This window comes from Danio rerio, chromosome 22 (assembly GCF_052040795.2).
Source record: "Danio rerio strain M-AB ecotype USA chromosome 22, GRCz13ab, whole genome shotgun sequence".
Classification (NCBI taxonomy): domain Eukaryota; kingdom Metazoa; phylum Chordata; class Actinopteri; order Cypriniformes; family Danionidae; genus Danio; species Danio rerio.
In genome coordinates this window covers 27,380,315-27,492,723 of record NC_141042.1, presented here as the reverse complement: position 1 = coordinate 27,492,723, position 112,409 = coordinate 27,380,315, and the positions used below count along the sequence as shown (strand labels likewise).

The 112,409-nt window shown below is 35.2% G+C and overlaps 3 protein-coding genes and 1 long non-coding RNA gene across 7 annotated transcripts; 3 read left to right on the top strand and 1 right to left on the bottom strand.

Annotated features, from left to right (window-relative positions):
* Nucleotides 1–3,009: 3,009 nt before the first annotated feature.
* c3b.1 (complement C3b, tandem duplicate 1) lies at nucleotides 3,010–54,851 on the top strand. Of its 4 annotated transcripts, XR_015521257.1 has the most exons (43): nucleotides 3,010–3,116; nucleotides 3,217–3,252; nucleotides 4,039–4,065; nucleotides 7,082–7,274; nucleotides 9,754–9,916; nucleotides 9,992–10,062; nucleotides 10,176–10,267; nucleotides 12,372–12,454; nucleotides 12,544–12,631; nucleotides 14,754–14,856; nucleotides 14,936–15,050; nucleotides 15,201–15,316; nucleotides 15,535–15,690; nucleotides 17,829–18,041; nucleotides 18,120–18,320; nucleotides 18,472–18,630; nucleotides 19,563–19,692; nucleotides 21,639–21,704; nucleotides 22,285–22,807; nucleotides 22,880–22,965; nucleotides 26,323–26,462; nucleotides 30,344–30,553; nucleotides 30,664–30,730; nucleotides 32,050–32,136; nucleotides 32,297–32,500; nucleotides 35,953–36,028; nucleotides 36,103–36,262; nucleotides 37,023–37,133; nucleotides 37,750–37,894; nucleotides 37,975–38,138; nucleotides 46,975–47,130; nucleotides 47,222–47,281; nucleotides 47,364–47,454; nucleotides 47,835–47,886; nucleotides 47,973–48,060; nucleotides 48,361–48,450; nucleotides 48,546–48,651; nucleotides 49,611–49,700; nucleotides 49,772–49,855; nucleotides 49,922–50,002; nucleotides 51,566–51,716; nucleotides 53,196–53,579; nucleotides 54,497–54,851. XR_015521257.1 is itself a non-coding variant. In NM_001442341.1 (42 exon segments), coding segments are annotated over 42 exon segments (5,247 nt in total). In that variant the 5' UTR covers nucleotides 3,010–3,042; the 3' UTR covers nucleotides 53,335–54,851.
* Nucleotides 54,852–56,486: 1,635 nt separating this feature from the next.
* LOC147838535 (uncharacterized) lies at nucleotides 56,487–60,905 on the bottom strand. The gene is made up of 7 exons (XR_015522133.1): nucleotides 60,827–60,905; nucleotides 59,139–59,260; nucleotides 58,313–58,396; nucleotides 58,138–58,192; nucleotides 57,963–58,038; nucleotides 57,712–57,888; nucleotides 56,487–57,375 (listed from the first exon to the last, which is right to left on the bottom strand). It is a non-coding gene; the product is annotated as an uncharacterized LOC147838535 (long non-coding RNA).
* Nucleotides 60,906–64,437: 3,532 nt separating this feature from the next.
* LOC147838534 (venom factor) lies at nucleotides 64,438–108,760 on the top strand. The gene is made up of 40 exons (XM_087304418.1): nucleotides 64,438–64,544; nucleotides 64,645–64,680; nucleotides 65,495–65,521; nucleotides 68,931–69,123; nucleotides 70,138–70,300; nucleotides 70,376–70,446; nucleotides 70,564–70,655; nucleotides 72,833–72,915; nucleotides 73,000–73,087; nucleotides 74,688–74,790; nucleotides 74,870–74,984; nucleotides 75,132–75,247; nucleotides 75,472–75,627; nucleotides 76,247–76,459; nucleotides 76,538–76,738; nucleotides 76,887–77,045; nucleotides 77,941–78,070; nucleotides 85,625–85,690; nucleotides 86,281–86,761; nucleotides 86,834–86,919; nucleotides 89,908–90,047; nucleotides 94,424–94,633; nucleotides 94,732–94,798; nucleotides 97,375–97,461; nucleotides 97,868–98,071; nucleotides 100,609–100,684; nucleotides 100,769–100,928; nucleotides 101,700–101,810; nucleotides 102,438–102,582; nucleotides 102,663–102,826; nucleotides 105,680–105,835; nucleotides 105,927–105,986; nucleotides 106,069–106,159; nucleotides 106,551–106,602; nucleotides 106,689–106,776; nucleotides 107,077–107,166; nucleotides 107,262–107,367; nucleotides 108,369–108,458; nucleotides 108,530–108,613; nucleotides 108,680–108,760. Exons 1-39 carry the CDS (start codon nucleotides 64,471–64,473, stop codon nucleotides 108,550–108,552), a joined length of 4,773 nt encoding a protein of 1,590 aa, XP_087160544.1. The 5' UTR covers nucleotides 64,438–64,470; the 3' UTR covers nucleotides 108,553–108,613; nucleotides 108,680–108,760.
* LOC147838533 (complement C3-like) lies at nucleotides 108,661–112,166 on the top strand. The gene is made up of 3 exons (XM_087304832.1): nucleotides 108,661–108,760; nucleotides 110,326–110,476; nucleotides 112,028–112,166. The coding sequence occupies exons 1-3, from the start codon at nucleotides 108,661–108,663 to the stop codon at nucleotides 112,164–112,166; spliced, it is 390 nt and encodes a 129-aa protein (XP_087160958.1).
* The last annotated feature ends 243 nt before the right edge of the window (nucleotides 112,167–112,409 follow it).

The window sequence follows — 112,409 nt, the reverse complement described above, 5'->3', positions numbered from 1 at the left end:
AATAGAAGAAAGCTTTGTGGAGTGACACGCTTGGACTTTGCAGCCTGGTGAGTGAGTGAGCATTGAAATATATGTTAACTAACAAATTACTCGTTACGTTCTCATTCATAATGTGGTGTGGGAAATTTTATGTGAACATCTTTTAAGGTAACTGGTTGTATACTGCTTTGTTAAAAAAATCTCAATCTGACGCAGTGACTATTATAATTGACAGCAAAAATTGTGTAGTCTGAATGAGACTGTAGTTGAATTACTTTTTACACATGTCATAACAAGGAGGCGATAGAGATATACTCAGATAAATTAAATAGCTATGATTATGTACCATTAAATGTATCAGTAGGTACTACAGTATGTTAGATGAGAGGCAACGGCTGCGTCTAAAACAAACCGCCTACTACTCTGTAGGTACTGCATTTGAGTTTAAACATACTACTCGGCCATTAGAAAAGTATGTTCTAGTATGAATGGGCATACGAGCAGTATGAATGGAGCTCAGATCTGCTATTTTGTCATGATCCACATGACCTACCCGAGTGAGTTGCGTTGCTTCACTCCCATTCATGAATTCTCTCGCAGGGCATCATAGGATTGTGCAGCATGTAGAGGATGCACACTTCAGAATCTTCCGCGAAGTAGTGGGTCATCCGGGTACTTCTCACATACTGATTTTCGAATTCTATGATTTTGGACATGCTACTCAGCTCAATAGTATCTGGATGCAGCCTTTATGATGCAAGCTGAGATTGCATCACTCAGCGATGCAATGTCAGACACAATGCACTCAATGGAGCTAGTGACGTCACTGTGACGGGTAGGGTTAGGGGCGGGGTTAGGTGAGCGCATTCAAAAGCATTTGATGCGTCTCAGATTGCACTGCACCAGGTCTGCATCCAGACCCCTCTAACTCAGCTCGCATCCTCTTTTTAGTGTACTATATAGTATGGAAGTATGTTGTTTCGGACACATCCAAACTGTTCGACTATCAAGAAGTATTGTGAATTAAATTTGTGGTAAATAGACCATCTTAATTGAGGATCTGTTTTAGAGAGTTGTTAGTAAAATATTAACTTTAACATGCTCAGGAAGTTTCAACTAATTGTGCCTGTTCACATTGATTAGTAAAAACTATTGAAAGTAAACTAATAAAATCTCTTCAATTTTTTGTTTCAGCTTTAAATGCTTAACAATACTGAAGTCTGACTTTCGATCATGTTTGCACAGATTTAAAGCTCTAATCTGTAGACTGAACAAATTAACGTATAGTTTTCAAAATTGTGCACTTGAAACCAATTTCCAAACTTGGAAAGTTTTACTTTTTAAAGTTTTACTTTATGGCTTCCTCCAAAAAATATTATGTAAATAATTTAAAAGTTATAGTCATCACTTTAACTTGGTATCAATTAGGTACTATCTCTTCAAAAGATTAGTATGTTATGTTAGGCACGACTTCACAACAAAGGGATAGTTTGATGATGCAGTGACTGAGTATAGCACCATGGAGTTGTCATCTTCGTTACATCCTACAGGACTCCTGCAGAAATCATGTTCAAAGATGAGCTAAAGTATAAAATGCTATTATCTTAGTATGGAGCAGACAAGCAAAGTCTCTGGTTGAAGTCGCTACGTTTCCATCAGTTGATGGAAACAAGATGCTCATAAATTTTTGAAAATGTAAGCACATAACTGAGTAGGATAAATGTTTTATTTCATAAGAAAAGATGCGCATAAGCTACGATCGAACCACTTTTTCTGAACAAATTCCAATATATGCATTAAACAAGGTCAGGGGATTTTTTTAGAGATCCTGTGATGATTATAATGTGTGAATGGACAAACCAACAGGCTGAGCACACTGTAAAACATCTAATGTGTTGATTTGGTCATTCTAAAATGCCTTAACCCTTTCAATATTAGTGTTGTTATAGTATTAATAACCTCCAGAACTGTCAAGAGTGTCTGTGCTAAGCGTGTCAAGTCTTCAAACGCCATCACGTATTCATTGCATGTCGGCATCATCTTCTGAGTTGCAAGTCATTTATTAAATAAGCAAAACATTGACGCAGCTTCTTCTACAACAGCAAATTCTGTTTTTATTGTTGATATTTGGTGTCAGTTAATCAGGAAGTGATGATTTTGTTCTTTTTGACTCATTGGATGGAAACAATGCTTCATTCGCACGTTTTTTTTTTTTGTTTTTTTTTTTTTCGATATATCAGTTTTGGGCATAAAGTTATTCTCATTTCTGGATGAAAACATAGCTAACGACTCTAAATCCAGCTAAGGCACTAAAGCAGCAGAGCTTTTATTATGCCACAGTTCACCATTTTCTGCTCTTCCTATATGAGCAGTACTGTTTTATCATACTAAATACATTTAGGCTCTGTGCAGTCCAATAAATCATACAACATATTAAAACGTCATTGTTGTTTTTCTGTTTTATATCAAATCTAACCGGATATATAGGGTCATGATGTCATTGACATGGACCATGTCACTAGTTAAAATGAGTATTTTTATGGATTTGAACATTTTCTAAAATAATTAAAATGGGTAAATCAGCAAAATTGTCTAATAAATAAAAAATAAATAAATAAAAACATTTTACATATTGTCCCTTTAACCTGCTCAGGACATAACTTTAAATAATGATCCTTTTAAGTTGTAGGCTGACAGGTTGAGTAAACACTGCAATACAAAGTGCAGCATAAACTTTAATGTACCAATGACAACAAATGGCAATGCAGAGAATGCAACGCACACAGTTAAAATGTCCAAATAATAAATAAAAATAGATTTTTATAGCCTACCATTTTGTTTACAGCACCTTAAACGTTTCTAATGCTGGGTGTCTGTGTGTTGTCAAGAAAACTGATTTTGCCCAGAATACACTGCAAACATTGCACAATTGCTTTACAAAGTTTCGAGATTCACTAAGCTCCCAGTTTAGTGGGAGGAGGGATTTGGGCATATGTCGATATTTTAGCTGTTTGTTTTCTAGTTATTTCTGACATATTGAGTGGCGGTTACTTCAGCAGGACGATGCTTCTTCAGCTGCTGTTATGGGCGACCCTGCTCTGTCAAATCTGCGATGGAAAGGCCTTCCCTCAACGACAGTGCGTTTAACTCTGCATTATTAACTTTTAATGTGTAAAAATATATTCTTATCTTGTCGACGTTGATTTTTATAATGTGTTTATCTTGTCAAATGAGCAGCAAGAGGACGGTTTGGAGACCTAATATGCGACAAATGTAAGTAGCCTAACGTTACCCTGTTTCGTTTTGTGTCCCGAAAATGAACGATTATATTAAAACAATATTAACCACAAATTAAGCATCAATATGTTTAACAATGTTGTTTGTTGTAAAATGTGCTTAAACTAATAAAGTCATTTCGGACTGTTATTTCTTTAGTATTTATAAGAGAATTGTGTAGAAAAATATTTATATATAAAGTTATATATATATACTGTTGAAGTTAGAATTATTAGCCCTCTGATTTTTTTTTTCTTTTTTTAATAATTTCCCAAATTATGTTTAACAGGGCAAGGAAATGTTCACAGTATGTCTGATAATATTTTTTCTTCTGGAGAAAGTCTTATTTATTTTATTTCAACTAGAATAAAAGCAGTTATTAATAAAGGAAAACATTTTAAGGTCAATATTATTAGCCCTAAGCTATATATTTTTCTCGATACAGAACAAACCGTCGTTATACAATAACTTGCCTAATTACCCTAACTAGTTAACCTAATAAACCTAGTTAAGCTTTTAAAGTCACTTTAAGCTGTATGTGAGTCTTGAAAAATATCTAGTCAAATATTATTTACTGTCATCATGGCAAAGATAAAATATATCAGTTATTAGAAATGAGATATTAAAACTATTATGTTAAGAAATGTCCGTTAAACAGAAATTGGGGAAAAATTAAACAGGGTGGCTAATAATTCTGACTTCAACTATATCTGCATATCAAATTCTATAATGTAAATACTGGTTGAACTGGAGTTCAATTGAAGTGTGTTTTTCTGTTTACAGTGAGCCGGTCAAAGACCCTTCTCCGTCGTGAGTAACTGTCCTCTGCCCTCAGTAAACACACACATGCACAGATAATCATGGGTAATTTCACAGAGTTGTAATTTATTTACTAAACAAATAAGTGTGCCTTGTGGGATATATTTCAATAAGACTAGATGCATCTTAAATATTATAACATTTTTATTTCTTTTTAGGTTAGGCAAAGTTGACAGTTTGTTATCGATTGCAGATCATTTACATTGAAACAACATAAAATATCCTACAGTACCATACAAACACATAATACATAAACTACATAATACCGATTTTGCAGTTCACATTAGGGCAGCACTATGTATATTTTCTGCATCAATATGGCAATGTGATCATTCGCATGTATGCAGTGTTGAGTGTGGTTTAGATTTTATCATTTTGCAACAGTTTTTTGAAGCCTGTGACTGTGTAAAGGTTTTAAAAACATGACCTATGAAATTGTAATTGTACCATTTGTAACTTTGATAAATTAATAACAATACATTTTATTGAATTTTGGTAACACTTTGCAATTATAGTACATGAATAATGAAGTATTAGTAAGTAAGCTGAACGTTACTTTATTATGAACTAAGGATGAGTTAAGGTGCGCACTAATCTTTACAACCTGAGTCGCATGAGTTCATGTGTGGATAACGATAAAGTCACAATATCATTATACATTAACTTGTCAAAAGTTTATAATGGTTAAATTTAGCATAAGTTAATGTGGTAATTTATACTACATGATAATGCTTAATTTAAAACCCTCATAAACTTGTTTTGGTCACAATTCATGTTATTAACTGCTGGCTTACTATGTGCCTATAATTAAGATATTAGCTGTGTAATAGTAGTTATAAAGCCCCTGTGGCCACCCCAATATGATTTAGTTGTTGATATTATTCATTTAAATGTACTTACTTGAATTCACAATAATAAAAATACTAAACTATTGATCAGCGCCACCTGAGATTGCACACTTTTTATTAAGAAATTTTTATATTTGAAATGAAAAAGTTGTGTTTTATCTGATTGAAAATCACAAATCCAAATAAATTAATAGATGCATTTTGAAATCGGCTTTTCAGAATCTAGTTTATTTAGAAACTCCATTATTTTGCTGGTTTACTTTAGAGCCAAAAATCTCAATGATTTTGTGGATGTATTTTGCAAAAAGGTACATCATAGAAGTATATTTATTAATAATATTGTGGCTCAAAAAGGAACATGGATAAATGATATTATTGGAGTCTGTATAGTAAGTGTGTGTGTATGTAGTAATGTCTTTTGTTCGTTTGTTTGTTTGTTTTATTATTTCATTCATTAATCTTCATTCATTTTAGACATGGCATATACTGTATGTTGTACAATAAAAGTATGTGAAAAATAACTTACCTGAAAGGAGTTTTTAAACTAAATATTGGTTTTTATTTGGTTTGCATGTGTACTTGCTGAATTATTTAAGGAAATAAATTACAATATTAATGAGAAATTAATGAAAGAGTAATTAATGGAATTATTTAAAACGTCATTATTTCCTTTACCAGAAACAAAAACATAACATTACTCATTGTTCACAATATATACACAGTTCATTATTGTTTTGTGTGCCACCCCAAGATTTGGTGTGGCCTTACTTGGCCACCCCTAAGAAAATTTTCTGGGGGCGCGACTAATCCCTAAAACCACCCAAAACCTAAACCCAACTTCTACCTTACTAACTATTAATAAACAGCCAGTTAGTTGTTTATTAATCTCGTAGTGTTAGTTAATGGTTTGTTAATATTGTGAATTGTGACCTAAACTAAAGTGTTACCGAAAAGGGTTGTCAACATCAACAGTTTAAATACAGGAGTTCATGAGGGATGAGTTAATGTATATAATTAATATATATAATTAAGAGATATAATTATACATTAATAGCTCATTAGTTCATGTCGGCAGGGGCGGACTGGCCATTGGGAGCACTTGGACGTTTCCAGGTGGCCTGACGGGCAATCTGTCCTGCCACCGTGACTCTGGCCTATCTCTAGCCCTCCCGCTCTTCACTTGCCGTCGTCATCCCAATTTTTCTCATTATTGAACTTATCAACGCTTATAGATTGTTTATTATATTTTTGCACTTCCATACAGAATCATTCCAATCCATCTAAAATTCTAAATTATTTCCAAATGGTGATTTAATTCATTTAGTGCAGTTGTATTCATGTCGCAATATATATCGCAGAATACAAAAATATCCCAATGTTTGATTTTTTTTCAATATCGTGCAGCCCTAATTCACATGTTCATAAATAGATAAATGTGAGAAAAAAAAGGAAATTGCATGAACCAATTTTAAAATATATAAAAAAATATGACACAAGCTATATAAATAAACTATAAATTCACAACAATGAATTATGTATCAATAATATATATTAACTATTCTTCCAATCCTAATAAAAGTTATAAAAAATGACTATGCATGACCATATGTTCTAAAACCCAAATTCAACCAATTGTCAATAATAAATAGATATTTATTTTTCTAATATTGAAGAATGGATTTATTTTTGCTAAAATTTATATAAAAGGTAAAACTTGCACAGAAGCAAAATTATTTAAATAGAAATTTCCATCTCATGCTTTTTTAAATTGTTATGCAGCATAAACATACAGAATGCTAATGGTCTCATTATTTTCCTGTTTCCTTTTTCCACTGTGCTGTTTTTTTTTTATTCTCAGTCTCCATGATAAGCAGCTAAACAAGTTGTCGTAATTAATTTAATCCTCTATTTATGATGTTGTAAATGCAACCAGGAAACAGTATGTGGGGCTATTTGTTCTCAGGGAAACAGGCCTTTGTTATCTAAACTAGTCAACATTTGGAATTGGACTTAAACCTTTCCAAAAATCCAAATGTGTTCTTGCCTCAGGACAACTTTGATTAACTTTTTTGATCCCTTTCAAATGTTGAATACTGTAGTTCTTATGATTTGAGCTCCTGCAACTACTCGGTGCAAATGCATCTTTTGTTTTTCTTGAGGTTTTCTCTTCTAGCTCCAGCAAAAATAAGGCCTGGAACAAAACAGAACATCCTGGTGGAGGGACACAACCTGGCACAGGTGGTAGAAGTCACTGTTGTGGTTTACGACTATCCAAACTCCCAAACTGCCTTGTCGCGGGGCTCGGTTTTCCTCAGTTCAGACAACAACTACAGCGCCCTGCAAACCCTAGAGGTGAATTTATGTATGAATGCATGAAACCCTTCTCTGCATCAAAATGGCTTAAAGGGATAGTTTACCCAAAAACAAAAATTACCCACAATTTACTCACCTTCAAGTAGTTCCAAATTTGTTAAGGTTCTTTTTCTGTTGAACTCAAAATAAGATATTGTGAAGAATGTTAGATACTTGTAATCATTGGCCTCCACAGTAGGAAAAGCAAAGACTATAAAAGTCAAATGTTACCGTCTTGTACCGTCTAGTTTATTTCAAAGATTTACTTTTGTGTGCAATGGAAGAAAGAAATTAAGTTTTGGGTATCTTACCCCTTTAACCCTTCGACTGCCCCTCTACAAAATGGTTGACCATGTTTCTACTGTTTTAAATAGCAGACTGTTAAAGTAATTTAAAAAGCAAAGTGATGGTTTGCACACACAGCAATGTTGGTTTACAAAAAAAATATCAAACATAATCCTGTCACACACTACTGCACTTGATTTTGGTTTTATTGTAAAAAAAAACAAGAAAACGTGTTAAATGAGAATCCTTTGTGATGAAATATTTTATGGCATACTTAAAAAACTTAAAAAGGTGATTTAGTATTCAAAAATGTTTTATTTTGAATATTTTTATGTAAATTGGTATTACACTTCATATTTTCAAATTTTTCATTGTATATGTATTAAGCCTGGTACTTTTACCATAAACTGACATATCTACCATTTGGTAGAGGCTGGTATTTTAGACATTATGGGATGTGTTGGTAAAAAAGATGCATTGAGTGTGTTAACTAGCGACATTATCACAAGAAAATAGATTTTTATAACATAACTGAGTGACCAAAAGATACACGGACCGCTCACCGGCCCTGCACGCACTGCTTGACATGGATGAATCTGTTAACGATATAACTGTGCTGTTCTCACGGGTGCTGTCTGATATTGCACTGATGCTTTTGACATATACTGCACCTTATTATATGCATAAGTCATGTTAATAGCAATAATGGTCTTTTCATGAGTAGCGATATTAGTTTACTCAGTGTAAGCCCGTTTGCGATGGTGTACATGGTGTATTTGACATATAGCTGCCACTTGCATGGCGGACAGCATCTGGCGATTATATGAAGGATTAAACAGAGGCTCTCGTGCTAGATGTGGCAAACAGTTACCTGAAAATTCCATCCCACAGACTTTTCATAGCGGACTTGAAGCCAATGGAAGTCTTTTATTCACTCTTCGAAAAGTGTAGATGGTGGTGGATTACCATTCAGCACATGATCACTACTAAGATGTGTCATTATTTGTAACTTTAGATGCCATGGTTTCTAAAACAAAATCTGTCAGTGTTATCTTCATTCTCATTTTCAGCGCTTTATAATTTTTCGCGGTAGTAGCTCTCTCTGTCATCCCAAGCCAGAAGGCATTGACTGAGTGATTGACAGCTGATATTTTAGTGCCAGAGCTGTGGTGGGAAGAGCGCGAAGGCGGGGCAAGCATTACGGACTTGGCTTTGTTTACTGCCGCAAATTGACCTGACAACTGAGCGCTGCGTTTCAAGTGCAGAAATGCATTCTGGTGAATGTTTCCCGAATCCGCGCATGTGATGAACATTTTGCAGTAAAAACTGGTCGCACACAACATTTTTTTGCACTCGCACAAATGCGCCCAAATATATTTTGAGGTCGCATAGATAAAATTTCGGGCGCATATGTGACCAAAATTGTCGCAATTTCAAGCCCTAAATTATTATTATTTTTGATTTATTGCTAATATTTTTTAATCTCAAGAAGTAAGCTTCCACACTCTAATGATAAGCACAAACCCGAGTAAGTCAATAGGGTATATGCACAACTAGGGTTTCTTCCTATAACGATTTACTTCCGGTGAATGGTTAATGTGACTTTTTCAATTTTATACAATTCCATTTACAGCATCGATGGTGTAAAGTAATTAAAATATAATCAGTTAAGTAGACTTCACCATTCATTTTGTTGTTTAAGTGTAAAACTAGACGAAAAGATCGCACATCAGGATCAGAAGGCGAGCCTAGAAACTCCATTGAAAAAAACTGGAGTAAAATACATTTCCATATTTTAAAAACATGTAGTTTAATGCAGTGCTGCTTGTACATTTGGAGACCCACTTTATATCATATGTCAATCCGGCGGTACAAATGGTTGATTTTTAAAGAAAACAGACCTTAAACACGCTAAATTGTTTAACGGCATACAGTTCACCGGAAGCATTTGACCCAGGTACCTGAAGAATTAAAAGCCATTTTGCATATATCCTATAATTTATCATATAAAATAAGCTACTAAATTGCTTATACAATACAATTTTCCCACTGTGTGAGTTTCGTAAATTCTGAAATTATTTTAGTGCTCATACAAGCTATTCGTAAATAAAGCCCTTTGCTGAAGTTCTCTAATGTTTATGATCACATCTCTTGTTGCATGCAAGTATAATCAAATATGTTTTTTTTTTATCAGATCAACCCAAATTTGCTACTTCCAGATGGAAAAAAGAAGTATGTGAAGCTCGTTGCTCAGTTCGGCAACATCTATCGTGCAGAAAAAGTAATAGCGGTGTCGTTCCGCTCCGGACACATCTTTATTCAGACCGACAAACCTATTTACAACCCTGGAGACAAAGGTCAGCTCTCACATGCTGCTATTGAGCTGTTTTCATAGTACTCATTTAAATTTACAATTATTCCCCTTTTCCCAGTGCGTTTCAGGGCTTTTGTGTCTGATTTGGAGTTTCGTTCTTCTGAGAGAACCATATCTCTGGAGATTCAGGTGATTTGTCACATTAACCTAAGTGTTGTAATCATGTTTGCTGGACAATTGTTTGTTTGTTTGTTTGTTTTCTGGAATATTAATGCTTACAGCACAACTTGCTCATGTTTCAGAATCCAGATGGAATTGCGGTGCATGGTATTGGGAGAGTTAAAGCAATCGATGGGGTCTTTTCTGACATCTTCTCACTGTCTACTGTAGTCAAGTATGCATTCAGAATAGTTCAGTTGTGTTGTGTAGAATATAAAACAGAGTATTATGCACCAAAAGATAAATAGAGTGTTGAGGTTGTTTAAAGAATATTCAGATGTAGTTTAGGGTGCTTGTCCACTGTTGTGTTTTTTCGCCCTAGCCAAATACACTACCTGACAAAAATCTTGTCCCCCATCTATGTTTTAGAAACAATAATTAAAAACTTGACTTCTAGTTGATCATATGGAATCAGAAGTGGCTTTTATGAAAGGCAAAGGCCTCTAGATTATAATAATGTAATAATGTTCATCTCTGGTGACTGGGCTGGCCAATCCTGGAGCACCTTGACCTTCTTTGCTTTCAGGTACTGATGTGGAGGCTGAAGTATGAGAAGGAGCACAATCCTGTTTAAGAATTTGTCTTCTCCTGTGGTTTGTAATGTAATGGGCAGCACAAATGTCTTGATACCTCAGGCAGTTGATGTTGCCATCCATTCTGCAGATTTCTTGTAAACCCCTCACTGAATGTAACTCCAAACCATGATTTTTCTTTCACCAAACTTGACTGATTTAGTTCAGAATCTTAGGTCCATGCAGGTTTTAATTTGATGTTCAGTAGTATTTGTGATGATTGGGATGCAATTTAACAGTTGATTCAGCTGAAAAATCTACCTTCTGCTGCTTTTCTAAACGATCAACTAGAAATCAAGTCATTATTTGTTCCTCTTACAACTGGGATAGATGACAAGACTTTTGTCAGGTTGTGTATATAAATATATCAGAAGTGCCATATTTTTCTGAACACATTTTTGAAAAAACACTGCCGTTTTCAGCTGCGCAAAAACATGCTTTGGTGGATATGTGTCCTTTAGGTCCATTCACACCAAAGCTTTAAAGTTTAAACAATATTATATAAAAGCAAAAAAAAAAAAAACAAAAAAAAAACATTTGAGCATTTTGATTTTGCATGAAATAACAAAAAGGGTCATTTGTTTTCATACATTTATATAAATGTTTGTCTTTCAACTGCAGAAAATTGATAAAAATCATCATTTAGTGGAATAAACCTGACCACTTCTCTAAAAAAGCATTACATAACTTTATTTCTTTTATTTGAAAATCTGAAGAAATATTATCTGAACTTTTTAGAATAAAACATGTAAACATTTTACTTAAACAGATACCTAACAAACAAAAACCAAAACTTTTTTTTACCAAATCTGTATGTACAAACAGAGGGGAAAATAAGTACTGAACACGCCATGTTTTTTTTTTCTTGGGAATAATATATAAAGAAGCTGTTGACATGGAAATGAACCAGATTTTGCTAAAAACTAATACAAACAAACAATACAAACATAAAAAAAAAAAAATCTGAGTAATTTAGTTGTGTAATAAAAATGGAATGACTTTGGAATGGCTTTTTTGGTGATGGCAGCTTAAAGACGCCTCTCATATAGAGAATTGAGTCACATAAATTGCTCAGGTGTAATTTTATTTATTAATTTTTTTCACAGACTTCAACAGAGGGTAAAAATCTTGATGATGCAGTGGGTTTCGTCTATCAATTCAGATCTTTATTTTGTATTTTAAATTGGATTTAAGTCAGGAGATTGACTGGGCCATTCTACAGCTTGATTTTCTTTCTCTGAAAGCATTTGGCTGTGTTTTGCATCATTGTCTTGCTGAAATGGTTTCATCTTCATCATCCTGCTAATGTAGATGTTGGTCTGAAGCAGCAAATAGTACATTACAATGAGGAAGGGCAGAGGGTTGCTGAATAACTACTGAGAGATTTCAGCTGCTGTCTTGGCTTTTACTGCCTTTCTACACCTTCCTTTCTTCATATGTTCAATACTTTTTCCCTTTGTCATTTCATTTTATTACAGATAACTTAATTTGTAAAATAATTAGATTTGTTTTCCTTGCATATATGGATTTCTTTGGTTGTTACCAACATATAGGGAAAATTTCAAATCAGCGGCACCTTTAGAAATATGTTTTCTGAGAAAAATGGTGACATGTTCAATACTAATTTTCCCTGCTTTACTTGTGTGAGCATGTGTGTGTGAAGTTTTTTTGTGTGACTTGACCAAAAGTATATTTTGGATTTCCTAGAGAGGGCAGATGGAAAGTTGTAGCAAAGTTTGATCAGGGAAAAGAGAATGTTTTCAGCAGAGAGTTTGAAGTGAAGAAATATGGTAAGCCCTTCATATTACCTCCTGATTTGTTTCTTCTACATATTTCTTTCTCCGTTTCTGTGTTAACACCATTTCTTCTTTTTTTTCAGTGCTTCCAGCATTCAACGTCACACTTACTCCTAAAACATCCCACCTTAGTCTGGATGCAGAGAAGTTGGAAGTTGAAATAACAGCCAGGTGTGTCAAAAATCAAATTGCTGTGAATTATTTTAAAACCAATGATGCTTTATTTGAAATATTTACTCACCAGTGGCCAGTTGTACCAGCAGTCTGCAAGTTAAAATGTAGCCTAGTTTTGACTTAAGGGGACACTAAGTTTCAACTTACACTCTACTAAATTAAGTTTCACAAACTAATTTCGAGAGGAGCACGTGATATGATTGACTGCAGCTGGCCACTCATCTACACTCATTAGCTAGCCAATCGGATTGATCCAAACTCACTATAAGTAACCTAGCTAAGAACTACTCCCTTATCTTCGTTTTCCGAAGAAACCCCCCATCCATCCCTTCTCCTCCTTTACTCTTTTGCTGAGGGGAGCTGTCGAGAACACCTGACCTCGTACTCCCCTCAAATGCTTTATGGACCTGGCGGGAGCCCTGGGCTCAATTATCTCCGAGCTCAGGGTTCTCTCCCCGGACAGCATGCCAAACCTGCTAACTTGCTAAAGTTGTCAAACAGTATCTAAGTGTGAACTTTTGAAATATTTCTGTGTCACGGAATTTAGTTTAAATGTAAAGCTATGTTCTAACTAAATATTTACAGCAGAAAAGAAATGACAGCGAGATTAGTTTACATTAAGGAGCCCGTGATGATAATGGAGAATGATCTCCCTCTACTCAAAGTCTTATTTTCCTCCCAAATCTCGCATATTGTTCGGGCTGTGAAAGAAGAGTTTAATTTTCTTTCAAGGAGTGTTTTGTGTTTATTGTGTCCACTAATTAAAACGAGAATTTCTTCATGACTGAGTTTTTCACCCTGCACTTTTCTCTGTCATATATAGGATATATAAAAAAATCAAATGTAATGTTTGATAACATCATATGTATTTGCCATGCATTCAGGGCGCGCAATGCAGATATGTGCATCGTCTGTAATTAGTGACTGTTTTGGCTCTAAAGCATATCATATAGCGGGCTTGTTTTCAAGCGATTCACCTCAGATGTTATTCTTTCCTCTTGTTTATGCTGTAGATAACTAACCAACAAAATATACATCAAAATTAAGTTGCACATTATACAAAATGAAATTTGTTGCAAAAATATACGTTTTCAAAGAAATATATATTTACATATGTATTTTTTTTTAGTTTAGTTTGTCTTAAACAACTGTGGGTGGATGATATATGCTTCGCTTTGTGGAAAATAACTGATGATTTACTGTTGTTGTAAACATCTGTCATATAGGCCTATTTGCAGTATTTTTAATATGTCATTATTTTAAAGATTATGTCTGGCATCTGATTTTTCCTCGGTAATTTTGTCTTTTAAATATCTAAAGGCTGGGTGTTTTACCGTCAATGAGGGACAATAGTGGTATTACAGATTTAAAAGAAAATATCTTAACATTAAAAAGGAAACATAAGCTTGACAACAGATCCTATCAATTTAGTGACAAATGCCCTAAAATAATGCCGCCTGTAGTTTACAGCAAGCATCAAGTATTCATTGAGATTGTATAGTCTGTCATATCTTTCGTCTGTCTTTTCAAGTTTTTTTTTTTTCCTCGTTAGGGATGGCTTTCAAAAATGATGACATGAAACTCTGCTGAGTAGTTGTGCTGGTTTACAAACACTTGGGTCTGTAATCTTATTAGCATCTTCATAAGGGTTATATTGTTTTAAACGATGAAACAGGTTTGTGATGTTGCCTGCTTTGATGACACGAGTCGTCTGCACAGTTTGCAGTGCTTGTTGCTTTTTTTGTGTCGGATTGCAAAAAATTAAGTAGCTCAAGACTACTGAAGTCTAGTGACGTTTCTTGTCAACAATGTCTGTGTCTGACCTTTTTTACCTGATTTTTTTCTTACTTCTTTAAGTGCCACTAACACTTTATGGCTGTAAACTTGTATACTGCGTGCGGCATCCGGGAGGGCAGGCTGCAAAATGCCTGTGCAGCGTTATGCGTAGTGTGTAAATATTATCGAGCAATTAACAAACTGTTTTATTGAAAATGTATATATCATGATAATTATCGATATCAAATTATCGCCCAGCCCTATATGATAATATTGGAAAGTTTGTGGAATCCTTTTATTGTGTTGATTCCGTACATGTGGTCACTGTATATATTTCATCCAGGTATCTTTATGGCGCGCAAGTGAAGGGTGTTGCGTATGTGCTGTTTGGTATTGAAATTAATGGTGAAAAGAAGAGACTCACATCCATGAAGCAAATTGATGATGTAAGTGTTTAATTTAAACATGCTAACAGTTTAATTATCTTTGTAGAAATTTACTATTGCGACTCTGTGTCTATTACAGCTAAATGGAGGAAGTGTTAGTTTGACTATGGAGGAGATAAAGAGAGCTTATCCTGACATAAACAGCCTCTTGGGGTCTACGGTGTATGTTAAAGCATCAGTATTGACTAGTTCAGGTAAGGAAGTTCTACACCCTAGCTTAACAACACGCAAGCAATGCTCTAAAAATCTCCTAACTCATGGAACATCAACAAGGTATCACTTGACTTGTAACAGTATAGCTAAAGCTTGGCAACCACTCACAACAACTTTTATCCTCTTCACAGGTAGCGATCTTGTGGAAGCAGAGAAATCCGGCATTAAAATCGTAAATTCACCCTACATGCTTACCATCAAGGACACACCAAAATATTATAAACCTGGTCTGCCGTTAGCCATGACGGTAATCTAATATTCATTGCAATGCTTACAGTTTTAAAACATACCTTTTGAATATAATAATTCAACAATTTTATCACCACTTTCAATCAATATCATATTTAATCATTAAAAATAAAAGTCATCAAAATATGTTTATTCCACTATTTTCAATTAGTTGATGTTACATCATGATGTTAGCATTTTCCAATTAGCAAACATGTTTTTTTGCTGTTTTTTTAGGTTATCGTGAGTAACCATGATGGATCTCCAACTCATAATATTCCTGTTAAAGTCACCTTTCTTGAAAGTCCAATCAGTGTCCACAGTGGCACCATCAACATTCACATCAACATGCCGAAAACGCACATACTGTATGGCAATTCCCAGATATTGAAAGTAAGTCATTCGCATAAACGCACACAAAAACAGCAAGCCCCATTTGTGCTGAAAGTTACTTTACTTTGTACCTATACCTAATCAAATTGTAATATTGACCAGAGTGTCCTACATTAGTTACAACCTCAATTAAACACACCTTAACCAGCTAATCAAGCTCTTTCTAGGTATACTAGAAACTTCCAGGCAGGTGTGTAGCAACTTGGAGCAAAGCTATGCAGGACACCGGCCCTCCAGGACCGAGTTTGGACATCCCTGCATAAGCGAACTAATCGGCTGCTTAGGGACCTGCTGCCGCTAGTGGTCCTGGCTGTTTCCTTGCTAAAATCATTTTTATTTGCATTTTACAAATTATCTTCATAGACAGTGCTTTAGTACTTAAATATTTATAAAGTTTTACTGAAAAGAAAAAAATACCTAATTTTAATAAAGTTGAAAATGTTTTCGTGGTAGGTCAGTTAATCAACAGGAAGCTCGCAGGATCTCGTTTCTCATATGGGATCTGTGTTCTTGTGGTTCGAGTTTGTTCTTTAAAGGTAACCTGCGAGAACGACAGGTCACTACAAGAACGCAAATCCGTGCACAGACACAGCTATTGCCTTTGGTCCATTGCCTGTCCCATATACTATACTGGAAATTAGACAAGTGAATGATGAAACAAATCTAACAATACTCTTCAGGCTCAGAAAAAGAGAAGGGGAAAATAACGGCGAGAAAAGACAAGCACAAAATGATTTTTAGCTTTGCTTTTAATTGCTAATGATCATGTGAAAACAGATATAATCTAGCACACTTATTGAAAATAGGCAATTACAGAATAATAAACGTTGACTACTTGAATTATATAGAAAATAAAATACATATATAACTTAAATAATCTCTCAAACAGAAATAGACTTACAGATCTTGCATATGCTTTGCGTTTTCATCCCTTTACAACAACAACAACAACAACTATGACCAGTAAAAGATGGGGAGCTACAAATCCTTTAGAAGATTGCCTTTATAGAAGAATATATATATATATATATATATATATATATATATATATATATATATATATATATATATATATATATATATATATATATATATATATATATATATATATATTTTTTTTCCTGGTTTTATAGATGGTTTTTTAAACTAAGTCTAAAATGTATTTTACTGAAATGCAATACTGAAGTGTCTTTAAAAGATGGGGAGCTACAAATCCTTTAGAAGATTGCCTTTATAGAAGAATATATATATATATATATATATATATATATATATATATATATATATATATATATATATATATATATATATATATATATATATATATATATATATATATATATATATATATATTTTTTTTTTTTTTTCCTGGTTTTATAGATGGTTTTTTAAACTAAGTCTAAAATGTATTTTACTGAAATGCAATACTGAAGTGTCTTTCACTGACATATTTTGCACACTGGTAATATTTTTCCTGAGACAAGTTTATAAGAGTTATGTCCTAACTGAATTAACGAGAGTTTAATATAAGCTCTGGACCCTGCATCTCAAATAAAGTAAAGAACAGGGAAGGTGACTGAAGGAAACAGAGTTTGTGTTTGTGTTTTAACATTAACCCAGTGTTGATTACCTTTTTCGTATTGTTTTATATTTTTTATTATTTATGGATCAATCTTTTGCCTTAATGTTAATTTTTTTTTGAGTTTTTAAAAAGTTCTAAATTGTGTATTTTATTACTAAAAATGCATTTTCATTTTTGGCAAGTTATTGTTCATTGTCATTTTATTGCAGAGTTTTGCTTTTAGAATTTATATTAAAAAAATACTATAATCTTTTATAGAATCTTCAATCTATTTGCTAAATTAATAGAATTTGTTTTAAACACTCCAGAAGGACGCAACGTAGGAATTACTGGTCCTTGTACTGTTTATTTCTTCATTTTTGAAGCTGCTAGACAAAAACAGTGCTGTTTTAAAATGTCCAAGTCATTCAGACAGTTATTAAGTAGAAGAAATTGATTTTTGTTTACATCCCTCAAAATGGTCTTTAATATACTCAACTGAACCACTCAATGAAAATGAGCCAAAATAGGAGTGTTTTAACTGTCTGCTGAATACTGTATATTTAACATCATATAGGTGGAGACAGTGGATCCGTCACTGAAACCAGAACAGCAGGCCATTCAAGAGGTATACGTCAAGCCATATTCTACTTTTAGCGGTCACGATAACTACTTGCACGTCTCAGTGGGAGCAAGTCGAGTGGTGGTCGGTGGCAGTATCAGCATCCAAGTGTACATCAAATCCTCTTTACCAAACCACAGAGCACTCGTGGAGCATCTCACATACATTGTGAGTGACCCTGGAGACATTTCAGTATTAAAGCGGACTGTATTGTCAGTGTTATTCATACTAATAATTCTTTTCCAGGTGTTAAATAAGGGGAAAATAATTCAGGCTGGTAGAGTGAATGTCAAAGGCCAGGACGTAACAAGCGTTCATCTGCTCATTACCTCAGAAATGCTACCTGCATTTCGGTTTGTGGCGTATTACGTTTTGCCATGGCAGCATAGGGCTGAAGTGGTGGCAGACTCAGTGTTTGTTGATGTGGAGGACCGGTGTGTAGGTTCGGTGAGTTCTTGTGGTATTGATAAGCAGTTATTATTAACATTCTGATTTTTAAAAAATATAATTCTGAACAGAAATATCAAAACAATGATGTCTGGCATTGCCTATAATATAAATTTTATAATATAAAATTCAATTTTGTGATTTTTACTAGCTTAATGTTGGACCAGTGGATGGAGAAATTGTCAGTTCTTACTCACCAGGCAGCAGCTTTAAATTTCAAGTGAAAGGTGATGTTGGAGCAAAGGTCAGCCTGGTAGCTGTGGATAATGCCATCTTCTTGTTGAGTAAAAACCGCTTGACGCAGAAAAAGGTGAGTGGTTGTCATTTGCATTCAGGGTTCATACGGTCATGGAAAAACTGGAAAAGTCATGGATTTTTTACATGGCATTTTCCAGGTCTGGAGAAGTTTTGGAAAAACAGAAAAACCCACAAGGTTTTGGAAAAGTCATGGAAATTACAATTACATTTAGTCACTTAGCAGACATTTTTGTCCAAAACGACTTTAGCTGCGGTCACACTAGAGCTTGTGCTTGCAAAATTCTGTCGTACAGTGCTGTGAAAAAAGGCGGGGTTAAAAAATATGATTAGACATTAATAAAAGTGAGCGATTGCTCCATATGTTATAATTTCTTATTTTAAACGATCTTCTATTGGTCTCACACAATCACCTGACGTGATTTCACAGGTAAGAATTCACCAAGCTTGAACTTTCGTATGCAGTGATCTGCGAAACACGTGCCTGGTTTCTGGTCTGCCGTATTCGCATGCCTATGAATGGAAGTCTTTAGAGCGAAAAGTGCAGTGATGATCACAGCTTTATAATACAATAAGTTTTACCTACTATTACTAGTTTAACAAACTATTAAGATTAACTCAAATTAGTTTGACAATATCTGTATATTGGAATGGAGCTTAGTTGTTTTTACTTATTTCCTTTTCTTGACTAAAACATGCTCTCACATTATTAGTGCTGTGTAAGCATCATCTATTTTACATAGACATAAAAATAAATTTTAATGCATGTTTTATGCTATGCTGTAATAAATTGAAATGTTTCTTATGATTTACCATGTATATGTTGACATTACATGAAACAGGTTATGAAAATTGACTTGAAAGTCCTGGAAAAGTCATGGAATTTGTGTTGTAAATATGTGTATGAACCCTGTGCACTGTTCTTTTCAGAACTTTCTCCTCAATGAAAAAAGTAAAATAAATAAAAAATAAAACTCTTTCATTCAGGTGTGGGAAGTGGTGGATCAGGCTGATATGGGCTGCACCGCAGGAGGAGGCAAGGATAATATGGGTGTTTTCAGTGATGCAGGACTGATGTTTCACTCCAGCACAGGAGGTTCAACTGACTCCAAAGAAGGTCTTTCATAGACACAGCAGTAACATTTTACATTTACATTTAACATTTATTTATTTTGAGTTTCCAAAAGAAAATACATATATAACTTACATAATCTCTCATGCAGAAAGAGACTTACAGATCTTGCATATGCTTTGCGTTTTCTTTCCTTTAACAACAACAACAACAACAACTATAACCAGCAAAAGATGGGGAGCTACAAATCCTTTAGAAGATTGCCTTTAAAGAAGAAAAGATATATATTTAGACACATAATAATCCATTTAAAGGTTACAATTCTAGAAAAAGCTGGGCATATTGGTAAAAAATATTTAATCCATTTACTCCAAATCAGAAAAAAGTATTCAGTCTGTGTTCTTAATGAAAAAGATCACCTTAGGTGTCTCTAATTTTAACCTTTTTTTTGTAATTAGTTTTTTACTAGCTGTTACTTGTTTCTAGTTTCTTGTCTTTATTAATCCATTTATATTACCTAAATATAAAGATTCACAAGTGAAAGCAATTTCTACTTCAAAAATAGCATCTAAATGTATTTTATTCTCTTTCCAGCATGAGGTTAATTACTGACAATCCCCCTCCAAAAAAACATGATAGTGACTAGCTACAGTACTTTTCCCCTACACATTCTCCAGCAGCTAGTGCCCTTGCCTTTGTATTATATCTGATGGGGTTATGAAAAACCTTACAACATTTTCTCAACAGAATTCTCTCCACATGGCTGAGCTGGTATTTTCCAAAGAGTTTTACAAATATTTTCCTAATCCTCATCTGAGATATTCAGATTTCCTTTCATTTTTCATTCAAAGCAGTAACATTTAATACAGTTCTACTAGAATATGTTTGGTCACTTTGTTGAGCAAAGGTTTGAGGTATTTCTAATGCTTTTACTTGCAGTACCAATGCTGCATATATTTGATTAAAATACAGCTAAAGATGTAATATTACTGGATATTATTATACTGGATTATTAGTATTTTAATACATTTTAAAATATAATTTATTCCAGTGATATTTAAAACCTGAATCATTAGCATCATTATGGCAGTCTTCAGTATCAGATGGTCCTACAGTAATCCATCTAAACTGTTGTTGATGATAATAAGTAATGTTTTTACATCGAGAACAATTATGCTGCTTCATTTTTCATCAGTATTTTTTTTATTTTTTAACATTAAGTCTTTACTTAATTTCTTTTAATAATACAATGCATTTACAATGTAATCATTTAAAAGTGTAAATAAAGCCAGTCAAACATTTTATAATTGGGCAAAATTAATAGCACAAAATGGAGGTTGTCAAAATGGATTACAAAATGCTGGAAAAATATTCTTTTGACAGTCACCTTGTCCAATTGCTTAGATTTTTAAGTAAGGTTATTAAAGTCAGAGCCAATGTAACACAGAAGTTCCAATGTTAAAACAATTTTTTTTGGAGTTTATTAGATGAAAAAGCAATGTTAGTTAATGAAGTAATTTCATATTCATTTCATGAAATCTAAGGGGCCATTTACATGACAATGTTTTCAGCCTGTTTGATTTGGCTGTTTGTTTACGCAACAGTGTTTTTGTGACTGGATACACACAAAGCAAACAGAATTCAGACAGATTCGATCTGTATGATTGTGTAAACATGAAATAAAACGCATGCATGTGGATATTCAGAAATTGGTTTCAGGCCTCTTTCATATGTGGAAATAAATCATATATAAAATGAAATCAGATATTGGCTACAAATCATAATTGGACATCAAGATCTGAGAGTGTAAACGTTAAAACACTTGTGTAGACATGGAACAAAAAAAAAAAACGAATTAAAAAATGTTTCCATTTTTAGCTGTGTCATATAAACGTAGCCTAAATCTAACAAAAATTAAAATTACCCCAAGATATGGGTTGTCCATGGAAAGTTGACTTTTATATGTACTTTTATTGGTTTGTTTCTCACAGACTGCTCCAGTAAAACTAAACGACGAAGACGTTCTGCAGCCAAACTGCAGCTCAGAGATCAGCTCGGTAAGTCGGAATTATCAGTGTATCAAATGTTCTTTAAGCAGTCATGACATGGATTTAGCAGCAGGCAGCAGTTTCTAACTGGCGGGACTATTTTCAGGCATTACATACTATCATTGAGCCTGCTGCAGCCAGGTTACAGCAGCAAAGTTCCTTGACTATTACGCTGGAATGAGAGTATAGTTGCTAGCTATAGAAAATACTGTAGCAACTTTTCATTTTTTGTCAGTTTTAGTGTATAATGTATCTACAGAAGAGTCAAGCATTAAATAAGAAAATTATTGAAAAATGTTGTTCTTTTTTTTTTTTTTTTTTTTTTTTTTTTTGCGAGATGCTAATGGTCTAATCTATTTCAATAATCTATGCTAAGCTAAGTTAAAAGTTCTACCACCAGACCCGGAGATTTACTAAATGCTAGAGTTCCTATTTTCAAAAGAAATTGAGTGTTGGTTTAAAGCAGTATTGAATAAATGCATTGTTAGAACATTTAAGTGTTGAATCTGTGTTGAAAAGTCAGAATATATTATTAAAGATATTCAGAAGCTAACCTAACCGTTTAAATATTTTTGTTTCTCTCACTCAGAGAAGGCCTATTCAGATGAGCTCCTGCAGAGGTGTTGTGTAGATGGCATGAAGGAGATTCCCATGCCGTATTCATGCTACCGTCGCTCTCTCTACATCACCGAGGACTGGAGCTGTGTGTTGGCTTTCCTGCGCTGCTGTGCAGAATACAGAGGAGAGGAGCTCGGCGTCATTACCAGACCTCCACCAACCACTGCTCCACCAACCATTGCTCCGCCAACCACTTCTCCACCCACCCTCTTTCTCGTACCACATCTTGAATATCATTTTCCGGAACGACCAGTTTTTTTTGTGAGGGATAGAATACTACAATCCATGCCAAAGCTGCATGCCGAAGCTAATGTCATCGGAGTTCGTCAGGACAGTTATCGGGAAGTCATTGTAGAAGAAGAGGAAGAAGAGGGGGCTTCAGTGTTTGAGGAAGATGATTTGGCTGATCTTGAGGATATTTATGTGCGCAGCAAGTTTTTTGAGTCGTGGTTGTGGACCGATATCAGACTGCCTAGCACTGCCAAGTCTGATGGGTAAGAGTTTAGCATTTGACTCGATGTAGATGTCGCACTGTTGTTGTATTAATTGTTTTGTTTTTTCTTTAGGTTGGCTGTGCTTCCAGTGGACACCGTTCTTCCAGACAGTATCACACAGTGGGGGTTTCTAGCTGTCAGTGCCTCACCTGAGAAAGGTGAACAGAACTTTCATGTTGTCACAACACAAATTTAAGTAGATTAAACAAAAATAGTTAAGGTCTCGTTTACACTAATATGTTTTAGTTTTAAAATGGCCTTGTAGAACGAAAACGATTCACACTGGCGTTTCACCTAGCATTCCTTAAAGATCTATGTCCACACTACACTGCTGAAAACGCACATTACATGACCACAAACGCACTCTGGCATGCGCTGCATCATATGCGGAAGTCTGAGCTCCAGGCAATCAGCTGGTACTTTGAACACACCTCCCCAGGTGAGAGCAGCACACATCGAACAGTTCATCTAGGATCTACCGCTGGATGTCATCGAACTAAAGGTGTTAAGCATGATATTTTATTCATCTTGTCTCTATCTAATGACTCTTTGGTCTTTTGAATCTTACTTGTTCTCTACTTGTTTTGGCTGAGCACAAAGATAATTTAATATATAAATTAATGTAACCGCGTGCACTGATTCTGCACATTTTACTGATTGCTTGCCTTTATTTCCTATATTGTTTAAACTTATTGTACCTTATGCTTTTATAATGGCCATTAAGATTGACATTCAGCAAAGCAGACAGGGCATGTTTTGTATTTTACAATGAAAATTAAAGTAAGCAGTTCTGTTATAGGATCAGTTTTGTTATAAATATGCACACAGTGAAGAGGACGGTCATAAAAATATGCAGCTACATGATGCCTCAACATTTGTGGTGTCTGTTAAGTTGTTAATATCAAAATGAAAACAGGCAATTCCTGACATCATGTTTCGGAGTCCAACATCGGATGGTGATAATGATGATATTAAAAAATAATAATATTAATTGTAATTATTATTAAGCTATGCGTTGATCGTTATTGTATCTAAATGTATGATTATTTAATCTAATATTTAAAAGGATCATTTAAAATATTTTTATTCACAGGGTGTCCCCTGAATCTTAAAAAGTAATTTTATTGTTAAAATAGTGAAACAACATAACCAGGGTAATATGAATGACGTTTAAGTACACTGTTCCCTTTGAAGATTTACCCGACATGTCCTAAGGAAAGGATGCAAGACCAACCTTGTGTACTTAATATTGAAAAAAAAAACATAATCAGAATGTGTGCAGCCCCACCCTCATTTTCAGATGTCTCCGTTTTCCCCCAGCCACGCTGACATGGAGCTGCAGCGTTTTATAACAAAAATGGCCTCTTCAGTGTTTCCAAAATGCTCCATTTTTGGGGCTTGGAAACTCTGGGTTAGTGTCGACAAAAAAAAAAAAAAAAAAAACTAAGATTTGTCTTGTTTCAATTTATATTAAATAATTAGTTTGAACAAGCAGCAAGAGTCATTTTTGAGTGTAACATCTTCTGCTTCTTCAAACCTATAGATTGCAGCATAATAATAGCAGCGGAGCTAAAATGATAAATGGCAATTGCTTTTATGCAACGAATGTGCCCATATTGTTTTTTTTTAACAAGTAATACTGATCATTTTTCGGTTTAATCCTGAGTCCTTAATTATGAGTTCTGATCTGATAATGATGATAATAATAATAGTCATATTTAACAGGATGATTTAAACCATTTTTATTTACAGGGTGTCCTCTGGGTCTTATAAAGTCTTAAAATGTCCTAAATTTCAAAAACTACATTTTAGACCTTAAAAAGTCTTAAATTCACTTAAATTTGGTCTTTTAGGTAATACATATTCTGTTGTGGGTTGTGCACTACCTAATATAAAAGAGATTGCACATGATCGAATGCTGGAAAAATCATCCCTTTTTTGATACAGTCCAAAAGTGTGCAAGCTCTTTTAGTAAAAGATTAATTAATCCCCGGTGTTACAGAGAAAGATACAGGAAGTCTTTTTTACCAACAGTGATCAGATTGTATAACCAAACTCATACTAGATGAATTGTGTTGAACTGAATTAGTTATTAAATATGGACAAGTGTTTACTCATTGTTTTTGGAACTAAGTTGTGCAGTATGAATGTAATTTTATTTATTTTTTTTTTAATATATATATATATATATATATATATATATATATATATATATATATATATATATATATACACGTATATATACCTATACATATATATATATATATATATATATATATATACACGTATATATACCTATACATATATATATATATATATATATATATATATATATATATATATATATATGTATATGTATATGTACATTATTTATCTATTTTTAGTATGTAGAGCTCTGCTGTGACGTAAATTTTCATTTTGGGGAATAATAAAGTCAAACAAACAAACAAAATAATTGTAAACAGGTCTTAATTTTGCTATGTCCATGTAAAACTACCCAACACGAATCCAATCACCAACAATCCAACTCTATATAACTTTTAACCAAACTCTATTTATAACTATTTACCATGTGGTTTAATCATCGTCCTTACAATCATATTTTTTCAAAAGGTCTCTGTGTATTTGTAGTCCATGTATGGTGAGGACACTGACCTGGACCGACTATTGTGCATACATTTAGTTTGTTACAGTTTTTAAAGATTTTTTTTTTCAAAGATATGTTTTGTTGAAAAATGTGAAGTAATACAACTAGGGGTTGCTTGTTTTGACAATTTATTTAAAATATATGGCAAAAAAAAAAGTATAATATAATATATTTAAAAAGTCCTGAAAAAGTCTGAAATTTCATTCATAATGGTCTTAAAACTCTTAATTTTGACTTTGTGAAACCTGCAGAAACCCTAATTTAGCTTTTAATACCACCATTAAATAAACAGAACTTATTATTTAGCTTGTATTGCACATTATTATTATTACTATTTTATTATTATTATTATTATTATTATATTTCTTTATTAGTCTTTTAATGCAATGATCACCTATGTTTACATAAGAATAATACACATTTGTTAATAAATGACTTCCAATGCTACTTTAAGCATTTCTGTATGTGAATTACAAATGCATTAACCATATTTAGATTTAAGGAAACATGTTAAGGATTTTTGCATATAAATTATTTGAAATATTTCTTACTAATATTGTGATGCTTGCCCAGAGGTGGGTTGCGGCTGGAAAGGCATCCGCTGCGTAAAAACATGCTGGATAAGTTGGGGATTCATTCTGCTGTGTCGACCCCAGATTAATAAAGGGGCTGAGCCAAAAAGAAAATGAATGAATGAAGGAATGAATAATGTGGAGCAATTTTTTTGTTTTGTTTTGTTGTTCTAGTAGAATCTCATTTAGTCACCAAATTTAAGAATTAAAGATTAACTAAAGAAAGTATTAGAAAATGCTATTAACAGTTGTCCAGGGACTTAGCAGTAATGTGTTTGTCTGTATAATTTTGGCAGGTGTCTGTGTAGCTGAACCATATAACGTCCGCGTGTGGAAGCCGTTCTTTATCGACCTGCGTTTGCCTCACTCAGTGTCCAGAAATGAACAAGTGGAAATCAAAGCTGTGATCCACAACTACAAGAACTCAACACTGGAGGTTCGTTCCACACCATCAGTAAACTTTGTGACTTATTTATTTGTGTCTTTTTATCAAATCCAACAATTTACTTCCTCTCTGGAACGGCACTCCTTCTCTGATGACATAATTTTGATGGTTTCTGTAAAATATGCTTAGCCACACCTCTCCAAACTGTTAAGCTGTGGTCACATTGCACTTTTCGCCCCATTCCATTCATGTACACGTGAATGTGCCAGACTGGAAATGCAAGCTCTTTGCGAAGTTCAAGTGACCTGCAAAACCTATCACGTGATTGCGCAAGACCAATATATAAAATTGATCAATATTATACAAAATATATAAAACAATGTAAAATATGGACCAATCGCTGGCTTTTTTAACGTCAAATGATCTTGTTTAACCAGCCCCTTTTCTGAGCACCATACAACAGAATTTTGCATGCTTAAACTCTAGTGTGACTGCTGCTTTAGTTTGTTGTTAATTAAAATTGAGGAGGAGGAGTGCAAAAATAAAACCCCGCCTCCCTCCTACTTAATATTCAGTTTCAGTTGGAAATACTGTCTACACATAATGCCCCATTCTCATGGGGCTTCAGCATCAATGCTTGACAGAGGGCGTGTCTGAAGTTGGGGCTGACGCGATCATCACAGCAGCGTCAGCCAATGAAATTAATAAGCAATCAGCTACTGCCTGAGCTGGTGTATTTGCATACAGAGATCTGATTGGCTGACGCTTTCATTGGCACTTGAAAAGTTGAGCAAGTCCCAATTTCTGCAGCGAGCAATGCCACTAAAGCGGCGCCGACGGATCCACAATGGAGTTCGGCAACGCTTGGCATCACCCATTCAAAGTGAATGGGAAGTGTTGAAGCTGACGCCCCGTGTAAATGGGGTGTAAGTCTGCAGCAACTACCGCTTTGCATTTGCAAGTAGGCTTAGTTTTTAATCAAAAACAAAAACATTGCATACGCCATAATTCACGGTCACATTTGGATTTACTATCGATGAAATGAACATGAGAATGTGCGTTGGTCCCCGCTAACTTCATGTCTGACATATATTTCTTGTGTGTTTGTTTTATTTCTATTGGCAACTCCTAGTGGCAGTTATGTTAAATTGCACACTACAAAGTATCGCACATGTGAAAAACAACACATGTGAAAAACATTGCTATTAATTTATAATTAATAAAATGGGTTTATTGACACAATATTTTTTTTTTTTTACCAATTATGTGATTTAGAACATATAAAAGCATTTGAAAATGTATACAACCCTTAGTCTATGGCAATGGCAGTGTTGGCCTTATTAGAGGACATTGTCAATGGTTGAATCCGAAGGGAACACATTTTTTAGGGATCACAGTGATTTTCTAGCCCAAGATGATGACTGGCTTGTTAGCAGTTTAAGATTTCCAAGAGTGATCCTCTTAGAGCTCTGTGCTGAGACCCAAAAATTTGAGTTCCAAATTTGGAATGAGAGACAGCGAGGAGGCTCCAAGGTGGCAGGGTGCGTGATGGGTGGCTTCTTGGTGAGTGATGTATTTAAAGATATTATTCCAGCTAAGTTTTTTAAAATTATTTTATTGAGCGTAATTATTTAACTGCATATCAGGAGACTGCGGTTATCCATTGAAGACTTGGCTGTTAACCCCCCTCAACAACCCACAAACTGACCAAGAGTGCAGATACAATGATGCCCGGCCGTCGATTAAGCGGCTGAAATGCCAGTGGGGCTGCCTTGATAAGAGCGGAGGGGTGCTGCTATACCACCCTAACAAAGTATTCCTTTAATAAATCTTTGTCTCCCACAGACACGAATACTACTCCAGACAGTAAAGTGTCGCCCACAATTGAGGCAACTCTCTCCTCAGAGGGTGTTAGTTCTGCATCCTCTCTTCCCCCGCCTGTTCGGTCCACACTTTGCTAAATTCTCCCTCTCTATTTATTTTTCTTTTGTTATTCTGGAGGACAAACTTGCTAATGACACAGTTTTTCTCTGGTCTACCTCCTCAGTTAAAATACTTGGGTTAAAAATACCCCAACATTAAACCCAACTATAGGTTATTATAGCACCTTCCCAACTATGGGTTATTTTGATTCAATGCTATTTTTTTCCTTTATGGTATTACTATTGCTTCTATTACTAGTACTATTATTAATTTTATAATTATGGCTGTGTAAATAAATAACATACATTTTTAAGTTCCAGACACTTAAGCGTTTTTATCTGTTTAGATTGGTTATGAAGTCAATCTAATCAATAAGAAAGAGTGCTGGTGAAAAGGATATAAAAACACAACACGGAGAGGTAATGTTTAAATAAAAAAGAAAAAAAGAAAAAAAAAACAATATATATATATATATATATATATATATATATATATATATATATATATATATATATATATATATATATATATATATATATTTACAGCTGTTCTGTGTCAGTCAAATAATTCTAAATTTTTAAACCAACTGGTTAAGTTATTAAATAAATAACCCAATAAAGGTTAAAAATATCCCAACAAAGCACCAAATATTTACCCAACAGGTTGATTTATTAAATAAATAACCAAATAAAGGAAAAACAACAACAACAACAAAGCACCAAATATTTTTAACTTAACAAATGGGTTAAATAAATAACTCAACGTTTTTTAGAGTGTCCGATAGGAGCACCTCTAATTCACATTCTGTGAAGTTTATATTAAAATAGTTTATTTAAAAGTTTCATTACTATATTTATAAGAGAAAGGAAACAGGGAGGGGTTTTGCACTCGTGCACATGCACTCAGTTTCACGTTAATTTGGATGTACAAAAATAATATGTGTGGGATTCCGCGTACACAATGTTTTATACATCTGATTTTTTTTACAGACAGAGACAGAGAGAGAGCGAGAGAGACGAAAAACACATTGTACACACCAAAGTTTTGTCTCAGGACATAACAGTGCTGACTGTGAAGTTTTAGGGAACTGCGGCCAACGAAGTAAAATTTCATGAAATTCGAGTATTCGAATATTTGTTTTTGATTATTCAAATAATTGTTTCAAGAACAAATATTTGAATTTTTGACTATTCGCAAACACCCTTTTCACAGTAAGTTGTGTTTTGCGCAATCAGCATTTATCATTGGATTGAATCTATTTAGGCCAACAGTGACATTTTGTGGAACTTGAATAATGTTTGTGATTATTTGTTTAATAAATGCAGAGCAAACATTTGAATATTCTCTTCATGCAAATTCATAATAGTTATAGCTGCAAGTTTTATATCTTTATTTTATCATGTCTTTACTCAATCTACTGTCAGCAAAGTGACGTTTTGTTAAATTCATTCATTCAATTTCCGTCAGCTCACTCCCTTTACTCATCAGGGGTCGCCACAGCGGAATGAACCGCAAACTTATCCAGCATATGTTTTACACAGAGGATGCCCTTCCAGCTGCAACCCAGTAGTAGGAATCACCCAAACACTCTCACATGCAGACACATAAACTATGGCCAATTTAGTCCATTCAATTCACCTGCAGCACATGTCTTTGGACTGTGGGGGAACACAGAGCACCCGAAGGAAACCCACACCATCACAGAGAGAACATGCAAACTCCACACAGAAATGCCCTTCGTAAAATTAAAATAGTGTTTTTGATGACTCAAATAACTACTGTTAATGAAATGTTTGAAAATTTGCGTACGCCTTTAAAAGTCATAAGTTTTAAGTTTTAATTCGCACGTTCAGTATTTTTCATAAATTCGCTCTATTTATGACCAGCAAATTGAAGTTTTGTGAAATTCGAATGATGTCTTTTAGTTTTCGAATAGTGAATTGCTGATTGGCTATTGAATTATTCATTCACATGCCTAGTTATAACCTGATTGACGTTTGTGTTCGCAGGTGATGGTGATCCTGGAGAAGACAGAGGACATGTGTAGTGTGGCCTATACGGGACAGCACAGACAGCAGGTTACAGTTGCAGCCGGTTCCTCTAAACTCATTACATACACCATCATCCCTCTGAAAACAGGGGAGCTCCCTTTACAGGTCACTGCTGTCGCTGCCTCGTTCATGGGTCAAGATGCAGTGAAGAAGAATCTACGTGTAGTAGTGAGTGCCTATTATAAACAGTGTGCCTATTATATACAGTGAATCTTTAACATGATATTAAAATGGTGCAACGGTGTAGTTTCTGATGGTTTTGTATGTGTGTGTTTTAGGTTGAAGGCATTCAGACACTTAAAGTGAGGAGCTTTGTGTTGAACCCATCAGAGAAAGGAGGCAGTGGTGAGACTGAAGTTTAATGAATGTTTATCATGTAATGGCAGCTATTGGAAAAAGTGAGACCACTTGAAAATTTGCAGATTTTCTAGATTTGCCATTTATATGTAAAACATATTTTGTTTTGCTTCATTCTGTGAACTACTGATGAAATTTCTTCTAAACTTTATAATTTCTTCTAAAAATAATACCTTTTTAACTTTTTATTAATGTTTACAATGTAAATCCAACAAGTTCCACTTAATTGGTAAACAAAGCAAGTGTCTCTTATAATATATCGACTAAAAGAAATTTTTATATTAGCCAATAATATTGCTGAAATTAACTTCAAAACTGAATAAATGTCAGCCCAATAGCTTAGTGGTTAGCGTGCCGACATATGGTGCAGTAGCACATCAGGGCGTCCCGAGTTTGAATCCTGGCTTGAGGACATTTCCCTACCCCAGCTTCTCTCTCTCTCTCTCTTTCCAACTTGGCTTCCTGTCTAAAGTGTTGCCATTTTTTTATTCATTTTCTATTAATTTTGTCTTCATCAGGTTTATATTTACTTTAGGCAACACATTGCAAACTTCAGAAGAATTAAGAAATCCATAATAATATTTATTATACCCATGACTGTCAACAAAAGAAAAATAATTGTTTTCTTGACTAATTGTCTTCTTAAAAATGCTCTAAATTGCAATACTTCAAATTTTTTGAAATTTGTAAGAAATGCTGTCAGATTTTTATAGGATGAAACATTTTACTCAAACACATGACATTTTACTCAAACGCATATCTACTAAATCCAGTAAATACAGAGAAACTGAGAAGTTTCAAGAGATGTATTTATTTATTATTTATATAATTATTTCAAGTTATTTATGTTTCTTGCTATTGTCACGATTGGAATGGAAAGTCGAGATGCGGATCTAAATGTGGCACAAAACAATAAAAAATTTTTTAACAGAAATAAATGAAGAACGCATGACCCCTTAACACAAAGAGTGACCAACAGAAATGAAACAAAAGAGCTTAAACACATAGACAAATAAGGTAACACAGGTACCGTAGGAGACAATGATAAAAAAGAAATAAGATAAGAGGGGTTACTGTTAGAAAACAAATCCAAACAAAAACGTCATCTTATTTTTTCTTTGTCACATGTATGTGAATTAATCATTCCAATAAGATTGAACAATACATTTCTTCTAAAAATATATAAAAATTCCATTAATTACATGTATTAACAAGGCATATGTGAATTATCCTTATTTCTTAATGAAATGCTTTCATTTATAGATCTCTGACCTGTGTCTGTGATTTATGATTTGTTTGTATCTAAGCTGGGCAACAGTTGATTCAAGTCAAGAAGATGCAGTTGGATGCTGTTGTGCCAAAATCTATACCAGAGACATTCGTCAATGTCAGAGGTGTGACATTTTCTTAAAATGTTTTGTAAGCTGTAAGCTGTTTTATTATATATATATAATAAAACATAGACATATCTTTTGTCAAAATAAACTTTTATTTTGGATGCGATTAATTGCAATTTAATCTTTTTCTAGCATTAAAATAAATTATTTTCTCCAGGTGATTTGCTGGCAGACAGTATTGATAACTCCATTAAGGAGGACTCGTTGGCAGCATTGATCCGGATGCCTGGAGGCTGTGTGGAGCAGAACCTGGCCAGAATCACTCTGCCCCTCATCGCAGCTCATTACCTGGACCGCAGTGCAGACTGGGAGATCGTGGGAATTAGTCGCAGAGAAGAGGCCATCAAATACATACAGAGAGGTGCAATGACACTCAAACAGGGATGAACTTTGTTTCTTTTAAATACAAATGATGCCAAGACTTAGGTCTACAGCAGCATGGTGACAAATATAAATACCCGAGCAGGCACGTAAATTATATTAATTTAACACATTTGTGTCCAATAATTGGTTTTATTTCTGTATTAGTGTTCGCAAACGAATCGTTCTTTTTAACCTAATCTTCTAAGTGAACCAGTTGAACTGATTCACCAAATCAAACTGAATCATTTTAACTATTAAGTTCTCTAGTAACGCTAAGCACGTGTTTACAGACAACTTACTTTTTACTTTCCTGATACCCCCTTTGACTGGAAATATACCAATATATGCTGAGTTATTCAGTTATTGGAACAGTACACTGAGATCAGATTCGAGAAGTGGTTAACCGATAATACTGCGCATCAGTGATTCAGCAGAGGGTGAACTGAACACAAACAGTACATGACAGCCTGCTGAAGTCTTAATGGATTTTAAATAAGTGAATCATGCGTCAGTTGGTTTGCAAAATGTAATTGTAAGAAACTGTTCAGATCATGGTAATGATTATGATTGCTGACTACATATTTTTAATATGTTGAGTCCAAACTTGGCAAGATTGTCACAAAAGAATCTCAGAAGCAGCTTTGCACACATATTGTACTTAAGTGGGCTGTTGTATTTAAATTAGAGGATGGGTAGATGGTAGTGTTCTTGTGTCAAAAAAATGTAGCCTATCTTTGGTTCAGTTTTTATTGTACAATGTTTATTCTGATGATTTTGAGTCTTGCACCTAACAAATATCCTAATTTACACACACACAAAAAAACTGAAACTAAAACTAAACAAACAAAACTTGGCAATTTTAATATATAAAAAATAATGCTGTCAATCAAAAAAAAATGTAACTAATTAATCGCACTTAAATTTTTTTTATCGCGATTAATCACGATTAATCACATTTAAAAGACTGAAACTCGTAATTTTGGTTATTCGAGTGTAAAATGAATGTAAACGCAAGACAAATACTGTTTAAATTTAAAATATAATTCATTATTAGAATTTTTAATTTTTCTTCATGTAAACAACATACCCACAATAAACCATCAAGATCCTGGCTTGACAGCCATACTTATTACAGAATTAAAAACACAGGCATGTTAGAGCCATTTGAATTTCAAAACAATCAATGCCAATAAAGAAAACATTGATCTCCATGTTGGATTCTAAGTGGACTGCAAAAAATGCCAAAATACAGGCATTGCAGATATGGAAAATTATAATAATAACAATAATGTATTGAAAATCTGTGCATGCCCTTGAATATGTTTACCAACTCCCATTCTATAAAAGCACAAAAGCCATATATAGGAAATAATAAAAAACTAATTTTTGATTTATTCATTATTAAAAGTAAATTATAATCCACACTGGAAATGTGGGTGCCTGTGTGTTTTGAGGGAGCCTAATAAATAATGAACATAACAAAAACTGCCTGCTGACGCACACAGTTAATGTTGGTTAATAAAAAAAGATAAATAATAAAAGCAATGTGTCAGAGACCCTAAAAAAATGTTTAACTCAACAATGAAACATCAAACGATGCTTAAAGATTTTACATTGTCAATCAAATGAACTTAAACAATTGAAAAATGCCACAAATATTTATTTGGGCAGAACTACAAAACTAAATGTAAAAAAAGTTGCTTAAGTTGCACACTAGTTTGGTCATGTATAAATATCATTATAACCATAATTGTATAAATATTATTGTCACTATAAGCCTACATCATGCTGACGATCAAAAACACAATGTCATGATGTCTCATGCGCTTGTCTTCTGACCAAGTGCATCTTAAAATGCATGACTGACACTCTTCATAGAGCGTGAGAAGCAGATATTCTTTATAATTTGTAAAATAAAGACTTGCAGGTTAAGGAAACAGCATAGGAAGTTGCCGCAGCCGTGGTGCAGATTTTAAAGTTTAAAAAAGTATATTTACATGGACAGATAGGTAACTAGATAGAATAGACAGGAATATATTGATCTGTGCCCCGCTGCAGAGTGCAGACGCAAAAGCCTGCTCTCCCGCAGCGCGGACCTGCGCTTAAGAAACAGGCTATTTTGACGAATACACACCTACGTTACACAGAGCCCAACATGGAAGTTTGTGATTGGGTCAGCCAAATGTCAATAAAGAAAAGAACCAATGGGCTGCAGATTATGTCACACGGCCACTCTTTCCGGAAAAGAAACATCTTACTTTCAGAGCGTGACAGACAGCTCACAGCACCATCAATCACTGAGGCAGAAAAACATAACAGTCTTTTGTGTTTTATGAGCTAATCAGATCATAAGAAGATGATCAGCCCGGCCCAAAAAGTACGTCGAAACAGCGGGAAACTGCCTGGTGTCTGCCCCTGGCCACAACAGAAAAAAAAAAACTGCGTTAATTTTTTTTAACGCGTTAATTATTTCAAATTAATCACATGCGTTAATGCGTTAATTTTGAAAGCGCTAAAAAAAAAAAAAAAAAACTAGTAGATTTACCTCTTAAGCTAGTTAAAACTAACTGAATTTGAAAACAAGAAGACAAAACGAAATAAAAACTAAAACTAACGAAAAATCAAAAACTATTATTACCTTGGTATACAACTAAAAGAACAAAATAAAATAAAAACCCAAACATGCACATAATATAAAGACCTACAGTGAAATAAAGATAAAGAAGAGGATATATTGATGGCTAAGTATAGTTGCAGACTCAAAAGCCAGGGATAAAATGGGAGCTATTGGGTAAACTGACCATGGTAGAAAACTTAAGATAGATTAGTGAGGCAAATATATTGGACTACAAATACCATTGTGTTTTGTGGTATTTATTTGGTGTTGCGTGACTTTATTTGTCAATAATATGTCCCTGTAAATATCGTTAGTGTTAAAGCGAACAAAAGTTTTTGCAGTTGTACTGCCCTGTAGCATTCCTTTCAAATCTTTGTTTAGACTTTATATAATTTCTTATTTGAAAAATGGATATGGTTTGAAGCGGAGCAATAAAAATAGCATTAGTGTACTTTTTATATTGAAATAAAATTGTGTTTGTGAATGTTTTATTACAAAAAGCTGGGTCACACTTCATTGAAGGTACAATTCTTGCTGTTAATAAACTATTAACTATGAGTTTTAGCTCAACAAACTCTTGATTCGCTGCTTAGTTAATAAGGTAGTAGTTAGGTTTAGATAAGTTATAGGTATTAGGGATATAAAATAAGATCATGCAGAATATGTACTTTATAAGTACAAACAAAACAGCCAATGTTATAACAATAATAATAATAGACAGTAAATAGGCAAATAGTTTATAGTGAGAAAAGGTGCATGAACTAAATTGTTACCAAAATTTTATTGCATCTCTAATATTATTAATGTGCTCTTAAATTAATTGTATTTTCTAGGTTATGAAAATCAACTTAACTACAAAAAATCAGACGACTCGTACCCTCCCTACGCCAATGAAGGCACCAGCACATGGTATTGACACCGACGCAATAATAACAGCTTTACATTTCCCAGAATTCATGTGTCTTTCTGCTCTGCCCTGTCAGGATCACTGCGTATGTGGTGAAGGTTTTCTCCATGGTGCATTCATTCATTAACGTCAATGAGAAGCATCTGTGTGGCCCTCTGCTCTATTTACTCAAGAATAAACAGGGTTATGATGGAACTTTTCAAGAGAACAATCCTGTTTATGACACCAGTATGACGGTAAGAACTAAAGGGTCACTCCACTTTTTAGCCTCATTTTTCAACTATCCTAGAGGTTAAAACGTTTGAGTTTTACAATTTTCCAATCCATTCAGCCGATCTCCAGGTCTGGCAGGAGCACTTTTAGCTTAGCTTAGCATAAATCATTGAATCAAATTAGACCATTAGCCTCTAGAAGTTTGATCATTTTCTCGGCTTAACTTTTCTGTAGTTACATTGTGTACTAAGAAAAAAAGTTGCTATTTTCTAGGCCGATATGGTTACGTGTTGCATAATATCATTGCTCCTGCTGCAGCCATGATGATACAGCAGTATAGTTCCTTGATTATTACACCAGAATGAGAGTATAGTTACTAGTCATATCAACCTAACACCAGCTTTTCATTTTCTGTCGGCCTTACTATGCAACTACAGATGATTCAAGCTTTAAATAGGAAATTATTAAAACTCTTTGGCCATTTTTAAGCGAAATGCTAATGGTTTAATCCAATTCAATGATCTATGCTAAGGTAAGCTAAGCTAAAAGTGTTCCCTCTACACCCAAAGATCGGCTGAATTGATTCCAAAATGGTAAAATGCTGCTTTTTAGCTCAAGGTGAGCCTATTTTAAAGTGTTCCTTTAATAACTGTGACATAATAATCAAAGTTAATAGTCATCTGTATTTCTATAGGGCTTTTTACAATGTAGACTGTGTCAAAGCAGCCTAACACTATCTGAATGTTTTGTCACAGTGTTGTGTTGTGTTGTGTTGTGTTGTAGGGAGCTATGCGGGGATCTGAATACAAAGCATCTTTGACTGCATTTGTGCTCATTGCTTTAGCAGAGGCACAAGATAAAGTTACTTGCCAAGATCAAGAAGTCAACATACGGGTATCTGCACTATTCACTTGTTAAAATGGCTGAAAATATCAGCAATTAAATAAGGCTAGTTGGCTACATTCAATACTTTAAACAAAATCTAAAACATCAATAAAGTGGAAGCTAAATGAAATAATGATAACTGAATTAAATAATTAATATAATAGCTAAATTGAACGGTTTAAAAACAGAAGAACAGAAGCTAAATTAAATGGAGTTGTAGCTAAATTAAGTAGTAAAGTGATAGCTATTTGCAATAATTAGAATAATTGGCACACTAGCTAAATTAAACAAGTAATATCTACATTAAACAGCTCATTTAAATAATTAGAATAATTATTTTTTGTTAAATGTTTCATTATATAATTTAGACATTATCTAAATACATAATTTGAATTATTGTTTATTAATAATTTGAACAATTCATTCTTTTCATCATCTCAAGGTCCTGAGGTGTAAAACTATATATTATGTTAAAAGGCTAAATTAGCAAACAAGTACAGCTCTGATCCATACTACCAGGCCTGTGAACTATGAATCTACAAGACCAAAACTATTTGTACTGGCTATAATAAAATGTACTTTTTTTACATAATTAATGGTTTTACTTGTATTTTTTTATCCACAGGATAAGTCTAGACAGGCAGCAGGGTATCTGACAGAGCATTTCTCCCGGCTGACCAGGCCATATACAGCAGCTATAGCATGCTATGCGCTAGCCGTATCGAACAACGCCTGCGTGAAGAGCATGTTGCTCAAATTTGCCTCACCTGGTACTTACATTTTAAACGCACAAATATGAACACAATATGTCATCTTCTCTTTCTCATTATACTTTATTGTCTGTCCACAGATCATTCCCACTGGCCTGATTCAAACAATTATTTTTTCACACTGGAAGCTACAGGCTACGCACTGCTAGCGCTGATCAAAAGTGGCCACATGGAAGAGGCAGAAGCTCCATTTCGATGGCTGAATGAGCACCGTGGCATTGGTGGAGGATACGGCTCTACTCAGGTGAAGTAAACCTGTATGAATGATCTAAACTAACTGTCAAACGTTTGGGGTTTTAAAAGAAGCTTGTTCTGTATATAGCACATTTATTGTGTATGGCCATACACCCAAGGCACTTCACTATCACCACCACCAGTGTGCAGCATCCTCTTGGATGATGCAACGGCAGCCACAGGACAACAGTGCCAGTGCGTTCACCACACATCAGCTATAGGTGGAGTGGAGAGACAGTGATAGAGCCAATTCCGTGGATGGGGATGATTGGGAGGGCATAATGGTTAAGGGCCTATTTAGGCAATTTGGCCGGGACACCGAGGTTATACCCCTACTCTTTACAAGAAGTGGCATGGGATTTATTTATTTATTTTTACTTTGTTTATTTTGAACATTCAATTGAGTACAATCATACAGCATTTCAAGGTACATTGGTATCTCAGCATGTGAACTTAGGTGGTATAAAAATTACGTACATTATTGTCAGGTGTATTTACTACACAGAAGTACTCAAATTTTGCAAATTATAACATAAAGAGAGAAGAAAAGTAAAAAAAATAATATGAAAAAGATTAAATATAATATGATAATCAGAAATAAATGGAAATTAAAACACTATTTACATCCAGGGTTAGAACACGTCATTCCTTCCAGAGTAATCTCAAGTGCACCATCTTTATTTAACACATGGGGACACATTATAATATGAATAAGTGTAACCATATACATGTAAATACACTAGCATATATTTATCTATCAGAACATCATCTTCAATTCATTTATAGCAAATGTCATCATAGTCATGTCTTCTAACTAAAATATATTCAACCCATATATTTATTAATATATTTCCTCCATTTTCTCAGGAATATATCCTTCTTTAAATTGACAACAAAGGTGATTTTTTCCATTTTATACAGTAGATCTCAATAGTTGTGTCTATCCAATTACTAAGGGTTGGTCCCTCTTGCTGTAGCCATTTGCGTGTGATTGCTTATTTGCTAGCAGCCATGAGAACACGCGTAAGGTATTTATTGTCTGCCTTCACTGTATCTGGATCCACACAGCCAAAATATAACAATTTACTTTCTAGAGGTATATCTTTTTCAAATATATGTTCAAGAGCCTCCTGTATTTCTTTCCAATATTCTTGAATATACATACATTCCCAAAAGATATGATAATGGTTTGCTTTATTGCATCCGCAGTTACGCCAGCATTTTGGAGACTTGCTGGTGTTTTAAAATATCTAATAATGTTTTTCCAACAGTTTTCGTTCCAGTTTAATGAACTTGTTGATTTCCATTGAAATTCTTATATATTTGTCCACTCTTCATCAGTGAATGCTGTTCCACTTTCTGTCTTCCATTTTTCTTTTGTATAATTTGTGGAATGTGTTTTCATACTTCTCAGACTCTTATAAATCAGAGAGACTTTTTTGTACTTTATACCTAATGTGTGTGCTTTTTTAATTAGATCTAACAGTGGATTCTGATTGTCTTCAAGTTTTCCTTTTATTTTCTGATCGTAATAGTTTCGCACTTGTCTTGGAGGTACCTATAAAAATCTTGATTTTCAAGTAGAAAATTGTCCTTTAATTGTTGAAAGCTTAAAATTTGTCCCTTTTTAATGATGGTACTAAAGGACGTTATACCCTTGTTTGCCCATAATTTGACTCTGTTATCTAATCTGTTTGGTGTAAAATCAGAATCATAAGCAATCTATTTTAAAACTGTACAGTATTTTAGCAAGTTCAATTCTTTCATCACTGATGTCCAGACATTTAAAGTAAGTTTTGTCCATGGGTCTTCTATTTGTTCTGTATATTTTTGTAATTTTTCATCTATTAATATGGCTTGAACAGGCGTATTTCTGAATGTTAAGTTTTCTATATCTTTTCATGGGGCATGATAGTGTGGGTCACACCAGTTTACAATAGTCTTGATTTGTGCTGCTATATAATAGTCTTTTAGAGAGGGGAGAGCCCATCCTCCTTTATCTTTCATCAGCTGCAGTGTTTTAAAGCGAACTCTCGGCTTTTTTCCCTGCTAAATGAAGCGCAAAAGCATTTTATCCCATTCTATAAATTGTTTTTCTACAGGTAAACACTGAAATAAATATACAATTTTTGGTACAATGTTCATCTTAATTGTTTTAATCCTCGAACTAAAGCTAAAAAAGGGGATTAAATTCCATCTGGTCAAATGTTCTCTAGTTTTAGCAGTCACAGGGTCGAAGTTTATTTTTTCTGTGTTTTTTGTTTGATGGATACCTAAATATTTTAATGATTTTGTATGTCATTTTAGTGAGTATACATTTTTTATATTTGTAGGGGGATTATAAATATATGTAATAATTTCATTTTTTTCTATGTTTAATTTATATCCAGAGATAGGACTAGAGTATTGGAGTTGTTTCATGAGATGGGTTAATGAAGTGGTTGGATTTCTTATATAAATCAATACATCATCTGCGTAGCAGGCTATCTTGTGTTCCACTCCTTTAAAAACAATACCTTGAATTGTTTTATTCTGTCTTATGCTTTTTACTAGGGATTCCAAATAGAGTGCAAACAATTGAGGGGACCACGGGCATCCCTGTCTGGTGCCTCTTTCCAATGTGAATGAGTTTGAGAGGTGGCCGTTGATCTTTATTTTTGCAGTTGGTGTATCATAAAGTGCTTGTATACTTTTGATTATAGTTTTGTGGAAGCCAAATTTGTCTAAGACTTTATAAAGATATGTCTAGCTGACAGAATCGAAAGCATTTTTAGCGTCTAAACTTAAAATTATTGCTGTTATCTTATTTCTCCTGATATGGTTCATAACATGTAATGTGTGTCTAATATTATCATTAGTTTGACGCTGACGGATGAATCCAGATTGGTCTTGGTTTATCAGGTTGAGCATGAAGTATTCCATTCGTCTGGCCATGATTGATGTATATAATCTATAATCAACATTTAATATAGAGGTCTGTATGATCCACACTGTAACTTGTCTTTGCCCTCTTTTGAAATGATAGATATAATTGCTTCTTTCCATGATGGTGGAACAGTTGCATTTTTTAGGGTCCAATTAAAGGACCAGACCAAGACAGGTATTATCTCTTTTTGGAATGCCCTATACCACTCCCCAGTAAATTGATTTGGTCCTGGAAATTTGTTAAATTTAAGCTTAGTAATGGCCTTTTTTAACTTCAGTTTCTGTTATTTCTCCTGACAATAATTTGTTTTGTTCGTCAGTTAGTGTTCCAAAATGTCAATTTCTTTGTTTTTATCTTCAGGCATTTCAGAGTACAATTTTTTGTAAAACATTTCAAAAACAGTTTGAAAATTCTCTTGTTTGTTTTGTATTGTGTTGGTCACAGGATCTCTGATTCTATATATTGTTTGGTCTGCTTGTTGTTTTCTTAATTTCCATGCCATTATTTTCATAAATTTGGGGCCACTTTCATAATATTTTTGCCTGGAGAACGATATTTTTTTCTCGACCTCTTGAGTATATAGCATATTAATTTCATTTTGTACTTTTTTTAATTTGTTTTAATATTTTTGGGTTTTGATTAATCTTGTGTTCTTTTTCTAATGATTTTAGTTGATGCTGCAATTTGTTTAATTCCTGTTGCCGGAGTTTCTTGTTTAGTGAAGCAAATGCTATAGTTTTCCCTCTTAATACTGCTTTAGCAGCATCCCACAGTATAGGAGGAGTGACCTCTTCATTATCATTATTTTCTATATATATGTGAATTTCATTTTTAAGATGTAGTTTAAAAGATGGATTATTAAGAAGGTTTAGGTTAAATTTCCATAGGGTGTCTTTGTATTTATTATTTAATTGTAGTTTTAAATAGACTGGAGCATGATCACTAATGTCTATAGTTCCAATATCACAACTCGTAACTCTGGTTCTATCTATTTTATACGTAAGGTAATAATCAGTCCTAGAGTAAGTATTATGCGGAGAAGAAAAATGTGTATAATCTTTTGTATTTGGATACAAGCCTCTCCATATATCAATATTGCCAATATCATTCATCATTGCATAAATTTTCTGAAGAATGGGTTTGGGAAATTTTTTTTTCTTATTTGTGTCTAAGTCAGGTTATAGGTGTATATTTAGATCACCCCCACAGATCAGAATACCCTGCGTTTCGGAGGCTATGGTCTGAAATATATTTTAAAAGAGATTAATTTTACTAGTAGGAGCATAAATATTAAATAACGTAACGTATGTTCCATATGTTCCAACGACCTTCTTTGTCAGCATATTCATATATTTTTTTAAAAATAACTTTGTGAGAAATCAATATTATAACCCCTCTCCTATGCTCTGTAGGGTATGATGAGTAATAGATCTGGTTAAATCCCATTCTTTTAAGTTTTTCATGTTCTGAATTATTCAGATGTATCTCTTGTAAGTATACTACAGTATATGGGCATTTTCTTTCTTCATTTTAGTCAATATTTGTTTCCTTTTGATTGTATTAAGTAAGCCATTAACATTAAATGAAATTATTTTTGTCTCGTCACTTATGTTGGTTTAGTATTTTAATATCTCTTGTGTAAGGAAGACAAGAACCCTGGAGAACGATATACGAAACAATAACGAACACTTCAGGAACCTGATAAACATATTGAGCTTCCAAGTTAGGGGTCTCAAACAAACAACCCTGGGACAGTCTGATGACATCTAGTGTGGGATGGAGACCTTTCTTTCTGTGGTGGTACTCAGGGCCCACAGTTCACCGTATTTACATGAGATGGAAGAAAACGTACCTCACGTGTCCGACAAAATATGATGTTTTTTGAACAATACGAAAAAAAAAAAAGAGTAGAAATTATTTCTAGTTTTGTGGTCCATATAAATGCACCAAATCAAGTATTTGTCTGTTGTAGATGGCGTAGACAGATTCAAATTATCTTTTGTATGCCTGCAGATACTCTCGGATGTCTGTTGATTGCTGATTTTTTTTTCTTTTTGTCTTTTTATGCGAGACAGTTTTCCACGTCATATGTTTGAGTTGTTCCATTAACAATTCTGTCTGCGGCGTTTTTTCCACACAGAACCCTTTTTTCACCATGTCTCTGTAGGCCTCTTCAGCTGTATGGTACGTGTGGACCCAGTCCTCATAGTAAACACGTAGTCTTGCTAGATATGGAGTTTGGAATCAGATCTTCTTGTCTTTAAGTACTTTTTTCACCTGTGAGTAATCCTTCCTTTTCTGGAGAACCGCGGGAGGATAATCATGATCCAAGTATATTTTTTTGCTCTCCCACGAAGATTTCTTTTTTCGCCCATGCCTTCCGGATCACTTCTTCTTTCGTTCTGTACCTGAGGAATTTTACTATGATCGATCTAGGTTTTGCATTTGTTCCGGGTTTCGGCACGAGCGCCCGATGGGCTCTTTCTACATACAGCTCCGTGTCTGGGGGAAAATCCAAGGTGCCGCGCAACAGTTGTTCTACGAAATCAACCATGGAGTTTCTCTCTGCATCTTCAGGCACGTTGTATATCCTTATATTGTCTCTTCTTGATCTGCCTTCTTGGTCAATCTGTTTGTTTTCCAATTGCGATTGTATTTTGATGATTTTCTGCATGATTTCCTCCACGTTTTGCATTTGGGTTTCAATTTCTTGAATACGATCCTCTGCGTGGCTGATTCTTTGATTAGTCTTATTTAATTTCGTTTTGATTTTATCCAACTGGCGGTTGTTGTCCTTCCAAAAGTCTTGAATTTCCTCCAGGATTGGTTCCAGATTGATCTACGTGTTGTCAGGGTTACTAGACTGTTGACGATTAGCATTGTGTTGCTGTGCTAACGCATGTGTTCCAGCGGTGCCTTCTTGCTGTCTGCCTTCAATTTACACGAGTTCCGTGTTGGTTTTCCTGCTCTTTTTTCTCGTTTCCATTGTTGTCTCACTATTATCGATTATTTTGTAACAGTTTGGGGTATTTCTTAAGTTTAAGTTGGGTTATTAATATCTTCGTCGGAGGAGACGATGCACTATGCTGCCATTCCCTCACTCGCCAGAACCGGAACCCCGGCATGGGATTTTAATTGACCACAGAGAGTCAAGACCACGGTTTAACGGTTCATCCAAAAGAGGGCGTCCACTGACAGTATAGTGTCTTCTTCACTTTTAGTGGGGCATTAAGACTCACACAGACCACAGCTTGAGTGCCCCCTGCTGGCCTTTCTAACACCACTTCCAACAGCAACCTAGTTTTCCCATGTGGTCTCCCATCCAGGTACTGACCAGGCTCAGCCCCGCTTATCTTCAGTCAGTAACCGGTCTTGAGCTGCAGGGTGATTTAAACAGTTTTCAGATTTCAGTGTTGAAGGTTTGTTCAGAAATACTAAAATGATGATTTGAGAAACATTCATTACTATTGTCAGTGTTGAATATTGTTAGGCTGTATATGTTGTTTTCAATCACGCGGTTCTGGTGACGCACAGAATTCAGATAAATGGGAAACACAAAGGAAAGTTTAAGTTTTTTCGATTTTTACCATATTTCATAGGTCAGGAGATATAAATAGAAAATAACCACATATGTTGGGCATAATCCTTGATCGCACTTTATTTTGATTGTTTGTTTGTTAAATTTAAGTTACATTGCATCTACATGTTAACTAATTTTCATTAGATTATAAGTAGACTGTTTGGTTGAGGTTAGGGTTAGTGTAAGTTGACATGTACTTTCAAAGTTATTTATAGTCAGTTAAATGTCTGTTTAGCAGCAGTATCAACAGATATTAAGCAGACAGTCTACTAATACTCAAATGGACCATGGAAATTAAGTATTACCTAATCCTTATATCATGAAGAGGACCGAGTTTACTAAGAGTCTACTTTATTAAATTATATTTGCCTGTCAATAATGCAGTACATACTGTATAATTACTTTACATGAAAAAATACCATAGCGAATACTATAGTGTTTGGAAGCATACTTACCCGAATGAAATTGTCGTAATCATATTGTTGCTGTGGTACAGCACAACTGTAGTAATAAACAGATTATTCAATAGGCTTCAGTTTTATACGTTATAATCACAATGCACCACAGTTTACACTAACTTTACAATAATTACCACAGAATATCAGTTTACTATGCTACAGTATTCTTTAGCACTCATTAACAAAGAGTTAAACACTTTACTATAGTTTTTTACCACATGTGAATATCTTCCAGACATAATGAAAAAACAGATGAAAGCATACAAAAGTGTGGACGTTTAGTCTACATTATTATTAATTTATTTTTGTAAGAGTGAAAAATGCTCCACAATAATAATCGTCTAGTTTTGTCGCAAGGGTTGCATTTCTTTTTTTTTACTTAGCATCAACAAACATTCATGCGCTGCCACGCATCTTGATGTTGACGTTACGGTTGTTTATTCTGTCAAAACGCTGGTAAAGACATGGATTATTGCACAACAAGACAGAGATTCGAGTGCAGCGATAACATGGCAGGGTGGGCTATTTATATCCTCCTGGATTTTGTATAAGTGTGGTTGTGTTTGTATCTGATTTTTATATAACACATTAGCATATTTCCATACATAGCTAGGCCTGTGTATAATCTTTATTGGTGCTGTCAAATGAATTATCGTGTTCAAAAAAAGTTTGTACATATGGATGTATTAAATAAATGTTTATTACATGCTGCCTTTTCTTCCGTTTTTCAGGCAGTTTCTTAAACCTTAAAATCCTTTTTATGAGCTAAAGCATTTCGAAGTCTATAAAAGCTGTTCGACATTTCTCATTTTGACTAATTTAAACAATTATAAACAACATAAAACAGAAACATTTTGATGTTCTGATAGCGATTCCTATGTAGAGGAATCACTTCCTGCCCTGCATCTGAATTTCGTGCGTCATCAATAATGTCATGTGAAAACAACCTATACAGTACCATTCATAACTAAAAAAAAATGTATTGTATTTTCTTTTGTTTATAGGACACATTAAATAGTCCAAGAGTGAAAGTAAAGACATTTTATAATGCGTCTACATGTGTATACTATATTTTAGTGTTAGAAGGATCATGGGTCCCACTTTATATTAAGTGTCCTTAACTACTATGTAATTGCATCAAAAAAAGAAATACATTGTACTTACTGTGTTTATGATGTATTTGAGAACACTTGTGGTGCTTTTGAGTTGGGATAGAGGTTGGGTTATGAACAGGTTTGGTGGTATGGGTAGGTTTAAGGGTGGGTTAAGGTGTAAGGCATGGTCAACAGTGTATTTACAAATGTAATTACAAAAGTTAATTACAGATGTAATTACATAATTGTATTAAATCAAGCATAAGTACACAGTAAATACATGAGCTTACACAATAAGTACTTTGTAACAAACTATTAATTCCTGTGTAAGTACATAGTAGTTAAGGCCACTTAATATAAAGTGGGACCGGATCATGTATCACTGACGGTTGGAGTAATAATGCTGATACTTCTGTTTTAAATAACAATAATGAAAAAATATTGGGACTACACCCAATGTGAACACTATTATTTTAAATTGTAAGAATATTTCACAACTTTGCAACATATTTGATCAAATAAATGCAGTTGTGGTAAGCAGAACAGGCTTCTTTTATTCCTTCATCAAGTGAAGAACCATGTATTGTAACATCATTTAGATTGATCACAATGTAATTGTACTTTTATTATGTGATAAAAGTCTAATAATTACCTTATTAACACTCCAGAGGATTTCTGTACTGTAACAATTTTGCTTAAGCAACTTTTCTTTACTCATTCCAAACTTTTGACCAGTGGTGTAGTTGTGGTTCATTTGTTTTCATATAATGATTATATTCCTCCATCAGTCCACCATGGTGGTTCTTCAGGCCCTGTCTGAGTATCTAGTGAAGAGGCCTCCTCCGTCAGACCTCAATTTGTTGGTTCAGCTCAGCGTTCCTGGTCGGAGTGATGTTCGCTGGACCTTCAATCCCAACTTGGCTTATGTGGCCCGTTCTTCACGAGTGAGTTTATGGATGTTCCATCTTTTGAACTCCTTTTTGAAGACAAAGACAAGTTTGGTATGAAATATGACACACTTTTAATGTCTTCCAGGTCCCTCTTGATCAGGAATTCTCAGTGGCGGCTTCTGGGAACGGCAAGGGTGTTTTGGAGGTGCTAAATGTCAATGTTTACCAAGAATATCTTGAACTAGAATATAAAAATCGAGATATAATTCATCGTTTATGTGTAATAGGTAGTGACGGTTTACCATCAGCTTCCTGATGTGTATGAGAACAGCACATGCAACGGCTTTCAGCTGGACGTCTCTATCGCTGAGACTAATGGTGAGTTGACAAAAGTTTGCAGTGTTTTCCCCCATACCGAGATGTACAGTGCAGGATTTATGAACTGTTGATTCTTTTAGAAATAATGTAACTTTCACAGTATTTTAATAAAGGGATTTCTCCCTCCTCTGACATCATGGGGTGAAAACTTTAGTTGTAGTGGCCTCACGATGACACTATACCCATGGTTTCAGAAATTCTTCACCCTGGAATGAGTTTTTTGTTAGAAATGTTTGGTTTTAGTCACCTGATACTTCTTTTTTTCCAACTGGATTGACTGTGGGTTTGACAATACTTGTGTTTATGTGATCGTTCTGCCATGTAGCTTTATGAAAAGTCTACTGGATAGATTTCACCAATACTCTATTGTCCATTTTTAGAAAAAACCTCATCGGATGTAGAAAAGTCCTTCAGACTCAATGTCAATGTGAGGTAAGCACTTCTAAACGGGTTGACAGCTTTTTAAATCAAGTTAGCATTGTGTGGTTCCTATATTTTTCCAATTTTCACCTACACAGGGCTCTGGAAGAACGGCAAGTGAGGATGGTTATTCTGGACATCGGCCTGCCTACAGGCTTTGAACCTGAAAACTCTGATTTAGAGTTGGTAAGACCAAACTCGTGTGACATTACATTAGTGACAGCAGCTAATTCTGCATTGTATACAGAACCTTGACAGCCTTTTAGGTGCAGCTCACCTCTAAGTTTGGCCAAATTTAGCATCAGACCATGTATAATAAAGAAGGCAATCCTATAATGCATTGTGACAAGCTACTTTTAAAATAGTGGACATCAAGAAAAAGGTCATTGCTGATTATAAATACTGTGACATATGTTTAATTAATGGTATTTGGTATAAATGTGAGCCCAGCATTATAGACGTGAACATCTGCCATGACTTTTTCAGCTTACAAATTCAGTGGATCGCTACATCAACAACTTCCAAGTGGTGGACAACCTGAGCGACAGAGGATCCCTCATAATTCACCTGTTCAAGGTAACCTAACAAGAACTTTTGACTTAGATGTCTTGTTAATATGCTGTAAATGAATGCATGATTGAATATCTGTCTTTGTGTGATGTCCCGCACAGGTGTCCAACAAAGAGGCAGAAATCATCTCATTCAGACTCAATCAGAGGTTTAAAGTGGGGCTCCTTCAGCCTTCCACAGTCAAAGTTTACCAGTACTACAACAAAGGTTCATACTTTAATATGCTTTATATGTTTACTAAGTGGTACTGCTCAGTGCTTCATTTGTAAATGGATCATTTCTGGAACAAAATTAGGAAATTAAAGTTATCATGACCGACATCTGCCACACAATTTCAGTGTTCCTAGAACATGACGTTACTGAGTAACAGCGGGGAAAAAAGCATAAAATTTCTGAACAATCTTTAATTATTTTGTGCAATATAACGGTATGGGTTAACCCTGAAAAAGCAAACAAACATGTAGCTACAGACATAAACTGTATAAACATCACTCTTCAGTTTACTAACACCACTGACATTCAGTTCACTTCACTATTATGTGCCAGGAGAATATGACTTACTCTGTGACTTGAGATCCCTTTGCTTCTGTCTCCCGCTATCCTGATCCAGCGGCGCAGTTTCATCTTCTCAAGATTTCTTTTAATCAGGCTCATTATCAGATTTACTCGTGGTTTAAAAAAATAATACATGCTTGACTGCCTCTGGCATTTTGAAAACACAAATGTTATTTATGTAGCCCACTATGCCATGCGCATGAATCAATAATCACTAACCAATGAGAATGATCGTAAACATAAGAAAGCTGATTGGTCGAAAGTGACTACCTTTATGTATGTGCGCGCACACACAATCCACACAGCTTTGCTCGCTGTTTTTCATTCGAATCGTTTACATTCTCTCTCTCTCACACACACATGCTGAAATTCACCAAGCAAAAGTTAATGCCGGATCCATTAAAATAAACATCAGAACACAAAACATGAATATCTGACATTTCCTGGAACAGGATCCGGCTCAAATTAATCACTGGTACCGCTAATATAAACTCTAAAGTATTAGATTCTTTCTAATGGTTAAGTCTTGGCTGAAATATCTTTTTTTTTTTGCATTTATTATTTTGATGCTAACTAAAGGCTTGACTGTGACTTTATATGATTTATTGCAGATAAAAGCTGTAGCAGGTTCTACTCTCCTCCTGAAGACAAACAGCAGCTGGATCAGATCTGTGAAGGCGACGTGTGCCGCTGCTCGCAGGGTCAGTCTCTTTGTGTTTTCAGTTTAACGTCTCACTTTTATCCAGAAACATTATAAATTCTTCCTTTGCAGGTGACTGTTGTGTAATGAAGGAAGACTTCGCATTTTTTGGTAAAGAGCAGAGGAATGCCGCTGTATGCAACGGATTACATCATGGTGAATATTTCTTCAGAGTAAATTACTGTTGTTTATTATTCCTGTCAATGAACAACTTTTCTTCAGCCTACAGAGTCAAGCTGATCAGCATCAGCCAGAGTCACTATTACCAGTATGAGATGGAGATTGTGCAGGTTATTAAAGAAGGTATGTTTGTTTAGCACTTTATGGAGGTATGAAATTGACATTTGGCAGCAATTAATTATGTACTACTTATTTCCTTGTTATTCTGAACAATATATTGGAGAATAGGAAAGGTAGACATACCTTTTTTACAGTACTACCTGTAAATTGACATAAAATTACTCGAATGACTTCACAAGTAACTAAAAACTTCTCATTCTGGGAAATTGCCGAAAATATTTTTCAGGTATTTTTTTTAAAAAGGGCCCATTCACACATGATCTTTTCATGGCAATTTACCTGAAATCGTCCAGAAAGGTCTGTATTTGTGAATGGGAAAATAATGTGCTGTTTATGAGTTACACAACATTCGAGTGTCGCTCCAAAAATCATTTCCCTGTCACCCTCACACATTTTTATTCACAAACCAGTTACAATTGTCTTACATAGCCTTACTGTAAATTTTACATATCGTAGCTCTGAAATTTCTGGACTTTTATTCATGTATAATTATTATTTGTTCTTAAGTTTATTTTAGTATAACAAAAATATTTTTAAAAGGAACAGTCATATTTTATGATGAAAATCAACTTTTGGAAACTTTTTGGACAGAACTGTGTGAAGGTATAGTGTGTCCACAGTCAAATTGGTGTGATATAAGCACAATAATTAAAGTAGGATCCAGATCCCTCCCATTTTGAGGTTGATCGCAATGTGACGTAGGAGTGCTGTTTTCCCACTCACCCATATAATCATATCCATGTGACAGGATGTGCGCAAAGCAACTGGGATTAAAAGATCTGTTCAGCTCACTGTAATCATCTGCACCTCAAGAACGAGTTTAAAACCTTTTTTAAAATGTGCATGTTTGTAATAAAGAAAAGAGAGTAAAATCGATGTACACAGCTGCATGTCAGTACAATTATAAAAGAAGACGCTTCAATCCTGGACATTAAATCAGGGTTATTTTGTTATTTTGTTATTTTTTAACACAACAGATATCCATACAGCAGTGGATATTAACGTATGTCTTGTCACATTTGCCGTGCAAAGCAGAACAAAGTTATGTGTGCACGAGTGTGTGAGTGTGTGAGTGTGTGAGTGTGTAAGTGTGTGTGTGTGTGTGTGTGTGTGTGTGCGCGCACATGCAAACTTTATAATGACATTATGTGTGACTCATTAATGCAGAAAGGCTTGAATTAACTCCACAACAAATACATCAAATAATCATTGGGAAAGTGCTCACTCTAGTAAGGGAAATCAGTTTCATACTTGTCTGTCACTGTGCTATTTATCTACCTGAAGGCTTCACACATGCTTCAGCGCAATACAAAGAGATCTCCACGGCTCTGACATGCACGTGTTTGGGGGGTGGGGGTTTAAATTTAATGGTAAATCATATTTTAAAGTGTTGAACTGTGTTTTCTTATGTAATACCCCACATTTTAAACTCTTTTTTAAAGAACTTTTGAAGCTCTTTAATGTACTAAAAACTTTATGGATATAACATACAGCATACATACAGGCTTTAGGCTGTTTTTCTTATTTCATATGTGCCCTGGTCTCATGTGTATATTGTGTTTTTAGGGACGGAGGAAGGTCTGAATGAGAAGGAGAGGAGGATGTTCCTCTCTCATGCAAGCTGCAGGACCAGACTTAATTTGAAAGAGGGTCAGGAGTATCTGGTCATTGGGCCGATCACTGATGTTTGGAATGCAGGGAGCACAGTGTCCAACAAGTAAGTAAAGTAATACCAATGATAACATATAAAGTTAAAGTCAAACCCCAACCCCACCCCCCCTGCAATATCATCATCAATTGTGGAAATAACCCATTGAAGGTTTTAAGAAAACGCACAATATGACATAAGTGAAGTCAACTTTCACCATTGACCGACTTGTTAAAAAAAACATTTTACAAGTAGCCTAACTTTTATTTGAAATCTTGAACCTTATTCTTGAGAGAAAAAAAAGACCAATGAAAAGGTCGAAAGCACCAAAAGCAACCTATTAAAGTTAATTTTAATACTAATTAGGCTGCATATAAAAATCCAAACAAAAAAAAGTTTTTAGGGGTAGCTTAAATTATGTGTCAGTGCTCTTTGTGTAAGGGATTCATCAGAATTAACATTAAAATCAGTCCAAGGCATTTAAAAAATATGGGAAAAATAATGAGAAGCCTTTATTGACATGGCTGTTCCTTAAAACTGCAGCTACATCAGGTTACCCTGATGAAGTCAAGTGTTATCAAAACGTTTAGACGCAGTTTTAAGAAATAGCCATGTTAATAAAGGTTTTTAAATATTTTTTCCACCTTTTTGTAGTGCCTTCGACAGATTTTTGCTGTTTATACTAATTAGGCTAATGTTGTTAGATAAATTTTCAAGAAAGGCTAGAAGAAAATCGTGAAGCTCTTTTTTTATATTTGTTTATTATAAATCTTTAGGAAATATTTTTGGTACATCAAAAATGGAGGATACAACAAGCTAATCCAGCTAAAAAAAGTGCTTAAAATGCCACTTATTGGAGTATTTAAACATCATAATTAAATAGAAAATGAGTTGAATAACTGCAAAAAAGTCCACATTTTGAGAAAAAAGAACCATCCCTTTCACCAGGCTGGCTACGGGCCTGATAATTATTATCATTTTACAATAATTATAAATAATTCATAATTATTTCAAAAAATTATTAATAACAAAAAAAATTTTTTTTTTCAAATATTTTCCAAATGATGTTTAACAGAGCAAGGAATCTTTCACAGTACTTCCGATAATATTTTTTCTTCTTTGTTTTATTTTCCCTAGGATAAAAAAGCGATTTTTATCATTTTTAAAACTATTTTAAGGTCAATATTATTAGCCCCCTTAAGCAATATTTTGTTTTGATTGTCTACAGAGCAAAGCATTGTTATACAGTGACTAATTACCCTACCATAATTAACCTAGTTAAGCCTTTAAATGTCACATTAAGCTGAATACTAGTATCTTGAAAAATATCTAGTAAAATAAAATATTAGAAAATAAAAAATAAAAAGAAATCAGTTATTAGAAATTAGTCAGTTAAACTATTATGCTTATAAATGCATTGAAAAAAAAAAATCTTATTTCTGTTAAACAGAAATTAGGAAACAAATATACAGGGGGGCTAATAATTTTGACTTCACCTATATATCTATTTGGGTTCATATTTGATCATTTGCTTGTGTTTGCTCTCAGGTATGTGTATACGCTTGGGAAAGAGACGTGGGTTGAGCGCTGGCCAGATGAGTCTGAATGTGGATCAACACTGCAGAAGAAATGTGACGAGCTGAAGAGCTTTGCAAAGAAACTGATTGAAGACGGCTGTCAGGCTTGAGACTAACTTTTTCTTATGTGTTATTTTGATTCTTAAAGTCCACGTGAAACAGTGCTGAGACGTTTATTTCAATAGGTTGATGTACTTACAACTAAAACAGAATATTGAGTAGGGGGCGGGGCTTTCTTTGCGCATCATTCCCTCATAGCAAACTAACGAGGCTATTAATATAAGCAAATGGTCCGTTTGGTTGAAGATTACCAAACCAGTTTTTTTTCAGTGTATTAACTTTATTGACCTTAAAGGTGCAGTAGTTAATTGTCTTCAGAAGCATTTTTTGTTGTGCTGGCTAAAAGTCTCTTCACAGTCCAATAGTAATGATTACAGTAAATGATCTAAATGTGTTTATATGTATTTTTATATTCTGAGTAAGGCATAAAACTAAAAAAATGTTCATCCAATTAAATATTGTCGGACCGACATCTCCCATAATTGCGATAAGTAGCTCAATCTGTCTGTCAGCAAATGCAGATTTGGGCTTGCCCGCCGGCATGAACGCTTGCATGTCTAGCTGGGCTTGCGCATGCACACAGTCACAGTCACGGCGAAATCTAATGCTAAATTGAAACTTTTTAAACTCCTGAATCATTCCTGGGTTATTTTTGCACGCTGGAGGAAGGACGACACCCTGGCTCAAGTATTACTCTTAGCGGGAAATGTTCTGTTTTAAAACTATTTAGTTTCATGCAGAGCTGATGTATAGTGTGTTGTGTATTTTCGGTTTGATAAGGGCCTTTTACAGCATCGATAATGTAGATTTATATTTAGTTTAACAACAAAACATCAGTAAATAGCGCTATTCTGCCTAGCCTGCTTGCTGAGCTGAATCTGCTTTTATATTCACATTGGGTCATTTCTGAACAATGACAGCTTGTGATGCGCTCCCTATATTCTTTACCATGCTAGTCTGAATATTCGCTCTGAAATTGCATGTAAGTGTGGCTTAATAAGTGAAATTCCTGCACGCAACCGGGCCAACCACTATGTACACTTCTAACTGGGGAATGACATGAACTAGTGGGTTGTCTGCTGTCGTTTCGTCGCGGTGGTCGCGTTCGCAATTTCAGGAGGCGTAGCTTTGAAACACAGTACCTCCCCTTCCATCCAAAGCTAATCTGCTAACCGATTAGCATTTTGGCAAATCACCTACTGCACCTTTAAGAATAACAATGTGAGCTAGCAAAATAAACACTGTAAATTTAGATTTTGCGCAGACTTTAATACAGTTCTTTCATTAAAAATATATTTTTGTCTGTGCTAAAAAACAACCTCAAAACAGTTCTTAACCCATTTCATGTTTGATCTAGTGATGGACAATACATCCACCATTTTTCCACAAGTTGCATTAGAGGGAAGACAAGATGTCGCTAGTGTGGGTTTTCACTGTGGAATAAACAATCTTCAGAAGTGTACTTTGTTAATAATTTTCAGAAAAGAAAGATCTAGTTTTCTTGCTGTTTCTTTCTTTTCTGCAGTTTGGATTTTAAAATAAAATCAGTTGTCTATTGTCTACACAACTCTTATTTGTTTTGGTTTTGTTTTCGTAATCAGACTCAGAAAAATTAATATCAAGTTTTGTACTTATTGTCCTAAATTTATTTGTAATCATCTTCCACATAGTTTTTAGTGTCAGGTCAATAAAGTGGATTTCTAGTTTAATCTGTACCAGAATGCTTGGCAAGAACAAACTATCACTATTTATATTACTAAAACAAGCTATTTTTAGTGTTTTCAACTAGCTTTTTGTTAGCAAGCTAAAAGTTTAGCATAATGCTAGCTGCCTAGAAATGTGTTTTAGATTAGCTACTTGTAAAAAAAAAAAGAACTTGTTTCTACATCTTAATGTAAAATGTAGCCATAACTTAAGTTAATTAAAATAGGAGAATGAACTAGTAAGACATAACCATGATTTAACAAACAAAAAACAAAACAAACAAAAAAAAAATTAAGTGGTCACAGTTAGAGTAGTTTGCCCAAGAAATGAAAAGTCTATCATCAACATTTTAGAGTTTCAGAGTTTGTTAAACAATGCCTGAAATGGCAATTTTTGTGTGTGCATGAAACGTAACTCGGGGGGCCACTTCTTCAAATGTTTATAGGTGGCGCTGTCGAGCCATATTGCCACACCTACTTCTGAAACCCTTATTAAACTAAAAAACTTTTTTACCACTTCAGCTGTGTGTGAAAAAATTTCAAGAGTTTTTCGAGAATGTTTAGACCCTCAAAATGTCCTCAAATAGGGGCATTATGATAATAATGATGATAATAATAATAATAATAATAATCAGAGCAATTTCAATAGGGCCTACACATCACCGATGCTCAGTCCCTAAAAAATCCTCAGGAGAGCTTATAATTCTGTCTATGAGGCTAGAGTAGTTTGCCCAAAAAATTAAAAGTCCATCATCATTTATTTACTATTGACTTGTCCCAAACCTTTGCTACTTTTGATGAAGATACTTAAAAAATTTAAAAAACTGTAATCATTATTGACTTCAATAGTATTTTGCCCTACTATGGATCATGTCAATTATTACCAGTTTCCAAAATTCTTCAAAATATCATCTTCTGATGTTAACAGAAATTATAATTTTGGATGATCTTTCCCGTTAAACTAATTAAAATTGCTTAAAAACAATTTAGTTCAACATGACTATAATTTAATGAAATTTAAATGAGTGAGTGATTTAGTACATTCAACTTATTTACAACGTAAATAAGCACAACAGTCACAATCTCAGTAAAACAAATCAATAAAGCATAACCACAAATATATAATATATAATAATATATAAATAATATATAAATATAAATAATATAAAAAAATGTATATATATATATATATATATATATATATATATATATATATATATATATATACACTCTCAGAAAAAAAGGTACAAAATTGTACCTTTTAGGGTACAAATGGCCCGTCACTGGGGTGGTACCCTTAAGGGTACAAATTTGTACCTCATTTTAAAGGTACAAAATTGTACCTTCTACATTTGTACCCTTTAAGGGACAATTTTGTACCCTAGACACTGAAGGTACAAAAATGTACCTTTTTTTATTATATAGTATTTTCAGGGTACTGACCCAGGCATTTTGATCCTTTGGTGACTGCACGCACAAATAAATAAATAAAATATTTTGGTTCACAGATGTCCATTTTTATTTACTAATGTAGAAATATTTCATTACAACTCACAACTGAATGTGTAAAGAAATAAAATTACACAGCAAGTATAAAGCAGACATGTAAAACAGTAAAAAGAACAATTTAGATAACAAATAAAAACTAAATAATCTACACTTAATACAAAGACCACAAGAATACTGTTTAAGATTTATAAACACATTACACAGGCTACATCAAGTACTGCACTTTATAAAGTCCAAAGTGTTTGTCTTTAGTCAGAATACTCAGTCATAATAAATAATTTGTCATCAACATTTTCTCTGAATTTCAGAATGAAGGCAAACTTTCTCTATAAATTGCTTCAACAGTGCAGAAAACCGAATACATCAGTAGCCTCTTCCTCAACATCAGTAGATTACTCCTCATCATCCTCAAGTGGAGTTGTAATTTGTTGTAACACAATATGTGTTTAGGCTTTTGATAAACATGACATGTAAAGCACTCATATCTGGAAAATGTTCTTTGATAGTCATTAGGAGCACAAATTATTTAAAAATTTGCTTTATGCATGAATGATAGCAGTGTGCTGGATTAACTTGATGATTGTGATTATCCCCAGAGCATGTAGAGAAACAAAAAACAAGGTTGATCACTCTGGTAACTGGAGTAGATCGAGGCTTGTCACTGTCCACCGTTCATTCAAAACATTCCACTGCAGAAACATCAAGGTGTTCTTCTAATAAGATGGATATGTCAAAAATGTATATTCGTCCACATCATTAGCCCGGCCAATCGAAATTCCATCAACTCTGAAAACTGCCGTGACTCGTCTTGTTAACACAGTTGTCCAGTCGGTGGCCTCCTCCTGTACTTGAACTGTTGGATGTGGTGAAGATGATTCACTGTAAATGACAAAGCAATAATTACATTAATATCAGTCACTCTATCACTGATGAAGAGAAAATCAACATGCATAGAAAGTGAAATAATTAATATTCACTGATTAAAAAAAAAAAGTATCACAGATTAAAAGACTAATATAAATTTCATTCATTCATTCAATTTCTTTTCGGCTTAGTCCCTTTATTAATCTGGGGTTGCACACAGTGGAATGAACCACCAACTTATCCAGCATGTTTTATGCAGCAGATGCCCTTCCGGCTGCAACCCAGTATTACGAAACATCCAGACACATTTATTCACACACACATTTATACACTACAGACAAATAAGCTTACCAAATTCAGCTATAGCGCATGTCTTTATACTTGTGGGGAAACCGGAGCACTTGGAGGAAACCCTCACGAACACTGGAAGAATATGCAAACTCCTCACACAAATGCCAACTGACCCAGCCGAGGCTCGAACCAGCGACCTTCTTGCTGTAAGGTGACAGCACTACCCACTGCGTCATCCTAATATAAAGAATATCAAGCATTATAAAATGCATTTATTACAGCATATACTAAACAAAAAACAACATACGCACCCGAGCACAACGAAATGTTGAAGTGTCTCGCTTAACAAGGCTGGCAACATGAGAAGTGCTGCTGTAAAATCAATTCCTGGAACATAAGATGTGGCATACAAACAAATATGAAGGAGTCCATCCAAAGCTAGAATTTAATAATATTATTCAAGTGGAGAAAGTTTAGAAAGAGTACCTTAGAGTCAGGTCCATAGCATTCTTCAGTTGATCTCTCATCTTTCGATGAAAACCTAGAAAATAATTTTAAACATGTGGGTGTACATTTATTGTTGTTTGTAAGTAAAAACCTACAAATTTTAAACAGTATGTAAGCCATTAAAACCATGGTATAGATAATGAGACATACTTACATCTTGTAACTGAGCCATGCTTTCATATGACATGCCTTCATTGCTCTGATGCTGTTAGCCTGCATTATGTTGTTCAATCTTGTCCTGAAAGACAATTGGAAACTTCAAAAACTTCTGAAAAGCAATAAGATAAAGCAATAACTATTTATTTATTTTGAGATGTTAATAAAATAGGTAAAATAGCTCAAGGTACCAGTTTCAGAACAGATGAGACAAATTATTACACTAAAGAACAAAGTATAACTTAAAACGTCGATTTATACAACGTGGTATGTTAATAATTCTACATTAACATAAGTATAACGTTAAACGATAGTAAAGCACCAACAATTCTGGATATGAGAGTTTGTGGACACTCCTCAACATTAATGTAACTTAGACACTGAAACAAAGATATGTAGCATACACACGCCACGTTTGTAACGTGTTTGTAACTTATATAACCGTCTAAAATTACATTTCAGCGGTCAACCGTGGCTAGAAAATTGCCTCAAAATATAAAACATTATCGATAATTACAAATTTCCAGTATTAATAACAAAAGGTTTTATATCAAGGTATATGAAGACTTTAGTCGCGCGAGCTCCGGGCCACACCGCACATTACTCACGGCCTGATTCCGATGCACGGATACGGCAGCGTCGGCTCGCTTCTGCCGCCGCAACTGGCCCGAGTGTATTTTGTTAATTGGGTTGCGATTATATTCCGCCGTGGCAACACTTATTAATAAAGCAGTAACGTAACGTAAGATATAAGGCGGGAATACGTAACGTAGGCAATAAAGGGAACTTTTACACCGAGAAAACTAAAAGCAAATAGTACTCACCGTCTATAACGTTATATCCCTCGGTGACTTCGATATCACATTGTAGTAACTTCTTTAATAAGCTGCAGAAATCTTAGCAAACTCCATCCTACAGGCCAACATACACCAGGCAGTCCGGAGCACTTAAAGAGCCCATATTATACATGAAATAGGGTCATATCTTGGTTGTAAGGGTCTCCAACAACAGTCTAATATGCATGCAAGGTCAAAAAACACTTTCATGGTCTTATAATCTGCATTTATTTTTACCTAATTATCCCAGCGACTCCTGTATGAATCGTTCAGTGATTCATTTGTTCCCAAACCCCTCCTTAGCGCGAAGCTAATCTGCGCTGATTGGACCGATGACTGTCTGTCGCGATTGGTCGACTGCCTTCAGTCAGAGAGTGAAATGGCCAATAGCTAATCAGCAATTTAAAAAGTAATCACAGTTCATACACGCTAGATAGTGTAGGCGTGGATTTTAGCTGCCACACACACACAAACACCTCCGGACGAGAACGCTCCCGCTTCCGCCCGCACCCGCCAGGTTTTAGCCTTAGAACCCGCCCCGTATTCTGCCCGCCGCGCCCGATCCCGCTAAAGAGCGGGGGAGAACAAAACCGAAAATCTGTATAAACACACACACAGCACCAAGCATAAAGCTCTCGCTCGCTCGCTCTCTCTCTCTCTCTCTCTCTCTCTCATACGCGCGCGTGCGCACTAACACACAAGCACCAAGCAGACACATCTTTCTCTTTCTCAGGCAGCCCGCTCCCGTCCCAAATCAAACCCGTTACCGACCGCTCCGGCGATTTATTCGGAAATGTATTCCCGCGCCGCAGAAATCTAGCGCGGGGACAGCCGCGGGTATGCACACCTCTAACGTTACCACGGAGCTCCATAAACAAAGCAGCACGCGTCGCGTTTTTAACGTGACTTTGCACGCGATAAGAGAATATAGCCAGTTAACCTGATACAGTACACTCGGTTACAAGTAACAAATCACAACTAAATACATTTGCAAGCTAGAGTCAACGAGGCAACAACTTTAACCGCACGTACTTACACTTGAGAAATGGAAGAAACCCATCCTGACGTCCATCAGTTACTCTTTACTGATCCTTCCTTTAACAAACTCAGATGAAGTATTCTTTGTAGCATGTAGCTTCCAGAAGTTTCCAGTAGTTTCCAACTGCTTGGCTATAATGCTGAGGTTTCATCTTTGGGTAGAGACTCAATATATCCATCTGCAATGTGACTTCAATCGACCGGCATGTTTGTGTGCGTGTGTTTGTGGGTGTGTGTGTGTGTGTGTGTCTGGGTTACTGCGTCAGAGGGCGGGGCCTCAGGTTTGAAATCTCCCGGGTTTGCGCGTGCACGTGAAAAACTTTGTTTCGTTCGTACGTCATGGCGAAACACCTAATGAGTCGGTATCAAGGCGACTCGTTTGAAGCACTATGAATCGACTCTTTTATAGATGAATCAACAGTTTTAAACACTGTATTCTTACAGATTTAAGCCTTAGCTGGATACTTCACTTCACTTAGAGCTGTGTTACACACTACATGGAGGGGAATTTTCAAAAACCCATAATATGGGCTCTTTAAAGCGGGGGAAAGCCGAGACCCGAGAGTCAGACAAAATCAACAGAACACAGCTTCACATGTAAAAATGACACTGAAAATATATCTTTAATACATTCTTACCTGAAAAGTGTGGACTCCAAAATAGACTTTTCTTTGAAAAGCGTGCGAAGTTCTGTGTAAACAGCCAGCATACTCTACCGACCGCCTCAGTAACAAACACTACTATAACGTCTCAACAAGCCAAATTCTTAAAGAGACAGCAACATCACCACCTGTATGAAGATGCTGTCACTGCATGGTTCTTACTTCTTATTCTACATCACATATACTATAGGGTCTTAAACAGTAAGCAAAGACCAGTATTTACGTTTTTAATGATTAAAATTACATTCAATTATAAATTTAATTATTAACATTTTTGAGAAAAAATGTAATTTAAATACATGAAAAAAAATTTAATTATTAAAATATTTAATTCAATTTATTTATTTATATTTTTTAATGATGTATTTTAGTATTAATGTTTAGTATTAATACATTTAAATTAGTGTTATATAGTGTCTTGATCTTATCATGAGCTGAGGGTACAATTTTGTTCCTATAGGGAAACAAAATATATAATTGTACCTTTAAAGGTGCCAAATTGGTCCTTTACGGTACAATTTTGTATCCAAATGTGCTATAAAAGGTACAAAAATGTACCTTTCAAACCTAAATCTGGACATTTGTACCTTTATAGCCCATTTGGGTACAAAATTGTACCCTAAAGACCAATTTGGGACCTTTAAAGGTACAATTTTATATTTTGTTCCCTCTAGGAACAAAATTGTACCCTCATTGTACCTTGTTTTCTGAGAGTGTATATATATATATATATATATATATATATATATATATATATATATATATATATATATATATATATATATATATATATATATATATATATATATATATGTATATTGATTTGTTTTACTGAGATTGTGACTGTTGTTTTTATTTACGTCCCCCATATTACATAGTATCACAATAATGACAATCACAATAATGACAATAATGTTTTATATTTAAAATTTACTAGTTATACTTCTATTATTATTTATCAGTTGAATTATTAGCCCTCTCTTTCCCTCCCAAATATTTTCCCATATAATTTTTAACAGAGTAAGGAATCTTTCACAGTATGTCTGATAATATTTTTTCTTCTGGAGAAAGTCTTTATCTGTTTTATTTCGGTTGGAATAAAAGCAGTTTTAAATTTTTTTATGGTCAATATTATTATCCCCCTTAAAATTGTTGCTAGAAACCTTTAGTATACGTATGGTAATCAGAAAGCTTCTCCACAAACAAGTAGAGGGAGAAAATCACAAGACATTGTCTCAGAAAATTAATTTCAGAAACTTCATTTTGCATGATATTGCCATCAAATTCAAAGCAAATACTCAGGAGATGTGTAGCTTTTGACCTTTTACTTTTCTGTATTGCTTCAGGACTAATTTCAAATATTTGTTCATGAAATAATAAAATGTCTAGTGCAGTAAGTTAAACTCTTGAAACATTCGGCATTCAAGTCATATTTTTTTCTAGGATATTACATTAATGTTTTTCTGTGTAGCTTGCTGAAGTCAGGAACTGTTTACTATTTAAAATTAGCTAGGTTTAAATCCCAAAAAGCTTTGTTTTTCAATTGTCTACAGAACAAACCACTGTTATACAATTATTTCCCTAATTACCGTAACCTCCCTAATTATAGTTGAGCCTTTAAATTACACTTTATTATAATTTGTTATTATATTATTAATTACCTCTAGAACTATCAAGAGTGTCTGTGCTCAGCGTGTCACATCTTCAAACGCCATCTCGCATTCATTGCATGTCGGCAATCAAGTCATTTATTAAATAAGCAAAACATTGACGCAGCTTCTTCTACAACAGCAAATTCTGTTTTTACTGTTGATATTTGGTGTCAGTTAATCAGGAAGTGACGATTTTGTTCTCTTTGACTCGATAGATGGAAACGCTGCTTCATTCGCATGTCTTTTATGTGATATATCAGTTTTGGGCATAAAGTTTATTCACATTTTTGGATGGAAACATAGCTAATGACTCCAAATGCAGCTAAGGCTCTAAAGCAGTAGAGCTTTTATTATGCCACAGTTCACCATTTCCTGTTTTTCCACGTATGAGCAGGGCTGTTTTATCATACTAAATACATTTAAGGCAAGGCAAGGCAAGTTTATTTATATAGCACATTTCATACACAGTGGCAATTCAAAGTGCTTTACATAAACAAGAATAAAAAAGACAAGTGTAAGAAAATGAAAATTATAATGAAAAAAGTTAAATGAAATTATAAAAAATAGATAAAACAGATAAAAATGTGTTAAAATGTTATAAGATAATGAAAAAGAAAAGAAAAACATAATAGTGCAATCTGTCAGACATAGCACAGTGCTCATTCAGTAAAGGCACAGCTAAACAGATGTGTTTTCAGTCTTGATTTGAAAATGCCTAATGTTGGAGCACATCTGATCATTTCTGGATGCTGATTCCAGCAGCAAGGGGCATAGTGGCTGATAGCTGATTCACCCTGCTTTGACTGAACTCTTGGTACTTCTAGTTTATATGATCCTAATGATCTGAGTGATCTGTTACAGTAGGTTTGTATTCAATCAGCATATCTGTTATGTATTGAGGTCCTAGGCCATTTAGTGATTTATAGACCAGTAATAATACTTTAAACTTTATTCTGAATGTAACTGGGAGCCAGTGTAGAGACCTGAGGACAGGTGTGATGTGCTCTGATTTCCTGGTTCTAGTCAGAACCCTAGCCACAGCGTTCTGTCTATTTATGTCTGACTGTCTTTTTGGGAAGACCAGTGAGGAGGCCATTACAGTAATCCACCCTGCTGCTGATAAAAGCATGAGCAAGTTTCTCTCAGTCTTCACTGGAAACAAAGCATCTAATTCTTGCAATGTTTCTGAGATGATAGTATGCTGATTTACTTACTGCTTTGACATGACTATTGAAACTCAGATCTGACTCCAGAGTCACACCAGAGCTCTGTGCATAAATCATACAACATATTAAAACGTCATTGTTGTTTTACTGTTTTATATCAAATCTAACCGGACATAGAGGGTCAGGATGTCATTGACATGGAGACATGAACGTGTCACTAGTTAAAATTAGTATTTTTATGGATTTGAACATTTTCTGAAATATTTAAAAAATGGGTAAATTAGCAAAATATTCAAAAAATATTTTTCATATTGTCCCTTTAACCTGCTCAGGACATAACTTTAAATAATGATCTTATTAGCTAAGTAGTAATACAAATACAAAGTGCAATACAAAGTGCAGCATAAACTTCAATGTAACAATGACAACAAATGGCAATGCGGAGAATGCAACGCACACAGGTAAAATGTCCTACTAATAAATAAAAATTTATTTATAATATATTTATTATAATTTATTTATAAAATTTATAATAAATAAAAATACATTTTATAGCCTACCATTTTGTTTACAGCACGTTAAGCTAGAAACGTTTCTAATGCTGGGGGTCTGTGTGTTGTCGAGACAAATCACTGCTTTTGCCCAGAAAACACTGCAAACATTGCACAATTGCTTTACAAAGTTTCGAGATTCACTAAGCTCCCAGTTTAGTGGGAGGAGGGATTTGGGGATATGTCGATATTTTAGCTGTTTGTTTTCTAGTTATTCTGACATATTGAGTGGCGGTTACTTCAGCAGGACGATGCTTCTTCAGCTACTGTTATGGGCGACCCTGCTCTGTCAAATCTGCGATGGAAAGGCCTTCCCTCAACGACAGTGCGTTTAACTCTGCATTAATAACTTTTAATGTGTAAAAATATATTCTTATCTTGTCGACGTTGATTTTTATAATGTGTTTATCTTGTCAAATGAGCAGCAAGAGGACGGTTTGGGGGCCTAATATGCAGCAAATGTAAGTAGCCTACCCTGTTTATTTTCGTGTCCCGAAAATGAACGATTACATTAAACAATATTAACCACAAATTCAGCATCAATATGTTTAACAATGTTGTTTGTTGTAAAATGTGCTTATACTAATGAAGTCATTGCTATTTTTTCGTACTATTATTTCTTTGGTACATATGAGAGAAGTGTGTAGAAAAATGTTTATAGATATACAGTCGAAGTCAGAAATATTAGCCCTCCTTTGATTTTTTTTTCCTTTTTTAAATATTTCCCAAATGCTGTTTAATAGAGTAAGGAAATGTTCACAGTATGTCTAATAATATTTTTTCTTCTGGAGAAAGTCTTATTTATTTTATTTCAGTTAGAATAAAAGCAGTTATTAATAAAAGAATTGCATTTTAAGGTCAATATTATTAGCCCTAAGCTATATATTTTTTCTCGATAGTCTACAGAACATACCGTCGTTATACAATAACCTGCCTAATTACCCTAACCTGCCTAGTTAATCTAATAAACCTAGTTAAGCCTTTAAATGTAACTTTAAGCTGTATGGAAGTGTCTTGTAAAATATCTAGTAAACTATTATTAACTGTCATCATGGCAAAGATAAAATAAATCCGTTATTAGAAATTAGTTATTAAAACTATTATGTTTAGAAATGTATTGAAAAAAATCTAATCTGTTAAACAGAATTTGGGGAAAAAATAAAGAGGGGGGCTAATAATTCTGACTTCAACTATATCTGCATATCAAATTCTATAATGTAAAAACTGGTTGAACTGGAGTTCATCTGTAACTGGAGTGTGTTTTTCTGTTTACAGTGAGCCGGTCAAAGACCCTTCTCCGTCGTGAGTAACTGTCCTCTGCCCTCAGTAAACACACACATGCACAGATAATCATGGGTAATTTCACAGAGTCGTAATTTATTTACTTAACAAATTAGTGTGCCTTGTTGGATATATTTCAATAAAACTAGATGCATCTTAAATATTATAACATTTTTATTTCTTTTTAGGTTAGGCAAACTTGGCAGTTTGTTTTCGATTGCAGATCATTTACATTGAAACAACATAAAATATTCTACAGTACCATACAAACACATAATAAACTACATAATAACGATTTTACAGTTCACATTAGGGCAGCACAAAGTACAATTTCAGCATCAATATGGCAATGTGATCATTCGCATGTATGCAGTGTTGATAGTGGTTTATATTTTATTATTTTGCAACAGTTTTTTGTAACTTTTGTAACTTTGATAAATTAATAACAATACATTTTATTGAATCGTTGGTAACACTTTACAATTACAGTACATGAATAATGAAGTATTAGTAAGTAAACTGAACGTTACTTTATTATGAACTAAGGATGAGTTAAGGTGCGCACTAATCTTTACAACCTGTCGCATGAGTTCATGTGTGGATAATGGTAAAGTCACAATATCATTATACATTAACTTGTCAAAAGTTCATAATGGTTAAATTTAGCATAAGTTAATGTGGTAATTTATACTACATGATAATTCTTAATTTAAAACACTCATAAACTTGTTTTGGTCACAATTCATGCTATTAACTGCTGGCTTACTACATGCCTATAATTAAGATATTAGCTGTGTAATAGTAGTTATAAAGCCCCTGTGGCCACCCCAATATGATTTAGTTGTTGATATTATTCATTTAAATGTACTTGCTTAAATTCACAGTATTTCCATAAATAAATAAATAAATTTATAATTAAACTGCAGGCACTATAATATTGATCAGCACCACCGACGTAGCTGATTCACTGAGATTGCACACTTTTTATTAAGAAATTATTATTTTTTAAATGAAAAAGTTGTGTTTTATCTGATTGAAAATCACAAATCCAAATAAATTAATAGATGCATTTTGAAATCGGCTTTTCAGAATCTAGTTTATTTAGCAACTCCTTTATTTTGCTGGTTTACTTTAGAGCCAAAACTCTCAATGATTTTGTGGATGTATTTTGCAAAAAGGTACATCATAGAAGTATATTTAATAATAATATTGTGGCTCAAAAAGGAACATGGATAAATGATATTATTGGAGTCTGTATAGTAAGTGTGTGTGTATGTAGTAATGTCTTTTGTTCGTTTGTTTGTTTTATTATTTCATTCATTAATCTTCATTCATTTTAGACATGGCATATACTGTATGTTTCACAATAAAAGTATGTGAAAAATAACTTACCTGAAAGGTGTTTTTAAACTAAATATTGTTTTTTATTTGGTTTGCATGTGTACCTGCTGTATTATTTAAGGAAATAAATTACAATATTAATGAGAAATTAATGGAAGAGTAATTAATGGAATTATTTAAAACGTCATTATTTCCTTTACCAGAAACAAAAACATAACATTACTCATTGTTCACAATATATACACAATTCATTATTGTTTTGTGTGCCACCCCAAGATTTGGTGTGGCCTTACTTGGCCACCCCTAAGAAAATTTTCTGGGGGCGCCACTAATCCCTAAAACCACCCAAATGCCCAAATGTCTACCTTACTAACTATTAATAAACAGCTAATTAGTAGTTTATTAAGCTTTTAGTGGTTTGTTAATATTGTGAATTGTGACCTAAACTAAGGTGTTACCGAAAAGTGTTGTCAACATCAACAGTTTAAATACAGGAGTTCATGAGTAGTTAGGGATGAGTTAATGGTGACGTGCCCCTTCAAGTAAAGTCATGATATAATTATACATCAACAGCTCATTCATGTCAGCAGGGGTGGACTGGCCATAGGGAGCACTGGGATATTTCCCCGTGACCTGACGGGCAATCTGTCCTGCCACCATGACTCTGGCCTGCCTGTTGAATCTGGAGGTCTCTTCACTTACCGATCGCACTACTCCCACCCTGCTCTTCACTTTCTTGATTGCATTATTTATATGTGGCCTGAATAACAGTTACTTTTTCCTGGGGAAAAATGCTGTTCCAGTTTGCCTCTGTATGTTGGTTTACTTAAATGTTAATTAATAAATTTATCAACAAACAATCATACACTAACAAGTAAGCTAGCCATTATTCACACATGAACTCATGTGACTCATGTTAAAGTTAGTTAGTTCATGATTAGCGCCTACATAAACTCATCATTAGTTCATAATAAAGTAATGTTTAGTTTACAAAATCTATATTTATGTACTGTTATTGTGTTACTGAATTGTTTATAAAAACAGACTGTGTGTTATTATTTTACATTTGATTATTGAATTACTGTATACCTACAGTTTGACTCCTCAGAAAACCATAAAATGATGTTTATTTAAATAGTTTTTATTTATTATTGAACTATTTGACGCTTGTAGATTGTTTATTATATTTATGCACTCCTATACAGAATCATCCCAATCAATCTAAAATTTAAAATTATTTCCAAATGGTTATTTAACTCATTTAGTGCAGTTGTATTCATGTCACAATATATATTGCAGAATACAAAAATATCCCAATGTTTGATTTTTTTCAGTATCGTGCAGCCCTAATTCACATGTTCATTAATAAATGTGAAAAGAAAAAGGAAATCGCATGAACCATTTTTTTTAAATATTTAAAAAATATGACACCAAATATATAAATAAATGAGAAATATACGTCAATGAATTATGCATCAATAATATATATTAACTATACTTCCAATCCTAATGAAAGTTATAAAAGTTGACCATGCATGACCATATGTTCTAAAACCCAAATTCAACCAATTGTCAATAATTAATAGATATTTATTTTTCTGATGTTCAATGGTTTTATTTTAGCTAAAATTATTATAAAAGTTAAAACTTGCACAAAAGCAAAATTATTTAAATAGAAATTTCCATCTCATGCTTTTTCAAATTGTTATGCAGCATAAACATACAGAATGCTAATGGTCACATTATTTTCCTGTTTCCTTTTTCCACTGTGCTGTTTTTTATTCTCAGTCTCAATGATATGTAGCTAAACAAGTTGTCGTAAATAGTTTAATCCTCTTTTTATGATGTTGTAAATGCTACCAGGAAAACAGTATGTGGGGCTATTTGTTCTCAAGAAACAGGCCTTTGTTATCTACACTAGTCAACATTTGGAATTGGACTAAAACCTTTTCAAAAATCCAAATGTGTTCTTGCCTCAGGACAACTTTGATTAACTTTTTTGATCCCTTTCAAATGTTGAATACTGTTGTTCCTATGACTTGAGCTTCTGTAACTACTCGGTGCAAATGCCTCTTTTGTTTTTCTTGAGGTTTTCTCTTCTAGCTCCAGCAAAAATAAGGCCTGGAACAAAACAGAACATCCTGGTGGAGGGACACAACCTGGCAAAGGTGGTAAAAGTCACTGTCGTGGTTTACGACTATCCAAACTCCCAAACTGCCTTGTCGCGGGGCTCGGTTTTCCTCAATTCAGACAACAATTACAGCGCCCTGCAAACCCTAGAGGTGAATTTATGTATGAATGCATGAATCTTTTCTGAATGCATCAGAATGACTTAAAGGGATAGTTCACTCAAAAACAGAAATTACTCACCCTCCAGTAGAAACAAACCCATCTTTCTTTCCCCAGTTAAACACAAAAGCAGATATTAGAAGATAACTATCAACTTCCACAGTAGCAAACAAATACTTTGGAAGTCAATGGTTACGGCCTGTAACGATTCTCAAATGATATGCTTTTGAGTTCAACTGAAGAAAGTAACTCAGTTCTGTGTAAGTTATCCCTTTAAGACAAACCTCTTTGGGCTTGTTAAATAATACCACAAATACATGTTAACCCATTTGCTCTATAACATGAAAAAACTTGGTAATTTTCTTTTTAATCTCGTTTTTTTTCTCTTTTTTTTCTGATTCAGATTTTTATATATATATATATATATATATATATATATATATATATATATATATATATATATATATATATATATATATATATATTTTTTTTTTTTTACAGTTTTTTTTCTCCTAATTTGTCTGAAATCAACATTTATTATTATTTTTTTCATTTATTGCTATTATTTTTTAATTCCATGGTAGAAATATGGTAAGCTTCTGAACTTATTATTAGGGTATATGCACAGCTAGTGTTTTTTCCTGGTTTCTTCCTATACGGTTACACTTCCGGTGAATGGTTAATGTGACTTTTCTCATTTTTCTAAGGTTCCTTTTTGTTACGCGGGTCTGTGTTTTATTTAATTCTTTATTTTATTTTGTGCTTGTTGCGCTTGAGTTATAGGAGGAGTTTTTCTACCTAGCATGTCCAGGATTGGATGACGTCCGTGACGTCACTGGGGATTCCCAGTATAAAAGGCTGACAGCAATGGTCTTTTCGTAAATTCTGAAATTATTTTAGTGTTCATACAAGCTGTTAGTAAATAAGGCCCTTTGCTGAGGTTCTTTGTGGTTTATGATCACGTCACTTGTTGCATGTTAGTATAATCAAATATGTTCTTTTATCAGATCAACCCAAATTTGCTACTTCCAGATGGAAAAAAGAAATATGTGAAGCTCGTTGCTCAGTTCAGCAATATCTATCGTGCAGAAAAAGTAATGGCGGTGTCGTTCCGTTCCGGACACATCTTCATTCAGACCGACAAACCTATTTACAACCCTGGAGACAAAGGTCAGCTCTCACATGCTGCTGTTGAGCTGTTTTCATAGTACTTGTTTACATGTACAACTATTCCCCTTTTCCCAGTGCGTTTTAGGGCTTTTGTGTCTGATTTGGAATTTCGTTCTTCTGAGAGAACCATATCTCTGGAGATTCAGGTGATTTGTCACATTAACCTAAGTGTTGTAATCATGTTTGCTGGACAATTGTTTGTTTGTTTGTTTGTTTGTTTTGTGGAATATTAATGCTTACAGCACAATTTGCTCATGTTTCAGAATCCAGATGGAATTGCGGTGCATGGTATTGGGAGAGTTAAAGCAATCGATGGGGTCTTTTCTGACATCTTCTCACTGTCTACTGTAGTCAAGTATGCACTCAGAATAGTTCAGTTGTGTTGTGTAGAATATAAAACAGAGTATTATGCACCAAAAGATAAAAAGAGTGTTGAGACTGTTTAAAGGACATGAAGATGTAGTTTAGGGTGCTTGTCCACTGTTGTGTTTTCTCCCCCTAGCTAAATACACTACCTGACAAACGTCTTGTCGCCTAAGTTTTAAAAACAAGAAATAAAACCTTGACTTCTATGGAATCAGAAGTGACTTATATGAAAGGCAAAGGCCTCTAGATTATAATAATGTAATAATGTTCATCTCTGGTGGCTGGGCTGGCCAATCCTGGAGCACCTTGACCTTCTTTGCTTTCAGGAACTTTGATGTGGAGGTATGAGAAGGAGCACAGTCCTGTTTACGGTGGTTTGTAATGTAATGGACAGCACAAATGTCTTGATACCTCAGGCTGTTGATGTTGCCATCCATTCTGCAGATTTCTTGTACACCCCATGTAACCCCAAACCATGATTTTTCCTTCACCAAACTTGACTGATTTCTGTCAGAATCCTGGGTTCATGTGGGTTCCAATTTGCTCTTCAGTAGTATTTGTGATGATTGGGATGCAATTTTACTACTTTTCTAAATGGTCAACTAGAAGTCAAGTTTTTAATATAAATATATATATATATATATATATATATATATATATATATATATATATATATATATATATATATATATATATATATATATATATATATATATATAATCAGAAGTGCCATATTTTTCTGAACACATTTTTGAAATAACTTCAGCTGCGCAAAAACATTCTTCGGTGGATTTGTGTCCTTTAGGTCCACTCACACCAAAAGCCTTTAACAATATTATAATAAATTAAATTCTTTAATAAATCTGAAGAAATATTATCAGAACTTTATAGAATAAAATAAATCATCACCTTGGAATTATATGGTTCTATCTGTGCTCTGAATGATTTTGAAATTTTGAGCTTCAAAGTTTTTGCATTCCATAGCAAACATTATGTGTGTAACATTTGTTTTGTAAATAAAAAGTCTTAATATAAACAACTTATACAAAAATCCCCTAATGTAAATAAGTTGTCATTTAATAAGAATGTCAATAAATTAATTTTGACAAAAATGTCAGATTAAACCTTATAATTCCAAGGTGACGTATTGTTAACACTTTACTTTAACACATACTTAACAAATTCAGTAAATCCAGAAAAACCAAAACCTTATGTACATACGGTGGGGAAAATAAGTATTGAACATGTCATTTTTTGGAATAATATTTCTAAAGGAGATGTTGACATGGAATTCAACCAGATTTTGCTAAAAAAAAAAAAAAAAAAATATATATATATATATATATATATATATACACAAACAAACTTACAAATAAAACAGAACAAAAAACAATCTGAGTAAGTTAGTTGTGTAATAAAAATGGAATGACATGAGAATGTACTGAACTACTTAAACGTATTTAATACTTTATATAAAAGGCTTTTTTGGAGATGGCAGCTTAAAGACGCCTCTCATATAGAGAATGAAGTCACATGAATTGTTCAGGTGTGATTTTTTTTCACAGACTTCAACAGAGGGTAAAAATCTTGATGATGCTGTGGGTTTTGTCTATCAAATCAGTTCTTTATTTTGTATTCGATTTGTCTTTGGATTTAATTCAGGTGATTGACTGGGCTATTCTACAGCTTGATTTTCTCTCTCTGAAAGCATTTGGCCTTGTTTTGCATCATTGTCTTGCTGAAATAGTTTCATCTTCATCATCCTGTAGATGTTGGTCTGAAGCAGCAAATAGTACATTACAATGAGGAAGGGCAGAGGGTTGCTGAATAACTACTAAAAGATTTCAGCTGCTGTCTGGGCTTTCACTGTCTTTCTACACCTTCCTTTCTTCATGTGTTCAATACTTTTTCCCTTCGTCATTTCATTTTATTACAGATAACTTAATTTGTAAAATAATTAGATTTGTTTTCTTTGCGTATATGGATTCGTTAGGTTGTTACCAACATCCAGGGAACATTTCAAATCAACAACACCTTTAAAAATATGTTTTCTGAGAAAAATGGTGACGTGTTCAATACTTATTTTCCCTGCTTTACTTGTGTCAGCATGTGTGTGTGAAGTTTTTTTTGTATGAATTGACCATAAGTATATTTTGGATTTCCTAGAGAGGGCAGATGGAAAGTTGTAGCAAAGTTTGATCAGGGAAAAGAGAATGTTTTCAGCAGAGAGTTTGAAGTGAAGAAATATGGTAATTATATTACCTTCAGATTTGTTTCTTCTACATATTTTTTTCTCTGTTTCTGTGTTAACACCATTTCTTCTTGGTCTTCAGTGCTTCCAGCATTCAACGTCACACTTACTCCTAAAACATCCCACCTCAGTCTGGATGCAGAAAAGTTGGAAGTTGAAATAACAGCCAGGTGTGTCAAAAATCAAACTACTGTGAATTATCTAAAACCAATGATGCTTTAATTGAAATATTTACTCACCAGTGGCCGGTTGTACCAGCAGTGTGTAAGTTAAAATGTAGCCTAGTTGTGACTTAAAGGGATACTAAGTTTCAACTTACACACAACTAAATATTTTTGTGTTCCGGAATTTAGTTTAAATGTAAAGCTACGTTCTTACTAAATATTTACAGCAGAAAAGAAATGACAGTGAGATTAGTTTACATTAAGGAGCTCATGATGATAATGGAGAATGATCTCCCTCTACTCAAAGTCTTATTTTCCTCCCAAATCTCGCATTTGTTTCGAGCTGTGAAAGAAGAGTTTAATTTTCTTTCAAGGAGTGTTTTTTGTTTGTTGTGTCCAATAATTAAAACGAGAATTTGTTTATGACTGAGTTTTTCACCCTGCTCTTTTCTCTGTCATATATAGGATGTATATATATATATATATATATATATATATATATATATATATATATATATATATATATATATATATATATATATATATATATATATAAAAATCAAGAGTAATGTCTGGTAACTTCATGTGTATTTGGCGTGCGTAAAGTAGTTTAACGTAGTTTTAAAGTAATTTAAATGCTTTTTATTGGAAATTACATAATTCAGGGCAAGACTTAACGGAGCGCTTATGACCTATTAACTACAGTTTGCCTTAAGAACATGTGGTGCAACCGAAGTAAGAACAAATTTAGTTACAAACTAGCAAGTAGTTATTAAGCCCCTCCTTATATTCCAGTTTAAGAACGAACATACAAACAGCTGGTGCAACCCTACCCTGGCACTTTATTAAATAGGATGTGACTTTTTCTACCAGTCTGATGATTTTCCTCTGAATTCTACTATCAATAAGACATTTTTACCACTAAACAAACACTCACAGGATATTTCCTCTTTTCACTCCATGTTCTGTAAACACTAAATATGGTTGTGCATGAAAAATCCAGTAGATCAGCAATTTCTGAAATACTCAAATCTGCCCATATGCAATCAACAACTATTCCACATGCAAAGTTAATCACTTGTCTTCCTCATTGTGATGCTGATTTTTACTTCAGCACATTGTCTTGACCATGTTAATGTGCATTTTGTTTATGCTGTGTAATTAGTATTTTGCATAACAAAATTACGTTTATATTTAACAATGTGTAAGAATATACCCAGCAAACAATTTTGTGTTTAATAGACGTCTAATAGACATCTAAATGTAGACAGCTTGGTTAAAACAAAGCTAAACTTGGGCTGTCAGTGAAAATCTAATAAACATCTAAGAATAGCCCAAATCTAGACTAGTGGTCAAATAGACAGATAAGACTTTATTTGTGTAGTCAATCAATTCTGTTTATTTGATGACTACTCGATTTTCTCTGACAGCCCAAAATTAGCCTTGTTTTAGCCAAGATGACTATCTTTAGACGTCTATTGGACATCTATTAGGCATCTTTTAAAAACAAAAAAATGCTTACTGGCTATGATACTATTGGAAAGTTTGGTGAATCCTTTTATTGTGTTGATTCCGTACATGTGGTCACTGTATATATTTCATCCAGGTATCTTTATGGCGCGCAAGTGAAGGGTGTTGCGTATGTGCTGTTTGGTATTGAAATTAATGGTGAAAAGAAGAGACTCACATCTATGAAGCAAATTGATGATGTAAGTGTTAAGTTTAAACATGTTAACCGTTTAATTATCTTTGTAGAAATTTACTATTGCGACTCTGTGTCTATTACAGCTAAATGGAGGAAGTGTTAGTTTGACTATGGAGGAGATAAAGAGAGCTTATCCTGACATAAACAGCCTCCTGGGGTCTACGGTGTACGTCAAAGCATCAGTATTGACTAGTTCAGGTAAGTAAGTTCTACACCCTAGCTTAACAACACGCAAGCAATGCTCTAAAAATCTCCTAACCCATGGAACATCAACAAGGTATCACTTGATTTGTAACTGCATAGCTAAAGCTTGGCAACCACTCACAACTTTTATCCTCTTCACAGGTAGCGATCTTGTGGAAGCAGAGAAATCCGGCATTAAAATCGTAAATTCACCCTACATGCTTACCATCAAGGACACACCAAAGTATTATAAACCTGGTCTGCCGTTAGCCATGACGGTAATCTAATATTCGTTGCAATGCTTACGGTTTTAAAACATACCTTTTGAATATAATAATTCAATAATTTTATCACCAATTTTAATCAACATCATTTAAAAAAATAAAAAATAAAATTGAAAATAAAAGTCGTCCAAATATCTTTATTCCTTTATATTAAATTAGTTGATATTACATCATGATGTTAGCATTTTCCAATTAGCAAACATGTGTTTTTTTTTTAGGTTATCGTGAGTAACCATGATGGATCTCCAACTCCTAATATTCCTGTAAAAGTCACCTTTCTTAAAAGGCCAATCAGTGTCCACAGTGGCACCATCAACATTCACATCAACATGCCGAAAAAGCGCATCCCATACGGCAATTCCCAGATGTTGAAAGTAAGTCATTCGCATAAACACACACAAAAACAGCAAGCCCCATTTGTGCTGAAAGTTACTTTACTTTGTACCTATAGACCAGGGGTCACCAATCTCGTTCCTGGAGGTCCGGTGCCCTGCAGGGTTTAGCTCCAACTTGCCTCAACACACCTGCCCTGGGTGTTTCAAGTATACCTAGTAAGACCTTGATTAGCTTGTTCAGGTGTGTTTGATTAGGGTTGGAGCTAAAATCTGCAGGACACCGGACCTCCAGGAACAAGTTTGGTGACCCCTGCTATAAACCATATTGTACGACAATTTCAATGTGGTCATGTCATCGGCCCATGAACATTTCCTACTTGTTATCAAACTAGTTTATAACTGTAACAAGAGGCAATTCAATCATATTGCAATGGTAAACAGCTACCATAACAGTATTTAACAATATGGGGCTCTTTTTAGATTCTCAGAAGCCATAGAAATTAAAAAAGTAAAACAGGAAATACATTGGGATCATTTTTTTTTCTTTACATTCTTCAAAATGGTCTATAATATACTCAGCTGGACCACTCAGAGGAAATGAGCCATAATAGGAGCAATTTAGGTGTCTGCTGAATACTGTATATTTAACATTATATAGGTGGAGACAGTGGATCCGTCACTGAAACCAGAACAGCAGGCCATTCAAGAGGTATACGTCAAGCCGTATTCTACTTTTAGAAGTCACGGTAACTACTTGCACGTCTCAGTGGGAGCAAGTCGAGTGGTGGTCGGTGGCAGTATCAGCGTTCAAGCGTACATCAAATCCTCTTTACCAAACCACAGAGCGCTCGTGGAGCATCTCACATACATTGTGAGTGACCCTGGAGACATTTCAGTTTTAAAGCAGACTGTATTGTCAGTGTTATTCATACTAATAATTATTTTCCAGGTGTTAAATAAGGGGAAAATAATTCAGGCTGGTAGAGTGAATGTCAAAGGCCAGGACGTAACAAGCGTTCATCTGCTCATTACCTCAGAAATGCTACCTGCATTTCGGTTTGTGGCGTATTACGTTTTGCCATGGCAGCATAGTGCTGAAGTGGTGGCAGACTCAGTGTTTGTTGATGTGGAGGACCGGTGTGTAGGTTCGGTGAGTTCTTGTGGTATTCATAAGCAGTTATTATTAACATTAAAGTCTTAAAATGCCTGGAACTGCTTATGATAAAAATTTGGCACCAGTTAATTCATTAATTTACTAATGAATGCAACATTTAATAGTCTATTTGTGATTTTACTAGCTTAATGTTGGACCAGTGGATGGAGAAATAGTCAGTTCTTACTCACCAGGCAGCAGCTTTAAATTTCAAGTGAAAGGTGATGTTGGAGCAAAGGTCAGCCTGGTAGCTGTGGATAATGCCATCTTCTTGTTGAGTAAAAACCGCCTGACGCAGAAAAAGGTGAGTGGTTGTCATTTGCATTCAGGGTTTATACGGTCATGGAAAACCTGGAAAAGTCATAGAATTTTTACATGGCATTTTCCAGGCTTGGAGAAGTTTTGGAAAAACAGAAAAACCCACAAGGTTTTGGAAAAGTCATGGAAATTACATTTACATTTAATCATTTAGCAGACATTTTTGTCCAAAACGACTTAAGCTGCGGTCACACTAGAGCTTGTGCTTGCAAAATTCTGTTGTTCATTAATAAAAGTGAGCGTTTGCTCCATATTTAATTTTTTTTCATTTTAAATGATCTTCTATTGGTGTCACGCAATCACTTGATGTGATTTCACAGGTAAGAATTCACCAAGCCTGAACTTTCATATGCAGTGAAATGCAAAACACGTGCTTGTGTTTCTGGTCTGCAGCATTCGCATGTCTATGAATGGAAGTCTATAGAGCGAAAAGTGCAGTATGATAGTGGCTTTATAATACAAGTAGTTTTACCTGCTAGTACTAGTTTAACAAACTATTAAGATTATCCAAAATTATAGTTTGACAATATCTGTATATTGGAATGGAGCTTAGTTGTTTTTACTTCTTTCTTTTTCTTATCAAAAACATGCTCTCACATTATTAGTGCTGTGTAAGCATCATCTATTTTACATAGATATAAAAATTAATTTTAATGCATGTTTTATGATATGCTGTAATAAATATAAACATTTCTTATGATTTACCATGTATATGTTGACATTACATGAAACAGGTTATAAAAATTGACTTAAAAGTCCTGGAAAAGTCATGGAATTTGTGTAGTAAATATGTGTATGAACCCTGTGCACTGTTCTTTTCAGAACTTTCTCCTCAATGAAAAAAGTAAAAAAATATAAATAAATAAAACTTTTTGATTCAGGTCTGGGAAGTGGTGGATCAGGCTGATATGGGCTGCACCGCAGGAGGAGGCAAGGATAATATGGGTGTTTTCAGTGATGCAGGACTGATGTTTCACTCCAGCACAGGAGGTTCAACTGACTCCAAAGAAGGTCGTGAAAGATACACAGCAGAAACATTTTACATTTACATTTAACATTTATTTTTATTTTGAGTTTACAAAAGAAAATACATATATAACTTACATAAACTCTCACACAAAAAAAGTCAGATCTTGCATATGCTTTATGTTATCTTCCCTTTAACAACAACAACAACAACAACAACAACAACAACAACAACAACAACAACAACTATAAACAGTAAAAGATAGGGCAGCTACAAATTCTTTAGAAGATTGCCTTTTAAAGAAGGAAAGGTATACACACGCACGCACACACACACACACACACACGCACACACACACACACACACACATACATACATACACACAATTGTTGTTTTTTTCCCCCCAATTTCTGTTTAATGGAGAGAAGATTTTTTCAACACATTTCTCAACATAATAGTTTTAATAACTCATTTATAATAATTCTTTTTTTTTATCTTTGCCATGATGACAGTAATAATATTTTACTAGATATTTTTCAAGATACTTCTATGCAGCTTAAAGTGACATTTAAAGGCTTAACTAGGTTAATTAGGTTAATCAGTCAGGTAATTAGGCAAGTTATTGTATAGCAATGGTTTGTTCTGTAGACTATCAAAAAATATATAGTTTAAAGGGGCTAATAATTTTGTCCCTAAAATGGTGTGTAAAAAAATTACAACCGCTTTTATTCTAGCCCAAAGGAAACATATAAGACTTTCTTCGGGAGAAAAAATATTATCAGACATACTGTAAAAATTTCCTTGCTCATGTTGAACATAATTTGGGAAATATTTAAAAAAGAAAAAAAAATTCAAAGGGGGGGCCATTTTGTTTTGTAATTAATTTTTAACTAGCTGTTTCTTGTTTCTAATTTCTTGTCTTTATTAATACATCCGTCTAAATTTATATTAGCAATTTCTACTTCAAAAATGGCATCTAAATGTATTTTAATCTTTTTTAAGCATGAGGTTAATTACTGACAATTCCAAAAAACATGATAGTGACTAGCTTTCCCCCCCCCCCCCCCCCCCCCCCCAAACATTCTCCAGCAGCTAGTGCCCTTGCCTTTGTGTATTATCTCTAATAAAAAACCTTAGAACATTTTCCCAACAGAATTCTCTCTACATGGCCGAGCTGGTATTTTCCAATGAGTTCCAAATAATCCCCCAATCCTCATCTGAGATATTCAGATTTTCTTCCATTTTCCATTCAAAGCAGTCACATTTAATACAGTTCTACTAGAATATGTGCGGTCACTTTGTTGAGCAAAGGTTTGAGGTATTTTTAATGCTTTTAATTACCAATGCTGCAAATATCTGGTTAAAATACAGCTAAAGATGTAATATTGCTGGAAATTATTACACTGGATTATTAGTATTTTAATACATTTTAAAATGTAATTCATTCCAGTGAAATTCAAAACCTGAATTATTAGCATCATTACTGCAGTCTTCAGTATCAGATGATCCTTCTGTAATCCATCTAAAATGCTGTTGACGATAATAAGAAATGTTTCATCATGTAACATTAAGTCTTTACTCAATTTCTTTTAATAATATAATGAATTTAAAATGTAATCATTTAAAAGTGTAAATAAAACTAGTTAAAAGTTTCATAATTGGGCAAAATTTATAGTACAAAATGGAGGTTGTCAAAAAGGATTACAAAATGCTGGAAAAATATTCTTTTGTTGGTCACCTTGATCAATTGCTTGAATTTTTAGGTAAGGTTTTTAGGTAAGGTTATAAGTCAGAGACAATGTGAATGCTCTGGTTACTAAAGTAACCCTCGTTCCCCGAGGAGGGGAATGGAAATGCTATAAGTGGATTTAATCCAGGAATGGGGATTTCCTTTCAGAAAGCCAATCGTCTGAAAGAGTATACAACGGGCCAATGAAATGCCATTTGAGTTGGCAACGTATCTTGCGCACGTGTGCCTTATTGCAATTAGCTCTGCATACAAGCACAGGAAAAGCAAGGAAACACCATCCTTTTAAGCTGAAGAGACTGACACTTACAGCTAAGTAACAATCATTATGGCAATGTTAAATAGCATTTCTGTTCCCCTCCTCGGGGAACGAGGGTTACTTTAGTAACCAGAGTGTTCCCCTTCGGATGGGGAACTTCAATGCTATCAGTGGATTTATTTAATCCACAAATGGGGAAATGTCTGAAAAACGCCATAATGACCGCACCTTACCTTCGCCTGCAATGAGAGGATAGCCAGGCATATCGTGAGCGCTCCTGCATCAAAGAGACGCGCGGTCTTCCAGCGAGATCCCTGGCTCTTACTTATCCCACTTCAAAGAAGTTTTATGGATTTAGATATATTTTTTGGGAGTCGCAAACGTCTAGATAATTCTAGGAAAATACGACAGTATGTTGGGAAAGCGTGCAGTCCTGATAGGGAGGACGCTGCGGAGGCCACCTGCTACCCAATGTGGAGATATGATGGCAAATATATGGACTAGCCCTGAGAAGGGGGAGTATGCATATATTAAGATGGTTAGCGGAGAGGGAAGACACTGGTCCGCTCATGAGGAGGGACTGCACCGTGGCACCGTGGGATCGCCTAGTGGGGAACACGCATAGTGGGCACCTATACCCAAAACACGGGTTTACCAGCAAGCAGACCTACATTTTAATGGGCCAACAAGTGACTCTTCCGCTGAGTCAGTGCTGGGGGCCTTGGAGGAATCTGCAGGGCTCACCTAACAAGGAAATTTACTGGCAGATGAAAAAGCGCACGTGTTAGGGAGAATGGCGCAGCAAGCGTGTTCAACACCTTAACCGAGTTGTTTCCTCAATCACCAAGGGTTACCTAATACCCTTGAGGAAACCGGCTCCACTCGCAGATCGTAAAACCTTGCAAATGTATTAGGTGTCGCCCAGCCCACAGCTCTACAGATGTCTGGTAGATGGGCGCCATGTGCATGCCCAAGAGGATGCGATGCTCCGAGTGGAGTGCGCACGCACTCTCAAGGGACACGGCTCGCCCTGGCTCTGATAAGCGAGGGAGATGGCATCCACTATCCAGTGGGCCAACCTCTGTTTCAATATGGCACTTCCCTGCTGCCGACCGCCATAACAGACGAAGAGCTGCTCAGATGATCTAAAGCTCTGAGTGCGGTCCAGATAAATACGCAAAGCACAAACTGGAGAAAGTAAGAAAAGGGCTGGGTCTGCCTCCTCCGGGGGCAGCGCTTGCAGGCTCACTACCTGGTCTTTAAACAGTGTGGTAGGAACCTTGGGCACATATCCCGGGCGGGGTCTCAGGATAACATGAGAATAATCCGGCCCGAATTCCAGGCACAAGTCACTGGCGAAAATGCCTTTAGGTCCCCGACCCTCTTAATAGATGCCAACGCGACCAGCAGAGCTGTATTCAGGTACAGAAATCTTAAAGATACTGAGTCAAGTGGCTCAAAGGGATCTGTACGCAGGCTTGTGAGAATGAGAGCAAGATCCCAAGAGGGCATGAGAGGGGGGTGAGGTGGATTAATTCGCCTAGCGCCTCTGAGGAACTGGATGATGAGGTTATGCCTTCCCACGGTGCTGCCTGCCACCGCGTCATGATGAGCGGAGATGGCAGCCACGTAAACCTTGAGTGTGGAGGGCGACAGCCTGCTCTCCAGCTTCTCCTGAAGGAAAGAAAGCACAACACTGATCTGGCAATTTCGGGGATCTTCTCTGCGTGAGACGCACCATTCAGTGAATAGCCTCCACTTCAGGGCATAGGCGCGCCTCATGGAGGGGGCTCTAGCCTGAGTGATGGTATCAACAACCGCGACTAGTAGGTTACCTAAGTCTTCCTCGCGTCTAAGGACCACACGTGGAGGTTCCAAAGATTGGGGCGAGTGTGCCAGATGGTGCCCTGTCCCTGAGAGAGTAGGTCCTCTCTCAAAGGGATCTGCCAGGGGAGGGCCGTAACTTGGAGGGAGAGCTCTGACATCCAGGTCCGGTTGGGCCAGAGGGGCGTAACCAGCAAAACGTGTTCCTCATCCTCCCTGACCTTGCACAGTAACTGCGCGAGCAGGCTCACTGGGGGAAACCCATATTTGCGCATGCCCAGAGGCCAGCTGTGGGCCAGTGCATCCGTGCCGAGAGAGCCCTTGGTCAGGGAAAAAAAACAACTGGCAATGAGCGTTCTCGGAGGAAGCAAACAGAACTATCTGGGCTTCCCCGAATCGCGCCCATATCAGCTGAACAGACTCTGGGTGGAGTCTCCATTCTCCGGGACGTAAAGGCTGCCGTGAGAGCACATCGGCTGCACGGTTGAGCTTGCCTGGAATGTGAATGGCGTGCAGCGATTTCAGCCGCGGATGACTCCAGAGGTTGATATATGCTACCGCCGCCCTGCTGTCCGTCCTGACCAGCACGTGTTGCTGCTCCAGCACCGGAAAAAAAATGGTGGAGAGCAAGGAACACTGCCAACAGCTCCAGGCAATTGATATGCCAATGCAACTAAGTTTCTTTCCACAGGCCCGCAGCTGCATGCCCGCAACACACAGCCCCCCAGCCCATGCTGGAAGCATCTGTTGAGACAACATGACTGGACGCCTGTCCTAGAGGCACTCAGGTCTGTAGGAATGAGGGGTCGTTTGCCCGCTTACCATGCGCGTCTGGGGACTCGATCGTGAAGCCAGTGCTTGAGTGATCTCATATGGAATAATCCGAGCGGCATGACAGCGGCTGCCATATGCCCAAGGAGCCTTTGAAAAAAATTCAGTGGGACCACTATTTTGCTGTCGAGCTCTCTCAGACAGTTCACCATCAGCTCAGGGCGCTCTCCGGAAAGGCGCGCTGTCCGAGAAAAGAGATCCTCTGCATGGGGGCTAGTTTGCTCTTTTCTCGATTGACCTGAAGCCCCAACAGGTGGAGGTGCCGGAACACCTTGTCTCTGTGCATAATCAATTGCTCCTGAGAGTGGGCTAAAATCCGCCAGTAGTTGAGATAATTGAGTATGTGGATCCCCGCGAGCCTAAGGGCTTGGTGAAGACCCGCGGAGACAGAGAGAGCCCGAAGGGGAGGACTTTGTATTGCCAAGCTCGACCTTCGAACGCAAACCGCAGAAACTGACAGTGACGAGGAAAAATGGAGACATGGAACGTCCTTCAGGTCTATTGCTGCAAACCAATCCCGAGGACAAACGCACCGGAGGATGTGCCTCGGAGTGAGCATTCTGAACGGCAGCTTGTGCAGACAGCGGTTCAAAACGCGCAGATCTAAGATTGGCCGTGACCTACCGATCTTTTTGGGAACGATGAAGTTTGGGCTGTAAAACCCGCATCTCAGCTGGAGGGACCTGCTCGATTGCATCTATCGCCAGGAGGACAGTAATCTCCTCTCACAAGAAGGGGGCGGACAGGGGGCTGACCCTTGTGAAAATACACGCCCGTGATCTTGGGGGGCCGTTTCGCGAACTGAATCGCATAGCCGAGTCTGATTGTGCGTATGAGCCACCGTGAAGGCCTGGCCCACGCTAACCAGGCAGGCAGAGCTCTCGCTAATGGACTCATCGCTACAATCGCTGACGTACCAGCAGTGGGGCAGCGCGGAGTGGGTGTGCTGATCTGGGAAGTGCGAGGGTCCCGCGGAAGAGCTGGAGTCGAGAGATTCGCTCTCACTCTGCACCCAAACTCCGGAGAGGGGGCTCGAGGGGTGGGAGAAAGGAGACCGTCCTCCCAGCACTCGTGAGACACTGGGGAAGCGCATAGAACCTGCGAGCTGGGAAGCAAAGCATCCCGTACTGGCAGGGTTTGTGCTGATACATCCGGGAAAGTGGAAAAGTGCTCTTTCATTGATGTTTTTGTGGCAATGAAAAGTACAGTTGGAAATGGGGCCCCGCCCTCCAGCAGGGAAAGAGCAAATTCCCTCTTCTCCGGATGACCTGTCTCAGGGACGCTTTACGGTCCGTGTACCAGACTTAACGGCGACCTGGGCAGGGGGGCTGCCTGCTTCCGAGGTGCTTGACGCGCCCGCTTCGCTGGAGGCGCAGGTAGGGGCGGGGCAGCACTCATAGGCAGACGCCCTTGGCGAGGAGCAGCAGCGGAGCGGGCTTACGGTCCCGTGATAGATGACATTGCCCATCGCAATTGACTGCTCACTAACCGCCTTGAACTCCTGGCTGAATTCACAGACGGTGTCGCCGAACAGGCCAGCCTGGGATATGGAAAGAAAAGCAAACTTTGTCAACTTTGCGCATATCAGCCAGGTTTAGCCAGAGGTGGAGGTCCTGGACCACTAATGTGGACATCGTCCTTCCCAATGCACACGCAGCGGATTTAGTGGTCTGAAGAGCATAGTTGGTTGCGGTGCAAAGCTTGTGTAACAAGCGAACGCTTGGAGGAGCGGGAGGTCTGTGGGCTCGGGGGCAATGGATTATCTCTAGCTGAAACCCTCAGATCTCGGACCTCAGACCCTCAGTTCGCCCCCTCACAAGGGCTAGCCGCGATCTTAATTGGGCAACAGACATGGCATCGCAATGACGACATGAACTTCCCGCGAACAGTGCTTATATGCGGAGCTAATTGCAATAAGGCACACGTGCGCAAGCTTATGCTGTCAACTCATTTGGCATTTCATTGGCCCATTGTATACTCTTTCAGACGATTGGCTTTCTAAAAACTAAATCCCTATTCGTGGATTAAATCCACTTATAGCATTGAAGTTCCCCATCCGAAGGGGAACCAGAAGTTTCAATGTTTAAACTATTATTTTTTAGAGTTTATTAGATGAAGAAGCATTGTAAGCTAATAAAGTAATTTCATTTCAATTTCATGACATCTAAGGGGCCGTTTACATGACAATGTTTTCAGCTAAAAAATTAAAAAAAAATTTTTTATCAGGTTTGCCTGTTTGTTCACACAACAACAGTGTTTTTGTGACTGGATACTCACAAATCAAACAGAATTCCAAGTTGGAGGTTTTGAAAAGGCCTTTGTTGGCATGTCCATGTAAACACATGAAAATGAAAATTACACTGGCAGTTAAATGTGACCCAATTTAGATTTTTTGCTCCTATGTGACATATCGGATCTGCTCTATGACCGTGTAAACAAGAAAAAAAAGCATGCATTCGGATATTCAGAGATCGGTTTCAGGCCTCTTTTATATGTGGAAATAAATCTGATATAAATTGGATATGTGACAATGCGACTATCATGTGAACAGGCAGATCAGATTTATTGAGACATTTAGCTTTGTACATCATTAAACTTGGGACAATGTGTGCCTCAAAATCATTTTAAAGTTGGGGGAACTTTGCATATTTCGCAGAGCTAAAAGCAAGACAATTTCTTCCGTCATGACTAGTGTGGGGCAGATGAAACGCATGAATCGGTTATGGGTCACAATTAAAATAATGTGTAAACGGACAGGCAAAAAAAAAAAAAAAAGAAATCTGTTATAGGCAACAAATCAGAATTGGACATCAAGATCTGAGAATGTAAACATGGAACATTAAAAAAACAACAACAACAACAACAAAAATTACCCCAAGATATGGGTTGTCCATGTAAAGATGACTTTATGTACTTTTATTGGTTTGTTTCTCACAGACTGCTCCAGTAAAACTAAACGACGAAGACGTTCTGCAGCCAAACTGCAGCTCAGAGATCAGCTCGGTGAGTCGGAATTATCAGTGTATCAAATGTTCTTTAAGCAGTCATTACATGGATTTTGCAGCAGGCCGTATGATATTACACAGTCTAACTGGTGGGACTTTTTTCAGGCATTACATATTATTATTGCATCTGCTGCAGCAGCCATGTTCCTTGATTATTATGCTGGAATGAGAGTATAGTTGCTAGCCATAGAAAATACTGTAGCAGCTTTTCATTTTTAGTTAGTGTATAATGTATCTACAGAAGAGTCAAGCTTTAAATAAGTCAATTATCGAAACATGTTGCTCTTTTTTTTTTGAGGGAGATGCTAATGGTCTAATCTGTTTCGATAATCTATGCTAAGCTAAAAGTTTTCCCACCAGACCCAAAGATTAAGTAAATGCATTTAAAAATGGTAAAACTCAACTCCTAGAGTGTTTGTCTAAAGCAGGATTGAATAAATGCATTGTTAGAACATTTAAGTGTTGAATCTGTGTTAAAGTCAGTGCAGTTTTTAAGTTTCCTTGTCATGTCTCTTTGAAGAAGATACAGAAGCACAGATATTCAGAAGCTAACCTAACCGTCTAATCATGTTTGTTTCTCTCACTCAGAGAAGGCCTATTCAGATGAGCTCCTGCAGAGGTGTTGTGTGGATGGCATGAAGGAGATTCCCATGCCGTATTCATGCTACCGTCGCTCGCTCTACATCACCGAGGACTGGAGCTGTGTGTTGGCTTTCCTGCGCTGCTGTGCTGAATACAGAGGAGAGGAGCTCGGCGTCATTACCAGACCTCCAACAACCACTGCTCCACCAACCACTGCTCCGCCAACCACTTCTACACCCGTCTTCTTTGGCGTACCATATCTAGAATATGAATATTATGAGGTTTTGTATGCTAGACAGCCAGAACCTATGCCAACGCTTCTTGCAGAAGCTAATGTAGTCGTTGTAGAAGAAGAGGAAGAAGAGGGGGCTTCAGTGTTTGAGGAAGATGATTTGGCTGATCTTGAGGATATTTATGTGCGCAGCAAGTTTTTTGAGTCGTGGTTGTGGACCGATATCAGACTGCCTAGCACTGCCAAGTCTGATGGGTAAGAGTTTAGCATTTGACTCGATGTAGATGTCGCACTGTTGTTGTATTAATTGTTTTGTTTTTTCTTCAGGTTGGCTGTGTTTCCAGTGGACACCGTTCTTCCAGACAGTATCACACAGTGGGGGTTTCTAGCTGTCAGTGCCTCACCTGAGAAAGGTGAAAAGAACTTTCATCTTGTCACAACACAAATTTCAGTAGATAAAACAAAAATAGTTAAGGTATCGTTTACACTAATATGTTTTAGCTTTAAAATGGCCTTGTAGAACGAAAATGATCCACATTGGCGTTGCACCTAGCATTCCAGAAAGATATATGTCCACACTACACTGCTGAAAACGCACATTACGTGATCACACAAAAACGCACTCTGGCATGTGCTGCATCATATACGGAAGTCTGAGCTCCAGGCAATCAGCAGGTACTTTGAACACACCTCCCCAGGTGAGAGCAGCACACATCGAACAGTTCATCTAGGATCTACCACTGGATGTCATCTAACTAAAGGTGTTAAGCATGATATTTTATTCATCTTGTCTCTATCTAATGACTCTTTGGTCTTTTGAATCTTACTTGTTCTCTACTTGTTTTGGCTGAGCACAAATATAATTTAATATATGAATTAATGTAACCGCGTACACTGATTCTGCACATTTGACTGATTGCTTGCCTTTATTTCCTATATTGTTTAAACTTATTGTACCTTATGCTTTTATAATGGCCATTATTGATTGTTAAGATTGATATTCAGCAAAGCAGACAGGGTATGTTTTGTATTTTACAATGAAAATTAAAGGAGGCAGTTTTGTTATAGGATCAGTTTTGTTATAAATGTGCACACAGTGAAGAGGCCGGTCATATAAATATGCAGTTACACGATGCCTCAAAATTTGTGGTGTCTGTTAAGTTGTTAATATCAAAATGAGAAACAGGCAGTTCCTGACATCATGTTAAGGAGTCCAGCATTGGATAATGATTATAATAATAATAATAATAATAATAATAATAATAATTATCATTATTATTATTATTGTTAATATCAAAATGAGAAACAGGCAGTTCCTTGTATCATGTTAAGGAGTCCAACATTGGATGATGATGATAATAATAATAATAATAATAATAATAATAATAATAATAATAATAATAATTATTATTATTATTATCATTATTATAATTATTAAGCTATGTGTTGATCATTACTACATATGAATATATAATTATTTAATCTAATATTTAAAAGGATCATTTAAAACATTTTTATTTACAGGGTGTCCACTGAATCTTATAAAGTCTTAATGTCATTTTATTGTTAAAATAGTGAAACAACATAGCCAGGGTAATACGAATGATGTTAAAGTACACTGTTCCCTTTTAAGTTTTACCCAACATATCCTGGGGACTTATAATGAAACAATGCAAGACTAACCTTGTGTACTTAATATTAAAAAAAAACAATTCGGGATATCTGCAGCCCCTCCTCTATTTTCAGATGTCTTCATTTTCCCCCATCCATGCTGACAGGGAGCAGCGTTTTAAAACAAAAATGGCCTCTTAAGTGTTTCCAAAATGCTCTATTTCGGGGCTTGGAAACTCTGGGGTAGTGTCGACGGAAGGTGTAACCGCAGTAAAACTTATTCATTTTTAAACTAAAACATATTAGCGTAAAAAATAAATAAATAAATAAACTAAGAATTGTGTTGTTTCAACTTATATTAAATAATTAGTTTGAACGAGCCGCAAAAGTCATTTCTGATTGTAACATCTTCTTCTTTAAACCTGCAGATGGCAGCATCATAATAGCAGCGGAGCTAAAATAATAACTTGCAATTGCTTTTATGCAACTAAATGTGCCCATATGGTTTTTTTTTTAACAAGTAATACTGAATTTTTTTATGTTTAATCATAGATGAGTCCTAATTTGATCTGATATTTATGATAATAATAATAAGTAGTAATATTTAACAAAATCATTTAAACCATTTTTTAATGGTTCTTAAATTCAACTAAATTTTGTCTTGAAGGTAATAAATAAATTTGTCGTGGGGTGTGCACTACCTACTATAGAAGAGATTGCACATAATCGAATGCTGGAAAAATTTGTCAATATAATGAACCATGATAGTCATCCCTTTTTTAGACGAATTGTGCTGAACTGTATTAGTTATTAAATATGAACAAGTGTTTACTCGTTGTTTTTGGGACTAAGGTGTGTAGTATAAATGTAGTTTTATTATTATTTTTTATATATATGTACATTATTTATCTATTTTTAGTATGTAGAGCTCTGCTGTGACATGGGAATTTCCTTTTGGGGATTAATAAAGTCAAACAAACAAAACAATTGTAAAAAGGTCTTAATTTTCCTATGTCTGTGTAAAACTACCCAACACGAATACAATCACCAACAATTCAACTCTATATAACTTTTAACCAAACTCGATTTATAACTTTATTTACAATGTGGTTTAATTATCATATAAGCCTTATATATGGCTCAGAATTAACAAATTATAATATATTATATAAAAAGTCTTAATTTTGACTTTGTGAAACCTGCAGAAACCTTATTTAGCTTTTATTACCACCCTCAAATAAACAGAACTTATTATTTAGCTTGTATTGCTTCCTTTTTCTGCACATTATTATTATTATTATTATATTTCTTTAATAAAGATGGGTTTTTAATACAAATATTACACGTTTACATAAGATTAATACATATTCGTAATTAAATCATTTCCAATGCTACTTCAAGCATTTCTATATGTGAATTACAAATGCATTAACCATATTTAGATTTAAGGAAACATGTTAAGGAATTCTGCATATAAATTATTTGAAATATTTTTTTACTAATAATGTGATGCCAAGCATTTCTGTAGTTGAATTTTGAGTGTTTAAAAAACAAAATTGAGTAATTTAGTAAGAAAAAAGTGGAATCATTTGTTTTATGGACATTAAAATACTGAATTATTGTTTTTTATGATAGTTGTTGTTTTTTATTGCACGTACAGTTCATTTAAACATTTTTTTAGTTTGTTTTGTTGTTCTAGTAGATATTTTAAGAATATTAGTATTAGAAAATGCTATTTACAGTTGTCCAGGGACTGAGCAGTACTGTGTCTGTCTGAATAATTTTGGCAGGTGTCTGCGTAGCTGAACCATATAACGTCCGCGTGTGGAAACCGTTCTTCATCGACCTGCGTTTGCCTCACTCGGTGTCCAGAAATGAACAAGTGGAAATCAAAGCTGTGATCCACAACTACAAGAACTCAACACTGGAGGTTCGTTCCACACCATCAGTAAATGTTGTGACTTATTATTTGTGTTTTAAAGAGGTATTTTTCTCAGATATTACATTTTGTTACAACCCTTGGGCAATCTAGGGCAATGGGGTCAAACACTTGACCAAGGATCTAGTTCAAACAAACACTCAGAGAAAATTGTCATACATTCATTTTCTTTTTAGCTTAGTCTCTTTATTAATCTGGGGTCGCCACAGCGGAATGAACCGCCAACTCATCCAGCTTATGTTTTACGCAGCAGATGCCCTTCCAGCTGCAACCCATCTCAGGAAAATCAGAGAAAATTGTACTCAAATTAAAAACCACAAGCCAGAATTGCTGTACAAATAATGTGATTTATTACAGATGGTGGTTCCCTCTAATCTAGTCTAATAAACGAAAATGTGAAAAATAAATCTTCAATGTCCAAAGACGTCTTACCTAAACTACACTAATTATCCATTTATTTAAAAATACACAAGTTGGCGCTTACCCCCTTCCCTAGTGTATCTCTAGACAGTCAAACTTCTATGTGTTGAAATGTATGTCACGTGACCTACTTACCTACCAGTCTTTCTATCAAACCTCTTTACTGAAACACGAGGAAAGGGAATGAATTACACACAGGTAAGAACAGACAGTGACTAAAGCAAAAGGACACACAGTGTAAATAAAAGTGAGGACATACAATAATGTACATTACAATAAAACTGAAAAAATGTGGATATAAACACAGATTTAATCAAGCAAGTTAGCAAGCAAGCACTGAGCACAGAAACCAATAACAAATCAAGCCAACAAAGGCTGTTTCTCAATTCTAAGAATGCAGAGAACTTGTGTTCTTCTGGAGACAAGTCTTGCCAGGTGTCCTCGGAAGAACGAACTCAGTAGACTACGAGGACAGAGAACGCGTCCTTTGAGAAATAAGATGCTGCGTTCTTCCTGATGGTCACGTGACCTTTACACAATTTAAATGGTAAATAATTTAAATATTACAGCGTTCATACAACAGTATATTGTTTTTCCCGTTTTCAATATATATACTATGCATAAAGACTTTACAAATATACGCTGCACAATATAAATAGAACTGATTTTAATAAGAATTTTAGCAAACTAACAACCTTAATGTGTTTATTCCTTTAATAAGATGTCCATGGGAATGTTTATATTCACCATCTCATTTAGGGTAACTCCTGAGATAAATAAGTTATATCTCTGAACTCTATATCTCTTTAATTATAAATAGATATAAAATGTTGCGCTTCCCATCTCCAGTCGCAATGATTTTTGGGATGTCTAGAGAGATATACAAGCACATGCAAGTTTCACGCATCCTCCGAACTTTTGGTCTTAAGTATTGGAACAGAACTTTGGCAGCTGATGATGACATTACATGAGAACACGATGACGCAAAACCACTGAAGAATGCATATTGAAAAACAGCCAAAGACTGCCAAACTGCTGGCATACAAAAAAAAAAAATACAGCGAGCTGGAGTTATCTGATTGGCTGAAACCGGAGCCAAGTTGTTACTCTAGAACCAATCAGCATAATCCAGTGTCAGGATTGGTTGTACCAAGCGGAGGTGAACCAGCCAATCAGGAACAGCAGTAGGCAAAAACAAAGAAGTAAACTCTGGTGATAGAAAGAAAAACAGATAATACAAACATAAATAACCAATACCTGCTGGCACGTAACACATCTACACATATTTTACACAATAAAAAATAGGTATAAAGGTTTAAGTATATGTTTATGAAATTACACATTGCAATGTTTATTTTGCTAGCTTACATTGTTAGTTATAAATTAATCCACAAAAAAAGTGGTTTGTTTTGGTAATCTTTTATCAAAATCAAACAATTGACTTCCTCTCTGGAACGGCAGTGCGTTTATGATGACATCATTTTGACTGCTTCGGTGAAATATGCCTAGCCACACCCCTCCAACTATTAAGGCAAACTGGGACGCTTTTTGCTTGTGTTTTCTGTTGACGTTTAACGCCTCCTGACTAAATAAAGGTCGCCAATGTGATCGTGCACACCAATGCGCAAAACGACAGGCGCATTTTTAAAGAAATGCCTCATGCTCGGTTTTTACTGCTGAAGTTACAGTAAACAGCACTTTTAGGGCCCTCAACTAGAAAACTGTCAATGTGAGCGCACATTGAAGAAGATGCCCAGAGGCGATATGAACATGGAGCTGATTATTGCACTGATGAACAATAATCATTTCTTCATTGCTAGAGCTGGAGCTGCTGCTTGAACCATCCATACTTGTTCGAGTCACCAGTAACTTTAACAACAAGCGTGTTAACTTTCTCTCTTCTTCTTCTGTGTTACAAGCGGGTGTCAGAAGCTTAAAGTTGTGTAGCGTCATCTAACGTCAAGTAGTGATTTTGCATACTCTTCTGCTCGATGCCAGTGAAAATCACTTAGGAACTCTGACCTGCGAAATCACATCATCAAATCACAATATAAATACATGACCTCTCTGTACAGAAATGTAAAATATGGACCAACCGCTCGTTTTTTATGTCTAATCATCTTCTTTAACTCCGCCCCTTTTCGTAGCACCGTACGGCAGAATTTTGCATGCTTAAACTCAAGTGTGAATGAAAAATGAGGAGGAGGAGGAGTGCAAAAATAAAACCCCACCTCCTGCTTAATATTCAGTTTCAGTTGGCAATGCGTCATCATACTGGAATAAAAGTCTGCTAAAAATTCCGGTTTGCATGAACTTTAAAGTAGGCTTAGTTACTTTTTAATCAAACATTATTCTTGACAATATTTCAGACTGTGTTTATTATGCTACTTTCACAACAAACTGTTGCATAATCTCCTGTGTTTTTAACTCAAAAGCATTTCAAATGTGTGCAAATAATGAAAGTACATAACAAAAAGCAATTATACAGAGGGAGCAAAAAACATCACGGAATTCAAGTAGTGTTGTTTATTTTCCAAATAATTATGGCAGATCAAATATTCGTGCAGACTGCAAATTTTTTTTGGAACTCTGAGTTATATTTTTTGTGATTTGTATTTATTATAGATTCACTCCAATAAGGCAGACGAAGTGACACTCTGAAATTCTAATAACAGGGTATCTGCGGGGTCTTAAAAAGTCTTAAATTTTAAAAGCCAAATTTTAGGCCTTAAAAAGTCTTAAATCCACTCAAATATAAATCACTTTAAACTAGTCTTTATTTTCCTTATGTCCATGTAAAGCTATATTTTAATATTTTATTTTCATTACATTTTCTTGTCAGCTTAGTCCCTTTATTAATCCAGGGTCGCCACAGCGGAATGAACCGCCAACTTATTAAGCACATTATTACGCAGCGGATGCCCTTCCAGCTGCAACACATCTCTGGGAAATCGCTAAAAATATATTTAAATCAAAGTTTAAGAAACGTTTATTTATTAACTCTATTTACTTATTAATATGGTTTAATTCTCTTCCTTACAATAACATTTGTTTTAAATGTTTTTTAAAGGCTTTAACTTGGCTATTAAAAAATCTTTAGCGTTTATAGTGCCTTGTGTAAGTCTGACATTTCAATCAATATGGTCTTAAAATGGTCTTAAAATCTTATTTTGACTTGATGAAACCTGTAGAAACCCTGAATAAGATTTTTGATTTTGCGATTAATTCTTTCAGAGCAAATATTAAAATTTTTGACTATTCGTAAAGACCTTTTATTGGTTTCACAGCAAGTTGTATTTTGTTCACTTAGCGTTTATGATTGAATCACTCTATTTAAGGCCCACAAAGTGACACTTTGCAAAATTCAAATAAGTAATTACTATTAAATAATTCAAGTAATTACTTCAGCGCAAATATTAAATTTTTTGACAATTCATAAAGACCCTTTTTAGTTTTTACAGCAAGATTTATGTTGTGCACTTAATATTTATCATTGGATCACTCAGTTTAAGGCCCACAAAGTGACATTTCATGAAATTAGAATTATGCTTTTAAATGTTCATTTAATAATTGCAGAGCAAACATTTAAATATTCCCTTCATGCAAAGGCATAATAGTTATAGCTACTAGTTTTATATATTTATGTTTTTACTCCAACTTCTGCCAGCAAAGTGACGTTTTGTAAATTCAAATGGTGTTTTTGATTACTCAAACGACTGTAAATCAAATGTTTGAATATTTGCGTACACCTTGAAAAGTCATAACAGCAAGTTTTAGTTTGCGTGTTGAATATTTATCATAAATTTGCTCCATTTACGACCAGCAAATAGAATTTTGTGTGAAATTCAAATGATGTCTTTTAATTTGCGAATAATGAATTACTGATTGAATGTTCAATCATTCATCCACGTGCCTAGTTATAACCTGATTGATGTTTGTGTTCGCAGGTGATGGTGATCCTGGAGAAGACAGAGGACATGTGTAGTGTGGCCTATACGGGACAGCACAGACAGCAGGTTACAGTAGCAGCTGGTTCCTCTAAACTCATTACATACACCATCATCCCTCTGAAAACAGGAGAGCTTCCTCTACAGGTCACTGCTGTCGCTGCCTCATTCATGGGTCAAGATGCAGTGAAGAAGAATCTACGCGTAGTAGTGAGTGCCTATTAAAAATAGTGTGGTTTTGGGTCTTTGGCATAATATTCAGACAGTGTAACAGTGTAGTTTCTGATGGTTTTATGTGTGTGTTTTAGGTTGAAGGCATTCAGACACTTAAAGTGAGGAGCTTTGTGTTGAACCCATCAGAGAAAGGAGGCAGTGGTGAGACTGGAGTTTAATGAACGTTAATCATGTAATGACAAATATTTCAAACATCAGTGTGATTATTATATCACAATTAAAGGGACTTGAAACCCCCTCATTTGGTTCAAGTCTACCTTAGAATTTTTTCAAAACATGCTTCATAATGGAGCAGGGGAAAAAGAGGGGAGCAAACAACTGTTGTCACAAATGAGACGCACTGTGAGGAGACCCATGATTTTATAGTTTACAAAGTTAAAATGTAAAGAAATAAATTGTATGTAATGCCCTGCTACATATGTTATTCGTAATTTCATATACATACAACCACAATTTGTTATATCATTATAAAGATAATCATGTAAACACTACAAATGAGGAAGACTTCCCTCTTCCTCAATCCCAGGGTCTGAATGCAGACACAGTGGATTGCAGTACAGCAGGTCTGTTTCCGTGTCTGTTCAAACCATTAGTCCTACTGGTAATCAGGAGAATTTTAAATATAGGCGAACACAGCAGCACGGATATAAGCGATGTGTCTGAATGGTAACAAACTCAACTGATAAAGGACAAAGTTCGCCATTCTCCAATTCTCATACAGCTGTCCTTACAAAAATGCTTGCTGCAAACCAACAGGGAATAACATGCAACAAACACAGTGGATCATGAAAACAAACACATACGGCCCTTCATGAACGGCTAAATACTGGGTGCCATGCTCAACCAGTCATTGGGTCTCACCACCTGGCAGGAGTTGCCTTGCCTTCAGAATGCATGTGCTCTCATGATTAATTAAGAAGCAGGCTCTTCTCATTGGACAAGAAACTCAGCTATGAATAATAATGAGAAATCAACATGTCATCACTCCATTTGTAGTTCTGCGCTACGTCACCGATTTTGATCCTGCCTCATTAACTATTTTAAACCAGGAAGCATGAAATTAGCTGACAAAAGCTCAAAATGATCCAGTTTTCCCCACAATTAAGTATGACAGGTGCTAACGTCTTAAATAATGCTCAACACACATAAATCTGTTAAAATTAATCATTTCGGCTATAAAAAAGTTATACCTTGAAAATTCTCTGGATTTACCATTTATAGTTATGTGCTTGAGTAAAACATTTTGTTTTGCTGTATTTTGTGAACTACTGGTGTCATTTTTTCAAAACTTAAAGTTAAAAATGTTTTTGGTGACACTTTATTTTTAAGTCACACTTCATGCTATTACCAAACTATTATCTAAGACTTTCAACTCAAGAAACTATTAATTAGTTACTTATTTTTGTAAACTTATTTTTTAAATATACATTTTTACTATATCTGCACAGAATGTTGTACATGTTTATGGGAGTATCGTTACCAAAAACGTAATATTTGAATTAAAAAAAAACTTTAACGTTTAACTTTTATGTTTACAATGCAAATCCAATTCAATCCACTTATTTTGTAAACAGAGCAAATAGCTCGTATAATATATCCACTAAAAGACAGAAAATATTACTTTACAAACTGTATTGTAAATAAAAATCATTTTAACATTTTCATATTAGCCAATAATATTGCTGAAAAGAGTTTAAAAACTGAATACATATAAATGTACACACATTTACACAAGTAAATAAATAGATTTGATGATGGGCTAAAAATCAGCGAATTTCTGCATGCACAGATTTCAAGCAGGCCTTGTTATTGAGTATGATTAGAGCTAATAAATCCTTTTTTTTTATGAATAATTTCTATATTGATAATAGACAGGCAAATCACAGTGGCTCAGTGGTTAGCACTGTGGCCTCACAACAAGAAAGCCACTGGTTCGAGTCCCGGCTGGGTCAGTTGGCATTTCTTTGTTGAGTTTGCATGTTCTTCCCATGTTGGTGTGGGATTCCTCTATGTGCTACGGTTTCCCCACAGTCCAAAGACTTGCGCTATAGGTGAATTGGATGAACTAAATTGGTCGTAGTGTATGAGTGTGTGTGTGTGTGGGAATGAGTGTTTGGGTGTTTCACAGTGCTGGGTTGCAGCTGGAAGGGCATCCGCTGTGTAAAACAGATACAGGATGAGTTGGCGGTTCATTCCGCTGTGGCAACCACAGATAAATAAAGGGTCTAAGCCAGAGGAAAATTGATAAATGAATTGACAGGCAATGAGCCAGTAGTTATTAGCGTGAATTGTGACTTAAACTAATGTGTTGTCATTTTTTTATTATTATTTTTGATCATCAAAAACAACAAAAGTAAAAAAATGTTTAAGTCAGTACAAGACACTCAAAAAAAGCCTTTATTGATATAATTTGATTATTAATTGATATGATTCCTTAAAGCTTCCCCACAGACAAAAAGGGGAACAGGTAACACAGATACAGTTGGAGACAGTAATAAAAATGAATAAGATACGTGAGGTGTACAGCTAGAAAACAAATCCAAACAAAAAAAGTACACAAAAAGGTCACATATATGTTAATTTATTATTCAAATAAGATTGAACACCACATTTCTTCAGTGTAAGGTATCAGTGAATTAATTTAACCAGTTAATGAAATGCTTTCATTTAGTGATCTCTGACCTGTGTCTGTGATTTATTATTTGTTTGTATCTAAGCTGGGCAACAGTTGATTCAAGTCAAGAAGCTGCAGTTGGATGCTGTTGTGCCGAAATCTGTACCAGAAACATTTGTCAATGTCAGAGGTATGAAGTTTTATTAAAACATATTCATAATATGTTTTGAAAGCTAAATTTCTCCTCCCCTCATCAAGTCTTGATCTGTATGTCGATATAAAAAGATTGCAGAAATAAATAAAAGTTTTGTTTAACACCATTTAAGTACTGTCTATATTTATGATTCATATATCACTAAACACAAGCATACATATATTTGAGATAATATTTGTATTTAGATATAAAATGTACAATATATGATACAAATTATATATCCATGTACTAATTTTTTTTTATGTATGTGTGTCAATCACACATACTTAATAAATATATATACAATACATACATATATTGTGTCAAAACAAACTTTTATTTTGTATGCGATTAATCGCAAATAATCTTTTCCCAGCACTAAAAAAAAAACGATTTTCTCCAGGTGATTTGCTGGCAGACAGTATTGATAACTCCATTAAGGAGGACTCATTAGCAGCGTTGATTCGGATGCCCGGAGGCTGTGTGGAGCAGAACCTGGCCAGAATCACTCTGCCCCTCATCGCAGCTCATTACCTGGACCGCAGTGCAGACTGGGAGATTGTGGGAATCAGTCGCAGAGAAGAGGCCATCAAATACATACAGAAAGGTGCAATGACATGCAAACAGGGATGAACTTTGTTTCTTTTAGATACAAATGATGCCACTACTCAAAATTTATGTGTGTAAGCTTCTTAACAAGGGAAGTGCACCTATTACTCCGGTTTCAACCCAGCCAACATTTTTGTGAAGCGCAAAATACATGGGTCCAGGGATGTTTCGTTGAACAGTTCACATGATAAATCCACTAGAGGGAGCTGACTACATTTTTTGTAATTCAGAAATATATTACTCAGTGTACGTTTTATTGTACCATCCTTTTTTTGTCCACGGTCGTCATACAGCTCCCCTTGAACATAAGAGAAAAGTGGACTGTGACCACATAGTTTTACCTTGATTTTATATAGCTTTTATCTCTTTTGCTTTAACGTGCTTCACCAGACTTGAATTTGAGTGCACTGCATCACAAGTACAACAGCACATTGTCAAAAGTGCTGTACACTATAAGGTTATTATAGTTAACGAATACAAGCAAAAAAACGAAAACTAAAACTTTTAAATAATTTTCATTAACTAAAATAATAATAAAAACAAGAGTTTTTTTCTTTTTTTTTGTTAACTAGATCTAACTGAAACTGTATTGTGTACATACAAAATTAACTAAAAAGAAATGAAATTATAGCAAAAACTTCCTTTGTTTTAGTCTTTGTAAATATATTTATTACATACTGTAAGCCTTTTAGAAGTAAATCTATTTTGCACAGCCTGGTTTTTGACCCATACGGTACCTCCGAGTAATCCTGATGCCATTGGCCATATCAAGCCGGTTCTCCTCCAGTCATCCTCGCTGTTGCTCCCTCAACTAAAACAACAGCTGGACATGACAGCAGCACGGTGACGACATTAAATACGACCCAAGCAGACACTTAAAAGTTGTTATTTAACAAATTTGTGCCAAACAATTGGTTTTATTTCTGTATTAGGGATTGTGAACAACTCATTATTTTTAACCTGAACCGGTTTTAACCGGTTGAACTAGTTCATCAAATCGAACTGAATCATTTAAAACGATTTGCGTCTTCAGTAATGTTAAACATGTATTCTCAAACAAGTTACTTTTTACATTCCTGATACCCCTCTGACTGGAAATAAACCAAATTATACTGAGTTATTCAGTTATAAGAACAGTACACTGAGATCAGATTTGAGAAGCGGTGAACTGATAATACTGCGCATGCTTGATTTAGCAGATGGTGAACCGAACGCAAACATTACATGACAGCCTGCTGAACTCGTAATAGATTTTAAATAAGTGAATCATGCTTCAGTTGGGTTGCAAAACATAATTGTAAGAAAGTTTTAACTGACTGAAATTATGATTGCTGACTACATATTTTTAATATGTTCAGTAAAACCTAGGAAGATTGTCATAAAAAATCCTTTGCACACATATTGTACTTAAGGCTGCTATCTTGTGGGCTGTTGTATTTAAATTAGAGGATGGGTAGATGGTAGTGTTCTTGTATCAAAAAAATGTAGCCTATCTTTGGTTGAGTTTTTATTGTACAATATTTATTCTGATGATTTTGAGTCTTGCACCTAACAAATATCCTAATTTACCAAAAAATGAAGCTAAAACTAAAATAAAACTAAGCAATTTTTTAAATAAAAAAAATCAAAACTAGTAAATCTACCTCTTAAGCTAATTAAAACTAACTGAATTTGAAAACTAAAAGTCAAAACGAAAAAAAAAAAAAAAACATCTAAAAATAACAACAAACCCAAAACTATTGGTCTAACCTTGGTCCACAACTAAAGTAACAACATAAAATAAAATAAAAATCCAAAACATGAACATAATATAAAGACCTACAGTAAAAAAAGAGGATATATTGATGGCTCAGTATAGTTGCAGACTCAAAAGCCAGGGGTAAAATGTGAGCTATTGGGTAAACTGACCATGGTAGAAAACTTAAGATAGATAAATGAGCAAATATATTGGACTACAAATAACATTGTGTTTTGTATTTATTTGGTGTTGTGTGACTTTGTCAATAATATGTCCCTGTAAATATCAGTGTGAAAAGGAACAAAAGTTTTTGCAGTCATAGCATTCCTTTCAAATCTTTGTTTAGACTTTATTTAATCTCTTATTTGATTAATGGATATGGTTTAAAGCAGAGCAATAAAATAGCCTTAGTGTACTTTTTATATTGAAATAAAATTGTGTTTGTGAATGTTTTATTACAAAAAGTTTGGTCACATTTCATCGAAGGTACAATTCTTGCTGTTAATAAACTATTAACTATGAGTTTTAGCTCAACAAACTCCTGATTCGCTGCTTAGTTAATAAGGTAGTAGTTAGGTTTAGATAAATGATATGTATTAAGGATGTGAAATAAAATCATGCAGAATATGTACTTTATAAGTACAAACAAAACAGCCAATATTATAACAATAATAATAATAGATAGATAATAAGCAAATAGTTTATAGTGAGAAAAGGTACATGAACTAAAGTGTTACCTATATTTTATTGCATCTCTAATATTATTAATGTGCTCCTAAAAAAAAAATATTTTCTAGGTTATGAAAATCAACTTAACTACAAAAAATCAGACGACTCGTACCCTCCCTACGCCAATGAAGGCACCAGCACATGGTATTGATACTGACACAAGAATAATAACAGCTTTACATTGAAACGTTCTCAGAATTCATGTGTCTTTCTGCTCTGCCCTGTCAGGATCACTGCGTATGTGGTGAAGGTTTTCTCCATGGCGCATTCATTCATTAACGTCAATGAGAAGCATCTGTGTGGCCCTCTGCTCTATTTACTCAAGAATAAACAGGGTTATGATGGAACTTTTCAAGAGAACAATCCTGTTTATGACACCAGTATGACGGTAAGAACTAAAGGGACACTCCACTTTTTAGCCTCATTTTTCAAATATCCTAGAGGTAAACATTTGAGTTTTACAATTTTCCAATCCATTCAGCTGATCTACGGTTCTGACGGGAGCACTTTTAGCTTAGCTTAGCATAAATCATTGAATCAAATAAGACCAATAGCATCTCGCTCAAAAATAAACAAAGAATTTTGATAATTTTCTTGGCTTGACTCTTCTGTAGTTACATTGTGTACCAAGAAAATGAAAAGTTGTTATTTTCTTGGCCGATATGGCTACGTGCTAGATAATAACATTGCTCCTGCTGCAGCCATGGTACAGCAGTAAAGTTCCTTGATTATTATGCCAGAACGAGAGTATATTATTTCCTAGTCAAATTAGCCAAGAAAATAGCAGCTTTTCATTTTCTGTCGGCCTTACTATGTAACTACAGATGATTCAAGCTATAATTAGGAAATTATTGAAACTCTTTGGCCATTTTAAGTGAGATGCTAATGGTCTAATCTGATTCAATGATCTATGCTAAGGTAAGCTAGGATAAAAGTGTTCCCTTTAGACCCGGAGATCAGCTAAATTGATTCCAAAATGGTAAAATTCTGCTTTTTAAGTCAAGGTGAGTCTGTTTTAAAGTGTTCCTTTAATAACTGTGACATAATTATCAAAATGTATTGTCATCTTTGTTTCTATAGAGCTTTTTACAATGTAGACTGTGTCAAAGCAGCTTAACACTATCTGAATGTTTTCTCACAGTGTTGTGTTGTGTTGTAGGGAGCTATGCGGGGATCTGAATACAAAGCATCTTTGACTGCATTTGTACTCATTGCTTTAGCAGAGGCACAAGATAAAGTTACTTGCCAAGATCAAGAAGTCAACATACGGGTATCTGCACTATTCACTTGTTAAAATGGCTGAAAATATCAGCATTTAAACATGGCTAGTTGGCTACATTCAATAATTTGAACAAAATCTAAAGCATCAATAAAGTGGAAGCTAAATAAAATAAAGATAAATGAATTGAATAATTTGTATAGTAGCTAAATTGAACGGTTTAAGAACAGAAAAACAGAAGCTAAATTAAATGGAGTTGTAGCTAAATTAGACATTAAGCTATGTTAGATTGTTAAAGTAATTACTATTTGCAATAATTAGAATAATTAGCACACTAGCTAAATTAAACAAGTAATATCTACATTAAACAGCTCATTTAAATAATTAGAATAATTATTTTTTGTTAAATGTTTAATTATATAATTTAGACATTAGCTAAATACATAAATTGAATAATTGTTCATTAAAATAATTTGAACAATTCATTTTTTTTCATCATCTTAAGGTCCAGAAGTGTATAAAAATATATATTATTATTTTAATAGTCTAAATACGTAAACAAGTACAGCCCTGATCCATTCTACCAGGCCTATGAACTATGCATCTACAAGACCAAAACTATTTGTACTGGCTATAATAATACTTTTTTACATATTCAGTGTATTTTTTTCTCCACAGGATAAGTCTAGACAGGCAGCAGGGTATCTGACAGAGCATTTCTCCCGGCTGACCAGGCCATATACAGCAGCTATAGCATGCTACGCGCTAGCCGTATCGAACAACGCCTGCGTGAAGAGCATGTTGCTCAAATTTGCCTCACCTGGTACTTACATTTTAAACGCACAAATATGAACACAATATGTCATCTTCTCTTTCTCATTATACTTTATTGTCTGTCCACAGATCATTCCCACTGGCCTGATTCAAACAATTATTTTTTCACACTGGAAGCTACAGGCTACGCACTGCTAGCGCTGATCAAAAGTGGCCACATGGAAGAGGCAGAAGCTCCATTTCGATGGCTGAATGAGCACCGTGGCATTGGTGGAGGATACGGCTCTACTCAGGTGAAGTAAACCTGTATGAATGATCTAAACTAAATGTCAAACGTTTGGGGTTTTAAAAGAAGCTTGTCCTGCTCAATAAGGCTGCATTTATATGACCAAATAATACAGTTAAAAATTGTATTTCTGTAATGTAATGTGTGTATTTATATAGCACATTTATCGTGTATGGCCATACACCCAAAGCGATTCAAAATCGTGAGGGGCGGTGGGGTCTCTTCACACCAGCACCAGTGTGCAGCATTCACTTTGATGATGCGACGGCAGCCAGAGGATGATGCGATGGTGCCAGTGGGCTCACCACACACCAGCTATTAGTGGAGTGGAGAGACAGTGATACAGCCAATTCGGTGGATGGGGATGATTGGGAAGGCATGATCATAAGAGCCGATTAAGGGGAATTTGGCCAGGACACCAGGGTTATACCCCTACTCTTTACAAGAAATGCCATGGGATTTTTAATGACCACAGAGAGTCAGGACCTCGGTTTAACGTCTCATCCAAAAGACGGCGTCCACTGATAGTATAATGTCTTCTTCACTTTTACTGGGGCATTAGGACCACAGGTTGAGTACCCCCTACTGGCCTCTCTAACACCACTTCCAACAGCAACCTATTTTCTCATGTGGTCTCCCATCCAGGTACTGACCAGGCTTAGCCCTGCTTATCTTCAGTGAGTAACCGATCTTGGGCTGCAGGTTGATTTAAACAAGGTTGGTTTAAAAGGTTGGTTCAGAAATACTAAAATGATGATTTGAGAAACATTCATTACTATTGTCAGTGTTGGAAATGGTTAGGCTGTATAGGTTTTTTCAATCAAATGGTTCTGGTGTCGCATGAAATTCAGATGGAGGGCAGAAAGTAAAAAATCTGAATGGGAAACACAGAGGAAAGTTAACATTTTTGCGATTTATACCATATTTTACAAGAGATATAAATAGAAAAAAACACATAAGTTGGGCATGATCCTTGGTCACACTTTATTTTGATTGTCGGTTTGTTGAATTTAAGTTACATTGCATCTACATGCCAATTAAGTAGACTGTGAGGTTGAAGTTAGGGTTAGTGTAAGTTGACATGTACTGTACTTGCAAAGTTACTTATAGTCAGTTAAATGTCTGTTTAGCAGCAGTATCAAGGGATATTAAGCAGACAGTCTACTAATACTCAAATGGACCATTGAAATGAAGTGTTTCCTAATCCTTATATCATTAAGAGGACAGAGTTTTACTATACTAAATTATATTTGCCTGTCATTAATGCAGTACATACTGTATAATTACGTTACATCAAAAAAAAAAATACTATAGTGAATACTATAGTGTTTGTACGCATACTTAAATTAAACTGTCGTAGTAATTATATTATTGCTGTGGTGCAGCACAACTGTAGTAATAAACAAATTATTTAATAGGCTTCAGTTTTCTACGTTATAATAACAATGCACCACAGTTTACACTAACATTACAATATTTACCACAAAATATCAGTTTACTATGCTACAGTATTCTTAAGCATTCATTAACAAAGAGTTAAACACTTTACTAGTTTTTTCCACCTGCGAATATCTTCTAGACATCACGAAATAACAGATGAAAGCATACAAAAGCGTTGTTTTGTCGATGAACTTAGCATCAACAAACATTCACTGCTGCCATGGATCTTGATTTTGATGTTACGGTTGATTATTCTGCCAAAACGCTGGTAAAGACATGGATTATTGCACAACAAGTCAGAGATTCGAGTGCAGCGATAACATGGCAGGGTGGATTATTTATATCCTCCTGGATTTTGTATAAGTGTGGTTGTGTTTGTATCTGATTTCTATATAACACATTAGCATATTTCTATACATAGCTAGGCCTGTGTATAATCTTTATTGGTGCTGTCAAACGGATTGTGTTCTGAAAAAGTTTGTACATATGGATGTTTTCTTCCGTTTTTCAGCCAGTTTCTTAAACCTTCTCCTTTTTTATTAGCTAAAACGTTTCAAGTCGATAAAAGCTGTTCGGCTTTTCTATTTTTAACTAATTTAAACAATTATAAACAACATAAAACAGAAACATTCTGATGTTATAGCGATTCCTATGTAGAAGAATCACTTCCTGCCCTCCATCTGAATTTCGTGCGTCATCAATAATGTCATGGGAAAACAACCTATACAGTACCATTCATAACTAAAAATAAAATGTATTGTATTTTCTTTTGTTTATAGGACACAATAAATCAGGGGTCACCAATCTCGGTCCTGGAGGGCCGGTGTCCCTGCAGGCTTTAGCTCCAACCTGCCTCAACACACTTGCCTGGATGTTTCAAGCATACCTAGTAAGACCTTGATTAGCTTGTTCAGGTGTGTTTAATTAGGGTTGGAGCTAATATCTGCTGGACATCGGCCCTCCAGGAACAAGTTTGGTGACCCCTGCATTAAATAGTCCAAGAGTGAAAGTAAAGACATTTTATAATGCGTCTCTGTGTGTATAGTATATATATATGAGTGTTACAAGGATCATGTAACACTGACAATTGCAGTAATAATGCTGATACTTCTGTTTTAAATAACAATAATGAAAAAATGAGAACACAGTTATTTTAAATTGTAAGAATATTTCACAACTTTACAGCACGTTTGATCAAATAAATGCAGTTGTGGTAAGCAGAACAGGCTTGTACTTGTAATTGTACTTTTATTATGTGATAAAAGTCTAATAATTACCTCATTAACACTCCAGAGTTTTTCTGATTTCTGTTCTGTAAAAATGTTGCTTAAGCAACTTTTCTTTACTCATCCCAAACCTTTGACCAGTAGTGTAGTTGTGGTTCATTTGTTTTCATATAATGATCATATTCCTCCATCAGTCCACCATGGTGGTTCTTCAGGCCCTGTCTGAGTATCTAGTGAAGAGGCCTCCTCCGTCAGACCTCAATTTGTTGGTTCAGCTCAGCGTTCCTGGTCGGAGTGATGTTCGCTGGACCTTCAATCCCAACTTGGCTTATGTGGCCCGTTCTTCACGAGTGAGTTTATGGATGTTCCATCTTTTGAATTCCTTTTTGAAGACAAAGACAAGTTTGGTATGAAATATGACACACTTTTAATGTCTTCCAGGTCCCTCTTGATCAGGAATTCTCAGTGGCGGCTTCTGGGAACGGCAAGGGTGTTTTGGAGGTGCTAAATGTCAATGTTTACCAAGAATATCTTGAACTAGAATATAAAAATCGAGATATAATTCATCGTTTATGTGTAATAGGTAGTGACGGTTTACCATCAGCTTCCTGATGTGTATGAGAACAGCACATGCAACGGCTTTCAGCTGGACGTCTCCATCGCTGAGACTAATGGTGAGTTGACATAAAAGTTTGCAGTGTTTTCCCCCATACCGAGATGTACAGTGCAGGATTTATGAACTGTTGATTCTTTTAGAAATAATGTAACTTTCACAGACTTTCACAGTATTTTAATAAAGGGATTTCTCCCTCCTCTGACATCATGGGGTGAAAACTTTAGTTGTAGTGGCCTCACGATGACACTATACCCATGGTTTCAGAAATTCTTCACCCTGGAATGAGTTTTTTGTTAGAAATGTTTGGTTTTAGTCACCTGATACTTCTTTTTTCCAACTGGATTGACTGTGGGTTTGACAATACTTGTGTTCATGTCATCGTTCTGCCATGTAGCTTTATGAAAAGTCTACTGGATAGATTTCACCAATACTCTATTGTCCATTTTTAGAAAAAACCTCATCGGATGTAGAAAAGTCCTTCAGACTCAATGTCAATGTGAGGTAAGCACTTCTAAACGGGTTGACAGCTTTATAAATCAAGTTAGCATTGTGTGGTTCCTATATTTTTCCAATTTTCACCTACACAGGGCTCTGGAAGAACGTCAAGTGAGGATGGTTATTCTGGACATCGGCCTGCCTACAGGCTTTGAACCCGAAAACTCTGATTTAGAGTTGGTAAGACCAAACTCGTGTGACATTACATTAGTGACAGCAGCTAATTCTGCATTGTATACAGAACCTTGACAGCCTTTTAGGTGCAGTTCACCTCTAAGTTTGGCCAAATTTAGCATCAGACCATGTATAATAAAGAAGGCAATCCTATAATGCATTGTGACAAGCTACTTTTAAAATAGTGGACATCAAGAAAAAGGTCATTGCTGATTATAAATACTGTGACATATGTTTAATTAATGGTATTTGGTATAATTGTGAGCCCAGCATTATAGACGTGAACATCTGCCATGACTTTTTCAGCTCACAAATTCAGTGGATCGCTACATCAACAACTTCCAAGTGGTGGACAACCTGAGCGACAGAGGATCCCTCATTATTCACCTGTTCAAGGTAACCTAACAAGAACTTTTGACTTAGATGTCTTGTTAATATGCTGTAAATGAATGCATGATTGAATATCTGTCTTTGTGTGATGTCCCGCACAGGTGTCCAACAAAGAGGCAGAAATGATCTCATTCAGACTCAATCAGAAATTTAAAGTGGGGCTCCTTCAGCCTTCCACAGTCAAAGTTTACCAGTACTACAACAAAGGTTCATACTTTAATATGCTTTATATGTTTGCTAAGTGGTACTGCTCAGTGCTTCATTTGTAAATGGATCAACAAAATTAGGAAATTAAAGTTATCATGACCGACATCTGCCACACAATTTCAGTGTTCCTAGAACATGACGTTACTGAGTAACAGCGGAAAGAAAGGCATAAAATTTCTGAACAATCTTTAATTATTTTGTGCAATATAACGGTATGGGTTAACCCTGAAAAAGCAAACAAACATGTAGCTACAAACATAAACTGCATAAACATCACTCTTCAGTTTACTAACACCACTGACATTCAGTTCACTTCACTATTATGTGCCAGGAGAATATGACTTACTCTGTGACTTGAGATCCCTTTGCTTCTGTCTCCCGCTATCCTGATCCATCGGCGCAGTTTCATCTTCTCAAGATCTCTTTTGATCAGGCTCATTGTCAGATTTACTCGTGGTTCAAAAAAATAATACATGCTTGACTGCCTCTGGCATTTTGAAAACACAAATGTTATTTATGTAGCCCACTATGCCATGCCCATGAAACAATAATCACTAACCAATGAGAGTGATCGTAAACGTAAGAAAGCTGATTGGTCGAAAGTGACTACCTTTATGTATGTGCACGCACACACAATCCACACAGCTTTGCTCGCTGTTTTTCATTCGGACTCGTTTACATTCTCTCTCTCTCACACACACATGCAGAAATTCACCAAGCAAAAGTTAATGCCGGATCAGTTAAAATAAACATCAGAACACAAAACATGAAAATCTGACATTTGCCAGAACAGGATCCGGCTCAAATTAAGCACTGGTACTGCTAATATAAACTCTAAAGTATTAAACTGGATGTTCCTGCTTGCAGAGATATTTATGATTCTATTATTCTACTCTACTGACAATGCCTCTCTTGGCTGAAATATATATATATATATTTTTGCATTTATTATTTTTATGTTAACTAAAGGCTTGACTGTGACTTTATATGATTTATTGCAGATAAAAGCTGTAGCAGGTTCTACTCTCCTCCTGAAGACAAACAGCAGCTGGATCAGATCTGTGAAGGCGACGTGTGCCGCTGCTCGCAGGGTCAGTCTCTTTGTGTTTTCAGTTTAATGTCTCACTTTTATCCAGAAACATTATAAATTCTTCCTTTGCAGGTGACTGTTGTGTAATGAAGTAAGACTTCGCATTTTTTGGTAAAGAGCAGAGGAATGCTGCTGTATGCAACGGATTACATCATGGTGAATATTTCTTCAGAGTAAATTACTGTTGTTTATTATTCCTGTCAATGAGCAACTTTTCTTCAGCCTACAGAGTCAAGCTGATCAGCATCAGCCAGAGTCACTATTACCAGTATGAGATGGAGATTGTGCAGGTTATTAAAGAAGGTATGTTTGTTTAGCACTTTATGGAGGTATGAAATTGCCATTTGGCAGCAATTAATTATGTACTACTTATTTCCTTGTTATTCTGAACAATATATTGGAGAATAGGAAAGGTAGACATACCTTTTTTACAGTACTACCTGTAAATTGACATAAAATTACTCGAATGACTTCACAAGTAACTAAAAACTTCTCATTCTGGGAAATTGACGAAAATATTTTTCAGGGATTTTTTTAAAAAGGGCCCATTCACACATGATCTTTTCATGGCAATTTACCTGAAATCGTCCAGAAAGGTCTGTATTTGTGAATGGGAAAATAATGTGCTGTTTATGAGTTACACAACATTCGAGTATCGCTCCAAAAATCATTTCCCTGTCACCCTCACACATTTTTATTCACAAACCAGTTACAATTGTCTTACATAGCCTTACTGTAAATTTTACATATCGTAGATCTAAAATTTCTGGACTTTTATTCATGTATAATTATTATTTGTTCTTAAGTTTATTTTAGTATAACAAAAATATTTTTAAAAGTCATATTTTATGATGAAAATCAACTTTTGGAAACTTTTTGGACAGAACTGTGTGAAGGTATAGTGTGTCCACAGTCAAATTGGTGTGATATAAGCACAATAATTAAAGTAGGATCCAGATCCCTCCCATTTTGAGGTTGATCGCAATGTGACGTAGGAGTGCTGTTTTCCCACTCACCCATATAATCATATCCACGTGACAGGATGTGTGCAAAGCAACTGGGATTAAAAGATCTGTTCAGCTCACTGTAATCATCTGCACCTCAAGAACGAGTTTAAAACCTTTTTAAAATGTGCATGTTTGTCATAAAGAAAAGAGAGTAAAATCGCTGTACACAGCTGCATGTCAGTACAATTATAAAAGAAGACGCTTCAATCCTGGACATTAAATCAGGGTTATTTTCTACATTAACACAACAGATATCCATACAGCAGTGGATATTAACGTATGTCTTGTCACATTTGCCGTGCAAAGCAGAACAAAGTTATGTGTGCACGAGTGTGTGAGTGTGTGAGTGTGTAAGTGTGTGTTTGTGTGTGTGTGTGTGTGTGTGTGTGTGTGTGTGTGTGTGTGCGCGCGCGCGCACATGCAAACTTTATAATGACATTATGTGTGACTCATCAATGCAGAAAGGCTTGAATTAACTCCACAACAAATACATCAAATAATCATTGGGAAAGTGCTCACTCTAGTAAGGGAAATCAGTTTCATTCTTGTCTGTCACTGTGCTATTTATCTACCTGAAGGCTTCACACATGCTTCAGCGCAATACAAAGAGATCTCCATGGCTCTGACATGCACGTGTTTGGGGGGTGGGGGTTTAAATTTAATGGTAAATCATATTTTAAAGTGTTAAACTGTGTTTTCTTATGTAATACCCCACATTTTAAACTCTTTTTTTAAAGAACTTTTGAAGCTCTTTAATGTACTAAAAACTTTATGGATATAACATACAGCATACATACAGGCTTTAGTCTGTTTTTCTTATTTTATATGTGCCCTGGTCTCATGTCTATATTGTGTTTTTAGGGACGGAGGAAGGTCTGAATGAGAAGGAGAGGAGGATGTTCCTCTCTCATGCGAGCTGCAGGACCAGGCTTAATTTGAAAGAGGGTCAGGAGTATCTGGTCATTGGGCCGATCACTGATGTTTGGAATGCAGGGAGCACAGTGTCCAACAAGTAAGTAAAGTAATACCAATGATAACATATAAAGTTAAAGTCAAACCCATCCCCCCGCCCCCCACTGACAAAGGTCAAGAATTTGCCGTTGGTCTAGAATATTTGCCACAATATTCTCATTTGACCTATTTTGACTGCAATATCATCATCAATTGTGGAAATAACCCATTGAAGGTTTTAAGAAAACGCACAATATGACATAAGTGAAGTCAACTTTCACCATTGACCGACTTGTTAAAAAAAACATTTTACAAGTAGCCTAACTTTTATTTTAAATCTTGAACCTTATTCTTGAGAGAAAAAAAAGACCAATGAAAAGGTCGAAAGCACCAAAAGCAACCTATTAAAGTTAATTTTAATACTAATTAGGCTGCATATAAAAATCCAAACAAAAAAACTTTATAGGGGTAGCTTAAATTATGTGTCAGTGCTCTTTGTGTAAGGGATTCATCAGAATTAACATTAAAATCAGTCCAAGGCATTTAAAAAATATGGGAAAAATAATAAGAAGCCTTTATTGACATGGCTGTTCCTTAAAACTGCAGCTACATCAGGTTACCCTGATGAAGTCAAGTGTTATCAAAATGTTTAGGCGCAGTTTTAAGAAATAGCCATGTTAATAAAGGTTTTTAAATATTTTTTCCACCTTTTTTTAGTGCCTTCGACAGATTTGTGCTGTTTATACTAATTAGGCTAATGTTGTTAGATAAATTTTCAAGAAAGGCTAGAAGAAAATTGTGAAGCTCTTTTTTTATATTTGTTTATTATAAATCTTTAGGAAATATTTTTGGTACATCAAAAATGGAGGATACAACAAGCTAATCCAGCTAAAATTAGTGCTTAAAACGCCACTTATTGGAGTATTTAAACATCATAATTAAATAGAGAAAATGAGTTGAATAACTGCAAAAAAGTCTACATTTTGAGAAAAAAGAACCATCCCTTTCACCAGGCTGGCTACGGGCCTGATAATTATTATCATTTTACAATAATTATAAATAATTCACAATTATTAACAAAAAATTATTAATAACAAAAATTTTTTTTTTTTCAAATATTTTCCAAATGATGTTTAACAGAGCAAGGAATCTTTCACAGTACTTCCGATAATATTTTTTCTTCTTTGTTTTATTTTCCCTAGGATAAAAAAGCGATTTTTATAATTTTTAAAACTATTTTAAGGTCAATATTATTAGCCCCCTTAAGCAATATTTTGTTTTGATTGTCTACAGAGCAAAGCATTGTTATACAGTGACTAATTACCCTACCATAATTAACCTAGTTGAGCCTTTAAATGTCACATTAAGCTGAATACTAGTATCTTGAAAAATATCTAGTAAAATAAAATATTAGAAAATAAAAAATAAAAAGAAATCTGTTATTAGAAATTAGTCCGTTAAACTATTATGCTTATAAATGCATTGAAAAAAAAAAACTTATTTCTGTTAAACAGAAATTAGGAAACAAATATACACGGGGGCTAATAATTTTGACTTCACCTATATATCTATTTGGGTTCATATTTGATCATTTGCTTGTGTTTGCTCTCAGGTATGTGTATACGCTTGGGAAAGAAACGTGGGTTGAGCGCTGGCCAGATGAGTCTGAATGTGGATCAACACTGCAGAAGAAATGTGACGAGCTGAAGAGCTTTGCAAAGAAACTGATTGAAGACGGCTGTCAGGCTTGAGACTAACTTTTTCTTATGTGTTTTTTGATTCTTAAAGTCCACGTGAAACAGTGCTGAGACGTTTATTTCAATAGGTTGATGTACTTACAACTAAAACAGAATATTGAGTAGGGGGCGGGGCTTTCTTTGCGCATCATTCCCTCATAGCAAACTAACGAGGCTATTAATATAAGCAAATGGTCCGTTTGGTTGAAGATTACCAAACCAGTTTTTTTCAGTGTATTAACTTTATTGACCTTAAAG

Bases quoted from the DNA above. Each gene is read 5' to 3' on its own strand.
- c3b.1 (XM_087302999.1), top strand. From the start codon at position 3,043: ATGCTTCTTCAGCTGCTGTTATGGGCGACCCTGCTCTGTCAAATCTGC. The intron at 14,857-14,935 runs GTAAGTGTTTAA...TGTCTATTACAG, and splicing joins CCATGAAGCAAATTGATGAT to CTAAATGGAGGAAGTGTTAG. The intron at 36,029-36,102 runs GTATTGACACCG...CTGCCCTGTCAG, and splicing joins AATGAAGGCACCAGCACATG to GATCACTGCGTATGTGGTGA.
- LOC147838534 (XM_087304418.1), top strand. From the start codon at position 64,471: ATGCTTCTTCAGCTACTGTTATGGGCGACCCTGCTCTGTCAAATCTGC. The intron at 75,628-76,246 runs GTAAGTCATTCG...AACATTATATAG, and splicing joins GCAATTCCCAGATGTTGAAA to GTGGAGACAGTGGATCCGTC. The intron at 76,739-76,886 runs GTGAGTTCTTGT...TGATTTTACTAG, and splicing joins AGGACCGGTGTGTAGGTTCG to CTTAATGTTGGACCAGTGGA.
- LOC147838533 (XM_087304832.1), top strand. From the start codon at position 108,661: ATGAGCAACTTTTCTTCAGCCTACAGAGTCAAGCTGATCAGCATCAGC. The intron at 108,761-110,325 runs GTATGTTTGTTT...TTGTGTTTTTAG, and splicing joins TGTGCAGGTTATTAAAGAAG to GGACGGAGGAAGGTCTGAAT. The intron at 110,477-112,027 runs GTAAGTAAAGTA...GTTTGCTCTCAG, and splicing joins GGGAGCACAGTGTCCAACAA to GTATGTGTATACGCTTGGGA.